General features: G+C 40.8%; 3 protein-coding genes across 10 annotated transcripts; 2 read left to right on the top strand and 1 right to left on the bottom strand.

Moving 5' to 3' along the window:
* Positions 1-11,799: 11,799 nt before the first annotated feature.
* On the top strand, positions 11,800-32,857 carry Cpr (Cytochrome P450 reductase). Its single transcript, XM_045764697.2, has 14 exons — positions 11,800-11,931; positions 15,984-16,175; positions 16,878-17,034; positions 17,721-17,903; positions 18,052-18,222; positions 20,785-20,916; positions 21,672-21,805; positions 23,778-24,030; positions 26,148-26,345; positions 26,489-26,649; positions 27,122-27,225; positions 27,817-27,923; positions 29,854-29,975; positions 31,627-32,857. The coding sequence occupies exons 2-14, from the start codon at positions 15,985-15,987 to the stop codon at positions 31,769-31,771; spliced, it is 2,058 nt and encodes a 685-aa protein (XP_045620653.1). The 5' UTR covers positions 11,800-11,931; position 15,984; the 3' UTR covers positions 31,772-32,857.
* Positions 32,858-33,238: 381 nt separating this feature from the next.
* Positions 33,239-55,594, bottom strand: LOC123771912 (retinol dehydrogenase 12). Of its 3 annotated transcripts, XM_045764702.2 has the most exons (10): positions 55,492-55,534; positions 55,126-55,223; positions 47,463-47,611; positions 46,984-47,076; positions 45,383-45,507; positions 43,185-43,299; positions 42,498-42,692; positions 42,285-42,400; positions 41,936-42,025; positions 33,537-33,782 (listed from the first exon to the last, which is right to left on the bottom strand). In XM_045764702.2, exons 3-10 carry the CDS (start codon positions 47,596-47,598, stop codon positions 33,678-33,680), a joined length of 975 nt encoding a protein of 324 aa, XP_045620658.2. In that variant the 5' UTR covers positions 47,599-47,611; positions 55,126-55,223; positions 55,492-55,534; the 3' UTR covers positions 33,537-33,677. The 3 variants fall into 3 exon arrangements, with proteins under 3 accessions (XP_045620660.2, XP_045620658.2, XP_045620661.2); XM_045764704.2 differs by lacking the exons at positions 55,126-55,223; positions 55,492-55,534 and adding an exon at positions 52,246-53,503 and having other exon boundaries at positions 33,239-33,782; XM_045764705.2 differs by lacking the exon at positions 55,126-55,223 and having other exon boundaries at positions 55,492-55,594.
* A 7,228-nt stretch (positions 55,595-62,822) lies between these two features.
* Positions 62,823-103,980, top strand: LOC123771911 (zinc finger protein 271). Of its 6 annotated transcripts, none has more exons than XM_069337858.1 (5): positions 62,823-62,963; positions 63,196-63,254; positions 79,064-81,452; positions 81,527-92,475; positions 98,867-103,980. In XM_069337858.1, exon 3 carries the CDS (start codon positions 79,869-79,871, stop codon positions 80,958-80,960), a length of 1,092 nt encoding a protein of 363 aa, XP_069193959.1. In that variant the 5' UTR covers positions 62,823-62,963; positions 63,196-63,254; positions 79,064-79,868; the 3' UTR covers positions 80,961-81,452; positions 81,527-92,475; positions 98,867-103,980. The 6 variants fall into 6 exon arrangements, with proteins under 6 accessions (XP_069193959.1, XP_045620657.1, XP_045620654.1 ...); XM_045764701.2 differs by adding an exon at positions 67,483-67,594 and having other exon boundaries at positions 79,064-92,475; XM_045764698.2 differs by having other exon boundaries at positions 79,064-92,475.
* Positions 103,981-108,730: the final 4,750 nt, after the last annotated feature.

Below are 108,730 nucleotides of genomic sequence, written 5' to 3'. Positions count from 1 at the left end.
TGTGTTGACCAACAAACCATGCAAATATAGGTAGTGAGGCACGTTTTCTTTCTGGAATTGTAGTCTAAGAAAACCTCATCCGTGCACTATTACAGCATATACTAAAGAAAAATAGCCAAAATAAAAATTACACTATTATAAACTAACATTATGTGATGCAGCATTAATACATTAGAGAGAGAGAGAGGGCGGGAGAGTATATTAGAAGTTTCAATGAGATCAATATACATGGACTTCGCTAAAACTTTGCATAAAGTACACCCACAGGGGTCCATTTTGGGGCCAACCCTTTTTGTCATATAAATAAGTGACATGTATATGACATTGTCGATGGACAATGATATTGAGGCCTTACAAAACGTTCTACACGAGTTCCATAAGTAAAATAAATAAATAAACAGTTTATTTAGGTAAAACTTCGTTCATACATATTGATCTATCGACTTGATTTGATAGTTTGACTTGATAATGGTCCAGGGACGGACCGGAACGTCCTCGTCTCATCTTCTGGTGTGTGTCTTGGTCGTCATATATATTGAGATATAAGCAGAATGTTGGTTTTCTTGATAGAGTTAGTATATACTATGCTTAAAGCCGCTAATACGTACAGCGTTTCGGGCAAGATGTGGGGAAGTTAGTTAGTTTAGTTCATTTATTATGCACCCCATATCCATCTTGTGGGCGGTAGTGGAAAGGGTTACAGAGGCACATAATGGGCTCAGGGACTGAACCCCACAATTCATTTATCAAATCTAAGACTTTTGATTAATTGAGATCAAAAGCATGAATCGAACTGGAGTGGAAGAAAGAATGACAATAATTACATGTTTAATTAACAGCAGCAATTACAACAGAAGGACAGATATTAATTTTGAGAAAATAAGCAGTTAACTTTTAACTTTGGATTATTGAATTATAACTTGGATTATTCAGTCCAAGCATGGAGACCTCATCTTCAGAAACACATGTCTGCTTTGGAGAAAGTTCAACGCCACGGGATAAAAATAATTCCTAAATTAAATGGACTTCATTTAGTTTAGGCCTGTGGTCCGAACAGGTGAGGGCCACAGGCCTAACAACACTGGATATTGATCCACACACAACTTCTTCGAAAGGTCAGATGTAACACACAAGGAACAACAGTTTCAAGCTCAAGAAGCCACAGTATTCGACGGAAAACAGGAAATGTTTTTTTTTTTTTTTACCCACAGGGTCATAAACCCAAGGAACCGCCTACCCGCCGAAGCCGTAAATACCAAAACACAGCTGAATTTCAAAATCCAGCGCGACAAAATCATCAGGGCAAGTGGGGGACCTTTGACAAGCCGCCGGCTTCCTGTCCTCGTCGAGGCCACTAGAGAGATAGTGGCCCCTCATGTAAATTCAGGTAAATAACCTCGTTCAGTGAAACAGTTGATGTAGATGACCGCAGTGAGTATTTCAGATCATGATAAGATCTGGGGAGAATTTGTAGATAAATTAGGTCAGTTTGGATTAGGAATTGTAATGAGACGGAGTACGAATGTCTTGGATCCTGAAGATGACCATATAAGATGCTTCCTGAGATCTATTAAACATATAAATAGAAATAAAAAAAGGCTTTTCGACCGAAAAGGCTATCCACTTAAGTCCATAGATTATGCCATTATATTGTACACGCTGAAAACAAGCTTTGGGATATGTATGACGTAAGCAACTCTTACTTGTAGGCATTCTAATCCCTAATCTTGTTAAAACATTGTCGTGAGAGAGAGAGAGAGTGAGAGTGAGTGAGAGTGGTGGGGGGTGGGGGGAGAGAGAGGGAAGGAGAAAGGAAGAAAGAGGGAGATAATTTTCGACAAATTAGACAAATTATAGAACCGTGCGAGAAGCCTCATCTCGTCTTGACCAAGTTTGATGGGGGTCGGTTTAAACATCAGGAGGCCACATTCACGAAAGAACTTACGCAAGCACTTACGAACCTGTCCATCTTTTCTCAATCTTTGGCGGCTTTGTTTCCAATTATTAAACAGTTAATGAGCTCCGAAGCACCAGGAGGCTGTTTATAACAATAACAACAGTTGAATGGGAAGTTTTCATGCTTGTAAACTGTTTAATAAATGTAACCAAAGCCGTCAAAGATTGAGAAAAGATGTACACGTTCGTAAGTGCCTGCGTAAGTGCTTTCGTGAATCTAGCCCCAGAGGCTCAACACCGCTATCATGGTGGACTTTCTGTTATGTACAAGGCCAATACTCTCAAATAAAATAAAAGAATTTAATTAAATATTCTCAAAGTTCCTCACCTGGCCTAACTTCGTGGACAGCCAGTAGTTGGGACGAGGAAAACAAGGCTCTCAGCTATCAACAATCTCATGCTGAAACTGCCTTCCTCATGAATTTCACTCCATCAACAATCATTCATTCCTAGGCTTACTCCTGTCTGGAACTTGTTCGCTCAACAAGTTAATACCCGGGGTATTTAACGGTCTCCGTGGTGTAGTGGTAAGACACTCGCCTGGCGTTCCGCGAGCGCTATGTCATGGGTTCGTATCCTGGCCGGGGAGGATTTACTGGGCGCAATTCCTTAACTGTAGCCTCTGTTTAACGCAACAGTAAAATGTGTACTTGGATGAAAAAACGATTCTTCGCGGCAGGGGATCGTATTCCAGGGACCATAGGATTAAGGACTTGCCCGAAACGCTACGCGTACTAGTGGCTGTACAAGAATGTAACAACTCTTGTATATATCTCAAAAAAAAAAAAAAAAAATAACGTGGCTAAAGTAAGTTGACCAGATCACACACTAGAAGGTAAAGGGACGACGATGTTTCGGTCGTCCTTTCACCCAATTTATTGTCTCGCGGTTAAAATCCCTCATTATAAGAGCTTGGGGTTCAGCTGTTGACCAGACCACACACTAGAAGGTGAAGGGACGACGATGTTTCGGTCCGTCCTGGACCATTCTCAAGTCGATTGAGAATGGTCCAGGACGGACCGAAACGTCGTCGTCCCTTCACCTTCTAGTGTGTGGTCTGGTCAACCGATCACATGAAGGCTCCGGTACACGGCTGATTTTTGGCTCGTCCTGTTCCTTGTATGAGTGTTAGATTTAAATACAGTTTATTCATGGTGATTCGTATAATAATCACATGGAATATGAGTCTCTAGAGGCAGGCTTTAGATAAACTGAGGTAGGATAACAGCTCTTGCTTGCAGTTTCGCTAGGTTCATTGTGTGATAGTTAACTAGATTCTAATAAAAAATAATTTCGTGAAATAAATGTCTCTAGGAGTAGACTTCAGATGAGTTAAAGTAGGATAACAGCTCTTGATTGCAGTTTTATTGTCCCAATATTGTCCAAAATATTAACTGGAACTGGAAAAGATTATTAAGGCAAATGGGGGACACCTTCGACAAGCCGCCGGGTTCCAATCCTCATCGAGGCCACTAATGTCAGTGGCCCTCAGGTAAATTCAAATATAATATGAAATATAGAATTCGAAAACTATTTACGTGTACCCTTGAATTTCGTTTACAGAAAACCAAATTCTTCAGATCGTTTCTAAGAAATCATGTTCGGCATACACTTTATATTTTAAACTAACTATTTGTACTACATTAGAGATATAACTTGCGAATAATCTGTTTAAGACAAAGGTTAACTTACCAGTTTACAAGTAGACTATTACTGGAACCGTAAAATACTTTCAGACCATCACAAATATCAAGATAACTTTACACTACACACAGAAATCACAATAGCGTGATGTATCAAATGAACAAATGCACAAGGGCCGTGACGAGGATTCGAACCTACGTCCGAGAGCATCCCTAATCAGGATAAGGACTAGGAATGGGACCGGGGGGGGGGGGGAAGGAATGAAGCCCAGCCACTTATGGACGGTCGGGGATTGAACGCCGACCTGCATGACGCGAGACTGAGCATCTACCATCCAGCCCAAGTAGGTTGGGCGCCCACAGTTAGAGTGATAAAGATTAAGCCACCCAAAAGGAGGCACGGGCATGAATAGCCCGTAAACCGCCCACAGTTAGGATTCCTCGTACATGCCGATTGTAAATTTAATGTGGGTGCATTGTTACAGCTGGAGCATTTTAGATTGTTCTCTTATAATTGTTGCACAGGTTGAGTGGCAACTTTATTGCAACACTTTACTTTAGGACCATCGCAGTACAATAGGTACCTGGGTGTTAGTCAGCTGTCACGGGCTGCTTCCTGGGGGTGGAGGCCTGGTCGAGGACCAGGCCGCAGGGACACTAAAAAGCCTCGAAATCATCTCAAGATAACCTCAAGATAGGGCCTAATATTATCCCAATAGCTGTGCAGGCGTGATTTACGTGATTATACTTAATTTTATGTTTTATTCCTCAAGTTCTATACCATTATGATCCTATTCCTAGGTTTATTTCCTTTACTCGTTATCAAATGCCAAGCTGAATATCTTATATATTACGTTAATTATTAACAGAGGCATTAGGTGAAATTATTAGGCGTTAATTATTAACAGAGGCATTAGGCGTTAATTACGCTACATATATTATTAACAGAGGCATTAGGTGAAAGGAAATGTGCCCAACCATTTCTGTCCGGGGAACTCGAACCTGGCATTCTCGATTGTGTGTTAAGAACGAACCCAACCGTACTACTGGGACGCCTATTAAATTAAATTAATAAATGTATATTACTGTATCACCATCTGTAGTTCACCCGCCTGGCCAGAAATACTGCTGGCAATAATGGCGGTGTCATAAGATTGATATAGTTAGCAAGGTCATCACTATTTTATCATATCGTTATCGATGGTTAGTCTTAGGTGTTTCGTAAGTTTAAATGACAAGAAGGCATGAGTCGACACAAATGACGTAGGGTTGCACTTCATATATACACACATACATATATATATATATATATATATATATATATATATATATATATATTAGTATATTTTGGTAGCAGTCTTTCCTGTAGACATATTTTATTAAATATGACCGAAAAAGTAAGATTAATAATTCTAACACGAATTTTCTCAATCTTTCGTACATTATGCTTCACTGTTGGAGGTAAATCAAAAATCACTTCTCCAAAATTCATTTTTATTTCTAGTCTGACGCGACACGGGCGCGTTTCGTAAAACTTATTACATTTTCAAAGACTTCACAAATACACAACTGATTAGAACTTGCGTTTCCCTGATTTTATATCTACATTTGAGTGAGGTGGGAAGGGTGATGTGGCATTACATTAGAGTGAGGTGGGAAGGATGATGTGGCATTAGAGGATATTAATAGGGTATTAAAAGTATCAACACAAGACAGAACACGAAACAATGGATATTGAATAGAAGTGTTTGTAGAAAGCCTATTGGTCCATATTTCTTGATGCTTCTATATTGGAGCGGAGTCTTGAGGTGGGTAGAATATAGTTGTGCAATAATTGAATAAAGTTGTCCAATTATTGCACAACTATATTCTACCCACCTCAAGACTCCGCTCCAATATAGAAGCATCAAGAAATATGGACCAATAGGCTTTCTACAAACACTTCTATTCAATATCCATTGTTTCGTGTTCTGTCTTGTGTTGATACTTTTAATACCCTATTAATATCCTCTAATGCCACATCATCCTTCCCACCTCACTCAAATGTAATGCCACATCACCCTTCCCACCTCACTCAAATGTAGATATAAAATCAGGGAAACGCAAGTTCTAATCAGTTGTGTATTTGTGAAGTCTTTGAAAATGTAATAAGTTTTACGAAACGCGCCCGTGTCGCGTCAGACTAGAAATAAAAAATGAATTTTGGAGAAGTGATTTTTGATTTACCTCCAACAGTGAAGCATAATGTACGAAAGATTGAGAAAATTCGTGTTAGAATTATTAATCTTACTTTTTCGGTCATATTTAATAAAATATATATATATATATATATATATATATATATATATATATATATATATATATATATATATATATGTGTGTGTGTGTGTGTACAAGCCTGAACGGTCTCCAGGCATATATGCAACTGAAAACTCACACCCCAAAAGTGACTCGAATCCATACTGCCAGAAGCAATGCAACTGATGTACAGGATCCCTTAACCAATCGACCAACACGAGTGGTTAAGGGACACTCGACCTTGTTCGCATTTGTGTTCCTCATATGTGCCCCCAAAGAATGAGGTGATTCGATAAAATACCATGCCCAAGATTACCAACAGAGTACCGGCGGGGGGATGGGGAATTAGCCTCGGCTACCATCCTCTTTTGTCCGGTCGTGTTGGTCGAGCGGTTAAGGGATCCTGTACATCAGTTGCATTGCTTCTGGCAGTATGGGTTCGAGTCAGATCACTTATATTAATACCTGTGATTACAGATCACAGGTATTATTATAGTACCTTTATTTAATATAATACTTGTTTTAACATGTACGACTGCGAAAGTTTAATTATTTAAATATTAAATAATTTAGGATGATTTTCAGTGTTCACAAAATAACAAACTATGAGCCTTTATAATGTTTAAACAAAAGTCCAAACGAAAATATCTCCATAATATCCCTCTCTGATCTTTATTTCGTCCATTATCACGTCTAATAATCATCTCTATTTTTTATTTCCATATCGTTATCTTTGAAGTGCAAGCCCAGTGAAAGGGGATTACGCAACGCTTGGTATGTAACACGCAACCCGTCCTCGACTCGAGTCCATTCCATCCAGCGGTCAACCCCACAGACGCATTCAGAAATTTTAACATGCTGTTCGTTCAAAACAGGAATTTTCTCAAATATAAATTAATATTATAATATATTAGCATATTGTGCATATATAGGCATGGGTTAGGTTAGGTTAGATTAGGTATTTAGGTTCTATTGGCGATTATTTGTATTTGTAGTACGTGGGTGAAGCATTTATAGCGTTGTGGTTCGAACAAAATTCGTCAGTGAAACACTTGTTCCGGAAGTGTTTGAACGCCATCAGTTGTGAGTCGTGTGTAAACCGGTTTTCATTCATAAACAGGGGGTTTGGCGGGTGCATGGAATCACTTTTGGGTCTTTAATGTTTGGAAGACAGGCTGAGCATTTACAGCGTTGTGGTTCGAACAAAATTCGTCAGTGAAGCACTTGTTCCAGAAGTGTTCGAACGAAATCAGTTGTGAGTCGTGTGTAAACCGGTTTTCATTCATAAACAGGGGGTATGGCGGATGCATGGAATCACCTATGGGTATTTGGAGGACGGGCTGTAACACAAGTAAATTCAGGTAAATTTCTTCTGTGGTATTAATTAAGACATGCCCGAGTTTGATAGTTTGGTTTGGTTTCTTCAAATTGTTGGAATAATAATGTTAATGGTCACTCAAACTGAACTAGCCAAGACTCATTGTACCATGTAGCCTAACAAAGCTTAATCCATAAATAGTCATGAGCACGCTAGGCTGTCAAGTTATTAACAAAAATTAACACTGATCGTTCAGGTACTGTCAAGAGCAGTATTTTGTTAAGACTGGTAAATAAAGTCTTGGGGCTAAGATTCGCGAAGCAGTTACGCAAGCACTTACGAACCTTGGGTATTAGGCTTATAGTTTACCGTTATCAAACTTGATACTTAAGTAAGCTAATTGCAATACGTTAAGTTAATAATAGATTAGATAGTGCTATTTTTAGTAGTAACTTATAGAGAACCTTATAGAGGATAACAGCGCATTACGTCATGTTACTCTTTAATTACAGTACTATTCTTGGGTAATTCTTTGGAAATTTGGAAATTCTAGTTTTCAATTTTTTTCGCCTCTCAACCGACAATTGATCAACTGGTGTACAGATTCCTGAGCCTACTGGGCTCTATCATATCTACATTTGAAACTGTGTATGGAGTCAGCCTCCACCACATCACTTCATAATGCATTCCATCTGTTAACTACTCTGACACTGAAAAAGTTCTTTCTAATGTCTCTGTGGCTCATTTGGGCACTCAGTTTCCACCTGTGTCCCCTTGTGCGTGTACAACCCGCGTTGAATAATCCAGCTTTGTTTACCCTGTCAATTCCCCTGAGAATTTTGTATGTGGTGATCATGTCTCCCCGAGCTCTTCTGTCTTCCATCAACGTGAGGTGCAGTTCCCTCAGCCTTTCCTCGTAACTCGTGCTTCTTGGTTCTGGGACTAGCCTAGTGGCATACCTCTGATCTTTTTCCAGTTTCGTCTTGTGCTTTACAAGGTATGGGCTCTATATATGTGTGTGTATGTGTGTGTGTGTGTGTGCACGCGTGCGCATGTGTGTCTGCTCGCATGCGTACGTAAACTACGCCTCATTGTGGTCGTACCTTTTGACTTACTTTTGACTTACTCATTATTATTCTTCTCACTCATGATTTTGATGCTATAGATGGCGTAGTCTACCGCCTCTGGTCCAAGCCAGTTGTACTGGTTCACTATTCTCACTGCATACGAATTATGTCTCAGTCCCCCCTTATGTGTCTCAGTTTCCCATCCCTCAGGTGTCTCAGTTTTGTTTTCTATAATTATCACGTATGTGTTATATCATCTCTTATACTTTTATTTTTCCATTGTCGTTAATTTTTGTTCACTTTGCCTTTTCTCATACCTCATTTATATTATCTTCCTTACATGCCTTGAAAATGTGTCGACGTTCGCAATTTTCTATCATAAAAATTCATTGTGTTGGGGGACAGGTAGCCATAGTGTGTGTACATACGCGTTAGGCTTGTATAGAGGTCAGGGAGAACTACTCACCCTCCCCCAGGATGCAACCCTGCAACAAGCTAACTCCTGGGTAGCTATGTACTGCTAGGTGAACAGCTGCATTAGGTGGTAGGATGTGTGCTAAATAATTTCTGTCCCGCCTGGGATCGAAGCCCGGAATTGTCGATTGTGAGTCGAGAATGAAACCGACTGCACCGGATCGCCAAAGTTTAATGTTTCAAGAAATATTAACAATTACCCACACCCCCGTCTCAAGATAATCTCTAGATAACCCCAAAGCAACTTTCAGTGTCAAGTGTGAAATAAGGAGTGTGATTAACGTGGAGTTATAAACCTCCTAATACATGCACAAACAAAATTATTTTATATATTTATTTATTTATTTATTTATTTATTTATTTATTTATTTATTTATTTATTTATTTATGTATGCATATACAAGAATGTACATTGGGAATGTGAGGATACATAATATGGTAATTACAGTCTTGTAAAGCCACTAGTACGCGCAGCGTTTCGGGCAGGTCCTTAATCTAAGAAAATTTTAAGGAGGTAAATACTTGCAAAATTTATCGACAAAAAAATGATAACAGTTACATGGAATGAAAAAAATAAGATGAGAGAAAATTGTAGGTACAGTATATTAAAGCACATAGGTAGCTAAGATTGATTGCAATGACAGCTTAAAATGGTAGTTGACAAAAATTGGTAGGCACAATACAGCAGAAACAATATAAGATTGATTGCAATGACAGCTTGAATGGTAGTTGACAAGAATTGGTAGTCACAATACAGCATATGGCTAGCACATAAAAGAAGACAGCAATGAACACAATGATAAGGTTGTTTGATACTACATAAAAATTAGGAGATTGGGTACCACTAGGTACAGAACAAATTTAAAGCTCAGTGTAGGAAACTAAGAAGATGAAATTAGGTACTTTTTGGTTTTGCTTTTAAATAAGGCAAAAGTTTTACAGTTTTTCAATTCACTAGGGAGTGAGTTCCATAGACTAGGTCCCTTAATTTGCATAGAGTGTTTACACAGATTAAGCTTGACCCTGGGGATATCAAAGAGATATTTATTTCTGGTGTGGTGATAATGGGTCCTATTACATCTGTCCAGGGAGAGTTTCAGAGCATGGTTTGCATTTAAGAACAGGGTTTTGTAAATGTAGTTGACACAAGAGAATGTGTGGAGGGAGTTAATATTTAGCAAGTTTAGGGATTTAAACAAGGGAGCTTGTATATAGAGTATATACAAGAGTTCTTACATTCTTGTGCAGCCACTAACACGCATAGCGTTTCGGGCAAGTCCTTAATCCTAATTTTCACACACACACACACACACACACACACACACACACACACACACACACACACACACACACACACACACACACACTAACACACACACACACTAACACACACACACACTAACACACACTAACAAACATTAAAGGGTTGGATCAGTCAAGACCTCCCCTCCACCCTCGAACATTCAGAACTGTCTGACTGTTCGAGGTTGGAGGAAAAAGGGAGAAGGTTAGGTAGAAATGGAGAGGGTTGGGACGATGGTAAAAAATGGAGAGATGAGAAGGAAGGAAAAAAGGGAAGGGGAGGAAAGATAGGGAGGAGGGGTGGAAGTGGGAATCAGGAAAGGGGCAGCTAGACTATCACCTCCTAGTCACATATACACTTGCCTGCGCGAGCATATACTTTACGGGCTATTTTACAGGCCACACTTTACGGGTTATTCATGCCCGTGCCACCTCTTGGGTGGCTTAATCTTTATCAATCACCACAGCTCCGCTCCTGTCATGGGAGGCATCTCCCGTCACGCAGGGTGCAGTCGCACCTCCACAGATCTCCAGTATCAGTTCTTGATACTGGTAATGGCTCAAAAGGGCCACCACTTACGGGATATTCATGCCTGTGCCACCTCTTGGGTGGCTTAATCTTTATCAATCACAACAGCTCCGCTCTTGTGCCAGGTAAGTCCACTACGGGCTCACCATAGCCCGTGCTACTTGCAACTTTTTTTGCGAGTAGCTAAATCTAAACCAACAACAACAGAATGCACACGAGTTTAATTTACGTTAGTTAGGTTCAGTTGCCACAGCGTCAACTTATTCTAAACCCAAAATGCCAAGTTACCAAACTGGCAGGATAGTTTGTCATATAAAAAAGACGTGGCAAAATAAATGAATAAGTAATTATGATGCGTGCTTGTGTACCCAGCTATGGACTTCATCAGACGATGTGGAAATTGCAAGGCATCATGACAAGGCACTTTTAAGTTGATAGTCGCCAGATAGCGTCAAATAGGGAGATTTTAAGACATAGAATGACTTATAAAGACGCAACAGACCCGGGAATTTAATGCCGCAACGAAGGCGGAACAAGTTTTTACGTAAAGGGTTCAGAGACATACGTGCTGCATGGCGCAGTGAAAACAGATTTTGAAACTTTTCAATTGGCTTCTTCAGGCTAGACTCATTGTCATTTTATTTCCATACTGTTATATAGAAAACGCATTGTGTGTCATATTCTATCATATTCGCTCATTATTTTCTGTTTAATTATGATTTTTCACCCAGTTAAATAGAAAAAAGTATGACCTTGAACGCTGGTAAGAGGCTGAGTGTGAGGGTCCTAGACAAGACGAGTTGGTAGCTACCAATTTATTATAAACATGTTATTCACATTTTTGGATGAGCGTAGGACATCTGGTGGGTTTAAAAATTACAGTTACTATTTTGTTAAAGCGTATGTGGGTAATACTGCGAGGAAATAAGCCATATGAGCCATGTAAAGTGAATAAAACAAATAATTATTCCCCCGCGGGGGTGGTAGTGAGACATCCCTGTGTGTACGCAGTAGTATACACACTCCACTTTTCGTACACAGATAACACCAGCATACAAAACCAATATTTCCACCGTATAATACCCTTCTAACCACTTCTAATACAATCCCCCACTCAACACCACAAATAAACATCCTAGTTTAGCATAACTGAACGCGTTAAAAACCTCGTATATGCATATAAAGAGGAAAAAACAGACAGAGCGTGGCATGTACGAATCGCAGGGGGTTGTATACGTGAGGGTTGAAAGGAAGAATCAGCTGAGTTACAAGCTCAGTGCGGCCAGGGCGCTCCAGGGTGTTACGTAAAGTTACTGCTGCTCCTCCACACTCCACACCCTTAAGGTATATACTCTCTCCACACACGCGGGGAGGAGAGAAGAACCACTACTACCCCTTTGGCCCCCACTGTTCTTGCCCCCCTTTGGAGAAGGTGGTGGAGTTAGTGGTAGGTAAAGTGGGTAGGTCGGTGACCCGTTGTTAAGCAAGGGCTCGGGTTCTCAGGCATTGCCTTGTTCTCTGAGGATTGTGTTCACGATGTTCTCTAGGCTGTCAGGGTTGCGTTCATGCTGTTCTCTCGGCTGTCAGGGTTAGGTTCACGCTGTTCTCTCGGCTGTCAGGGTTAGGTTCATGCTGTTCTCTCGGCTGTCAGGGTTAGGTTCACGCTGTTCTCTCGGCTGTCAGGGTTAGGTTCACGCTGTTCTCTCGGCTGTCAGGGTTAGGTTCACGCTGTTCTCTCGGCTGTCAGGGTTAGGTTCACGCTGTTCTCTCGGCTGTCAGGGTTAGGTTCACGCTGTTCTCTCGGCTGTCAGGGTTAGGTTCACGCTGTTCTCTCGGCTGTCAGGGTTAGGTTCACGCTGTTCTCTCGGCTGTCAGGGTTAGGTTCACGCTGTTCTCTCGGCTGTCAGGGTTAGGTTCACGCTGTTCTCTCGGCTGTCAGGGTTAGGTTCACGCTGTTCTCTCGGCTGTCAGGGTTAGGTTCATGCTGTTCTCTCGGCTGTCAGGGTTAGGTTCACGCTGTCCTCTCGGCTGTCAGGGTTAGGTTCACGCTGTTCTCTCGGCTGTCAGGGTTAGGTTCACGCTGTTCTCTCGGCTGTCAGGGTTAGGTTCACGCTGTTCTCTCGGCTGTCAGGGTTAGGTTCACGCTGTTCTCTCGGCTGTCAGGGTTAGGTTCACGCTGTTCTCTCGGCTGTCAGGGTTAGGTTCACGCTGTTCTCTCGGCTGTCAGGGTTAGGTTCACGCTGTTCTCTCGGCTGTCAGGATTGCGTTCATGGCGTTCTCTCGGCTGTCAGGGTTAGGTTCACGCTGTTCTCTCGGCTGTCAGGGTTAGGTTCACGCTGTTCTCTCGGCTGTCAGGGTTGCGTTCATGGCGTTCTCTCGGCTGTCAGGGTTAGGTTCACGCTGTTCTCTCCGCTGTCAGGGTTGCGTTCATGGCGTTCTCTAGGCTGTCAGGGTTAGGTACACGCTGTTCTCTCGGCTGTCAGGGTTTGGTTCACGTTCTCTCGGCTGTCAGGGTTAGGTTCACGTTCTCTCGGCTGTCAGGGTTAGGTTCACGGTGTTCTCTTGGCTGTCAGGGTTAGGTTCACGCTGTTCTCTTGGCTGTCAGGGTTAGGTTCACGCTGTTCTCTCGGCTGTCAGGGTTAGGTTCACGCTGTTATCTTGGCTGTCAGGGTTAGGTTCACGCTGTTTTCTCTGCTGTCAGGATTATGTTCATGCTGTTCTCTCGGCTGTCAGGGTTAGGTTCACACTGTTCTTTCGGCTGTCAGGATTACGTTCACGCCGTTCTCTCGGCTGTCAGGATTACGTTCACGCTGTTCTCTCGGCTGTCAGGATTACGTTCACGCCGTTCTCTCGGCTGTCAGGATTACGTTCACGCCGTTCTCTCGGCTGTCAAGATTATGTTCACGCCGTTCTCTCGGCTGTCAGGATTACGTTCACGCCGTTCTCTCGGCTGTCAGGATTACATTCACGCCATATTCTCGGCTGTCAGACAGGACTGAATATTAAACTTTCAACCCATACTTCCGACAAAGGCGTTGACCACGTTTAAGTCTGCCTTGGACCATTAAGTCGTGTACATCGGTCATCCATAATCGGACAAATTTAGGTTTATTAGGTCATTGTCAGGTGAAGGTGGCAAGGTTAAGGGAAATTTTATTAACCTAAACATTGTGAGAACACACATTCTTCTGAATAACAAATTATTATTATTAATGCCACTCATCACCTGAAGCTAATTCTATTTACAGTACTAATAACACTACGTCTTTTGTTTTTTTTCTCTCAAATGATGTGTGTATTCTAAATGACAGTGAATACTGAACTCAAATTCTATTTGTGGCCGACTAACTAACTCGCCCTTATTAAAAAAACGTGACACATTTTGAAACATGCCAACTTATCAAATTCAACTAAGAATTAAAAATGCCTAGACATAAAGCAGAGTAGATGGAAAGTTCCTTAGTGTTCATATTGACAACATGCTGAACATCAATTGCCATATTGAAAATGTAACAAAAAAGGTTTCTAAAACTGTAGGCATACTCTTTAAAATCTGGTACTATATATCTCGCTCTTCCTTTGTAACACTGTACAGTACTTGCAACACAGAATTACTTCACATAATTTAGCAATCAAAATGGTAGCAAACTCCAATCACAGAGAGCACTCAGCACCCTTATATCCTGGAATGTTAAATGCCGAGTTGCTATACAGGGAAGGTAAACTTAGACGATTGTCATGCCCTTCAAGAAGACTTGGTCAAAATAAGTGAATGGAGCAATACTTGGCAAATGGAATTTAATGTGAATAAATGCCATGTCATGGAATGTGGAATAGGAGAATAATCATCTGGCCACATACAACCTACAAATTATGTGGAAATGCTTTAAAGAATTCTGATGGGAATCTGGGGGTGGTTCTGGATAGAAAAGGTAGTACGGACGTGTTCGTTCTCGATTCACAATTGAGAATTCAGGGTTTGAATTGTGGGCAGGGCAGAAATGATTATCATATAAATTAATAGTACAGTACTGTAGTACTGTACTGTAATAATTTTATTTATACAGCATTGAAATACATGCATTTGTGATACATGATAGAGTACATTGTTTACCTATGAATTATCCCATATGCATTATATAATGCCACTAATACATAGATGATTTCGGGCATAACGTAAGCATAATTATCTAGGTACAGTGGAACCTCGATATTCGAACTTGATTGGTTCCTGAAGGCAGGACGAATGCCGAAAAGTTTGAATACTGTACAGAAATTTTTTCCCTATAAGGAATAATGTAAATTGGATTAATCCATTCTAAACCACAAAAATAATTAGAATTCATTAATAATTCATTGTGTTGAACAGGAAGCCAGGGTGTAACCCTACATTATATTAATGTCATAATTAAGTAAAATAAATGGTAGACACTATGAACTTTACCTGCACTAGGAAAGTTGATGGCATATGTGGAAAGTGTCAAGGCAGAGGCGGGTGAGAGATGTTGGGCTTTAGCAGGGGAGTCCCCACCATTGTAACTTCTGGAAATTGTGCTTCTGTTTTTTTTCTCTTCTGTCTTTTTCCGTTTCCCTCATTACATTCACTGGATGCTTTCATTGGATGCATAAATTCTGTAACGAGCAGACACACGGGCACCACTTTCATGTTTTCCTATGAGGTCTTTCTTCATATCTTTCATGTTCTAATCAATTTTCCTTTTGCTTGGCTCTTATCACTAACTTTCATAGGTGACATGGTGACTTATTAACACTGTAGCTTATTTCAAAGTTTAATGGGGTAATGCTTAAAATGAAATAAAAAGTTTAGCAAAGGACAATTTTTAAGTGATATGTATTTAGAAACTGCAGTTTCAACAACAGCACAAATATAATAATGTCAACTATTTAGTGTTCACAGTAACGGCAAAATACAGGTTGACATGTTGGATGAAGCGAGTTAAATAGGAGTCTTTGTTTCACTTTTAAACTGGTTGAGACAAGTACAGTTTTTAATCTCTTGTGGAAGGTCATCCCACAGTTTAGGACCCATCATGTGCAAAGCATTTTTTGCTTCAGTTTAGTCTCGCCTTGGAATGTCAAATAGATATTTGTTTCTCTTACGTGTGAGTTTTGTGAATAATTATTATTTTGGTTGCTGATAAGTTTTCATTAGTTTATTACATAAATGAGACTTGATGTCCTGAAGAGTATTTTGGTTAGCTAACCAGGTTTCAGAAATACAGTATTGTACTACATGTTTATAATGTTAATGAAACATTCAATGTTTGGCACAGAAATGTCGTGTTAATGATTATGTAAACCACTGGTGCTGTAAGGATTGTAAATTTAGGTAAATGAATAGTGCCTGAAATTAGTTTTTTTTTTTTTTTATACAGGATGGAGGGAACACCAGAAAGTTTCATGGAAGCTGCAAAGGAGGCAGCAGAAGAGATTGGGGCAGAACCAATGGTTGGCGTGTTGGACCTGGTGTTGCTAACTTTGCTTGGCTGCGTCTCTGTATATTATTTCTTCCTGCGAGATAGCAACAAAAAAGATGATGATGCTCCCATTAGGAGCTTCACAATATCGTAAGTATTTTATTATATAATTGTATTTCTATAAGGAACAAAGGATTAATGTCCTTCCTCATTTGTACCCTGACAGTCACAGGGTAAATCAAACTATGCAGGCGATGAGTCACAATAACGTGGCTAAAGTATGTTGACCAGACCACACACTAGAAGGTGAAGGGACGACGACGTTTCGGTCCGTCCTGGACCATTCTCAAGTCGATTGACTTAAATCAAACTAGTTGTCATTTTTGTGACAGCCCTTTTATGCATAAACACATTATCACTTGGCTGTATAGAATATCTTAACCTTTTATCTTGCCCATTACCTAATATTTTGCCAACATGTTGAGCAAGGTCTGTACAAAATATTATAGTATTATTGAGGATATTCATGCAGTTTTCTTTAGTACTGTATACAATGTACCAGACAAAAACATGCAGTTTTCTTTAGTACTGTATACGATGTACCAGACAAAAACATGCAGTTTTCTTTAGTACTGTATACGATGTACCAGACAAAAACATGCAGTTTTCTTTAGTACTGTATACGATGTACCAGACAAAAATTAACTGAAAGATGTGTGCATGAGAGAAAGTGGTGTATTACTAATATTTAAGGTAAAAAAAATACTAATGCAAAAAATCTACTGTACAGTATTCTATTTTAAAATAACTTTTATGTGGGTTTTCTTCACATCTAGCTTTTTTATTGCCCAGGCCAACGCAATTACAAACACGCCCAAACGACAATAGCTTCGTTTCCAAAATGAAGTCTTCAGGAAGAAACGTTGTTGTGTTTTATGGTTCTCAAACTGGAACAGCTGAAGAATTTGCAGGACGACTCGCCAAAGAAGCCACCCGCTTCGGTATGAAGGCAAGTACTAGTAAGGAACTTGTATTGTTTGTGGCAGTAGCTAAATACATAATGGATATTGGTGTCATTCAGGGGCATTTAATTTTCAGTTGAAATTATTACAGTATTATATATTCCCGGGAAACTATACAGTACTTTGATATGTACCTTTGAACCCACTTCTAGAGAAACCAATGATATTGAGTACTGTAGTTTTAACTACAGAACTACCAATTTTAAGCCCAATAAAATTGGGCTTAATTTTCGACATTGTCTGACCTTCTTTTCTCATTGCTAAAATGGTTGAAAAACAAAACTGAATTATATTCTATAATTAAACTGCACTAAAAAATTAATTGAAATCATTATGGCTATGAGCTGGGCAATATTAACTATTTACTTAGCAAAATATTGTTAAAAAAAGCAATAAACTTTAATTTGACTCCTTGTCCATGTTTACTAAATGTTTAGCATACTGAAGGTATGCTAAACATATACACACACATACTTGTGTGTGTATGTGGGTACACACATACTTGACATTGCCTTTTCTTCTACAGTACATACTTGTTTTCAAGGACTCTTAACTTTCTTAAAAATGTCACCCATTTATTATGAATAAGTTGTGATTTTCCTCAATATGTACTCTATATTAATATTAAGATATTTTTCCTAAATTTGCTCAAGCTTAATGTTTCTCTGCACAGGGCATGGTGGCTGATCCCGAAGAATGTGACATGACAGAGCTGTCACAACTGGCCGAGATTGAGAATCATCTGGCCATCTTTTGCGTTGCCACATACGGTGAAGGAGATCCTACTGATAATGCCCAAGAATTTTTTGAATTTTTGGAAAGTGGTGAAGAACAACTTGAGGGAGTGCAATACACGGTAAGCTTTTCACTTAGATTATATTTTGTGGCATTATGTATCATAGTCCAACTCTTTAGGTAATAAAGATATATATTTATCCACTATATATACCAGTCAATAATAAATTCATATATTTAAGGCTAGATGAATTTTTCCTCTCTTTCAGGTCTTTGGTTTGGGTAACAAGACCTACGAACATTATAATGCCATGGGAAAATATGTGGATAAGCGCCTGGCCGAACTAGGTGCCAGCAGAGTCTTTGAGTCGGGTATGGGAGATGATGATGCTAATATGGAAGATGATTTTATTACTTGGAAGGATGCTATGTGGCTAAAGGTATTTATTGTGCCATCATTTCCTAGTACATTACATGTGTCTGTCAGGTTATGATTAGTTAATGCAGCTAAGCATATAAAATTTGAAGTGGCCCATTGCAAAGTTAAAAGGTTATAAAATTTTAGATACTGTACCTGTTATTGTATTTCCATGCTAGCATAATATATGGTGTAACATTATCTAGGTTTATATTTGTTATAGTTTTATAAAATTATTCATTTCTAAAGATCTTTAAAAATATAGTAATGTTACTGGCATATTAATTTATTTGGCAAGATAATGACCAAGTGGGTATCACTGAGCTCATTGATAATCATTAATAATACAGTAATTGATTGATCAATGAGAAATGATCATTGGCTCCAAGATTATTACACCCACTACAACTTCTTAGCAGTTTGTAATGGTGCATAAAAATGTAGTGTTACGTAACATGATTACGGTGTAATGACTGCAAAAAGGTATGTTTTATTGTTCCAAGAATATAATTGTGGCATATTAGTGACACAACACCTGTGCATACTTACGTTTTTCATGTTCTGTGATAAAAATAATAGTGACACCCTAATGCATCATTGCTTGACAATTCCATGGTAAAAGCATTCTAAATACCAAGAATTTGTAATATAATCAATGTCTGCAGTTACAACTTGGTGCAAAACATGTGAGGCTGTAAATTGTCATCCACACTTCTGTGGAAATAAACATTCCATTCAGAAGCAGCATCCTGCTACCATGCTGCTTCTGGAAACTTACTTCCTTATTAAAACTACTCATAGCCCAGTTGATAGAGCATCGGCCTCACACGAGTAGGGTCCACAGTTCGAGACTCATACAGCCTAGGTGAATGGAATGTGGGGCTGGGCTGAACTCTGATAACTAGTTCAGATGCTTGCTCGCCTTTACTGCTTAATGGTTCACAATAGTGCATGAAAATGTAGATAGTTATATATATAATGTATGCGTATACAGTGTAATAACAGCAAAAACGGAGATAGTTTTATTGTTCTAAAAAATATACTGTAATATGGTGTATATATTACAGGAATAAATTTTAGCATTCTGATGTTCCAAGCATTATATGAATTTCTGAAATGACATGCTATTGAATAATATTACTGCGAAAACCAGAGAAAAACAAATCAAACGTTAAAGTAACTATGTAAAAATATCGTCACAGCAATGCCCCCACACCGGACTCAGGGCGGCCACCATGGGGTGATGCTCTGGGAACGCTCGCTAATCATGATATTGCAAGATTTCTTCACTTCATGCCAGCCATTTGTATCTTTTTTGCCCTATGATCAGGAATGCATTTTAACAATATTAAAACGAATTTTTGTTTTCTCGTGCACCATGGCATTATCTTCTATACAGTAAATGGACACATCCCAGGGGTTAAAGGAATGTTAATTCTACAAATACTTTAACCCCTGAATTATGCAAAGGGTTATTAAATAAGGCATTATGTATCTTTATTCTCAAATAATTATTTTTCTTTGTCTTCTAGTATTGTTAAAAAGCATGACATAAGCATAAGAAAAAGGATGTGCAAAAAATCATATGTGACTTTGCGTGTAGTAAATAATGAATTCTTGAAGAGGTCATCACATATTGTTGAAGAATAAGACAGGGCCACCAAACTGGGTCACTATCAGAATTATCAAAGCCATTTATAGTCACATATCCAATTTAACATTATTTGAGCCATGTGGAAGCGATTCACAAAAAAGCTACGCTACCAGATTGGGAGCTAGTCCCGTCCTTAAACTAGCCAACTGTTGACACAATGGACTACACTGTTGCTTTACTGGAGGGCAAATGTTTACTGGAGACTTAAGGCATCGATTGGGAAGGCTGTGCACCCGTGGGAGTTTAAAATGTTGTGGGGTATCTAGAACATCTCGATGATATGCACAGCATGGGTAGAAAATGTGATATCACACACAGTGCAATGATTAAAAATGTGCACTCCAATAACCAGCATGGCTACTAATGTTTTATAACAGTACAAGAGGCTGTTTAAATTAATTAAAGGTATTAAACAGATTATTTAGTTTTCCATTTTTAATGTATATCTGAGTCTATATAAATCTTGCTGCTAAAATCCTTTGGTATCCTGTACTCTTGCTACAACTTCATGACTGTCGGCAGACTTAACACATTTCACTAATGTATAGCTGTGGCTGTAATCATGTTGTACCTTGTTTTTGGAGCCCAGAAAGTTTTCCATGCTGTTGCTTTTTCATTAAGGGTAGTAAAAAGTAAAGGTTTGTGTCATATTGCACCAACTGATGAATACAAATTGGATAAGTTTTGAACTGGAAAAGGCCTTCGTTTCCGTTATTCTTACATACGTGACTGTGTGGTTTGAGTTACTATTTCTGATTTGGGATTGGGTTGTAATATTTAAAATGTAATGTACAGTTTTGGGTGTTGTTCGTAAATCTTGTATACTAGACAGTGTTAATCCAGAGAAATTGAAATATGTGGAAAACAAAAATAAATAGCATTTTACTAAATTACTGCAACTATAAATTTTTTCCCATTAAATTTGCTCAGGTTTGTGAATTCTTTGGGATCGAAGGTCAGGCACAAGACATCAATATGAGGCAGTACAGACTTACAGTCCATGAGGATTATGACCCGTCTCGTCTATTCACTGGAGAGCTTGCTCGTTTAAATTCACTAAAGGTATGTAAATGTTTGAAAGGTGGAGAGTACGAAATAACATTCTTGCCTCTGTAATAAGAAAGTAAAATTGGTGATACCTGACTAAATTGTAATAAACTAAAAACAGAATACCTTTTTGATGTGAAAAACAGCTAGTTTTGATTTAAAATTAAAAGTGCAAGGTTTATAGGCTAGCATTTGTAGGCAAAATAAGGCTTGCAATCTTGTTGGGTGATGAGAATTGCTAAAAGTACTGTAATTTGAAGTGTAAGAACTTAGATGTTTGTTAAAGTGGGTGATAAAATAAGATATGAATAATAAAATAAGGTACAGTAATGTAGATAAAAATTATCCCTCTGCTTCCCTCCTGACCCCCCCCTTCTCCTGCCCTCCCCCCTTCCTCCTCCCCCCTTTACCCCTCTATCCTCCACCCCCCCCCTTACCCCTCCATCCCCCCCCCCCCCCATTGTCCACCCTCTGACCTCCCAGCCTCTCCTTATAATAAGCCTTGCAGGCTAGGCTGTAGAATTAGACTTTTTACCCACTGGTAAAGCCTCTTTATGTTGTATAAAATGCTACATAATTTCTTGGCCTTGGTTGTGGACTTTAAAGTTAAATTATTTTGATCTACAAAATAAATGTGGTAATTAACCTTTTCTAATACTGTAGTTCACTTTTGTAATAACTCCGAAGTAAATAGGTAAAGCAGTTTTTCTGAATTGAAATATATTTTACATAAATATTGCAGCATGTATAAATGAGTACATTAATTTTAGATTGGCAACCAGAGACCTCCATTTGACAGCAAGAATCCATTCATGGCAGAAATCAAAATCAATCGAGAATTATTTAAAGGAGGAGATCGCAACTGTATGCACATTGAACTGGACATTGAAGGCTCAAGAATAAGGTATTGTAAACTATTTGTTTACCTCTTAATTTACTTTTGATTTGAACAACGTGGAATGAACAGGTGCAGGTTAGGAAAGCTTTTATTGCCTAGACAGTATATTTAAAAAAAAAAGTATTGAGTGTAATGACTTTTTTTTTTTTTTTTTTTTTTTCTGGATGAGCCCCAGTTGCTATTTGAGTCTCTCACTAAGATTGCTCCATGCAAACGAGTGACATCAGATATGGGAGTTCAGTTTGGCCTATTGGGGACTAGAGCCAAAATCTGCCCCCTCCTTCCCTCCTTTCCCCACCCCCTCCTTTCCCTGTCCCCTCAGAGGCACAGAGCAAGTGACAATTCATTGCCGTACTGGGATATAGCATCCAGAAAGTCCGTGAAGCTTTACAGACAACTAGAGGGTTAATAAAAAACCAAAACCCTACATGCCAAATAACTCTGCAAACCATTCACAAAGAACAAGAGAAACGTTGAAAATTTGTCGCAGAACTCATAGGTACTGAATTGAAGTCAGTGATGTAAGAAAGTTCTTGATTGCTGTATGGGTGGAACTTGTGTGTTGGAAGTGTATTGGAATTAATATTTCACTCGGTGAAATTATTCCCCAGAAAGTGTGGGAAATGGCAGAGTGCTGAGGCTATCTCATGATGTGAATATTATCATCAGCATTGTGTTCACTGATGACTGAACTTGTTACATAGTCGAGCACAGTTAAGATCATCTGTGACACTCATCTCAAAATCATTATTTTTATTCATCATTATTAAGTGATGCTGTAAACTGCTGCATTCACAACCCACAGTATCGAGAGCCTCGGTACTGAGGCCCTCGCAGCCAGGAGGCATACAGGCAATTTTTTGCTTTGCTTTTTCAAGATGGTGTCTGTTTACTAGATTCCTGAAGAACAGGATGCGAGCCCCATGTACCCACAGGAGTTTTAAATCTTACGGTAGACCTAAAATCAACCCTGGTTGATGTGCACACCATCGGTGTAACAACCCTGGCTGTTTATGTGCAGTTGAAGTGTTAATTTTAAGTATCCATCAATTGGAGATATGCATTGGTACACAGTATATAGAATAGCATCTCCAATTCTATAGACTAACAAAAGATATATAATGGAGCAGTTAATGCCCTACCAGGTCTTGTAGTGATTCATATATAAATAATTATTACTGATATACAATGAATCTGATTATACAGTATTTACTTAGTAGATGCAGTATTTATATATCTTTATGAAACCACTAATTATGCAAAATAAACAAATGAAAGAACTAAACTGCTGGAACTATTACAGGGATGATTGCCCCCTAGGTTTCTGTGGACACTGTAAATTCATTTTAATTTTAATAATTTCGGAATAGGGTATACAATTTGCAATACCTGTACTATCTCGATTATCAGAGCTAATTGGTACACTCAGATGTCCTGATAATTTAATAATACATAATTTATTGGCAATTATATTTTTGTATTTTAAGATGTGCTGAAAATACATGTAATGTTTTGATAGGGATATGGTTGGAGAAATGGAAATTTGGGTTTGGATATTCCAAGAATATGATGAAATGCGGATCTAGATAGTGGGAGAATGGGGGGGAGGTTCGCTGTACTGTTTTTGAAAGAAATGACATTGGGAAGACATGGAAAGGATGTTTTTAGTATATACTAGAAAAGCAGTTTTGAGAGATAAGAGTGGCTGAAAAATAATTTCCTTGGGTAGTATTTTAAAGTTGTGTGGACTGCAATGAGCTATCAAAATGTTAGTGTTTAGTATAATGGAGTGCCAAGTGCATGCAGAAAATTGCCATTCATTGATGCGCTTTTTATTTTCATAACTTTTTTAATCAATCAAATCTAGGCATTAATACAGTGCAGTAATGGCAAGTAAATCAGACTAATACAGGACTGACTGAACAGTGTGTTAATGGAAAAAGAAATATTTCCTAATCATGACTTTATTTTGTCACAGGTACGATTCAGGCGACCATGTGGCAGTTTATCCTGTAAACGACACTACCCTTGTGAACCGACTCCTAGAACTTGTTGGAGAAGATCCCCAAAAAGTCATCACCCTCACTAACGTCGATGAGGACAGCAGCAAGAAACATCCCTTTCCCTGTCCTTGCACGTATCGCACGGCTCTCTCACATTATGTCGATATTGCATCCTTGCCCAGAACTCATGTTCTAAAGGAGCTTGCAGAATATACAACCGATAATGCGGTAAGGAGTTCTCTTAAGGAGAGTTTTCTTCAGAAACATTCAAAACGTTTAATGTACTCCAGTAATGAAAATTAAGGAATTTAAGGCTTGTGAAAACTGTAAGGATAGTTTGATCTTTTAACCTAAAGTTAAAACTTTCTTCATAACATTTCTTGACCAATATGATGTATTGGTCAAGAAATATGCTAGTGATACTTTAACACTTTTGCTCACCCCGCGCGCCACCCCTCGACAGGGCGATATGGGCCCCAGCGTGTCACGGAAGCGCGCGTTAATTCCGAAAAGTGTATACTCTCTTCAACTTTGTCACCTCAATTCTCCTTCTACGAGAATAAATTTGGTATCATTGTGTTCGCAATAAAATTCTCTACAGCACTAAATGCATATAAACTCCAAAAGCCCGGCTAATTACCCGCAGCAAACAGAGAAAGTGCGAACGAGTTACCCGGGAGCGCGCAAACGGGATAAAATGTTTTCACTATTTTCACTCTGGTCACCTCAATTTTTGTCCTAGGTCTTTCATTTTGGTCTCAATGGGTTCGTAATAAAATTCTCTAGAGGAACATTAGCATATAAAAAAAAACACCTGGTCACGCTCCAACCGCCGACGAGTTGAAGACGGGCCACGCGTTAGCCGTGAGTGAGCGCTCAGAGGCCTTCCTACTACACTCCCAATTCCCACCCTTTTCAAGCCTTTCTTTCGCAATTTTCTTCCTGGAAGGGCCTTGTTCATGATTACTATCCATCGTGGAGTAAGCGTAGATAGTTTCTAAAGCCGCAGTAAGAAATATAGCCACGGAAAATAGCCGAAATGTTCACACGTTTGAGATGCGAGGGGAGACGACATTGGTCACAACAGTGGAGCAAAGACAATGGGCCCACGGTGTGTGCCAAGCCGCCTGAGGGCCACGAGGCTCAACAAAGGAAATGGGAAGACATCGGCGCACATTTTAAAACCAGTCCCCAAAAAATCGGATACAAACCTGATTTTTGGCGAATTTTTAAAGTGGATGACGCAATGCTGCGTCATCCCCGGCATTACCGCCAGTAAACGGATGACGCAATGCTGCGTCATCCCCGAGCGAAAGTGTTAATATTTGAGAAATGTTGTTCTTCGAGTGACCTCTTCTAGGCTAAGTTGAACTGTTTAAGTGGGGAACACTGAGAAACTAATGCTAGTAAGCCATTTGTGTCGGAGTGAGCTGCTGACCACATACGGTACTATTGTGTTTAGTGCATTTGTATAGAGTGAGTTTGAAGTGGATGGCAGAAGTTGCAGCTAATTGTATTTCTATTCTTTAGGATTATAAGATTTAATGTTAGAATTTCGATATTAGGCCAAGCATTAGAATTGGTTAGCTATTGAGATCATAAGAATCTAATAATTCATAACATGATTATATGTATATATATAATACACACAGTAGTTTGAAAAATTTTAGTGCAAGATAAAGTATTTAAAACACAGGTAATGAATGTTTTAATTCAGACTTGCTTGATTTCATTTAACTTCTCCCTGGTGTGGGAGAAGAAAATTCCAACTTTTATCCTTCTAATATTTTAAAAATGCATTCCTTTATCATGTAAAAGTATTGAATGTAATGAAATGCCTGTTTCTGGTAGACCCCAGTGGTTTTATGGTTCTCTCTCAAAGATTGCTCCATACTACAAGTTACATCGGTTGCAGTTCTGTTTGGCTTACCAGAGACCAGAGCCAGAACCTGGCCACCCTCCCCTCAGAGATGCAGAGAGCAAATGACATTCCTCCATTTCACCAAAAAGCTTTACAGACAACTGATGGGTTCACAAGACCCGTAGCTTTAAAAATACCAAACAACTCCCTAAATAATTCAATCAAAGCAAAATAATTCATTTGAAACAAAGTACTGTCACCAGGTGGCTTGGAGCTCGGTCCTCCGCCATCTCACCAGGTGGCGGAGGACTGAGTTGGTCCTCTGCCATCTGTGGCGGAGGACATTAGCAGAGTTGTTGTGGGGCAGATGACCGAACATCTCTAGGGGGCCACCTGAATATGGGATATAAATATAAACTTGGAAAATATAATGTATATTGCTTGGTATGTTTTAGTTTTACAGCAAAGGTTTTATTATAAACAGGAGAAAGAAAAACTATTACTCATGAGTGGAACAAGTGAGGCGGGCAAAGCAGAGTACCATCGTTGGATTGTGCACGATGTCCGCAGCATTGTCCACATTCTGGAGGACTTGCCTTCATGTAAACCCCCACTTGATTACCTCTGTGAACTACTTCCCAGGCTTCAAGCAAGATACTACTCTATATCATCTTCAGGAAAGGTATTCAGATTTCAAATAACATTGTCTAATTTAATTATATACTATTTTGTAATGTTTTTAACAAATGTGTAATAAATATTGTCAAGACAAAATAATGCTACGTTTGATTATAAATTAACAGGATGACTGAATTCTCTCCTCAGCTTTATCCCAATACAATCCACGTGACTGCGAATGTCCTGAAGTATGTGACGCCTACAGGGCGAACGAATAAGGGCGTATGCACTACACATCTCAAACAGTTGAAACCCGACAACGGCATCAAGTATCACGCACCAATCTTCGTCAGAAAATCACAGTTCAGGTTAGAATCTCGTTGAGCGTTGCTCTTGTTATGTGTACTGCATGTGTGTAATGAGTGATGGAGATTAAGCCACCCAAGAGGTGGCACTGGCATGAATAGCCCATAAATGTATACAGTATTGAATGTACTGTATGTATGTATTGAATGTACTGTATGTGTGAAATGATTGTACTGTATGTAATGAATGTACTGCATGTATGTATTGAATCTATTGCATGAATGTAATGAATGTACTGTGTGTATGTAATGAATGTACTGTATGTATGTAATGAATGTAATGCACGTGCCCAGAACTCTTAACTATAATAATGATAAATTAGATAACTGCAGTAGATTGGACATGCTGTACATAGTTGTAATTGTAGGATATTGTTCACAAGGCTCGTACCTGAAGGAGTCATTAGTTGGGGAAAGGCCGAGTATATTTACCAATTATAGACGAAGAAGCTAATTTGTTTTGTTGTTTATCAAGGTTACCAAGCAAGCCACAGACTCCGGTGCTGATGATTGGGCCAGGCACAGGCATTGCTCCATTCCGTGGGTTCATCCAGGACAGAAGTCATCAGAAAGAAGAGGGTTAGAATTTTTTGTTTTGTTTTAAGGGGCTTGAGTTACATGACGACAATTGACAAAGCTTTGCCAAATATTGGCAATGATTTAGCTAATGAGTTATGTAATTGTTGCATTTTAATGTATTCAGATTTTCAGAGGGGCTTTCCTTTACTTTCCACAACAAAATTAGTCAAAGAATGACTAGTTAAAATGATGTACAGTACAGTGGGTTTTTGTTCTTATGAATTCCCGAATGGTTTGTACAGTTTTTGGAGCAAATTGTTCAGTGGAACCAAAAACGTTTCGGTAAGGCTTGTTCACCTAAAATACAGCTTCCCAAGCATGACTATCAGGACATGGCTTTGTTAATTGCCTCTTAATCTGATTGTAAACTATGTACATTGCATAAAATCTTTTAAGCAGACTTATCCCAGTGTGCAGAATAAATAACATGATTATATTTTTTTTCATCATTTGAAACTCCTTCCTTGGAGGTAACCAGGTTTTAAGTATATTTGAAATATAAATCACATACCCACATAGTTTGTTCTCGCGGGGAAATTGAGCTTTGGCTCTGTGGTTCCACCAATGTTAACCGTGCTGTGACCTCCATAGGGAAACCTGTTGGGGATACTGTACTCTATTTTGGCTGTCGAAATAAGGACAAGGACTACTTGTATGAGGAGGAGCTGACTGCATATAGAGACTCTGGCCTTCTGAAGGTAAACTATTCATTTGATCTTGGTTACCCAGTAGTGGTCATTAATAGAAATGTACTAATGTATGTGTGTTACAATAGTAAACATGTTAGATAACTGCTTTGATTGTATTTTAAGTGAAATTAGACTTTTTATGAAAGGTCTGTCTTAGTATGGAAGGATGAGTAATTATTGATATAAAATATGCTAAATATCTGGCTGTGTTCCTCTGGGAACTCCTCTATTCTTGAAGGAGGTTCAAGTTTGATTGTAAAATAATAGTTATGAAATGGTTGAGATCAAAATGTTGAAATGATATAAACCTAGTGTCAAAATAGTTATGCATTTTTTTATTATTATTATTATTATTATTATTATTATTATTATTAACTGGTAGCTTTATGTTGGTTAATAGAAAATTGTATTGATGAGGGTGAGAAAAGATTATTAAAAGTAAACTTCATTTTGCACTCACTTTGGAACTGTTCGTTTTTGTTTTGCATATTTCCTTTTCATTTCAGTGAATCTTTTTTCAATTTTCAATTTTATCCTTTATATGCAATTTGCTTTTAAGTAATTTATAGAATAGCCCTGGCTCTGTTTTACATTTGTCTGCTCTTCCTTTCCGAATTCTGCCTCTCATTTCCCTTCCATATAGCTTTTTTTTTTTTTTTTTTTTTTTTTTTTTTTTTTTTTGTGTATTGCTGGTATGTTTGAGGGTTTGGCCTATACCTATATTCATTTTTTGTCTTGTTCTCTGGCGCTCTCAAATTTTTTTTTAACCAATCCTGTTTTCTAGTTCAGAATCTGTTTGTATAAATTTTATGCCTTCATCATATACAGTATCTAAAAAAGCTTGGCATACATCTTTTACTTCCTTGCCTAACAAGAAGTCTTTCCAATTAAATTCATTAAAGAAGTTGCCAAATTTCACGAAGTGTCCTCTTCTGAAATAGTTTTTCAACCGTTTCATTTTCCTCATTCTCTTCACTATAATGCATTGCATATTTTATTTCCATAAGGACATGATTACTTTTACCCAAGGAAGTTAGTTACTATATGTCAAGTTCATCTTCTTTCCTGGTGAATATCAAGACCATCATTCTCAATCATTCTCATTCTCTATCTTGAGAATCATCTCAAGATAACCTCAAGAATCATTGAAGAAATGTTCCCTTTCCTCGTTTTCATAGCTTAACGCGTTGATATGTGAATGCCTCCAGGTTGAGGTTTACAAATCTGCCAGTCAAAAAGTAGTCTGTTCTTGCTTCATAGGTCTCGGTCTATAGATTTCAAGTTGAAGTCAATAAGTACTTGTAATCTTGATTTATCTTTTTGCTGGTAATAAAATCTCTCATGATTTGTTATGCGGCCCTCTCGTTTGTCATCCAGCTGTGTCCATGTGATACTTGCTGGGGAAATTTAGACATTTATGATTACTAGTTTATCATCCTGATTACAAATCTCAAGTGCCATTGTGTCAACTTCTTGTGAGTTCACTTTTATTAATTCTCTTGCCTAATTCTCTTACCCCTGGGTGTTGATATGAGAAAATAGAATGGTAGGATCACAATAATTAGAGCAGTAGAAATAGACAATCTGAGGATTCTTGTTGAGAATAAATATGGAAATGGAAATCTCATGGGGAAAGAAGCATGCAAGAGTTAAAAAGCTGTAAGATTGAGGAGTGTGTGCGAAGTTAGTTTACTCAATACACACAGAAATCACAATAGCGTGATGCATCAAATGAACAAATCCACAAAGGCCTTGATGAGGATTCGAACCCACATTCGAACGCAAGTTCAAACCTTCATCACGGCCCTCGTGGATTTGTTCATTTAGTTCACTTACGTTGAGCAAATGAGATGTCTTGACCCATGTATTTTCTTGACCATATTGTATTTTCCATATAAGTATCCAATTACACATGTTCTTATATAACTTTGTTTTTCAGCTGTATGTTGCTTTTAGCAGAGATCAGCCAGAAAAAATTTATGTAACTCATCTTTTGGAAGAAAACAAGGCTGAAGTATGGCGTATAATTGGAGAGGAAAATGGTCATCTCTATGTTTGTGGGTAGGTACCCAGACTTTTTAGTTAAACTGAATTCATGTATATCAACTATATTGGTTCCATTTCTCTTTGTAAAGTACACACACTCCTTTTGTTAAATTTCTGGGAGCCGGTATTAAATTGGATTTTTTCTTCTGCAATATATAATATAATTATAAGATAAGGTAAACCATGCACTCAGTCCTCAATAACTTAAATCCCTCCATTTTGTTATATTTTTGTACAAGACTGGGTTCTATTGAAACAATAATTCACCGTGTACAGTTTTTTAATATCCGTTTCATTTCGACCAGTCATGTGCTTCCTTTTACAGCAGTCTTTGTGTAATCAAAGATTGTTACATTACCAGTGCTTTTGTTTTAGTCTTCTGCTAGATTAGTACTCTAACAAGAGTTAGTTTCCCTAACAAGAGTTAGAGAAAACATGATCACCACATGAAAGATTCTCAGAGATAGATAAGGTACATGGGTTATTAAACATGGGGTACATGCACATGGGAACACAGGTGGAAACTGAGTGCCCAAATGAGTCAGAGATATTAGAAAGAACTTATCTAGTGACAGATTAGTTAATATAATGCACTAGGCATTGATGTGGTGGAGACAAACTCCATACACAGTTTCAAATGTAAATAAGATAGAGCTGAGTGTGCTCTCGAATCTGTACACCAGTTGATTGACAGTTAAGAGATGAGAATAAAGAAAGCTTGTGGGGTAGGGGGGGGGGGGGGTGAGCTGTACCTGCCCCCACAAGCACAGCTAGGCAAGTACACACACAGTTTCAAAGCGTCATATGACCGGAAAGACGGAATACCACGAGCACAGCTCTTAAACTATAAGTACACTTGGGTAAGTTTGTACACTTTTTTTAAACTGGCAAATTTGCTTGGAAATTAAAGGTGAAAAATAAGTTTATACTTATAAAACTTGAAATATTGGTGAGAAAAATAATCTTGAGAGAAAAGGAAAGGAAACCCTGTAAGAAAAAAACGGGCTAAAAAAGGTAATAACACGTGTCCATTCACTAAACACAGCATACTTCATAGTTTCAAAAGAATTGGTGCATTGTTAGATTGGGAATGGGCATGATTGCCATGTACTGTAACCAATTTAAACAATGTTATAGTAATTCGTAATTAAAATGGCCAGGAAAAAACTAGCCATTGCCATATGTGTAATTAAAGCATCGTTAATTTTAAAGATTACACTTAAGCACAAAATTTGAGACGTATCGCTTTTTAGAATTTGTTTTTTTTTTTGTGTGTGTGTGTACATTGCAACAATCTAAAGAATTTTGTTTACAAAACACTTTCTCTAACCCTACATGGTGTGAGTTGGTCTTACGTTGCTATACAGGCGGGTAATATGATGCCTATATTGCAACATTGTTTTGCTATATAGCATCAACATATAGTATGTTAGTCATTTATCCGATCTCCTCATTTCTAGCCTGGGACCAGGCTTGTCTTTACCCTTGTCATTGCCATAAAAATGTAACTTCCCAATAGGTCGAAGATATGTTAAAGAGGACGTGATGCACACACAGAGGTAGAGTTTCGGTTGGGAGAAAGCTTATTCACATACTAATGTGTGTGTGCACTTTTTACTTCAATTTAAATTATTTTCCGTTTCAAATTGATTTTCTTTGCTTACAGAGATGCGAAGAGCATGGCTCGGGACGTTCATGCCATCATAATTAAGATTTGTCAGACAGAGGGAGGGATGACGCAAAATGAAGCCGAGATCTATGTGAAGAAAATGATTACCACAAAACGTTACTCTTCTGATGTCTGGAGTTGAAAATGTTTGTAAGCAGCTATTTTTAGAGATTTATATTCTATAGTAATAATACACAAAGCTTTTATTAGAGATTTAAGATCTTGTAGCACTTTGTTAAATTTATATTGTACTCAAAATGTCTTTGAAAAATACATGTTTAAACAAATATTGTCGAGTTTGACCCTTCCATTTTATCTCGATACTATAGTACAAGTAAAAGCTATTTTTTACTGGAGGTTATTGTGTAAAGTTTATACAGATATTTTATTACAGTATTAAGGAAATTTCATTTAGTTAAAATTCTTTACCAGTGGCTAAAGTTCTCTGGTTTTCAATATTTATCAGATCCTGGTAGTATTAGCAATCAGCCAGTTGATCTTGTGCTTGCCTATCTTTTGTTGTAATAATATTGTTTACTTTGGTGTGTGTAGGCAGTGCCTGTGGCCTCCCAAGTCTCTCAAAGCCTTGGACAATATGGCATGACACTTGGAAAATAGTTTTGTAATTTGAGCATAATGAATTAAAATGATAGTAGTAGGAAATTGTGGCCTCATTTTGGGGGATTGGAATGGATGGGTGGGAGGATGGATAAGATATAGATAGATAGATATATATTTTTTTTTAATAAAGTTCTGCAACCTCTAGGTACTCTGTTATGTCATAGCTTGCAATTGTTTTCTAGCTTGCTTCCAGCATAGTTTTCTAGTAAATATTAACATTTTTACCTTTCCATTGAATTTTTGGTAATCTGTTACATCGATGTTGCATAAAAAATTGATGATAATTTAAGATATTCAAATGATTATTACTAATGTGTTAATTTTAGTGTATATTTTGCATGAATTGAAAGCCAACATATTTACTTAAGAGATTTTGGAGTCTGAAAGAGTCTGAACCCACTCACCATTTATAATAAATTATAGCGCAACATCGCTTTGGTGAGATGTAAATTTTCAAAGTACTTTTAAGGCTGAATTTCCTCCTCTTCATCGCCAAATGTTAAGCGAGTTGGGTGATGCAAGAATTTGATTAGGATGTGGACCATAATTCACTGACTTAGCCGACAAGAGTTTCAAACGAATAAACTATGAAACTTATCTAAAACAAGTGTTATTCCATATTTTCCTAATGACAATCTATTACCAAATTTGTTAAATATAAAAATCCTATTTAACTTAGTGGGGTGGTTTTTAGCCATTAATTAGTGGGTGGCAAACATCTTTATACTTCAGGCTTCAATTGGCCATTTGTAAGAGCAATAAATAATTATCAAAATAAGGCACCAAGTCAACATTGTGTGTGTGTGTGTTATGAAGTGCCCTTTCCTCTTACACTTTCCTTGACAGTAAGAGGGGTAGAAAGCCTTGACGCTTGTGTAAAACGTTACCCTATCGTTATCCAACATGAGAATTGCCAAATATTTTGTTGCACTTTAACTAGTAGGAAACGATAAAACTTCATTTTATCATTCTACAAGGAAACCATAAATTGAGTAAATTAGTTTTATTTGTACTGTATTCTTGATGAAATTGTTTTGTTAATCTCCACAAACAGCACCAGCAAAAAATTAAATGGTGTGAACTTAAGTTTTCATAAGACTTTAAAAATGGTGGTCATATTAACTACTCTTGGAACATAACCAATAATTGTGTAACTGGTAGTTTCTAGAGATGGCCAAATGATGGTAGGTGGCTAATAATGTCTGCCCTCATGTCCAGGTGGTAGTAGACAGCCAGTAGGCTCCCTCCTCGGGTCCAGGTGCTGTAATGGTAGGTGGCTGGTAGTGTCCTCGGGCTCAAATAATGGTAGGAGGCTGATAGTGTCATCAGGTGAAGGTAATGGTAGATAGCTAGTAATATCTTGCCTCATGTCCAGGTGGTAGTAAACAGCCAGTAGTCTCTCCTGAGGTCCAGGTAACGGCAGGTGGCTAGTAGTGTCTCTCCTCGGGTCTCAGCTTAACTAACTGCTCACTAACTTCCCACAGCTTCTTAGCCAACCCAGAGTCCTTAGCCAAGTCGGAGGTGTTGCTTTCCTGATGAGGAAAAAAACTGCAATATTACAGCATATGTAAAGGTGAATATCAATAATGGTGTGTGTGAGTAATTACCTAAGTATAGTTGCAGGATGAGAGTTACACTCATGGTGTCCCGTCATCCCAGCACTCTTTATCATATAAAGCTTTGAAGCTACTGATGGTTTTGTTCCACCTTCTCACCTATCTTATTCCAACTGTCTACTACTATGTTTGCAAAAGTGAATTTTCTTATTTCTTTGGCAGCTTTGTTTAGTTAGTTTAAATCTATGACTTCTTGTTCTTGAAGTTCTAGGTCTCGGGAATTCTTGCCCATCAATTTTGTCGATTCTTGTTATTATTTTGTATGTAGTGATTATATCACCTCGTTTTCTTCTGTCTTCAAGTTTTGGCATATATAATGCCTTTAACATCTCCTTTCGGTTCTTGTCCTTCAGTTCCAGGAGCCATTTAGTTACATGTCTTTGCACCTTTTCCAGTTTATGTACTTCCTAAGATATGGACACCGTAAAACTGCTGCATGTTCCAGCTTTAGTTTCACAAAGGTTGTGAACATTTTCTTTAGTATTTCACCATCCATTTATTTAAAAGCAATTCTGAAATTGGAAAGCGTAGCATAGGCTCCTCGCGCAATGTTTTTTATGCTGTCCTCAGGTGATAGTTTTCTATTTTAGAACCAAGGCTCCTCGCACAATGTTGTTTATGCTGTCCTCAGGTGATAGTTTTCTATCTTAGAACCACCCCTAGATCTCTTATAATAATTTTCTCAAGATTTTTCACATTGTGTGCAGTCTATTTTCTCACTAGTAGGAACGAGTGACCCCAGCAGTCACTAGTTCCCATTAATGACTGCTGGGGTCAGTAGTGATCCTTGTGGGACCCCACTAGTGACTGCTGGGACCAGTACTGTTCCTTGTGGATCCCCACTAGTGACTGTTGGGACCAGTACTGTTCCTTGTGGATCCCCACTAGTGACCTTTCCCTCGGGCAGTCAATGTCTGTTCTCATGTGACTTTCTGAAAGAAAGGTTGCTATAAATTTAAGTAGACATCTTTCACTGACTTATATATTTTAATTTTCAAATTAGCCTTTTTTTTTTTTTTTTTTTTTTCTGGGGGGAGCCCCGTCGGCTCCCCGGAGCTTTACCGGGTGATATGCTAATGTCAGACTTTGGCATCAGTCATGTGTATGGAGTTCTAGGGCCTACCGGGAACCACGAGCCAGAACCTGGCCCCCTCAGAGAGGCAAGGGGAGCAATGGCCTATAGAAACCCCCGTGTGGTTGGAAGCATTCTATGTCTGCCATCGACCGGGTCAAGCATCCAGAAAGGTAAACATTCCAAAACAAACCCCTATTCTGGTGAAAATTGCTACCTAAGCCGAACTAGTGGATAGAACTCTTCAACAGAAAACAAGGAAACTAGTATGACGTCATACGTCACCGCGCCGCTGTCTGCGGAGCCCCCCCCTCCCCGGGAGGGGGAAGGGGGAGCCCCAGACCTCCCACGCCGGCTATCCATCCATCAGTTCTTCGGCTGATGCTATAGGCAATGGTTATGTGCTTCGGCTCCAGTGGTTGTTTCAGCGCTGTACCTAGAGTGTGGTGTCTGTTTTCTAGGTGGTGCGTGAGCCGGGAGTGATTCTTCAGTACTCGGGCTGCATGCGCCTAGGGTTCCCTTCCCTAGGTGCCCTGTAAGTACTGCCCTTGGGGCTTGGGGCCACCTTCCACAAGTTCCTTGGGTCCTGCCCCTGCTTGGCCGTTTACTGCTTGGTTTTCGGCCGCTCTTTGTGTGCTCGGGTGTTCTGTCTCCCTTGTTCGCCTTAGAGTAAGGGGCAGTGTTTGCACTGGTGGGGCGCGGGGTACTGTGCAGCTTGTCTTTACCAATCATAGCGGCCGGCTCTGTTCCGCTTGGGTACGCTGTCCTCTTGCGGGGTTTTCTTTTTCTTTTTGTTTATCTACCTGGTGGGGGGGTCTGCCTTCGTTCTTGCCCCTTGTGTCCCTTGTGTTCTGAGTATTTTCTGGTGGTACCCCCTGCTAGGTCCCCGTGAGTGTACACGTCCCGGGGGTTCAGCTCTTTGAAAGTTGTTTGGTAGCTTTGGGTGCCGGTTAGCAGTACCCTGCCTGGGATTACCTGAGCGCGAGTCCTCTTAAAGTAAACGCTCGGGACCCTGGGAAACCCCTGGGGGCGCGCGGGTCCGATGGATGTGACCCCAGAGTCCCCCCCTCGCTTCCAGCGAGCTTAAGGGTTGCTCTCACCTTTTGTCTTTGGGTGACTCTGTTTTGCCTCCGTCTGCTGCCTGTGGGGTCAGTGACACCTTCGACCTGGAGTCCTGTGAGTTTGGTTGCTCTTTGTGGCTCGGTTACCCAGTTGTGCTAACAAAGCAGGTGCGGGCAGCAGGGGCGTTGCACTTGAGCCTTGGTGGTGGCAACGTTCTCGTGGTTTCCTCCCCGGGAGCCCCGGGGCTGCCCCGTTGTAGTTCGTTTTGGGACTTGGGGGTGTTGGTTGCTTCGGTTCCATCCACGCCCCCTTGTCTTTTCCCCTGGTTCACCCTTCCTGCCTACATCCGGTTCCTTACCGTCTGTAGATTCGGGGCGGGGTTTTTGGTGGTGTTGAGACTCGGGCAGTCTCGGGGAATTCCCCTTCCGGGGTAGTGACGGGGGCATTTGGGCCTGTTCCTCCAGCCGTGTTGTATGAGTCTGCTAGTGGGCTACCTTCCTTAGTGTTTTCATGGCTGCCCCGGTTTTCTGGTACGGCCGGGGCTTTGGGGGAACGGCTCGGCCCCGGGGCTGACTTGGGGGGGCCTTGGCCCCGTTAGACCCCGTGGGAGTTTTTATCCCCCTCTAGGTGGGGCTTGTGGTTACGCGGAGTGGGGTCTTTCCTCCCCACTCGCCGTACGTGCTGTTGGACGTCGGCCCCTCCCCGGGCTCGGTTCCTTGGCCTTTGAGTCGGTTGGTTCCGTCCTGTGGGTGAATGTTTCCTCCCCCCCTTTTTGGGACGGTGTTTTTGTCATGTTTCCCCGTTCGATGGGGTTCTGCGTGACTTCTGATCTCGGGTGCGCCTGCGCCTTCGTGTGCCTTCGGGACTAGTGTCGGCTTCTGTGTTCTCGAGGGTACGGGAAGGTTTTTCGCTACTTCCCGCATTATTGGAACGTCTGTCGGCTCCTCGTACTTGTCGCCCTGTTGGGCTACTTGTCGCCCGGTTGGGCTACTTGTCGCCCGGTTGGGCTACTTGTCGCCCGGTTGGGCTACTTGTCGCCCGGTTGGGCTACTTGTCGCCCCGGTTGGGCTACTTGTCGCCTGGTTGGGCTACTTGTCGCCCAGTTGGGCTACTTGTCGCCCGGTTGGGTTCCTTTTTGGGCTCTTTGCTTCTTTGGCCGGTTTTATTGTTCCTGCTTCCTCTTTTGGCTACTTTTCTCGTGCAGTAGTCCTGGCTGGCGCCTTCCCGCAGGGAGGGTGTGCGGTTCGGCCAGCGTGTTATGCGCATGCGCCATGGAGTTTGTTTTGGTCTGGGCGGTGTTTCAGTGCTGGGGTTTTGCGCCCTTTTTTGCTACAGTGCTTCGCCTCTCGTTCTTCTCCCTGGCTGCGGTATGTGCCCCTTCGCGCCGGGGGTGTCCTGGTTCCCAGTTGTGGGGAGGACACCGCGGTTTTCCCTGTGTCATGGGTGTGGACCGCCTCCTTCGCCTCTCCCTGCTCTCCTGCGGGTCCGGCAGGGTCCGGCTCTGGCGTCTTCACCTGGCGGTGCTCCCAAGTTCTTCTGGGCACGGTCGAGTCGTGTCAAGTTCGTGCCACCATTCGCCAGGTGAGTTTCTGCGGTCTGGCATCTTTTGGCCGGGCGCTGGATGCGGCGGTGTTTATATACCTGTCTTTATTTAGGTATATTTTTGTACGACTGAGACCGTTCGCACACCAGTGACTGTCCCTTTATCACCCCTTCCTGTCCCCCTCATGTGCATGTCCAACCCATGCTGGAGTCATTCAGGGGACCCTCCTTTTTTAATGTTGTGAGGTGTGGGGGTTGTAGGGTTGGTTCTGTACTCACCTGGTGAGGCTCCTGGCTGTGCTTGCAGGATTTGAGCTCTGGCTCTTGGGTCCCGCCTATCTGGTAGAACTTGCGGGATAGTACCAGTGGAGTGCAGTGGTGCTATTGGCACTTTTGGGGAACACTGTATTACCATCAGTGGTCTGTGCTTGTTACACGACCTACTTGCGAGCATAAGCCTTCTTGCTGGTTCGTCCGTGGACTTCCAGGGCGCACTGGCCTGTTTTCATATGGCAGTTCCGGCCCGTCCTGGTTGTGGGGGTATGTGGGCCAGTGGACTACTGCTAGCAGCTGCCTGGTGGGCCATCCTCTGGCCGGTCTGGCCTGACCTTGGGCCGGGCTTCAGGTGTAAAAGAGCTCCCAGTACCTCATCCAGCAGGTATCGAGCGGGGTTTCTCCGCCGTCGGTCGCCTGGTGCAGATTTCTGGGCCTGCAGGGTTTTGTCGTGTCTCCGTTGGCCCTGTCTCGGGTCTGCCTGCTCCGTTCTTTGCCTTTGCAGAGGGGAGTTGCTATTTACATGTTGCATGTTGCAGTGGTGCCTGTTGCTGCTGCTGCACGTGTGCATTGGTACCGTGTTTCATGGTGGCGTGTCCTTGTTCCTGTGTCCGGTTGTGGAGTGGCACTTTGCTGCCGTTTTGTGCCTGGGGATTGCGTGGGGTTTTTGTCCCTGCCTGATTGTCCACCCCTGGTTGTTCTCCTGGGTTTTTTTTGTGCTTCTGCTCTTTCTTCCTGCCTCCTCTGCAGCAGGGATGTTCTGCGTGTGTTCTTAGGCGTTGGTCAGCCTGTGTCCTGTGATGTGCTTCTTTGTCTCGGTCTATTGCAGTTGTTCGTGCCCCTTGGTTCGGGTCCTGTTCTGGCGGCGACCCTTCCGCCTTCTTTGGTTTTCCTAGCTTGCCCTGCCGGTTGTTGTTTTTTTTTGCGACGTGGCCTTGCAGTCTTTCGGGCATGGATTTTTGGTGTTCGTGCAGGGGCCTTGCTGCTTGTGGTTCTCGTGTTGTTCCTGGGATTTTCGGGGCTGTGGCGCCTTGGGTTGGCGTTTGCTGCCGGTTGTCTCGCCTCCTTGAGGGGTGCGTGGTGTCCGCCTCCCGGTTTTGTCCCTTTGACCTTCCTCTGTGGGTAGTTAGCTCCGGGGAGCCGACGGGGCTCCCCCCAGAAAACCAGCGTTGAATGTAATGAAACGCCATTTTCTGGGTGAGACCCGGAGGCTCCCCGGCAACCCTCCCTCCCTCCGGTCGGCGTTTTTCGCGTGTTTTGACATCCAGCCTCAGAACTGATGGGTGGATAGCCGGCGTGGGAGGTCTGGGGCTCCCCCTTCCCCCTCCCGGGGAGGGGGGAGCTGCGCAGACAGCGGCGCGGTGACATATGATGTCATACTAGTTTTCTGTTGAAGAGTTCTATCCACTAGTTCGGCTTAGGTAGCAATTTTCACCAGAATAGGGGTTTGTTTTGGAATGCTTACCTTTCTGGATGCTTGACCCGGTCGATGGCAGACATAGAATGCTTCCAACCACACGGGGGTTTCTATAGGCCATTGCTCCCCTTGCCTCTCTGAGGGGGCCAGGTTCTGGCTCGTGGTCCCCGGTAGGCCCTAGAACTCCATACACATGACTGATGCCAAAGTCTGACATTAGCATATCAGCCGGTAAAGCTCCGGGGAGCCTCCGGGTCTCACCCAGAAAATGGCGTTTCATTACATTCAACGCTGTTTTTTTTTTTAGAAAGCTTTTTAATAAAATTAAATGTAATCCGCTCGTCTACTTTTTCTTCTTATAACTGAAACTTAATAAATATACAGGCCTTTGCCGATCTAATTCACAAGAGTTTGTTAACAAGTTTTGTTTTTTCACTTCCATGTTTACCCACTTTCTTGTTAATATCTCTTGCCAGCGGCTCTACAACAAGGCTCATTAGTATAGGTGTTGTGTTAATAACTCCTTTTATATATATATATTGGCATCGGCTGCCTCTTTGCATCCACTCAAGTTATTAATCTGTGCTCCCAGCTATCTAGATTATCAATTCTACCATAAACAATGAAGATAACATTATCTTGTGATAAAGCGGCCACCTTGTAGCTCAGATCAATTCTGTCTGACAACACTGATCTTCCTGTTGATACTTTCATGCACGTGGCAGTAACGACAAATCCCTAGCTTATTACTGTCTACAAATACACAGACCAAAGATAAATAGAGCACATCGCTAACCATTACATGTTTGACATAGAGAGACATAAAAGATATATTGTCTGAGTTTTTTTTTTATAACATACTAGCTGGCGTACACGGCATTGATCGGGTAACGAAGGCCACATCTTCACTACATACGACCTTCATTGCTATAACCATTTACACTTCACACGATCTTCATCACTGAACGACCATCTTTACTATAACACTATCTTCCTAACTGTAACCACCTGAACTGCACACGACTCTCATCACTGTAACCATCTTCATTACACACACGTCTTCATCAATGTAACCATCTTCACTGCCCGGACACCGCTGGGTACTCCATCTGCAACCATCATCATCATCGCAACCTAATGTCTCCTGCATCCCCTTCCTTATCCTTTACTATCTTTTCTATCCTTTATCACCTTCCTATCCTTCACCACCTTCCCATCCCTTCCCTTCACCACCTGCCTTTCTATTCATTAACTTCCCTACCATTCACCGTGTTCCCTCTCCTTCACCACGTTAACTTTTTTTTTGCAATCTTTCCTCTCCTCCACTTCTATACACTGCCATCTTCCCTATCCTTCATTCCCTTCCCTATCCTTCACTACCTTTTCTCATCATCAGCCCTACCCCTTCACTACCTTCCCTACCCTTCACCACCTTCTCTAACCTTTAGCTTCCATTTCCTACATTATCTTCTATTTCCTTAACCCCCCCTTCCTATTCCTTCGACCCCAAACAGGTTATGCTTTTAAAGAATTTATATAAATAATTAATTGTGTCGGGAGGCAGGGGAGCCGGTCGGACAGCACACGGGACTTGTGATCCTGTGGTCCTGGGTTCGATCCCAGCTGCCGGCGAGAAACAATGGGCACAGTTTCTTTCACCCTATGCCCCTGTTACCTAGCAGTAAATTAGGTACCTGGGTGTTAGTCAGCTGTCACGGGCTGCTTCCTGGGGGTGGAGGCCTGGTCGAGGACCGGGCCGCGGGGACACTTAAAAAGCCCCGAAATCATCTCAAGATAACCTAAAGAAGATAACCCTTCCTCCTAATAAAACGTCGCATTTTGACTTATACTCTACCTAAGGTCAAAAATCGTTGTATTAGAAAATGGTAGCAGCTCGTGAAATTGACATACAATACTGTCCCTTTTTCTATTTTGGGTCCTCTGGTAGGTTAGAATAAGGTCACTTTAGTACAACAGTTTCTTGATGTTGGGAAACCTTAGGAAGATGGGTTGGACAGGCAGCCAGTGTAATATATATACATGTTAGGCTTATATTGAGCCCCTCTTCCCCGAAGGTCAAATAACTGACCCGCCCCAGGATGCAATCCTACAAGAAGCTTAACTCCTGAGTACCTAATTAATGCTAGGTGAACAGAGGCATTGGGTGATAAGAAACGCGCCTAACTATTTCTGTCCCGTCCGTGATTCGAACCTGGAATTCGCAATTGTGAGTCGAGAATGAACCCGAGTGTACTACTTGGACCCTAGTGTTAGTGTTGGGAACCAATGAATTGATGAACCACTTTCATTTGTTCATTAATGAACAAATGATGAAACTATAGACTTTGCCCCAATCTCTCCTTCACCATCAGCCGACTCTCCGCTGATGTTGAAGGAGAGCATTTCGTCTCCACCACTTGATGATGTGGGCTGACTCTTCCTCTAGAGGAGGCATGGGGTTGATTTTGATTTGCCTTTGACCGTCTCAACACCCACCAGTCACTTTGCAAAGTATCTTGTCTCCAACATTCAAGCAAACAAACAGAAGCATCTTCTTTTATAGATATAGATGAATACAAAATATGATAAAAGTATATAATAACGCAGCTATATGTAATACAGTACAGTATATCAGAACAAATATAAATACATTTTCTCTCCTTATTGCAGAGATAAACCTCTGCACATCATTTATCAACTCACTTGACAGTCAACGAAGTACTTTCCGCTAATACCATTTACGTCTTCCGACACCGCCAGGTAGATCAACGTCTGGGCACCAAGTTCAGCATCCTTAGAAAAATTAGCAGTTGAACACTAAGATGTCTTCTAGAGCTAAGAAATCAGAAGCCTCAACATGCACTAATTCAGCCAGTGTTAATGAGAGGTTCATTTGAATTTTTGTTTAAAAATCACGATTTATAACATGCATAGAAGCCTATCCTATTGATGTAACATCAATGAATCTCATATAAAAACACTGAAAGGGTATAATTTAGAGTTAACGCTAAAATTAAATCCTTTAGCAATCAAAAACGTTATAAATAAATACTTTAGCTAGGAGCCAGATGATACAAGCACAAATGTAGCCCAAGATCTTGTTGGCTCCCTCCTTAAACATGATATCCGTCAGCACCACTCCTGGGTGCACACTGTTCGACGTCACACCTGTACATGGAGAGATGAATAAACAGACACCATTAGTGTGATAAATCATCTAGAAACAAAAGGTAATTCTTCGCTTAACGTTGTTGTCAGAACTAACCTGTGCTACGGATCTTCCGAGAAAGTTCCCTTGTGAAGAGGACATTAGCCAGCTTGCTGTTGCTGTAAGCGCCGTTGGCGCCGGGGTATGGTTTCTTCTCATAGTTAAGGTCATCTGGATCAAGCGATGTGTAAAGCCTATGTAACATGGACGAAACATTGACGACCCGGCTCGGAGCACTAGCCTTCAGCAGCCCTGGGGATTTATCGCAAGTTTTAATAATCGACAATGGTAATGCAATACGGCGATAGATTGCCCGGGAACTGTGTGCTCAGAGATTTGTATCAACCCCAACACCCGGTAAATATTCCCTGCCGACTCTGTACCATACTGTAGGTCTCCAATTGCATACAATTGATTATGATACATGGTTTTATTATAACTATGATACATGGTTTTATTATAACTTCTAAACTTATCCAATCTTCATCCAATGAACATATCCAATTTGTATAATTTTTTCTTGCTCTATATAGTACTGAGATGAAGTTATTAGAAATTCCTGCTCGAACAGGTATAATATTTCTAACGATACCTTGGAAGAAAACTTTCTTCCAGAAATGAAGACAGAAATATCAAAATTTTAAAATATTAGAATTCTAGCTGCCTATATACCTTTGTGTCCAATGCCTAAAAGAATTTTGAGATTAGTTAATAATCCAAGGAGCTCACTCTGAGCTGACTTACCCAGCAGCGTATTGGTGAGAAGGAAGTGTCCAAAATGGTTGGTGGCCATTGTCAGCTCCAGACCATCTGCTGTCAGTTTCTTCTCCGACATGCCATATATTCCTGCATTATTCACCTGTCGAGAGCATATAGATCCAACTAGCATACATATTAATAATTTGTTTTGTTTGGGGACAAGAAGTTTGGGGACTGTGTGTGTGTGTGTGTGTGTGTGTGTGTGTGTGTGTGTGTGTGTGTGTGTGTGTGTATGTATGTATATATGATTATTATTAATCAATACAATCATAAAGTATGATTATATATATATATATATATATATATATATAATCATACTTTATGATTGTAATAATAATCATAATTATATATTATATATAATAATCATAATTTGTGTCGAGGTCTCCAAGGTGGAACTACTGACCCTTCCCAAGATGAAGCCCCAGAATGGGTTGCCTAACTCCCGGGTACCTATTTACTGCTAGGTGAACAGAAACATTAGGCCACAATGTAGGACAGAAAACAGGAGATGCCTTTTTACCCACAGGGTTATAAACCCATGGAACCGTCTACTCACCGAAGCCGTAAATGCCAAAACACTGTTTAATTTTAAAATTTAGCTGGAAAATATCATTAGGACAAATGGGGGGAACCTTAGACAAGCCGTCGCCTTCCTCTCCTCGTCAAGGCCACTAGAGTGTTAGTGGCCCTCGGGTAAATTCAGGTGACATTTAGAATAAGTGAGTTAACATGGGAGAAAATGACGTTTTGTGTCATCAGAAAGATTACAAGTATTATGGATACGGATTACTCTAGCTTTTCTAAAAATATCAGGGAAGGTTCAGAGTTCAAGTAGTGAGTAATTATCAAAAGACAAGGCCAAGCCAGGAAGACTTGTGTAGCGCTTGGAGTTCAAGTGATTTGTTGTAGAGCAATGCTATGGCAGGAATTAAAAAACTTAAAGCTAAAGTTATAAATTAGGGATGGTATCTATGAAAGGTTACTTGATTTAGATGAAAGTGAGAGGATTACATCTTTAATATCTGAGAAATTTACCTGAAACGCTATGCATATAGTATTAGTTGCTTTAGGTATAGTATGTACTAGCTCTATCTAGAAATCCAGCATTATGTTTGTTAACTCATTTTGAATGTATGTACTTTTACCGGAATAAACATTAATCTTATCTATCTAAATTTATTAGGGATTGGTATAGAGAATCGGGATAGGTGCCTGAGAAGTAGTTATTTACATTAGTTAGGGATACTGGGATCACGTTTGCAATGAATGAGAAGAAACTATTGAATTTAGCAGCAGTGTCAGTGACTGATAGCATTCCACCATTACCAGCTACTGATATTAATTTTTATTCAAGTTCTTTGATTCTAATACCTGGGGAAATAGTGTTCCATATTTTTGTTTTCGTATTATCCATTAATCAATTAAATTTATTTTCATAGTACCTTGTTTTGGATCTTCTTTTATTATCTTAGCTAGCATTGAAAAATACCTTAGACAATTCTTCTCATGTTCATGATTTATTGATTGATTTAAGCATCCCTTTAGTAAGCCATAGGTAGTTAATTTTAAGGGTTATGACTTGTTTAGTTTAGTTAGCAATCAGACAGTAAGTATTATAGAGGCTTAGAGTTTTGCAAAGAAATGTTTGTATACCTAGGTTAATGTTTGTTACATTAAACAGTGCAAACCAGACATGACACGGTTGATCTCATCGAAACGTTAAAATATTGAACAATTTGGAATCTGTTGATCCAGACAACTTCTTCAAAGGTTTAGATGTAAAACAAACAAGGAGCAATGGTTTCAAGCTCAACAAGCCTCAATTTAGGACTGAGAACAGGAGAGGCTCTTTCAAACACATGGCTATAAACCCATGGAACCGCCTACCCGCCGAAGTCGTAAATACCAAAACTGCTCAGCTTTAAAATCCAGCTTGAAAAAATCATCAGGACAAATGGGTAGGGGGGCGGAGGAAGACCTTTGATAAGCCGTCGGCATCCAGTCCTCATCGAGGCCACAAGAGTGTTAGTGGTCCTCAGGTAAAATCAGCACAAAAATTCGTCAATAAACCCAAAAAATGTACGATAGTGAAAGTTTTTGACTATCAAATTTTTTGGTGAAAGTTTTTCACAATTACTATCGGTTTGACTCGGATGTCTCGAGTCAAACCGCTGGTTGCTCACCAGGACATGGAGAGCAGTTTCTGTAGCAAGGATGCCTCGCGCAAACCTCCTGACGGAAGCCAGGTCGGACGTGTCCAGCTTACGTACTACCACCTTCCTGTTCCCTGTAGTCCTCATGATGTCATCTGAAAGTCGACATAAACTATTCAATTTCATGAAAGAATAAATATGGAACGTGGATCCTGTACCGTGGATAAATATGGAACGTAGATCCTGTGCCGTAGATAAATATGGAACGTGGATCCTGTACCGTAGATAAATGAGGAACGTGGATCATGTACCGTAGATAAATATGGAACGTGGATCCTGTACCGTAGATAAATAAGAAACGTGGATCCTGTACCGTAGATAAATAAGGAACGTGGATCCTGTACCGTAGATAAATATGGAACGTGGATCCTGTACTGTGGATAAATATGGAACGTGGATCCTATACCATGGATAAACATGGAACGATCCTGGATCCATCAGACAGTGCAATATTGGATCCGGGATCGTAACTACTATCAGCAAACACCAGAACATATATATAGTTCTGCAGTCTGAGGTCAATCAAAAGATATATAAGTGATAAAACCATGATTGAAAAATCCCTTAAAATTATGGGTCAAGTTCGGAAGTATTAAAGTTGTTCTTACATTCCTAGCCCCCTTGATATACAAGTTAAGAGCTGCGATAAGATACAGTTAACCGACCTATTTCTCACGATAGACAAAATACATGCATCATCATACAATAGTCATCGTATAGTCCTAAGTCCTTACATTGTTTGTACAACTTGAACTTTGCGTAAACGAACAGCCTTGTTCAGATCAATTAGTTTGTTGCTCTTTGAATTCTTTTGCAATAGTTTGATATGCAAAATTTGTTTTACCTACAACCTGTTACCATCATTAATAATTTTGTTGTATTGTTGATGTGACGATGTGCATTGAATTTTGTAACTAGCTCATCAAGATTGTAACTTGTTTAGCTAAATGAGCAACTGGTACTCTGAGAGAGAACTCTATCAACATCAGAGGTCCGAGACTGTTCAACACGCTTCCACTACACATAAGGGGCATAACTGGCCGACCCCTCACAGTGTTCAAGAGAGAACTGGATAAGCACCTCCAAAGGATACCTGATCAACCAGGCTGTGACTCATACGTCAGGCTGCGAGCAGCCGCGTCCAACAGCCTGGTTGATCAATCCGGCAACCAGGAGGCCTGGTCGACAACCGGGCCGCGGGGACGCTAAGCCCCGGAAGCACCTCAAGGTAACCTCAAGGTAAGGTGGGGGGTTCAATCCCTGAGCGCATTATGTGCCTGTGTAACCCTTTCTATTCCCCCCCCCCCACAAGATGGGTATGAGGGGGGGGGGGCAGACGATGAGTCACAATAACGTGGCTTGAAGACATGAGACCTAAACCACACACCAAAAGATGAGGTGACGACGACGTTTCGGTCCGTCCTGGACCGAAACGACTACCTGTAGATGAACCATTATCATAATGGTAATGATAATGGTCCAGGACGGACTGAAACGTGGTCGTCTCATCTTCAGGTGTGTGGTTTAGTTCTCATGGGTATGGGGTGCATTAATAAATGAATTAAACTAACCTGCAACCTTTTGTGCTTTGTTGATGTTCCTGCAGGCGAGGATGACCCGAGCTCCTCGTCGGGCCAAGTCTCGCGCCGCCTCCTTCCCGATGCCTGGTAGGAAAGTCAAGATGTTTGCATGAGAAGTTTCATACTACTACATCTGCGACTACTAATTCAGCCGCTGAATTATTACAAATTACGAAATCCATCACTAGTGCTGCTGCACCAGTTACTGAAGTTTAAGCTGGCGTATGGTTCATAAAAGCATACTCACTTAAAGCAAATGATTGTATAATAATAATTCATTGTGTCGAGGGGACAGACAGCTAGTGTATTTATACATGTTAGGCTTATATCGAGGTCCCCCTACCCCAGATCGAACGAATGACCCTCCACAGAATGCAACGCTACACAAGCTGACTAATTCCTGGGTACCTACTTACTGTTAGGTGAACAGGTATTAGGTGGTAGCAAATGCGTCCAACCATTTCACATACCAGCAGAAGCTCCGGTGACAATGACCGTCTTGCCCACCAGTTTCCTGTGGGAGGAACATCGTCCGGACTGGTACCTGTAGACGAGCCTTATGGCCAAGACCACCACCGCCGTCGCCCCGGCCACCCAATACAACATGCTCCCAGAGGACCTGTAGACACAGGCAAGGTAAGGTTGTTGACCAGACCACACACTAGAAGGTGAAGGGACGACGACGTTTCGGTCCGTCTGATCGACTTGAGAATGGTCCAGGACGGACCGAAATGTCGTCGTCCCTTCACCTTCTAGTGTGTGGTCTGGTCAACATACTTTAGCCACGTTATTATGACTCATCGCCTGCAAGGTAAGGTATTTGTGAAAAATAAAGGACTAAGCCAGTGTTGCCATATATCTTTTGGAAGGGATTGGTCGATTCATAGACAAGACTAAATTTTGACAAGGAACGCGTGGCTTGAATGCGCGCGACAAGTGGGACCCTGGAGTTGTTGTTTTAGATTCAGCTACTCAGAACAAAAAGTTGCAAGTAGCACGGGATACTAGGAGAGCATTTAATGTTGGGGTGGGATAAGTATGACGGGGCATTATTAATGTAAGCTGAGGGTGAGCTGTTTGCTATGTATGCCCGAGTATGATGAATTTGCGTATGATTCCCCCCCCCCCACCCCTTTTTTTTACACGTGTATAATTAATGTTTTACGGCAACTTTGTAAAGAGGATGCCACATTCAGCTAATCTTATACACGTGTTTATGGTAATCTAAGTAGTACTTAATCAATACAATACAATACAATTTTATTTAGGTAAGGTACATACATACAATAAATTTTTACAAGGATTGGTAGACTTATAGGTAGAGCTAGTACATACAATGCCTAAAGCCACTATTACGCAAAGCGTTTCGGGCATGATAAACTTAAATGACAAGCTTAATACTACAGTAATTGAGCATAATGAGTAGAATGAAAACAAGAAATGAAAACATAGATGAAAAAGCAGCACAAATACAATTATGTCGACAAACAGCGCTCTTTAAAGAAAAAACACAGACATTGGTTGACAATAGAAGGGTAAGGTAGGTTACAGGGAATTTATTAGGTATAGCTTCGCTTTTAACTTAAACTGGTTGAGAGAGGTACAGTCTTTAACATGGTTGGGAAGGTCATTCCACATTCTGGGCCCCTTGATTTGTAGAGCATTTCTAGTTTGATTAAGACGTAATCTAGGAATATCAAAACTGTATTTATTTCTGGTGTGATGCTCATGGGTTCTGTTACAACCTTCTATGAAGCTTTTGAGATCAGGATTGGCATTATAGTTTAGCGTTTTATATATGTATACTACACATGAGAGAATGTGCAGTGACTTAATGTCTAACATATTCAGAGATTTGAGTAGGGGTACCGAGTGATGTCTGGGGCCAGAATTGGATATTGTCCTAATAGCAGCTTTGTGTTGAGTAATTAGAGGACGTAAGTGATTTTGGGTAGTAGAGCCCCAAGCACAAATACCATAGTTGAGATATGGATAGATAAGGGAGTAATAGAGTCACCAGGGCAGGGCGTGGTACATAATATCTGATCTTAGAAAGAATGCCCACAGTTTTTGAAACTTTTTTTGATATGTTTAGTATGTGTCCCTGGAAATTCAGCTTGTGGTCAATGAGAATGCCAAGGAATTTGCCATCTAATTTGTTACAAATTTGTGTATTGTTTATTTTGAGATTTATTTGATTAGAGGATTTATTGCCAAACAGAATATAGAAGGTTTTGTCAATGTTAAGGGTGAGTTTGTTGGCAGTTAGCCACAGATGGACTTTATTTAGCTCAGTATTTACTGTGGCATTTAGAGCAAGGGGATCAGGACTGGAGTAAATGAAGGTTGTGTCGTCAGCAAATAGAATTGGTTTGAGGTGTTGTGAGGCATTTGGAAGGTCATTAATGTAGATGAGAAAGAGGAGAGGGCCAAGTATGCTGCCCTGGGAACACCAATGTTGATGGGTAGGGTGGGAGAAATTGTATTATTCACAGAAACATATTGGAGCCTGTCAGTAAGGTAGGATTTGAGGTATTGTAGGGAGTGTCCTCTGACTCCATAATGATGTAATTTAAGAAGAAGGTTTTGGTGGTTGACAGTATCAAAAGCTTTACGCAGGTCCACAAACAACCCAACAGGGAACTCATTTTTATCAAGAGCTGTATGAATCGAGTTAAGCATACTAATAAGTGCATCGTTAGTGCTTTTTTGGGGTCTGAAGCCATATTGGCAAGGGCTAAGTATATTGAGTTTGGCTAGATATGAGTAAAGCTGCTTATAGATTAGTTTTTCAAAAATTTTTGACAAGTTTGGCAGGATAGATATAGGTCTGTAGTTGTTAACATCTGTGAGATTACCACATTTGTGGACAGGCGTTACTCTCGCTTTTTTTAGAATATCTGGGAAGGTTTGGAGTTCAAGTGACTTGTTGAAGAGCAAAGCAATAGCAGGGGCTAAACATCTGGAGGCTTTTTTGTAAATTAAAGTTGGTATCTCCTCAAGGGCACCAGACTTGATTTTAAGGGAAAGGATTATCTCATTGACGTCAGTGGAATTAATAGGCTTTAGGTACAGAGACTGTGGATAGTTACCTGAAAGATAGTCCTTAATGTCTGTACTGGAAGATGGAATATCATTTGCAAGGGATGAACCAATGGAAGAGAAGAACCTATTGAACTCAATAGCAGAATCAGAGGCTGAAAGCTGACCATCGTTATTAGACAGGAGAGTCGGTTTGTTATTTAAAGACTTCTTTGATCCCAATATTTGAGAAATTGTTCTCCAAGTTTGTTTAATGTTGCTCTTTATTTGGGTAAATTTATCTTCGTAGTATTTAGTTTTGGCTCGTCTAATTATCTTAGACAGCAATAATGAGTAATTCTTTGAGAATTCTTTGGAGACAATTCCTAACCTATACTTCTTCTCAAGGTCATGTTTTTTATTAATAGATTTAAGTATTCCCTTTGTAAGCCAGGGATTGTTAAGCCTTTTGGTTGTGACTTGTTTTGTAAGCATAGGACAGTGGGTATTATAAAGGCTAAGAGTTTTTTGAAGAAAAGATTGCACTGCTAGGTTGATGTCCACTATGTTACCTAACTCGGACTCCCAGTTGACATTATCAGCAGCAGTTATAAAATTGTCTAAAGCAGTTTCATTGTGAAGTCTAAAACGTATCACTCTTGACTCAAGAGGTGGTTTGCTAATGTTAGTTAAGAGAAATGTGGGGTAATGATCTGTAGTGCTATCGGTGATTATACCTGAAGTAAGCAGAGAGGTTATGTTTGTCTAGATGTGATCTAGCGTCGTGGCAGTGCTATCAGTGATTCTAGTAGGTCTAGTGATTAAGGGTATGAGGAAGCAGGAATTCATACAGTTGAGGAAGCTAGCAGCAGTGGGGTGTTCAGGCTCGCAGAGGTCAATATTAAAGTCCCCTGCGATAATTAGGTGGTTTTTGTTCAGTCTGTTATCAAGTATTAGATTTCTAAGGTTTGAGTTGAATTCAGACACATCAGTGTTAGGAATTCTATAAACTGCACCCACAGTCAGGACAGACTCGGCACCCTTGACTCTGAAGCTGGCGAAGATATACTCCCCATAGCAGTCTCTGGTTCTAATTTCTTTTAAGCATGTTAGTTCTTGGTGGTAGTAAAGAGCAGTGCCACCACCTCTCTGAAGTTGACGACAGTTGTGAATTGCTGAGTAGTTAGGCATGTTAAAGAGCTGAGTAGTATCCTCTTTCAACCATGTTTCAGTAAGTATAATAAAAGAGAATTTGTTGTTAATAGCTTCAATCAAGGCACTAACATCATCAAAGTGTTTACCTAGGGATCTAACGTTCAAATTGATTACAGAGATATTGTGATTATGAGTTAATACATTGTTTACATCATGTGCTGCAAAATATCTGCAATTTAGATCATTAAAGTGATAATTGTCATAGATAGTGGATAAGAGGTTAAGTTCAGGGTCTATACTTGTCTGCATAAAAAAAAAGCTGATTGCAGGAAAAACAAGGGAAGAAAGGCAAATAACAAGGTAGAAATAAGCTATAAAATAGGGAAAAAAATGTACACCATACAGTACAAAGCAAACACAAAAGGGGCTTACAGGGGTACAATGGAGTAAGGGAGTATGGCTAGGCTAGGCAACCTAGGTAATAAATGAGATTAACGAAAGAACATATAAACATGGACTATACAAAACACAAGATATAGAAATACAAAACAAAAATATAAACAAGACTAAGCAATACAAAAACAAATTGAGCAAAAATGAAAAATGAGGTAGATTGCTTACAAGTACTCTCAGGTACACTGTAAGTAACAATTTGCAATTTGAGATGCAGGCAAAGCCAGGGGTACAATGGAGTAAGGGAGCATGGCGAGGCTAGGCAACCTAAGTAATAAATGAAATCAAAGAAAAGTTGAATAATAAGCATAGGCAAATTTAAGCTAATGATTATTAACTATAAATAGTTCAGTTATGACTGTATAATTAATAAGACCTGAAGAACTATTTATGCACTCAATTAAATAATTTCAGTAAATGACTAGTTAAGAGTAAGTTAAAAATTAAGTCAGAAAATGAAACAATGAGACTTAGGAAACCTAGCCCCACTAGTTGACAGGGGGTTAATTAAGTTAATTCACTGGGAGTGATAATGAGCTGAGACAGACCACATTGGGAGAGGAAAGCGTTGAGGTTCTCTTCTTTAGTAATTGTGAACATTTTGCCCTCTGCGGTTTTTCTCACCTTTATCAGTCCATCTCTAACGAAGCACTGATGAATCGCATCTGGGTTTTTTTGACGGATTTGACGCAGGCGGTAGAGGAGGTGCTGTCTGTTCCTAGTCAAGCACTCGTTGATGTATAATCCCTTCCGTTGGGTTACAGCTGTCCGGACTAGATTGGATTTCGTGAACTGGGAAGACAGCTTCAGGCGAATTTTCCGTTGGTTTTGACCTGATGGATTCTTTTTGCCTACTCTGTAGGCAGCAATAACGTCTGATTTGTTTAGAATGAGCTGCAATTTGTCTTTTACGAGATCCAGAGCTATTTCGACACAGTTTTCACCTTTATGTTCCACAGGTATATCTTGGGACGACACTATAACAGTCTAGCAGCTTTTGCTGGTCTTGTTCATCCTGGGAGACAGAACGCTGGGCTGAAAATGTACTGATACATGCAGTCATTTTGCTGAGAGCTTCCTCCTGTTTTTTAATGGCTTCATCAGTTTTCAGAAGGTTGCTTTCCTCACGGAGGTCATTCAAATCATGCTGTAGTTGGTCTTGGCTTGCCTTGCAGTTTCTAATATCCTCGCGGAGGAGGGTTATTTCTTGTTGTTGTTGTTGGAGATTAGCGCGGATCGCTAGATTCTCATTTAGAAGACTCAAGATGATAGCATTTTGAGACTCGAGGACTTGGCACAACTTTTTGAACCACTGATTCTCGGCCCAGTTATAGAATTCCGGTGAGGGACCGGAAGCTCGCTTAAGTTGCTTATAGTGGGATGCTAGCATGTCCATAGGAGAGGGTTGAGAGTACTCTGCTCCCTTGCTCAAAGGGGTGGAGGGGAGGGCAGCGCCGCTGCCCTGGACCCCAGAGCTTCCAGACGGAGAAACACGAATATTGTTTGAGTTGGCCGGGATGGTTGCCTTGTTAAGGGGTTTGTTGTCCTTCTTTCTCTGCACAGTCCCATTTTTAGGAGACATGATTGGTTAGAATGGACTGGGGATATATATTGTGAAGAAACTTGCGTCAGGCAGCGCGGTGGCGGCAGCATGCACTGGTACTCACAGCCGTAGAGGAATGTTTTGAAACTTAATTGAGATGGAATGAGTTGATTTTGGTCGGTTACTTTGGTTTTGCTATAACATGCTAGGACTCCATGTACTTAGCTGCCTGTGGGTGGCGGTCTACATCATCTGGCGATAGTATAAGGGCTGATATACAGCTTAGAGTGAGGAGCGTAGCGTGATCACGTTGGTCTCGTAGCGTAGCGAGAAGACCTCAAAATACCTTATCCTACAAAATACCTTAATCCTAACACTAGGCTGCATATGTTGGGTATTCGAGATAGTGCTAATTGTCCTCTTATGTGATGAGGAGGAAGGAGTGTACGTTCCATGTGCTTTACTTTTGTAAATGAGTACTGCGTTGGTGGCGTGGTTGAAGCCTAGTGTGCTTGTGTTTACTAGTTGTGTACTAGTTGTGTTTTTACGGGGGTTGAGCTTTGCTCTTTCGCCCGGGCCCGCCTCTCAACTGTCAATCAACTGTTTACTAACTAATTTTTTTTTTTTTTTCCCACACCACACACACCCCAGGAAGCAGCCCGTGACAGCTGACTAACTCCCAGGTACCTATTTACTGCTAGGTAACAGGGGCATTCAGGGTGAAAGAAACTTTGCCCATTTGTTTCTGCCTCGTGCGGGAATCGAACCCGCGCCACAGAATTACGAACCCTGCGCGCTATCCACCAGGCTACGAGGCTCCCGTAGAGCTTGTGGCTTGTGGAGTTGTTGAGGTGTTTAACTGCTCTTCCACGTGCCCACGGGTTCGGAATACATTGGCTATGATTATGTCTGATTACATTTATTGTGTACGGGTTGTGAGGCAGGAAGGCTACTCTGTAGATCAGACACCTACGGTTTCTACATGACAATGGTCGGGTTTACTGTATGGAGGGAAGGGATCTGTGAGTAGAAGGCGCCAAGCCATCAGGACTATATAGCGATTATATGGCTATATAGTCCATCGGGATTATATAGCCATATACTGTATGGAGCCTGCGCTTAGTGCTTGGGGGTTAGGATGTGTTTTTTTTCCTTTCTGATTGGTATATTAATCTCATATAATTGTCCTTACTTTTGATTCATGGTAGACTTTTCTGTGGTATTTTTTGTTTTGTGTTTATAAAATTTTGTATACTTAAGTGTTTTCATATTATGAGTCTTGGGGTTGGATTACGTTACTGTTCGGTTTTATCTTTTTTTATTAGTGTGGAGGTTTGTTGTGCTAGGATTTTGTCGCTGGTGTACTGTATGTGAGTATGTAAGCACATTAGCAGTAATAAAGAGTTTCGTAGTTTACAATGTTAAGACGTTCGTAGAAAATATTTTGGACATAAACTGATGAAAGTATGCTCGTTGTGGGTACCTCTCTCATGCATTGTTTTCTGTTATTGCGTAGGTACTTTGAAAGCCGATTGGCTAGGCTACATGTTTGTACACTGATTGGTTGCATGTAATTATTTTGTGAGGCTTCCTAACCCAGTCACCACTACAAGCTACCGGGTCCCTATCCCCAGTATTATCACAAGCTACCGGCCCTCTATCCCCAGTACTATCACAAGCTACCGGCCCTCTATCCCCAGTACTATCACAAACTACCGGGTCCCTATCCCCCAGTACTATTACAAGCTACGGGGTCCCTATCCCCATCACAACCACAGGCTACCGGCCCTCTATCCGGACCGAGACCTTTTAGGATAGAACAACTAGATATGTATAGCAAACTTTCAAGACTCAAGAGAAATTTTGAAGAAGTTGCAAACTTTTTAATTCACTATATAGTGACGGTTAAATTATTTGCAACTTACCAATTTATGTAAAGTATTATTGATAATTTAACTCACTAGGTATGTTGGAAGTTAACCGGGAGATAGTGGACCCACTTGGCCGAGTCCATTATCACACTGGAGGCATCGTGGGAGATGAACCGGAGAATGGAAGTCTGCGATGCCAGTCCCTTAATTATTGCGTCTGTCAACTAACCTAATACATTTATCATTCAATGTTTACACTACGGTAAATATGGAATTTTGTTTCGTTTTCGCTAGTGAAGGAAAAATTATATTTATCTCAAGTTTGTTTATATCAGCGCTTATTAGGAATGTACCTACTGGCATGCTCAAGCAACAGTGTTATCAGTTAGTGTCGATAATTACGTTTTATAACAAAATTATTTATATAAATGGAAATATCTGTGTGACTGTTCTCACCTAATTGTGCTTGCGGGGGTTGAGCATCGACTATTTGGTCCCGCCTACCAGCTGGTGTACAAGTTAATGGTCACTGCTTGATCGCAAGCGGGGATGTTTCTGGCGGGGGAGAAAGAAACAATTGCGCAGCGCGTCCCGCGGCGTTGCGCGGGCAGTTTGGGGCCGTATAAATACGGGCGCACAATGGGGCTCTGCCTCACTCCGCCTGCCCTCGCCGCTGCCCTCGCAAAACCCCGCCCTCCCCCCCTTTGCAAGCGGCTGCTTTTGTACCCCCGTCATGCTTTGCACAGTTGTCCCGATTGTCTCCCCACTGCATGTGGGAAGGGGGGTGCAGCGCCGGTCCCCAAGTGTCCCGCTGTCCGCAGCTAATACTATGCCCAGTCTAGGTGCTAGTAAGCCCTACTTGTAGTCACACCCCCTTCTCCTTATCCATTAGGTCTTTTACGGCCTCTTGGCCGGGTACATTACGTGTTATGTGGTCTCTCACTTATTAGTTATTCTTTGTGTCCTGCCTGTTATATCCTAGTGTTATATAATTACTACACATTTGCACTCGGCCTTAATTCTAGTACCAGTTAACCTTTAGGTTTCTGCAGAATTAGTTTCCATGTCACTATAGGCTAAGGTCTCATACTTACTACGGGTGTACCTTTTAAGTTAAATCTAGTCCTCGGACTTGGAATTGTTACTGTTAATTCTTACTTTATATATTTACTTTATATATTTTAATATAAACGTTATATATTTACTTAATTTATATATTTGAAACTTTATATATTTACATGTTCAATATTAAGTTTAATATAATATCAACTTTGTTATAAGTCTATAATATAAACCGTGTTTAATATAAACTTTATATAATTACTTACTTTATATATTTGAACTTTATATATTTACATGTTCTGCAGAATTTAATCTTCAATAAACTTTAACGCCCCATACTGCCAGTATCTTTCTCCCCCTGGTCAGAAATTGGGGTTATTGGGCTCTATCATATCTACATTTGAAACTGTGTAAGGAGTCAGCCTCCACCAATCACTTCCTAATGGATTTTATTTGTCAACTGTCCTGATACTGAAAAAGTTCTTTCTAATCTCCCCGTTTTTCATCTCTATCCCTGTCAATTAGTTTAGTTTAGTTCATTTATTATGCACCCCATACCCATCTTGTGGGCGGTAGTGGAAAGGGTTACAGAGGCACATAATGGGCTCAGGGACTGAACTCCACAGTTCATTATTTTTTTTTTTTTTTTTTTTTTTTTTTTGAGATATATACAAGAGTTGTTACATTCTTGTACAGCCACTAGTACGCGCAGCGTTTCGGGCAAGTCCTTAATCCTATGGTCCCTGGAATACGATCCCCTGCCGCGAAGAATCGTTTTTTCATCCAAGTACACATTTTACTGTTGCGTTAAACAGAGGCTACAGTTAAGGAATTACGCCCAGTAAATCCTCCCCAGCCAGGATACGAACCCATGACATAGCGCTCGCGGAACGCCAGGCGAGTGTCTTACCACTACACCACGGAGACTGCAAAGACTGCGGAGATTTAGCTAAGCAAGTTACAATCTTGATGAGCTAGTTACAAAATTCAATATAAGTCGTCACATCAACAATCCCCTGAGAATGTTATATGTGGTAATCATGTCTCCAAGAACTCTTATAATAATAATAATAATAATAATAATAATAATGTTTATTTAAAAGAATGGGTGTACAAAGAACAAAAGAGTAATGTACAATTAAAGGGTCAGGCGTTACACATACTAATGAGGCCACAATTACGAAATTACTCAAATTTTGCCCGAACTGGAGCCATTTTACAGTCGGCTCGCCCACACTTTTTTTTTTTTTTTTTTTTTTTTAGATATATACAGGAATTGTTACATTCTTGTACAGCCACAAGTACGCGTAGCGTTTCTGTATGATAAAACAGAATACTTATGAGCTACAAACACTTTTCCCCAAGAGTGTAACACTTAAAATGCCGTGTTTACTATTTTAATCTGCAATATAAACTGTGATTCTTGCACTGTAATTTGTGGATTTGTGCGCCCCTTGAGGGAAAGTAGAGGAGGGTAGAAATAGCCTAAGCTACTCAATCCTTTTGAGATCTATTTTATAGTCTCAATAAACGTACTTGAAGAGAAGGGTTGGAGGTAGAGCTCCTAGACCACAGCCAGAGTGCTCGGGGACGATGTGTGAAACCCTAGTTGGGCTTAAGTGGAAGCCTCGGAACCCATAGAAGATTCAGTTGAATCTCGGGTTGCTTTGTATTTTACCACGTCGTGGTGAAGTGGGCTAAGGCGTGTGCTTGGGAGTACCCAGTGGGCAGGTCCGAATCCTCATCACAATGTTAATAAAAAGATTATATATCGCTATAAAATTATTGTCCAAGGAAAATTTCCTTTTATTCGCGTACTACAATTATAACCTATACTACTGTAGGAAAATTTATATTATCTGTTTTATATTACTAGTCCTATACACCAGTTGATTGACAGTTGAGATGCGGGACCAAAGAGCTGAAGCTAAACCCCCGCAAGCACAACTAGGTGAGTGCAGTTAGGTGAGTATGTGTTTATTAGGCGCCTGTAAAATGGCTGACAGGTTCAGTGTTGCCAACGCAAGAAATATGCCCAGGAAAGCTTGGAGGAAATCCCACGATTTCTTTTATTTACATATATGCATTTACTTATTAATATGTTTACAGTTAAGTATTATGGGTTACTTTCTATAAATTTTGGTGTGTAAATTGCGTATTCTCACAAAGTTCCTAGATCAAGAATTCTATTTGTATAAGCTTAGGTTTACACACAATTATATGTACTGATATATATGCTGCTACCCTATCGTATATTTACCTGAATTTACCTGAGGGCCACTAACACTAATGGCTTCGACGAGGACAGGACGCCGGCGGCTTGCCAAAGGACCCCCATTTGACTTGATGATCTTTTCCAGCTTGATTTTAAAATTTAACAAAGTTTTGCCAATTACGGTTTCAGCAGGTAGGTGGTTCCATAGGTTTATAATCCTGTGAGTGAAAAAGCATCTGTTCTCAGTCCTACATTGTGGCTTGATGAGCTTGAAACCGTTGCTCCTTGTTTGTGTTACATCTGACATTTCGAAGAAATTTTCTGTATCAGCATCAACCAAATTGTTCAAAATCTTAAAAGTTTCAGTGAGATCCGACTTGTCATGCCTGGTTGCAGTGTTGTTAGCCCTGTTGCCGTCAAGCGTTCCCGATACGGAAGATGACTTAGCTCTGGAATGACTTTTGTTGCCCGGTGTTGCACCTTCTCCAGAGCAGCTATATCCTTCTGAAAATGAGGTCTCCATGCTTGGATACAGTGATCCAAATGGGGGCACGCAAGAGATTTATACAATTGAACCATTACCTTTTTTTCCACATAGTCAAAAGTTCGCTTGGTAATCCCAAGAGTTTGGTTAACTTTTCTGACTGTTTCACCCACTTGTTGTGCAATTTTTAATGAGTGGTGGATTTTGACCCCAAGGTCCTTTTCTTCATCAATGCTGTAATGTAATGTTATTAATTTGGTAGTCGTGACACGGGTTGTTATGCCCCACATACAGGGTCTTACATTTGTTGATATTGAAAAGCATTTGCAAGTCTTCTGACCATTTGTGGAACTCGTGTAGATCTCTTTGTAAGGCTTCAATAGTTTAGTTCATTTATTATGCACCCCATACCCATCTTGTGGGCGGTAGTGGAAAGGGTTACAGAGGCACATAATGGGCTCGGGGACTGAACCCCCACAAATCATTTAGCTAAACAAGTTACAATTTTGATGAACTAGTTACAAAATTCAGTATAAGTCGTCACATCAACAATGGGTTCGAGATCGACCACAAGTACAGCTTCAATATCATTATCATTTCCCACTTTACGATAAATCTTTTTGTCATCTGCAAATTTGATGATATTACAAATTTGTAATATTCTCGTCTATGTCATTGATGTATATAACCAAAAGGGTAGGTCCTAAAATGGATCCCTGTGGCACCCCACTTTCGGTCATATTCAACAACATCTGTTTACAAGAAAGACTGAGGAAGAATTGAAACAGGAATTTCCTTAAGTACTTTCGTATTTAATAATACATCTTCAGAAGGGTGAGTTACAAGTAAAAAGATTTGGACATATATAGGCAGGAGAGAAGTGAAGTGAGGTACAATGATAACAATTTATGACTGGGATTGGGTGGGTATGAATAGCAGCAACATCCAATGGGTCAATAGATCCATACATGGATAATAATAGCATAAGATAGAGAATATTAACAATGAATTAGTGAGACAAATGTGTATCAATGATCCTACTCAAATCGCCCTCTAACTGATCTATCAAAAATGGATCTAAATTATATAAACCACTGCTAATGTTCAAGTTACATGATTTTGTAATCTGTATTAACGCAGATTCAATTATGTTCCTATTGAAAGTGATTTAAAATTCGTTATTGAAGAAGCCATCTCCCAATAAATTTGGTGAGAATTTTCTGACAAATGAACAGAGCACTAGACAATTGGTCTTACAGAGTATTTATGTTGCGAAATTCTACGTTTCAAATCTTTAGATGTTTGCCCAACATAGAACCTATTAGTCTTTACAAGGTATTTTATAAATGACACAATTATCACTACGAGGGCTGTTTCTAACTAATAGTTTATCAAATGTGACAGTGGTCTGACACTCACACTTTTCATCGCGTGTTAATTTTCGTTGACCAGACCACACACTAGAAGGTGAAGGGACGACGATGTTTCGGTCCCTCCTGGATCATTCTCGATTTGAGAATGGTCCAGGACGGACCGAAACGTCGTCGTCCCTTCACCTTCTAGTGTGTGGTCTGGTCAACTTACTTTAGCCACGTTATTGTGACTCATCGCCTGCTTAATTTTCGTGATTTACACACACACACACACACACACACACACACACACACACACACACACACACACACAGTTTTAAATGTAGATATGATAGAGCCCAGTAGGCTCAGGAATCTGTACACCAGTTGATTGACAGTTGAGAGGCGGGACCAAAGAGCCAAAGCTCAACCCCCGCAAGCACAAATAGGTGAGTACAAATAGGTGAGTACACACACACACACACACACACACACACACACACACACACACACACACACGTTCAAAAATATGTACCAAAAAGGAGAAAAAAACGAGAGGAAAGTAGATGAATGACTCAAGCAGTACAACAAGCATTGATTTTTCATTTTTTTTATTTATATATACAAGAGTTCTTGCATTCTTGTACAGTCACTAGCACGCATAGCGTTTCGGGCAGGTCCTTAATCCTAATTTTCACACACACAGGAAGCAGCCCGTAGTTGCTGTCTAACTCCCTGGTACCTATTTATTGCTAGGTGAACAGGTGCATCAAGGTGAAAGAAACTGCTCATTTGTTTCTGCTTCCGCCGGGGATCGAATCCAGATCCTTAGGACTACGAACCCCGAGTGCTGTCTACTTAGCTGTCAGCTTAGTCAAGTCACGTATCAGGAATGGTTGAGGGCCACAGGGCTTAAACTTATTGAAGCGTTTAAAATACTGAACAAATTAGAGTTGTTGTTGTTATAGATTCAGCTACTCGAAACACGTTGCAAGTAGCACGGGCTATGGTGAGCCCGTAGTGGACTTACCTGGCACAGGAGCGGTGCAGTCCAAATTGGAGGATGCTGATCCGGAAAATTTCTTCAAAAGGTCGGGTGTAACACAAACAAGGAGCAACTGTTTCAAGGTCAACAAGCCACAATTTAGGACTGAGAACAGGAGATGCTATTTCGCCCATAGGGTTATAAACTCATGGAACCACCTATCCGCCGAGGCCATTAATGCCAAAACTCTGCTAATGTTTAAAGTACAGCTGAAAAAGATCATCAAGAGAAACTTCCTGTCCTCGTCGAGGCCACTAGTATTAGTGGCTCTCAGGATTGATTGATTGATGAAGATTAAGCCACCCAAAAGGTGGCACGGGCATGAATAGCCCGTAAGTGGAGGCCCTTTTGAGCCATTACCAGTATCAATAGATGATACTGGAGATCTGTGGAGGTGCGACTGCACCCCGCGTGACGGGAGATGTCTCCCGTGGGCTCTCGGGTAAATATATAAGACATGAACAGCGGAGAAGTCATAGGTAAGATAAGTCAAGGGGCTTGGACAAATCAAGGGGCCCAGAATGTGGAATGACCTTCCCAACCATGTTAAAGACTGTACCTCTCTCAACCAGTTTAAGTTAAAAGCGAAGCTATACCTAATAAATTCCCTGTAACCTACCTTACCCTTCTATTGTCAACCAATGTCTGTTTTTTTCTTTAAGAGCGCTGTTTGTCGACATAATTGTATTTGTGCTGCTTTTTCATCTATGTTTTCATTTCTTGTTTTCATTCTACTCATTATGCTCAATTAGTATTAAGCTTGTCATTTAAGTTTATCATGCCCGAAACGCTTTGCGTAATAGTGGCTTTAGGCATTGTATGTACTAGTTCTACCTATAATTCAAACAATCCTTGTAAATATTTATTGTATGTATGTACCTTACCTAAATAAAATTGTATTGTAAAATTGTATTGTATTGTATTGTATTGTATAAGTACGATGCCTAAAACCTCTATAATACGCAGAGCGTTTCGGGCATTGCGCAAGACAATATGAGAACAATAAACGAGCCTAATGGGATAATTCTTAAAACTAAGTGAGATAACATTTATGAACTAATGAATAATTAGGACCTTTCCTGTCGCCGTCATAATCACGAGATTCAGCAACTCAGGAAAAAATTCTAAGTAGAACGGGCTATGGTGAGCCCGTAAGTCACTAGAGGTGGCCCTCGGGTACATATATGTCCTCCAATATCTTATCAATGCAAATGCCTTGATAAGATAGGTCCCAGTGTGGGGGGGCCTACGAGAAGCCGCCGGCTTCCTGTCCTCGATGAGGCCACTAGGGTTACGTAAATCCGGTAAATATTACCCAGGCAAAAAAAAGACTGACGAACGTAAAACTCGAAAGTTTAGCTTAGTTCATTTATTATGCATAATAAATAATTTAATTACGCTAGGAGTTTACCCAGAACCGACCCTCTGGGTATTTAGGAAATGTATATATGTTTATCTCTCAGAATGTTCGGTAATATGTTTATTGTTTGTGATGTGTGTCTATGTATGTATTAACACGATGTACTGAATGGGGAGAGAATAACTTGAGCTACCTCATGTCTTTGTGTGTATTTTACCTCAATAAACGTATTTTAATTAAAATTTCTGGGGATTTTCTGCAGTTGGCAGTACTGCGCGCGGCGGCCATCTTGGAGTGCTCCACCACCACTCACAACACTTCCCCGGACAACACTCAACAAACACCTGCCACCTTATTAATTGGACAAACTGGGTCCTCACAGTCGCGTAATAAAACTAATGAGTGTCCAAGTAAGTTCAGGGAATGTGTACAAGCAGAATGGGAAGGCGTAATGTAATTGTAAATCGTAATTCATGTTGTGTCCTGTCTCTCTCGCCTATGTGGCTGTCTCTTTGTCCCGGTTCTCTAGTAGGTATTGTATAAGCCTATACGCCTTGTTAGCCTATAAGGCCTATAAGAATGTATAAGATAGGCCTAGCTAGGTAATATTTTAATTGGAAGTTTATGTTCTGGTGGTTTCAGGACGGGTCGTACCTTTACTAGCTTCAAGGTCTCTGGATGCTGTCACTCAGCCTACCTGGGTAAGTCACTCAGCCTACCTGGGTAAGTCACTCAGCCTACCTGGGTAAGTCACTCAGCCTACCTGGGTAAGTCACTCAGCCTACCTGGGTAAGTCACTCAGCCTACCTGGGTAAGTCACTCAGCCTACCTGGGTAAGTCACTCAGCCTACCTGGGTAAGTCACTCAGCCTACCTGGGTAAGTCACTCAGCCTACCTGGGTAAGTCACTCAGCCTACCTGGGTAAGTCACTCAGCCTACCTGGGTAAGCCTACCTAGCCTACCTGGGTAAGTCACTCAGCCTACCTGGGTAAGTCACTCAGCCTACCTGGGTAAGTCACTCAGCTTACCTGGGAAAGCCTACCCAGCTTACCTGGGTAAGTCACTCAGCCTACCTGGGTAAGTCACTCAGCCTACCTGGGTAAGCCTACCCAGCCTACCTGGGTAAGCCTACCCAGCCTACCTGGGTAAGCCTACCTAGCCTACCTGGGTAAGTCACTCAGCTTACGTAGGTTAATCACCTAGCCTACCTAGGTTAATTGCCCAGCCTACCTAGGTTAATTGCCCAGCCTACCTAGGTTAATCACTTAGCCTACCTAGGTTAATCACCTAGCCTACCTAGGTTAGTCACCTAGCCTACCTAGGTTAGTCACCTAGTCTACCTAGGTTAATTGCCCAGACTACCTAGGTTAATTGCCCAACCTACCTAGGTTAATCACTTAGCCTACCTAGGTTAATTACCTAGCCTACCTAGGTTAATTGCCCAGCCTACCTAGGTTAATCACCTAGTCTACCTAGGTTAATCACCTAGTCTACCTAGGTTAATCACCTAGTCTACCTAGGTTAATTACCTAGCCTACCTAGGTTAATTGCCCAGCCTACCTAGGTTAATCACCTAGTCTACCTAGGTTAATCACCTAGTCTACCTAGGTTAATTACCTAGCCTACCTAGGTTAATTGCCCAGCCTACCTAGGTTAATTGCCCAGCCTACCTAGGTTAATCACCTAGCCTACCTAGGGTAATTGCCCAGCCTACCTAGGTTAATCACCTAGCCTACCTAGGTTAATTACCTAGCCTTCCTAGGTTAATTGCCCAGTCTACTTAGGTTAATCACCTAGTCTACCTAGGTTAATTGCCCAGCCTACTTAGGTTAATCACCTAGTTTACCTAGGTTAATTGCTCAGCCTACCTAGGTTAATTGCTCAGCCTACCTAGGTTAATTGCCCAGCCTACCTAGGTTAATTGCCCAGCCTACCTAGGTTAATCACCTAGTCTACTTAGGTTAATTGCCCAGCCTACCTAGGTTAATCACCTAGTCTACCTAGGTTAATTGCCCAGAGTACTTAGGTTAATCACCTAGTCTACCTAGGGTAATTGGCCAGAGTACCTAGGTTAATCACCTAGCCTACATAAGTTAATTGTCCAGCCTACCTAGGTTAATCACCTAGCCTATCTAGGTTAATCACCTAGCTTACCTAGGTTAATAACCTAGCTTACCTAGATTAATCAGCCTACCTAGGTTAATTGCCCAGCCTACCTAGGTTAATTGCCCAGCCTACCTAGGTTAATTGCCCAGCCTGCCTAGGTTAATTGCCCAGCCTACCTTGGTTAATTACCTAGGTTAATCACCTAGCTTACCTAGATTAATCAGCCTTCCTAGGTTAATCACCTAGACTACCTAGGTTAATCACCTAGACTACCTAGGTTAATCACCTAGCCTACATAGGTTAATCACCTAGCCTACCTAGTTTAATCACCTAGCCTACCTAGGTTAATTGCCCAGCCTACTTGGATAGATTTATAGCAAACCATATTATGTTTAATGTGGCAGCTGTTTATCCCCATAATCACTAATGACACCTGCAGTCTGTTCACTAACCTTAAATGACATCTGTAATTACATTATTTCAGCAAAATTACATTATGCCAGCAAAGCTTCCCATTGATATGACTCGAGCAAATGCACATAGTGCTCGAATTCTTTCTTAATAGTAAAAACACTTGGACTAAAGTAATATGTCTAAGGTAAGGGAACACTAGTGAAAACAGACTAGTTTTACTTGGTTTCCTTCATAACAGGTGCAAACACATTAATATTGATATTATTTAAAAGGTACAGTGCCAGCAGCATTCTCTTGCTGCTGTTGACATTGCCTCTGCTCTCAGTAAGAGTTATATTCTTCTAAAGGTTCAGGTGTCCACCCCTGGGGTGGACAGTTCTTTGCTAGTTCTGTGGGGTGCACTGTGTGCAAGTGTTGCAGCTATGGTCCACTGCTAGAATCCACTCGGTAAAACATCTAAACTATTGGGACCAACTAAAATGCCTACATCTGTATTCTCTTGAGCACAGGCAGGAGAGATACAGTACATTATAATTTACACGTGGAAAATATTAGAGGGGCTGTTCCCAAACCTGCACACAGAAATACTGTAACACCACATGAGACCGTAAGGCATGGCCGGATGTGTTGATTACCCACGTTGAAAAGCAAAGGTACAATAGGTACGCTGAGGGAGAACTATTATCAACATCAGAGGCCCGAGACTGTTCAACTCACTTCCACTACGCATAAGGGGTATAATTGGCTGACCCCTTACAGTGTTCAAGAGAGAACTTGATAAACACCTCCAAAGGATACTTGATCAACTAAGCTGTGATTCATATGACAGACTGTGATCAGCCACGTCCAACAACTTGGTTGACCAGTCCAGCAACGAGGAGCCCTTGTCAAGGACCGGGCTGCAGGGACCCTAAGCCCTGAAATTGTCGCAAGGTAACACAAGGTATGGTTCCAGTGGCAGCTTACACTTTTCCCTCACTGCATTTTTCAAAGTTGGGGCTAGCAAGTCACTTCCTGCCACCTGGCTAACTTTCTGGCCTGTTCCACATTGGCTACGGATTCCCCACATTTCTCAGTTAGGGAGGTTCCCCGTTTTCCTTTCCTCGAGTCGGCTGGCATTTTTGCTTCGGTACAGTATTTATTTATATATACTGTATTTACTATATTAATGTGTTCTCACTTGAACTATATGGGGTGAGGGTAATTTGTTTCATAAATGATTTTATTTTGGCCGGTCAGCCTCCAGGCAACTCCCCTTACCCTGCAGGAAAAACAAACAAAGAGGGGCCCTACATCAACTACTGTATATACATGTCATGATTTATGACTTTCCTTCACAGGAGAGTAGTACAGTATAATGAAATATCTTCCTAAACAACCCTGAAGCACATTAGGTAAATATTAAGCCATCATAATCCATCTTTCTTCACGTCTCTATTAACCCTTGGGTCGCACACCTGTTTATACAAGACAGCGTTCTGGTGCGTGATAACATTTTTTTATTTAAATTCTAATACATAGTTAAAATGTATTTCCTGATCACAGGAAAGCAAATTCTATGTGACTTACTTTGGCTGTAGCAAAGCCAGGAAATTTGGCGATGTCACAACTAGCTGCCTCCGGCAGCAACAATCAAATCGATCAAATTACAATTCATGAGCGGTCATGGAGCCCCGGAAGCCTCGGAAGCACCTCAAGGTATGGAGCAATCGGCCTGGAGTGGTGGTTGCCTCAGGGCAGGCCTGGGGTGGGAGTTGCTGCTGAAATATTTGTATATATCTATTTCATTGTTTCTTGCTTGATTTTTCTTAGTTGTTTTAGTAATATTGTTCAGTAGTATGTGTCATTTGAGGAATTTCTATAATAAAATACAGAATCTGGAACATCGGAATGCTTAGATATATTCGTGTCGCTAAGATGCGCATCATGTTATATTCTTGAACAATAAAACATTCTGTGTTTGCTTTATATATAACTATCTATATTTTCATGCACCAATACGAACCACTAAGCACTTCTGATAGGAGTGGTAATCTTGTAATTAGAGTTCAGCTTAGCCCACATATTTTGCATGAAATTGTAACTGCATGCATTATGCATGTATTATATTATTGTGTTTCTATTGTATTATTATAATGTATTACATTTTCTTCATATTTTTATTGTTTTTACCATGGTTTCCAAGTGCAGTGATGCAATGGGCTGTCAAGTCATTTGTATCACAGAAGATGCAGAATATAAGTACATATAGATATATTTGTGTCACTAATATACACAAACCTTATTCTCTTTGAATAATAAAACATACAGGCAATAATACTGCTTTCATATCGCTTCTGCATTCTTTTCCTTTCAAGATTTGTTTCAGTACTTTTCCACCCTTCCATGTAATTAATTACCTAAGTGTAGTTACAGGATGAGAGCTACGCTCGTGGTGTGTCTTGTTCCCATCATCCTGTCATATAACGCTTTAAAATTACTGACAGTTTTGGCCTCCACCGCCTCACCAATGTGCATTTAGGTATGAGCATTTTAGCTTGTGGTTGGGTGTTTATTACTGGCACCCCTTGCTTCTAGCAATTTAAATTTTGTTTAAATAATTCCTAAGATTAATTTTTATCATTTTCTGTACACATTCTAGTGAATTTATGTCCATTATATGGTATGGAGACCAAAATTGAACCTTATAATTAATCCAAATGGGGCCTAACAACATCAAGATAAAGCTGAAAAATATTATTAATTATTATTGCTTACACTTCTAGAAATATATCTGAACCTAACCAAAACTGTGGAAACTAAATTGAAATGGTCAGTCCCATAATGCGGCTGCCACTTGGTAAATTGCAACCCTCGAAGAAGGCTGAGCTACTACCAAGGTCTAATGGAGACAGACATTGCAACACTGGGGATGAAAACAATCATTTACACAGCAGGTGGAATAATGGAAACACTAAGGGTTGTCATGCGTATCAACCAATGCTGAATAACACTCGGGGGGGGGGGGGGGGGGCATAAATAGATAAATAGTGATCATAGACGACGAGGGAGGCTCCATAAATCCCCCTGAAATGAGACCTGTAGGGGGAAACCACCAAATACCAACTATGGCATGGACTGGCTAGGAGGTTGGATGCCAGGTAATGTATCAGGAAATTCACTCAAAGTTCACTCAAAAAGCAACAAGGTAACGCGGGTAGGAGGTGCACGAATGACTAGACTGGCTGGGACCCCCTCAGGTTACTGGAGCTGCCATATGATGGCATGCGAGTTATTAAATGGTAGTGGCTTATAAATTGGTAGAACCTGGTGTGGTACATGCAGTTAGCTTGGGAAGGAGGGAAGCCACTGAGGGACCTACCAGAAAAAAGGCACTTCATTACATTCAACTCTGAAGTTCTGGAAAAGCTAGATTGGGTTTTGGCCATGCCGTGTGCCTGTTTTACTATGCTTCGCTAACTGTTTTGACTGATGGCAATCTAATCATTATTTACTCCACTCTTTGCCTTTGGTAAGACTGTGAGATAAGGGATTGCCCACAGTTGCTGGATTTTGTCAAATCATTCTTCATGCTCCTGGCAGCCTTTTATTGATAAACTCTTGCGACAGCTTGAGTGAACATTTAGGCATCTGCTGCCAAGCAGACGGAAACCTACCGTGAACTATGGCTGCCTGGACCCTTCGCTTGTTGCCTAGGGTTTGTCTAATTGTGGCTGCATGTTGCAACAAGGGATGATTGTAGTAACATAACCAACCACTAAGAGCCAAACCAAAGGAAGACTGAGGTTATGTCGAGCAGGAGAAGGACTGCATGATGAGTCATCCAGATGGCCTCAAAGCAAAACTCAAATGAAGTACTGCCTGCTGCTGCGATAACCAAAATCCGATGATGATTAAAGGCGGGGTCCCAGACCAGAGGACGACGACCCAAGTTCAAACTCCGAACAGAAGAATGGCAACACAGGAGAACATCATATTCAATCAACAGGATCTTCAGTCTACAGGACCCACTGTGCCATTGAAGCTGAGACAGCCCAGCCACTGTACAAGCTTCTGAATGGAAAGCTGACATCATCTGAGCACTTGACATCAATGTAAGCACAAGCAAAGCAAAGCCAAAAATGGAAATAAGCAAGAAATGAAAGCTGTTTTGAAGTTAGACTATTCCCAATCTTGGGAGAAAGTGAGGCATAACCAGTCCCCTAGAGACAAAGTTTGCAGGGAGCCATGTGTGACAGAGACCCAGTGATGCTGAGATGATGCATAAAAAAGAACATGTCAGAAAGCATCCTTCTAATACAGGGAAACAAGCTAAGACAGGCATGGGACTACCTGGAGAACATTGACATGGTTGTCACCCAGTTGGAAAATATGGTACAGTGACACCTCAGCTGGCGAATGTCCCTACTTACAAACTTTTTGGGTTACGAGCCAAATTTCTAAGTAAAATTTGAATTGGGTTACGAGCTTTGCCTCGAGTAACGTAGTTTGTTGATATGCATATGGATGACCGAGCCTGTGGTTCCTTGTGGCACAGTCGCCCGCGCTTCAGTTTACCAGTGCCTTCCACTTTGTGATGATTGCGTTTGAATTCTTTGTAGATAATTTTATTGTTTTCTACTTTTTTGGTTTTTGAACCAAAATATAAAAGTAATTATATATCATGCCAAGGGTCCCAAAAAAGTCAATGGTAAGATTCAACCTAAGAAAGTAGTTGTAAGTAGAGGCAGTAGAGGATGTCCCTTCCTCATTAAGAAAATGTGTGAAGTATGGGAAGGATTGCAAAGTTTTGTTGAAAGATAGAGCTGTAGCTCCATTGCATTGACCTTTTAAATGACAATGTGATCTCACTACAGACAAGTGTTAAAATGTATGGAAAAACAAGTGTCTTTAGACAGATTCTTAGTAAGACAAGCAAGCAGTGTGCCACAACCAGGTCCTAGTGGTAAAATGTATAAAAAAAACAAGTGTCTTTAGACAGATTCTTAGTAAGACAAGCAAGCAGTGTGCCACAACCAGGTCCTAGTGGTAAAATGTATAAAAAAAACAAGTGTCTTTAGACAGATTCTTAGTAAGACAAGCAAGCAGTGTGCCACAACCAGGTCCTAGTGGTATGCCTGCAAAATGTAGGGGAGAGAGTAGTACCCCAGAGAAGTCATCACTGTCTGATGTTATAATAGAAGGGAACTCCCCCTCCAAACATTAACCTCTCCTCCTCCCATCCTCACTGTCTTTCATACACCAACAAGAGTCATCAATAAAGGTAAGCTATAACTTGAACATACTATAGTTCTAAATATTTGTGTGAATTAGGTATGAAATGTATTTTGAAATTAATATTTTTAGGAGTGTGGAACGGATTAATTCAATTTACATTATTTCTTATGGGAAAATTTGTTTCGGGTTGTGAATTTTCGGTTTACGAACCGTCTTTGGGAAAGGAATAAATTCGTAAACTACTGTTGATCATCTTATTTCTTCTGTTCAACTCGAAGAAACCGAATGATTGTTATACAAATCCAGTGGCCAACACAAAAGTGTTGTCTTTCATGTGTGTGCTGCACCCAAACACATTTTCAACAAATGTATTGATAAAATAGCTACATCTAATGAAGTTGAATGTGGCAAACACCCCCTTGGTTCAATTTGTTGAGACAATGCAGGGTTCAGAGACAGTTGGGCAAGATCCTGAGGTTCCCAGAGGAAACAAGTGTCCAAAGCAGGCAATAACTATGGAGACAGGTTGAAAGGTACAGTTATTCTGGTTTGAAGCTATTCAAAAGACGCACAAAGTCTTCATACCACGCAATGTCCAGAATTCCCAGTTGCATTAGAACTGGTACACCAATGGACCAGATACGAGAGAGCAAATGTATGGCTGATAAATGTCACCCCTATTGCAGAGGGAGGGTATAGGAAGCTACAAATAAGGAATGGAAAGATCACAGAAACCACCTTTGTGTTTACCCACACAAAGAGAACCACGTACTCTCATACAAGTTGGTACCATTGCACAAACAATTGCACACTAGAATACACACTAACTCCAGCTCCAGTCCCTTGCTTTGGTAACAAAGGTCCAGATTCACGAAGCAGATACGCAAGCACTTACGAACCTGTACATCTTTTCTCAATCTTTGGCGACTTTGTTTACAATTATTAAACAGTTAATGAGCTCTGAAGCACTGGGAGGCTGTTTATAACAATAACAACAATTAATTGGGAAGTTTTCATGCTTGTAAACTGTTTAATAAATGTAACCAAAGCTGTCAAAGATTGAGGAAAGATGTACACGTTCGTAAGTACAGTACTGTACTTGCATAACTGCTGCATGAATCTGGCCCCAAGTCTTGAAGCACTATGTGGCACAGGATCAACTCTAGAGGCGTCTTATTGAGAGAGAAAATGTGTCGGCCTTAGAAGAGGTATCTCTGATAGTCTTCACTGACAGTGCCAGGGAAGAAAGTGCTGAAACTACAGCCTAAGATGAAAAAGAGCAAGATAATGTACGTTCAAATCTACTGGCACTCGGTACTTACTCAAGAAAATGTTAAGCATGGAACCCTAAACACAGGGATATCTTTGATACATATTTTTTTTTTACTGTAGTCGGTGAATTTAAAATAGAGGTAGAGGTGTTTTCAGACAAGAAACTAACATAATTGCCCCAGACATCTGGGAAACTGGTTTGTCAGCACTTATGGTGCAGCTATTTCCGGCTCCTCCTATTTCTTGGTGCTTCTTGTTTTAGTTCCTGTGCCTCATCTTCCAGCTTCTACTGCTGCACCTTCCAGCTCCTGCTGCTGCTGCTGCACCTTCCAGCTCCAGCTCCTGCTGCACCTTCCAGCTCCTGCTGCTGCTGCACCTTCCAGCTCCTGCTGCTGCTGCACCTTCCAGCTCCTGCTGCTGCTGCACCTTCCAGCTCCTGCTGCTGCTGCACCTTCCAGCTGCTGCTGCTGCATCTTCCAGCTTCTGCTGCTGCACCTTCCAGCTCCTGCTGCTGCTGCACCTTCCAGCTCCTGCTGCTGCTGTACCTTCCAGCTGCTGCTGCTGCATCTTCCAGCTTCTACTGCTGCACCTTCCAGCTGTTACTACTGCTGCTGCACCTTCCAGCTGCTACTACTGCTGCTGCACCTTCCAGCTGCTACTACTGCTGCTGCACCTTCCAGCTGCTACTACTGCTGCTGCACCTTCCAGCTGCTACTACTGCTGCTGCACCTTCCAGCTGCTACTACTGCTGCTGCACCTTCCAGCTGCTACTACTGCTGCTGCACCTTCCAGCTCCTGCTGCTGCTGCACCTTCCAGCTGCTGCTGCTGCTGCTACTGCTGCTGCACCTTCCAGTTGCTGCTACTGCTGTTGTACCTTTCAGCTGCTGCTGCTGCACCTTTCAACTGCTGCTGCTGCACCTTTCAGCTGCTGCTGCTGCACCTTTCAGCTTCTACTGCTGCACCTTCCAGCTGCTACTACTGCTGCTGCACCTTTCAGCTGCTGCTGCTGCACCTTTCAGCTTCTACTGCTGCACCTTTCAGCTGCTACTACTGCTGCTGCACCTTCCAGCTGCTACTACTGCTGCTGCACCTTCCAGCTGCTACTACTGCTGCTGCACCTTCCAGCTGCTACTACTGCTGCTGCACCTTCCAGCTGCTGTTACTGCTGCTGCACCTTCCAGCTGCTGCTACTGCTGCTGCACCTAACAGCTGCTACTGCTGCTGCACCTAACAGCTGCTACTGCTGCTGCACCTAACAGCTGCTACTGCTGCTGCACCTAACAGCTGCTACTGCTGCTGCACCTAACAGCTGCTGCTACTGCTGCACTTTCCAGCTGTTACTGCTGCTGCTGCACTTTTCAGCTCATACTGTTGCAGCTTACAGCTGCTGCTGCTGCACCAGCTTCTGTATTTATTCTTATTGATAACTACCTGAGGAGAATCTGCCATGATGAATTGGTGCACATCAACCCTGCACAAAACAATTAAATTTGGTACTTGGCCACTCCTTTTCTGGGGGGGGCCCCTACGGCTCCCCGGAGCTATCCATGGCTGATATGGATACCCTAACTATTTTGCATCAGTCGATGTGGGTGGAGTTCTAGGCCTACCGGGGACCACGAGCCAGAACCTGGCCCCCTCAGAGAGGCACGGGGAGCAATGGCCCATAGAAATGCACATGTGATTTGGAGCATTCTATATTTGCCATTGACCGGGACAGGCACCCAGAAAGGTAAGCGCCACAAAACAAACCCCTATTCTGGTTAAACAACAAAATCGACAAACGAGTGGACAGAACTCCCCCAGGAAAACGAACTAACAAGCATGACGTCACGCGAGCCGCATGTCTGCGCAGCTCCCCCCTCCCCGGGAGAGGGAAGGGGGAGCCCCAGACCCCCGCACCGGCGATCCCCGCCCCAGTTCCTCGACTGATTAAATCATGCACGGTCGTGTGGCTCCAGCTCCAGTCTTGTCTCAGTGCTGTGACTTGTTTGCAGTGCTGCTCTTACGGTGGTCGTGTGAGCTGGGAGTAGTATTCTCAGGTACTCGGGCTGCATGTACTTAGGGTCACCTTCCCTGAGTGCCCTGTAAGTACCGCCCTTGGAGCTTGGGGTTGCCTTCCACAAGTCGCCTTGGGTCTACCTCTGTTGGCTTTTCCCTGCTTGGCGTTTGGCCGCCCCGAGGGTTTGGGGGTTTTACTCCCTTGTTTACCTTGGGGTAAGTGGTAGTTATCGCACTGGTGGGGCGCAGGGTACTGCGTAGCTAGTTTTCACCTATGACAGCGGCCGGCTCTGTTCCCTCTGGGTACGTTGTCCACTTGTGTGGGTTTTTTTTCTTTTATTTTTGTTTTTGCCTGATAGGGGGGGTCTTCCTTATTTCCCCCCCCCCTTATATTAGGTTCGTTTGTGTGGTGGCACCCCCTGCTTTGCCCTCGCGAGTGGACATGTCCCGTGGGTTCAGCTTTAGCAGTTTGCTTGGTAGTTTGGGGCGCCGGTTAGCAGTACCCTGCCTGGGATAACCCTTAGCAGACCCAGTCTAGGGGCCCTGGGAAACCCCCCGGGGGCTCTCGGGTCCGATAGTGGAGACACTTGCGTCCCCTCTCGCTTTGTGCAAGTTGAGGGTTGCTCTGTCCCTTTGTCTCAGGGTGACTCTCCTTGTTTTTGCCTCTGTCATGCTGCCTGTTGGGTCGGTGACACATTCGACCCTTGAGTCCTGCGAGCTTTGTTGCTTGTTCGTGACTCCATTCACCCAGTCTGCTGATGAATTCCCGTGGGTGCAGGCAGCTCGCGCGTTGCAGGGTAGGATGTTGCAACGCGCTCTGGTTTGTCGCTTCCCCGGACGCCCCGATGCTGCCCCGCTTGTGTAGGGACCCAGACTTGGGTGGTTTTGATTGCTTCGGCCTTGGTTCCTTCCACGCCCCCCTTGTTTTTCCCCCTCCTGCTTCCGGCCCCTACGCATCTGCAGGCTTCGGGGTCGGGGCGGGGTTAGAGGTTCTGAGACTTGGGCAGTTTCGGGGGTTGCCCCGTCCGGGGTAGCTGCGGAGGCATTCGAGTCTGTTCCTCCGGCCGATGCTCCGGGGTTTTGACCAGTGGGCCACCTTCTCTTTCAGCTCTCTCGGCTGCCCCGGCTTTTTCTTGTGAGGCCGGGGCTTTGGAGGTCGACTCGGCCCCGGGGTCTGGTGCAGAGGCTCCTGGGGTTGGGGAGGAGCCGCCTTGGGGGCCTTGGGCTCCATTGCGCCCCGCCTGGATTTCAGTCCTTCTGAGCAGGGCTTACTGTTACGAGGAGTGGGGTTTTCTTTCCCCCCCTCTGCGTACGATTTGGGCTTGGGTTCTGCTCCTCCCCGGGTTCGGTTCCGTGTCCCTGTAGTTTCTTCGGTACCGTCTTCAGGAGGTTTTCGGCTAACCGCATCTCTTTGCCTGCGGTGCGCTTGGCCTTTGCGGCTTCCTCCTGTGTGTCCCGGAGTTTGCCTCCTTACTGGTTCCTTCTGTTCTGGACAGGTTGGGCTCCTTGTAGCCGTTTGGGCTCCTTGTAGCAGTTTGGGCTCCTTGTCGCCGTTTGGGCTCCTTGTCGCCATTTGGCCTCCTTTGTAGCCGTTTGGGCTCCTTTGTGGCCGTTTGGGCTCCTTTGTGGCCGTTTGGGCTCCTTGTAGCCGGTTGGGCTCCTTCTCGCCTTGTTGGGCTACTTCTCGCTTTATTGGGCTACTTCTCGCCTTGTTGGGCTACTTCGCGCCTGGTTGGGCTACTTTCTTTCGTGTCCTGCGCATGTGCCGTGGGAGTTTGTTTTGGTTCCGGGCAGTGTGCACACGTGTTCTGCTCCAATTCTCTCGGGGGGGCTTCGCCTCTCGTTCTTTTCTTATTCCCATCCGTGCCCCGTTGCTTTGGGGGTGTTCTGGGGTGCCGCTGTGTGGAATTCATGAGGTTTTTTCCTGCGTTCTAGGGTGAGGAGCCTCCTTCGCTGCTCCCATCCTCTCCAGCGTGGGCGCACTGGCCGCCTCCGACGGATACGGACTCGAACGCTTGCGTCATGGCCCTTCAGGGCCTATGTTCTGCAGGTGAGTTGGTGCGGTTTTGGTGTCTTCTTCGTCCTGACGCTGTTTTTGTTTTTGGGAGTAGGAATGGGTGTACATACATACTTGAGAACGTGGACCATATCACCCGAGGTGCCTACTGCAGGGCTATTAGCCCATACTGGGCAGCTCTTGTTCTCTCCACCTGATTCTTTCCTCGGTTCACGGGTGTCTGTGGGTGGCCTCTTGTCCCTTCAGAGGCGGTTCCTGCCTGTACTCCTCCTGCCCCTCTCCTATGCTTGTCTAACCTTGCTTGAGTTCGGGGCCCCGCCTCCACCTTGTTCCGCAGTGCAACGGTGGGGTGCCTGTTTGGTTGTACGTTTTCCTGTGTCCGAGGTTTTGTGTTCGCCTCCTTGTGTTTGCAGGTTGGGTTCTGCCTGTCGGGCGGATTCTGTGCTTCTTGGGCACTCTCCTCTCTGCTCTTGGGGCTGTGTATGGGGTCTGCCCATGTTGGGCTGCCTAATGTGTTCCTTTGATTGCCTGTTACACTGCACACGTTTCTTCTACCGTCCCTGTGGCTCAGTTGGGTGCTCGGTTTCCGCCTATGTCCCCTTGTGTGCCACTCGTGTACGATTTATCTATCTTCTCTGTCGCTTCCTCGGGGAGTGTGGTGACGTTTTGCTGCGGTTTTGGTACTGCAGCTGCGTGTCGGGGTTGGTTGTGGCGTTATGTTTGGCCCTTCCGTGCTCCCTCTGGGGCTCTCCTTCCTTGCCGGTCTTGCCGTGCAGGGCCTGGTTTTTCCATGTTCCTTGGTTTCACTGTCTTGTCCTCGCCTCATTGTGCTGGCTGGGGATGAGCTTGGGGTCTTCATCTCGCCCCTCACCTATCCTCCGGTTTCGGTTCAAGTTCCAGAGCCTAGTGGGCTCCCTTCCTTCGTGTTTTTCATGGCTGCCCCGGGGTTTTCTTGACGCTGGGGCTTTGAGGGGACAGCTCGGCCCCGGGGACTGCAGGGTGGGTTCCCGGGGCTGAGGTGGGGCTCACGTGAGAGGCCTCAGGCCCCGTTGGTCCCCGTCGGGGTGTTTCTAACCTTCTGGGGGGGACTTGCAGTTTTGTGGTGTGGGGTTTTCCGTTCCCCCTCTCCGCACGTGCTTTGTGGGCGTCGGCCCCTCCCTGGGCTCGGTTTCCTTGTCCGTTGTACCCGTTGTTTCCGTCCTGTCGGTGGGTGCTTTTCTACGATCTTCGCCCCTTTTTCCAGGACGGGCCTTCTTCCGTCATGTCCCCCTCTTCTTGGGGTTTCTGCATAACTTTTGGTCTCGGGTGCGACGGGGTTTTGGGGCCTTCGTCCTTTGTGTTTGCTTCTTTTTGTTCTCGAAGGTTCGGGACTGTTTTGCTCCTTCCCATTTTCTGGTGCGTCTGTTGTCATTTGGTTGAGCTTCCCTCCGGTCCTTTCTAGGGCTTGTGGGTCCTCTTCCCAGCAGCTTCTGGGTGTTGGCCTTTTTGTTCTTTTGTGAATATCTCTTCTCTTCACACTGTCTCAGCGCTCCTAGTTTTCCTGGGAGCGATTTTGCTCCTAATGAGTCTTTTCGCTCCTGCCCTTCTGCGGGATGTTGGTGCGGGGCGGCTCCTTATGCGAGTTCCTTCCCTGTCAGCTGCACTTGTGGAGGTGGTCTTGCACACTTGTGGCATTTTCGTTTTGGTCCTGCGTTTTCTTTTCCCTCCTGGGGCTGTCATCGGATTGGCTTGCGAAGGATGTAGAGGCGCTTGGGGCTGTTCCTGGGTCTGGCACCTTGGTTTCTGCTGCTAGCTTTCGGTATCGATATTCCTTCTGCGCCGGTTCGCAGGTTGTATTGTGCGTTGTTACACCTCCGGCCTGCTTATGCACTGTCTGTGTCGTCCTGGTCTTTGGACAGGGTGCTCTCCTGTTTTTTTTTCTCCTTGGTGGTTGTGGCTCCTTGGGGTCAGGTTTGCTTTGCCTCGGTTTTCTTTTTGTGTTGGCATTCGCCTCTGGGGGCCGTGTGGTAGAGCTTCTTGCTCTGCTCAGGCGCAGTGGTTTTTGGCTCCTATTGTCGTGATCATAGGTTTTCTTTGTCTGCGGCCGTTCTCCCCTTTTTTTGGCGAATGCTATACCTTGGGTTGTTGTCTCGACTTTGTGTTGTGGAGTGATTCTCGTACCGCCTCCCGGGTATGTCCCCTTGTCTTTTAGGTAGTCTTTGGTGAGGTAGCTCCGGGGAACCGTAGGGGCTCCCCCCAGAAAACCAGCGTTGAATGTAATGAAACGCCATTTTCTGGGTGAGTCCCGGAGGCTCCCCGGCACCCTCCCGCCCTCCGGTCGGCGGGTTTTTCACGGTTTTGATATCCAGCCTCAGAACTGGGGCGGGGATCGCCGGCGCGGGGGTCTGGGGTTCCCCCCTTCCCCCTCCCGGGAAGGGGGGGAGCTGCGCAGACATGCGGCGCGGCTCGCGTGACGTCATGCTTGTTAGTTCGTTTTCCTGGGGGAGTTCTGTCCACTCGTTTGTTGATTTTGTTGTTTAACCAGAATAGGGGTTTGTTTTGTGGCGCTTACCTTTCTGGGTGCCTGTCCCGGTCGATGGCAGATATAGAATGCTCCAAATCACATGTGCATTTCTATGGGCCATTGCTTCCCGTGCCTCTCTGAGGGGGGCAGGTTCTGGCTTGTGGTCCCCGGTAGGCCTAGAACTCCACCCACATCGACTGATGCAAAATAGTTAGGGTATCCATATCAGCCATGGATAGCTCCGGGGAGCCTCCGGTACTCGCCCAGAAAATGGCGTTTCATTACATTCAACGCTGGTTTTTTATGCAGCATTGATTCTGAAAAGGCCAGATTGGCAATATGAACACAATTAAGGCAGTGGGAACTTATAGTAACAGGTGGTGTAGACACTGCAACTTCAGCATCCTTGTGGTCAAAATTCTTTGGAATAAAAACATTAACATTAACAGGAAAACAATCAAAATCCTTTGGAATAATAATATTATTAACACTATTTTGTGCAAAATCTTTTGCAGTATACTACTGTATATACACATTCAAATCATACTATTAAAATATCTACTACTAACTGCATTGCCTTAGGTAAATTTTAACTTTTACTGGTTATCTTGAGATGATTTCGGGGCTTTAGTGTCCCCGCGGCCCGGTCCTCGACCAGGCCTCCACCCCCAGGAAGCAGCCCGTGACCGCTGACTAACACCCAGGTACCTATTTTACTGCTAGGTAACAGGGGCATAGGGTGAAAGAAACTCAGCCCATTGTTTCTCGCCGGCGCCTGGGATCGAACCCAGGACCATAGGATCACAAGTCCAGCGTGCTGTCCGCTCGGCTGACCGGCTCATCTGGTGAGTGACTTTGCTTTCCCAAGTGATTGCTGTTCATCTCTTGTAGGAGAATTGACCCATGTAACTCTCAAAATCCCAAATTTGGTGCATATTTAATTCAAACCCTGTTAATCTCCCATTCATTTCTTTTGCAGATAATTCCTGGTGCAGAGAAATTGCATTTGCTCTGCCAACACCGAGTATCACAACTTATAAGGTTCACTAAACAGAAATTTGCAGTGCTAAATCCAATATCATGACGTTTACGTAAGTGAAAATTACGTATGAATGTATTTGAGTGATTAAATGAATGTATTTGAGTATTCATTTTATAAGGCTCTTCCATTCTCATTTATACGAACTTTAGAGCATGGTTTAAACTTGTATTATTGATAAGTTTGAAATTAAAATGAAAAATTATAAATTTCAGTGAATCGTATTGATTGCACAGTCAAGTGTTAATATTACATAGCTGATTGTCAAATAGAAAAATAATTTGAAGATTTTGTTGTGTGGTTGCAACACAACATTTCATTCACATTTCTTTGTGAATACAGAGTGCACAATAAAGAAAATCCATTACACACACAAATCACAATCGGGTGATGCATCGAATGAAAAAATCCACAAGTCGTAGCTCAGTTGATTAAGGCAGTGTCTGAGATCCTCTCAGACGTAGGTTTGAACCCTCATCACGGCCCTTGTGGATTTGTTGAAGAAAATCCATATCAGTGTTCAACATCTTAGAATTTTTAAACAATAAGATATACAGATCAAATTATGTATTAAGTGTTATGTAAGAAATAGTTGACATTTAGAGTAAATTCTACAAAAAGTATTGTTTAGTGAATATTAGGGAACTTTAAGCATTTGTGAAAAAAATTACCAGAATTCACATTTGTTCATGTAAAATAAATTTATCTCAGGTTTTGTTAAATATAGCAATTAGTATTAAGACAAATGGAAGGTCATACTAGAGAGAGACCCTTTAAATGTTTAGTGTGTCTAAAAGACTTCTCGAGAAAAGATACCCTAATAATACACACAAGAATTCATACTGGAGAGAAACCATTCCAGTGTTCATTATGTTATAAGGACTTTTCAGATAAATCAGTTCTTGCAAAACATATCCGAGTTCATACAGGAGAGAAACCATATCAATGTTCATTATGTCCAAAAGATTTTTCAGATAGATCACATCTAGTACTACATATGAGAGTTCATACAGGAGAGAGACCCTACAAATGTTCAGTGTGTCCAAAAGACTTTGCAGCTAAATCAAATTTAGTAATCCATATGAGAGTTCATACAAGAGAGAGACCCTACAAGTGCTCATTCTGTCCAGAAGACTTTCCAGATAAATCAGATTTGGTAAAACACACGAGAATTCATACAGGACAGAAGCCATATCAGTGTTCGGTGTGTGAAAAAGACTTGAAACATAAATCACATCTCGTAAAACATATGAGAATTCATACAGGAGAGAGACCATTCCAGTGTTTAGTGTGTCTAAAAGAATTTTCGAGAAAAGATACACTAGTAGAACACACACGAGTTCATACAGGAGAGAAACCATATCAGTGCTCAGTATGTCAAAGAGATTTTAAACAGAAATCACATTTAGTAAAACATGAGAAACTTCATGCAGAAGGGAAACTACTAGTAAAACCTAAGAAAGTTGGTAAAAAAGGGAAACCACAAGTAAAGCTTGAGAGAATTGAGATAGAAGTGGACCCACTAGTAAACATTGAGAGTGTTTATGTAGAAGAGAACCCACCAATAAAACTTGAAAGAGTTGATGCAGAAGAGAACCCACTAGTTAAGCTTGAGAGAGTTGATATAGATGAGAAACCACTAGTAAAACTTGAGAGAGTTGATGCAGAAGAGAACCCACTAATAAAGCTTGAAAGAGTTGATGTAGAAGAGAACCCGCTAGTAAAAATTGAGAGAGTATATGTAGAAGAGAACCCACTAATAAAACTTGAAAGAGTTGATGCAGAAGAGAACCCACTAGAAAAACTTGAGAGAGCTGATGCAGAGGAGTATTCATAAGAGTTTGGTGTGCCTTAATGAAATACAAAACATGTTCTTGTATTGATGAAACTACCATTTTTTCAATACTTTCAAAAGAACTTTCAAAATGTCTTCTTTGGTAAGATGTCCAGGTTGTGCGTGCGTCTTGCTTCCCAACTGTCCCTCGAGGTCACCTGTCCCTCGATTAAATCCTTGGTGAATTGGATGCCTTTGATGTTGCTCACCTTATGTGCTTTTGTTTTTGTTTTTGTTTGGCATCCTTAGTGATACAATATTTGAATATCCCGCACATTTGACGGTGCTACATAGCCTCCCTGGCTTGGTGCCTTTCTTTTATAATTACTGACTTACCTTGGTAAGATGTTTGTCTCCCAGAATGCTTCTTAAAAATTCTAAATCACTTGGTTTTTCTTGATTGATATCCAAGGAAAAGACTCTCTCCATCTAGCAGTCAAAGACAAAAGCATCCATAAATTACCCCAGAATTAAATATGATGTTACACACTTCATGTGCACTACAGTATATGTAAAACACTAAATTGTTTCTATTTTTGCTAGGTTTGTATGTTTAAAGAGTAGCAAAGATGTAACTGGGTATAACTTCTGCCAATTCTTAGACTCATAGAGTCCAAGGATGACCAATTATCTTGGAATTTCTAAGTAACAAATAATTACTTCAGCCCTAAGTACATCACAGTTTGGGCACATGAAATGAAAAGCACTGTAGCTGCACAAAAATCCATAGATACGTACAAGAGGTATTGGATTCTATTTGACTTTGAAAATTATTTTGATGAGTATAACATACTAATTTACTGAGCATTTGATACAGCTTGGTGTTATAACATACAGGTACTAATTTATGTAAGTTTCTGGGGAATTTTAAAAGACAACATTTTAGGCAAGAGTAGAAAATGCCTACTCTAGTACAGATCCCACAATGAATGTAACCTACTAAGTGCAGCACACAGTACTATACTTCATTTTAGTACATCATCACACACACACACACACATACTTCCAACATGCGTGTGCAACACAATGTATGTGGATGACCTCTATTAGTTATGAAGGAAATACATTAAAGAAAGTTGAAGATACAGTTTAGCTGCCCAGTAGATATAGGATTATGGTATCAAGTTCTTGGTAAACAAAACATGTGGCATTATTCATCAAATGGCATAAATTAGGTGAACCTCTGTATCACCTAGATAAATCATAATAAAAAACAAACAAATTTCTGAATAATATTTGATGCTAAAATCACTTGGAACAACATTCAGCATCTGAAAATTGTCCTCAAAAGATCTGAATCTTTTTTCCAAGATTTTGTCACATTGGAGTTCATAATATGTTCATAACATATTATGAGTTCATAACAGTGTTATGAAGACTACGTATTATAATATTTGTTATAAATTAATTATGGCTGCCAGTATTGGTGGAATTCCATCCTATGACAGGAGGAAATCATTGTCTTAGATACTATATGAACGTAAACACGTTGCATCACTAATACACAGTCTGGACATCAACACTTAAGAACCCAAAAAAATACATGCAATCTATTCAATTAATTTCTGAAAACCTTTCATTTCACTACAGTGTTATACCACTTTGGGTGATCCCATCAATTAAATTCTACAGAACACTAATGCATTTCCAGAAAATGCAGGTCTCTGATATCTTTCTGTAAAATCTATTCAACATGATGCAATTTTTATTTATGTACTGTATACACAGATGGTTTAGTCTTTCAATGGGGGTAGGCTTTGCTATCGTGCTGAGACCTGACTCTGAGATGATTACTGCTGGATGAGGCCAGTGTTTGCTCAGCAGGATTGTATTCTATATTATGGGCACTCATAACATCAACAGCAACTGTGTAAGTTATGGAATATTTGTAAAGTAGCATCTCAAAATGCCTTGTAAGCCAATGAAACATTTAATACATTATTCCCTATGGTTGCGGAAATTCAGCAGGGACTATAAAATTTCCAGTAAACACAAAACATTGAATTTTTGTGTTTACAGTATCATATAAGGGATTGCCATATACAAACTATTAAAGAAGTTAATAAGGAATTGATGGATTTAAAAGCTGGATATAAGTTTTAAGATTCAGGATGAACTTTTCATGTGTTTCATGAAAAAATGTTCATTCCCAATTCTGTGGCACACCCGGAAGTCGAGCCATCCTTAAAAACCCCCATATCAATATTATATTTACTTTCAAATTTACTTACAAACTCTTTAGGTTTAATAGTTTTAGTAATAATAATGATTTATTTACAAGAAGGTACAATGGGTTTGTGAGATTACATAATATTGGTATTTTTACATTCTTGCAAAGCCACTAACATGCACAGCATTTCAGTTTTGATTTTGTATAAGCATCCAAGGACTGAATGGAAAAGTTTTAAGTGCAGGTAGAAATGTGTGACGTTTCCCAGGAGCATCGCTAGTCACTGGCAAACGAAGGCCACGCTGACAAGCCGTTAATATACCATTTGAGTTTTATCGTGAGATAAGACAAAACACATCATAATTGTTAAGTATTTTAGTGCCTTGATAACATGTTATTTAAAGTATATTAAGAATAAGAATCTTTCCTTATGCCTCCTTGTTCCAATTACATAAAGTATTAGTAGTAATAATTATGGTGATGGTAACTATTCGCTTAATTATCAATGTAACCAATTTACCACAAATGTAAATTGTGTGGCTTGAAGAACATTGTAGTTAAAATTTTGAACCCATTATGTGACTATAGTCTTTTCCCCACCGCTCACAAGATAGATAATTGATCCATAAAATAAACAAACAAAATACTTTCAATTGTAAATAAATTTACAATTGTAAAATAAAATTTTATATTTATAATTGTAAATTTACAACTATATAAATATAATTTACAAATTATATTTACCTCTAAATTTCTGTACTGTATATATGGACCCCATATCTGCCCTACGTGTGCTTTGAAAATGTAAGTCATATAAGGGTTTACGCAATGTTCCTGGTGGAGCTTGGGAGCCCAATGTTCTTTAAACAATTCACATTTTCACATTTATGTATAACTAGTTATTAAAATTTCATTTATTTATTGGGATCTCTATTAATTTTTATCATTTTATTGTTTACAAATATGATTTTTGGTGTTCAGTGGCATCCCTACTCATGCTAGGATTGCAGCTAGCAGTTGTTGTACCTCAAATTAGCCTCCATTATTATATGGCATCTGTGCTAAGATGTCACATATTCATTAAAGAAAAAACATGTGATGCAAAATCAGTGCTAACACGAGACTCGGAGAAGAGTTCTTGAACAGCAGCTTCAAAAAAATGTGGAGGTGGTAATTAAGTAACAGATGCTACTCAGGTCATGACTACCTCCAGTCAGCTTCTCACTTAAGTGCTATGTCTCTCTTTTGTCTGTGTACCTTTATTATCTATTTATCTGTCCTTTAAAGCTCAGGAAACCTCGGCTTAAGTTTCAATCTCAGTTCCCGAGCTTAAGCTCTTGATAGTGCCAAGCCTCAGGAATTCATACAAGGTTTCTGAGACTTATCTAGTCTACCAGCAACCAGAATCTAGCTCTCTCTGAGGAGAGAAGATGCTTCTCTCTCTGAGGAGCATGAAGATAACTTCAAGCTATGGGATCTAAACAATATAAACCTACCTGAACAAAATAAGTTCAGTTAATCAAGAATAAATTTTCTTGGTTATGCCCAAAACCAATAAATATCTTGCAGAAAGTAGGCATAATGAAAGTGACTGCTTGCAAGAAAACAGTAACCCTGAGGTAGATATGGCAAATGAAGGTTGCCATGCATTTATACCCAACTGCCACCAGCTGGCACCCCAGGTCGCCTGAAGGTGGAAGCAAACCTTCCACCTCACTCACACTTGTAGTGACTCCAGTCACACTACAGTATTCTGACTGGGCCCTCCTATTGCTCCATGCATTAAGCTAAGTAGTGGTGGCTGTTCCTGGAATGATTGTTGTGCTATGGGGGGCCATTATTTTATTTCTGCTTTATGATTGTGTTTTGTGCAATGCATATTTCTGGGTCATATCAGTCATGGGAGTCCTGTTTATCATAGACTAGAGCCAGAATCTGGCCCCCCCTCCTCCCTCACAGAGGTGCAAAAACTGCGTTGTTACAATCACCCACACTGGGGAAAGAACCAAAAAGTCAGCAAAGTAATGCAGATAACTGCAAGATTCATAGAAAATGAAGCAACGAAAGTCAAATGGCTCTGCAAATGATTCATAAAAAACTATTGGTTGACTTGAAACTAACTTGAACTCAATAGTGCAGATGGCTGCCACCAGGTGACCCGTAGCTCCCAGTTAACGGCTGGCTACTGGTTAGTCCTGTTGCTAATATCGATTTGTGTAGAAATGCTTCCCAGGTCACCTCTTCATAGTGGCCTTTCCCCCCCCCCCCCTTCCCCACCTCTTTCTCAGCTAAGTTCAGGCCATTCTTTGGACTTTGTCCTGCAGTGGGACATTTGCTTGTTTTTCATTCCATACTCATAGTATTTGTTTCACATGCACGTGTTTATCTACCAGCATTCTTGCATGGACTCATATTCTTCAATTTGAGCAGCATATGACTAGGGGCAGCATTTCTCAACCTTTTTTTATCTTTGAGGAACCCTTGAAATAATTTTCATGACTTAATGAAGCTCTGCATAAAATTTATTATACTGTAATATACAGTATATATAGTTATTAATAAAAAAATTTGAATTTATTACTCTCAAAATATATATATACCAGTACATGTATATTAATTACAAAAAATAATCGCTGACAATGATATCGCAGATGAATTATTATAATATTTATATGTTGTAATAATAATAATATGAATTATAACATTATAGTGTGTTAGAAACCCTGGAACCTTGGTTGAGAAACGCTGGTCTAGGGTGACTTTGTTAGACTCGTCTAGCACGGCCCCTTGCACTGACAGTCGCTTCTCTCGTGCTCAGGAGTTTGCCACCGAGAGGCTTGACCACTGAGGTTGATAGCCTTACCTTGGGCAGAGCATGAATTGTTAACTCTTCAGTGGAACCCTTGGCTGGGGGCATTCTAATTGTTTGTGATTGGTGTTATTACCTAGAGTACCTAGTGTAATTACCCAGGTGTAGTTACACGGTGAGAGCTATGCTCGTGGTGTACCATCTTCCCAGCACTGTCATATAATGCTTCGAAACTGCTGACAGTTTTGCCCTCCACCATCTTCTCACTTAACTTGCTCCAACCATCTACCATTCTCCAAAAGTGAACTTTCTAATGTTATCTGTCAGTTAGCTTAAATCTATGATTTCTTGTCTTGAAGTTTGAGGTCTCAAGAGCTATTATACTTTCTGGCCTCTTGGGACTGAACAGCTTCATTTCCCCTCTGACCTTCTTCATGACTACTTTGGTTCAGGTTCTCCTGGTATTACAGGTAGGTTCCTGGATAGTGTCTTTGATCTCAAGGACACATCCTGGCATGTCTCTATTCATCCGAGGTTCTGGAACTGGTTAGAGTTTGTTGTGGGGCATCAGGCTTATCGCTTCAAGGTTCTGTCCTTTGGCTTCAGTCTGGTTCCTCAGATCTTCACCAGGTTAGCCCAGATAGTTGTGTCCTAGCTGCGGGTTTTGGGAATTCGTATCTTGGCCTTCCTCAATGACTGGCTGGTGAGAGTCTTCCCCCCACCCCCCACCAAGTCTGTGTGTCAGCTGTCTAGGAATCCAGTTCTTTCCCTACTTGCCAGGTTTGGGTTCATGGTGAACTGGCAAAAGTTCCAGTTGGTTCCATCCAGAACCATCGGACTTGATTGGGTCTAATTTGGGATTCCCAGTCTGCATGTCTTTCTCTGCAGTGCATCGGCATCACTATCTGGTGTTGGATTGGCCCAGGTGGTTCATTGTTGGTCAAGTGGTAGTGTGATGTTTCACCCAGACAGGGTTTGACTCTATTCACTGTCCTGTGTCTTCCAGTAATGAACATTTTTTGTCACTTCTGTGTCCAATGGGTTCAGGCCCTGCTTGTCCTTTATTGGCTCTTGCTCTGTTGGCTTCCTCTTCATGCTCTTCGGGATTCTGTTTAGTGATGCCGTCCTCCCCATCACTTGATGTGTTTAGAGATGAAGTGGCTCTGGATCGGGGCCTTGTGACCTGCGCTTACCAGACCTCCCGGGTTTTGCGGTCATGTCCACTACTCCATCTGGCGCACAGTATGGTGCATGAGTTTGACTGGCAGGCCCTTTGGAGAGTTTGCCTTTCCCTGGGCTCCCTCCTCTGGCTCCATTCTGACTTCTTCCTGGTGGTTCATTACCTGAACCATATGTGGTCACTTGTGTCTATGTCTGTCTACCAATTTGTCTTTGTCTATCCCTCTCCTCTCCCTTCCCCTCTCTTGCTTCCATAAGTGGGTAATAGATTGATTAATATCTAAATGTTTGCATTCTTGACATGAGTATCAATATTAAAATTATTCCTTATGAATTGTACAGAAATTTTTACACTTCCACAATTTACTATATGAATTTAAATTACTACTTTATTAGACAAAAAATAAGATTGAATACTTGTGGTAAATGTTTAGCTCGTCAATGATGTATGAAGTCAGTGTGAATTTTTGGTTTGTCGTCATCATGGTCACCACACCATGCTACTGCCTTCTTTATAGGCTACTGTACTTACCTGACTGTCCATGGCATCACTTGCATTTGCTAGTTTTGACCAATAATTTGTTGTGTATATCTTGCCTGTCAATGACTATGAGGTAGTGAGATCTAGCTATCTATGCCATGCCTCCTAGCTGTTTATACCTGGTGTGCTAATTACCTCTCACAACATAAACATTGTTGTAAGTGGTAATAGCTATGTAGGCTTAGCCTGATTCTGGCATGATTATATAAACTAATTATATGCTTGCTTTTTTTCATATATGAAAAATACATATACTGTACTGGGTATAGAAGAAATAAGAGTATAAATGTCAAAATAAGAACCCCTTTTCTTAACCTTGCATAATATGTATATTTTGATGACTTTCGGTGATGTGATCTAGGTGACTATGCCTAGTGACAGACTTGTGATAAAGTTCGTTTCTCTTACGTAAATATATTAGACTTTTTTATGGGGATCTAATATTTTCAATGTTGATATTGATTTGATTCTTAACACTTGGAGGCAGGCCATGCAATGTTTTGTCTTTACTTCAGAGTTGATTGACTGTGAGACACAATATTATACTGTATTTTATTACATAGCAGCTAACACAGAGCAACCAGGTAAGGAATTGTTATCCATTATAAACAGATAGCCAGACGCTCTTGTTGTGTTCACTGCTTATGCCTACCCTTGCCATGTTCTTTCTGGTCAGAGGTTGGTGTGAGTACAGCATGTGTTCTGCACCTGGCTTCCTGGCCAGTTACCCCTAGTCAGTAGAACCAGAAGTTCTACTGAACTTACTTGGATCCTGCAGCCTCTCTTTCATTGTGATTCATTGTGATTTCTGTGTGTAATGAAGTAAGGGCGAAAAGGTAGAACGGCCTATTGACATAGCTCGAGTGCATGGGGGAGTTGTGTAAAACCCTGGTTTGTGTCTCGGAGAGGCTGCAGGATCCAAGTAAGTTCAGTAGAACGTCTGGATTCAACTCTTTTACCATGTCGTAGCTCAATCGATTAAGGCAGCATCTGGGATGCTCTCAGACATAGGTTTGAATCCTCGTCACGACCCTTGTGGATTTGTTCATTGCTATAGCTTGTTTGAATCACCAAGACAGAAAATAAGAAATAGGAGAGGCCCTAAGATGTTGCCCGGTGGCACTAATACAGTTAAGGGTAGAGTAGAGGAGGTTATGTCGTTAATGGCTATGTATTGTTGTCTGTCATGAAGATATGATAGATTATAACTCAGAGCGAGGCCTCGGATTCCATAGTGATGAAGTTCAAGCAATAGGGAGTTATGGTTTGCAGTATCAGAGGCTTTTCTCACGTCAATAAAGAGGCCATATACTGTTGGGAAATCATTTTTGTCAAGGGCTGTGTAGATTATATCAAGCAAACTAATAATGGCATTATTGGTGCACATTTGCAAGTCAATCTAGCAGGGGACTATATGTTGCATCGGCTTTGTGCCTTCTTAGTTTATTGAATTTTACAAGGGCTATTTGTAAATAGATTTTTCAGATATTTTTGATAGTATCGGTAGATTTGATATTGTCTGTAATTGTTTTAATCAGTTGTATCACCTTTATGAACTTGAGTTACTCTTGCTCTTTTAAGGATATCCGGAAAAGTATGGTAGTAGAGAACAAATCCATAAAGGGCCGTGATGAGGGTTCAAACCTACGTCCGAGAGGATCCCAGACGCGCCTTAATCAACTGTGCCACGACATGGTTAAAAGAATTGCATCTGGGAGTTCTACTGACCTTTCACCTCACCGTGTGAGGTCAGTTTAACTACCGGTGGCAATTCTTTTAACCATGTCGTGGCACAGTCGATTAAAGTGTCTGATATCCTCTCAGACATAGGTTCAAACCCTCATCACAGCCCTTGTCGATTTGTTCTTTTGATGCATCTGTGTGCTATGACAATAGAGATTTGTTGAATAGCTGAGTTATGGGTGGTGCAAGGCCATGAGCAGCACTTATATACCATTTTTTTAAATTACTGTAACACATTAAGGTACATCTGAATTTGTGCAGCTACCCTAGACTATATGAAAGGGAGTACAGTGTGTGTCAAAAAATTAGCTATGTGATGCTAAAAATCCCCATCACACAAGATGGTTAATCATACAGGGCCATGTGATAAGTAGTCTGCACTGGCAAACTCTGGCTGCATTATGAGGATTACTATGAACACAAGAGTGAATAAGGTGCAGTGATAATGAAAGTCTCCATCTCGCAGGATGGTTAGTCATACATTGCCATATGTTTAGTAGCCTGCACTGGCAAATATTGGATGCATTATGAGGATATCTGCAAGAACACGAAAGTGAATAAAGCAATTGCAAAGCTCCAGGTACCTCATGTTAATGAGTCTGAATGGTCTATATGTACTATAGTTGATATTTCACTAGTGTTCCCTGCTTTGGTTTTTAGCGAGTGAATTATGGATATAATGTCTGTCAGGCTGACTGATAAATGGAGTAGAAAGTTAGGATAGTTGCCGGTGAGATATGTAGTAACATGTGTCTGGGTCTGGGATTTTTTCTGACAAGGTTAACACCAATTGATGAAAAGAAGCTATTAAATTCAGTTGCCATTTCTAGGTCTGTTGCAATTGCGTAACCATCCTTAGAGAGCTTTATCTGCTTGTTATGTGATTGTTGTTTAAATTCTAGTATGCCAGAAATGGCTTTCCGTGTGTTTTTCATGTTTCCTTTTGCGTCTTTGAATCTACTCTCATAAAAGGAAAGTTTAACCCTTCTTATTATACCGGTAAGCATTGATGAGTATTTTTTAACTTTTTGTAATTAGGCCAATTCTATTTTTTTCATATTCGTGTTTCTTGTTAATTGCTTTAAGTATGCCACTTGTGAGCCAGGGGTTGTTTAATCTCTTGGCAGTTACTGCCAAGAGATTAAACCTCTCCTCACCAATCTCTTGAAAAGGAGAGGACAGTGTGTGTTGTAGAGGCTTAGAGTTTTCGAGAGGACGATGTCGGCTAATAAATTTGTCCTGTATATTATTGAATTTAGATTCCCAGTTTATATGGTGAACTGCATATATGAGATTAACTATTGCAATCAATATGTTGGCTCATCAGCTCTTATCATGAATTCGAAAGCCAACATGAGATGGAATCCACATGAAAAGACTGTTACCATCATTAATAATTGTTATATTTGTGTCTAGCTCCAGATACGAGCGTGTTAGTTATGTCTTAAACAAACCTAATTAATGCAGTGACTCTTAACAACTGTTAAAGGACGTGACGAATAAGAACTGTCACAGGAATAGTCATGAATATTATAAGAACAGTAAATGGGTAATATGGTCCTAATAAAGATGCCAGAAGGGAGAAAAACCTTGCATTACAATTTCCCATAGGGCTAACAACACCGCAAAGCAGACATGACAGGGCGGATATTATTGAAACTTAAAATACGGAACAAGTTAGAGGATGTTGAGCCGGAAAATTTCGTCTTATGCTCAGATATAACAAACAAGGAGCAACAGTTTCAAGCTCAACAATCGACAATGTAGGACTGAGAACAGGAAATGCTTTTTCTACCCACAGGGGGTTATTAACCCTTGGAATCCATTGATCCAATGTAGGATTGAGACTCCTACATTGTAAGAGGCTCCCGGTTCAACCTTGACGGCGAACGGACGTCTGGACACTCCGCCTGGGAGCCGCTTGATCAAGTTTGTTTTCGCGTTTTGGCTTTGCTACTGCCATTTAAAATCCCTATTCAACGGTCCGGTTGTACGACGCCTGGCGCACATATCGCCTTGGATCACGGGATTATTGATAGATTTTTTTTTTTACGTGTTCTGGCTGGTTCATCACTTGTTTCGCGATTTGGCTTGGCGTTTCACCTTTCTAGGCTTCGCGATTAACCCTTACAGGGTACGGCTGGGCGCATCCGATCCCACGGTCGTAGTCGCCTCTAAATCAACAAGAACAGCAACATTGTAAGAGGCAGAAACACATTTGTCCTGGTGGTCATCGGGAGGGTAAACCCTTCATGCAAACTGCACCTATTCTCAAGAAAAAGAAGAGGTAGAATCTACATTTCCACAATGTAGGACTTGAGAACAGGAAATGCTTTTTCACCCACAGGGTTATTAACCCATGGAATCTCCTACCCGCTGAAGTCGTAACTGCTAAAACTTGTTTTAATAAATATCTAGTAATGATCACGCTAAATGGGGAGACCTTCGACAAACCGCCAGCTTCCTGTCCTTGTCGAGGCCACTAGTGTTAGTGGCTCTCAGGAAACAGGTAAACTCGGGTAAGAATTGAGCGCCACGTTGTCTCCGTGGCACAGTGGTAAGACACTAGCCCGGCGCTTTGCGAGCGATTTGGCTTGAATTCGTTTCTTGGCCGGGGAGGATTTACTGGGCGTCAATCCTTAACTGTAGCCTCTGTTTAACCCAACAGTAAATGGATACGTGGTTGTTAAACGATTTGGCGGGTCGTATTCCGGGGAAAATTAGGATTAAGGACTTGCCCGAAACGCTATGCGTGCTAGTGGCGTATATATAAATATATAAAATAAAATAAAAATAAAAATAAATAAAATTGTATATAATTGCTCTATCTAGAAATCCAATATTCTGGTTGTAACCCATTTTGTATGCATGTACTTTTACCGAAATAAACTATTGTCAATATTATGTTCCATGTTTTTTTGTATGTAAAACTGAAAATTGAGTTGGCAAGACTGCAGAGGCTAAGGTAAACACAGGTCGATGAGCGGCTGGTGGCAGCTCTCCCTTACCTCGTCTGGGGCACCCTTTCCTTACACCAGACACCTTTACTTCCTCCTCTTCTTCTTCACTGAAGAAGGTAAGGCGCATTGTGACAATAGCACCAGTTGGAGGCACTGTGGCTGTCTTATGGTCAGTAGTATGCTAGCAATAAGCCAACGAACCTTTGAACCTTTTTTCAGTGAAAAAGAAAGTTCCTAGTATTTTTTATTTATTTATATATACAAGAGCTCTTACATTCTTGTATAGCCACTAGCACGCATAGCATTTTGAGCAGTCTCCGTGGTGTAGTGGTAAGACACTCGCCTGGCGTTCCGCGAGCGCTATGTCATGGGTTCGTATCCTGGCCGGGGAGGATTTACTGGGCGCAATTCCTTAACTGTAGCCTCTGTTTAACGCAACAGTAAAATGTGCACTTGGATGAAAAAACGATTCTTCGCGGCAGGGGATCGTATTCCAGGGACCATAGGATTAAGGACTTGCCCGAAACGCTACGCGTACTAGTGGCTGTACAAGAATGTAACAACTCTTGTATATATCTCAAAAAAAAAAAAAAAAAAAAAAAAAAAAAAAAAAATTTTGGGCAGGTCCTTAATCATAATTTTCACATATCCCCAGGAAGCAGCCAGTAGCAGCTGTCTTAACTCTCATGTACCTATTAACTGCTAGGTGAACAGATGCATCAGGGTGAAAGAAACTCTGCCCATTCGTTTCCGCCTGAGCTGGGGATCGAATCCGGACCCTTAGAACTACGAACCCCGAGTGCTGTCCACTCATCCGTCATACCCCGATCCAAAAGTATCTCCAGATGCATGTATAATAGGTCGGAGGGACACCACACATCATGTTGAGTTTGAGTAGCTTAAGTTTGTTTAGAACAGTGGGTCTCGATCTTTTTTTTTTTTTGACTCGTGCAATTTTTTTCCTCTATCAATGTGTCAGAATGTCATTCCCCACCTATTGTGAATAGAACACAAGAAAAAGTCAAATATGACTGTAAATGGAATATTTTTACAGATAAAAATGCAATGTTTACATATTTTTATTTTTAATTTAATGTGACAAAATGAAGATGATGTCTTAGTGGCATGGGATAAATAATAATAAATTTACCTAAATTTACCTGAGGGCCACTAACATTCGAGTGGCCTCGACGAGGACAGGAAGCCAGTGGCTTGTCAAAGGTCTCCCCATTTGCCCTGATGAATTTTTCAACTGGATTTTAAAGTTCAGCAGAGTTTTGACATTTACGGCCTCAGCGAGGAGGTGGTTCCTTGTGTTTTTAACCCTGTGGGTTAAAAAGCCTCACTTGTTTTCTGTCCTACATTATGGCTTGTTGAGCTTGAAACCAGTGTTCCTTGTTCATGTTACATGTGACTTTTTGAAGACTTGGTCTGGATCAATATCCTCCAAGTTGTTCAATATTTTAACAGTTTCAATGAAATCAGCCCTATGATGCCTGATTTGCAGTGTTGTTAAGCCTGTGGCCCTCAACTGTTCCTGGTATGGGAGTCGACTTGGTTCAGGAATGATTTTTGTCGCCCGGTGTTGAACTTTCTCCAAAGCAGATGTGTCTTTCGGAGGATGAGGTCTTCATTCTTGGATACAATAATCAGCTCATTCTCCTGTTTTGATAGTGCTTATAGGAACAATGAGGACCAAAGTACATATACCGACATACAACACAATTAGAAAGTAGAAATCAGTACTACTGTATTGAATTTTGACAAACTGGAAAAGATTTTGTATTTATGTTGCAAAGGCAAACTAAACTAACCTAACCTAACCTTCCTAGGAGTAATACATCATATTGAGGCCTAATATAGTACATGTGTGTGCTATACTATGATTGGGAATATTTAAGTTTGTTTTTAGCTTCATTTTTCTGACTTATAAAGTGAATAGTACAGTACAGTACTAAAGTCTAATTGCTTAGTATGTCAATGTTTGTACTATGATGCACATAGTTACAAAAAGTACTATCTAAACAGGAGGATGGGTTGCAATAATCCAATACCTTCTTTTTCATGAAATCAAAGTTACATCTGACTATTCCTTAAGATTTGGTTACCTTTTTTTTATTATTTTTTTTTACAGCAGTTCCCACTTGTTGTGAAACTTTCAGTGATTTATTGATTCTGACTCCATGGTCCTTTCCTTCATCAATCTGCACAAGGTAATGTTGTTGATTTGGTACTGCAGTTGGGATGTACATTGTTATGTCCCACATGCAAGACCTTGCATTTTCGATATTAGAAAGCATCTGCCAATCTGTTGATCACTTGTGGAGTTCATGTAGATCACTTTGTATAGCCTCAATATCATTTTCATTACCTAATTTTCCAAAAATCTTAGTGTCATCAATAAATCTGATGCTGTGGGGTTTTTTTAATACCTGTATTCTCATCTCTGTCATTGATGTATATTACAAGAACGGTTGTCCCCAAAATGGACTCCAGTGGTATCACACTCTCCACATTTCTCCAGTCTGATTCATTTCTGTTTAGGACGATCTTTTGGTTTCTTGGTTTTAACCATTGTTTTATCCTTTCTAGTATTCTATCATTTATTCCATGTGCTTGAACTTTCCTTACCAGTTTGTCATGTGGTACCTTAATCTAATCAAAAGCTATTAGCCAAGAGCCTATTACACTATATCCTTATTCACATCATACATGTAAAGCCCAGACAATATTTGTCTAAATTGTCATATGAGGATAACATTATTACCCCGTGAATCAACATTTATTTGTTATTTATTTATATGTATATACATAAACATATAAACAGTGTTTATGTGTTTATAAACTCACTGTTACTTAGTTCCATAAATGCAAGAATGTCTTCTAAATATATCTGAACTTTTTCCTTAATATTTTTTTAATTTAACACTTTCTCAAACTTTGTCGCATCATCAGCATCCTCATCTTCCTTGCACTACTCTGGCATTTTTTCTGTAACTAAATCTATAGATTCTTCATCAGTTGTGTTTTGAAAGCTTGGGCATCTTCATCATCATCTATCCATTTATCTATATCATCTTCTAGTGTTTCTGTCACCAGTTCTGCTTTCAGTTCTGTTGACTTAATCCCTCTAAAATAGGCTAGGAGTGCCTCTCTCAATTTTTTTCTTGCTAACTTTCTTGGCCCCAAATCCGTCAAAATCTACCTCGTTATCTTCCTCAGGAGACAGACCCAATGCAGGCTAAGTTTTCTCCAACCATTTCTTAGTCTTGTTAACTTTACTTTGTCCCATGTTAGGGCATGGGACAAAGTTTTAGATAGCTTTATTGTGTAGACTTTTAAAAAATCCCTAACTGTTCCTAGATGATTATTGAGACATCTGGCAAACATCCTCTTTTTAGTGGTGCTTAAGGTTCCTAATTATCCCTTGATACTGTACATGGGTTGGATCAGTGAAGTTGTGTTGGGTGGTAAGAACATACTAATGATATTGCCATTTGTTAGCTCATCACTGCTTGGATTCATTAAACTGTTATCTTGAAGCAGTAGAACTTTGCTGTTTTGCAGGAGACCAACACTTTTGAGGTGTTCCTTCACCTCGTTGGACAAGGATTTAGTGTATCTTTCCCGATTTTCTGTTGCCCCTTCGATCTGGGATTTTTTCTTCAAGACTTTTTTTTATATTGGCCCCTCGCTTCTGGTTGTCTGTCTGGCTGTTTGGAGAGCTTCACACACTCCTCTGGGAAGTGGGGGGTTTTGCTTTTATAGTCCTAGGGGTTGTTTTCTTCATTTACAGCCCCTCTCCTGTCTTTCTAGCTAATAATGGGAGGGGTCCTTTGGTGATTGATGCTTGGTTGATTCAACCTGGATGCATTATTTATTATGTCTGGTTGTGGCCATTTTCCATTAAATCATTAAATCCATGCCACTAGTGATGCACAAGACACTCTGTGGATCCGGTCTCCTTGGTTCCTTGTTTCAGGGTCTGTTTGTCTCCAATCGTCTGTAATGTCATCAAATTTAGCCAGCCTACAGTCTACCCTTGAGCCCAGGGTGTCTGTAAGTTTTGGGCTTTGGCTGTGGTTCTTTGAATATATCATGGGCAGATATTTGGGCTCTGGTTTTGCCAATCCAACAGGGTGCTGGCAGCTTGTTACTTACTGAACTTACTTGTTCTGAACTGGGCTTGTGTTTCTTTGAGGCAGTTTACTTGTTAACTTTCCCCTTTCCTGGGAGTTATTTCCTGCAGCTCTCCTCTATCCCGGTCTAGTACTCCTTTTTGTTTTTCTGCATGTTGACAGCATCAAGGAACCACCATTAGAAGCCCTCCCAGAAAACCTGTGTTAAATGTAATGAAATTCCTCTCAAGTGGGTCCTTGGAACCCTTACTACCCCCCATTCAGGAGCTTGGATTTTCCGTTTTCCTGACTACTGTATTTGACTGTGGGGGTTTAATTTGCTAATTGAAAGAGGAAGGTGCACAATCCCTAGGTGGTGTGCAGATATAATGGAGGTGAGAATTGCTTCATCACCCAGTGGTTTGTGAATCTTGGGGCTTTGCTGTTCCATTTTCAATGGTTTGTTTATCGTGCTGTTGTCTATTTTGGTTTGCCCCCACTTTCTGGTGGTCTTTTCTTTGTTAGGATGATTTACAGTCTACTGCCCCTTATGCCTCTTTAGAGGGCCCTGGTTTTTGTCTGGTCTTTTTTATGCATTTTTATCATTCGCAAGAGCCTGGATAGAATTGGGTAGAGCTTGCCAGGCAGCAAGCACCAAGGACCCACCAGAAAAAGGTGTTTAGTTATATTAAGCATGTGTTTTTTTTTTTTTTTTTTTTTTTTAACATGGCTAATGTGACTTCAACATATTTTCTAGCTTCATCCAAGTCTCATTTTTAAGAATATTTTTTTATTGGCATGATTCTAAATAATGTGTCTCGGAAAATGCACTGAAGAATTCATTGATAAATCTTATACATGCTAAATACAGTAGTAAAGAATGGAACTTTCACTCATTTGTTGTCTAAGTCTAAGCTGGCTTCTATTTCTTCTGAAAACTGGTTATGCGGATTGCCGCAAGGCATAAATTGGCATGATCCTTATACAGAAGCTCATATTTTCTGCAATTGCAAAAGGGGTTACTGCTACCATTTATGCAATTGCAATGTACTATTTACAGCAAATTTCAGTTGCAGCATTGATACCAAACATTACAGGTACAGGCTGATTGCCATCAATTTTCGATACCCTGTTCAAAGGATCAATATCACACTCTATCCCCATTCGTGTCTGATCTGAAAGTACACTCTGAAAGACAGCAGAATTAGGTGGACGACTCGGTTGAGGGAGGATGTTTAGGCATATTATATGAGTTTGTAGAGACAATTTTCTTAGCGAATCATGGTGTTTGTGTGAGTGTAATAATGTATTGTGTGTATTGTATAGCGAATATAGGGTGTAAATGTAGTGTAGTGAATCATAGTGTATAATATAATGATGTGTATCTGTAGTGAATCATGGTATGTCTTGAATGGCATATGGCATGTCAATAGTGATACATGGTGTGTCTGAAAGTAGTGTTGTGTGTCTGGAGTGAAACATGGTGTGTGTGTGTGTGTGAATATAGTGTGTGTGTGCACAGGAAATTGTGTACCTGTATTGAATCGTGGTGTATGTGTATGTGTAAATGTAGTATAGTGACCCTTTAGTAAATCATGGTGTGTATAAATATAGTGTAGTGTGCCTCTAGGCCTCTAGTGAATTAGGGTGTCTGAATGTAGTGTGGTGTGGATCGTCCTCCATTTGTTAGGAACTGAAAAATGTCATAACTTTGCTTTTGAATATACTGTATACATATTCATTAATCATATTATCACTGCAGTGCCAGAAAGGTTGAAAAAAAGTGTACCTACCTTGCATTGATTCTGGGTGGGGGGGGGAGGGGAAGGTGGGGATGTACCATGAATTACTGAAATATATAATTTATGGACGTGCTAGTGGTCCTTATCAGATATAATTGGACCTTTTTGATCTTGTTTATTGCTTAGGACACCTTTGTTTAGTGCCATGAATCTATATGTATGATTTTTAGAAAAAAAAAGTTGAAAAAGGAAAGCCATTTGTCTTGTAGAATTCAGATTAGATTTATGAGAGCTCATAACTAAATACATCACATCATTTACAGTGTCCTTAAATATATTTCTTTAATTTTTATTTAGTGGAATATGTAGTAATAGATTTTTTAGTTAAGAATTTTTTTCAGATTGTCCTTGAGATACTAATCACATAACTTTAATTTGGTAATACACATGTCAGTTATATAAAAAAAAAAATAAGTTTGAGAACATTTTTCTTAAAATTCATTCATGTAGCAAAATTGCCATCACTATTACCCAGTTTCCCACTTTCTTGAGACAAGATAGATAATGCAGAAAAAAAAGGAGGTATAATTTTTAAAGATATTTAAAAGGGATACTTGTCTATTAATTCAGTTTTTCACACCTGGCAGCACAACAGAGAACCAGTATAGAAGCTTCATGGACTAGGAGTAATGTGCTCCTCGTGAGATGATGTTAATTCCAGCCTAACATACAGTTTCCACTTGGCCTTGTTCACTACCACCTCTTTTGCACCTGTTTGGGTGTAATATGTCAAGTTATCAGCATTCGAAATGTTTCACATCTTTTACATTAGAATGCATTAGAAAAACTGAAATTTCACATGAAATCATATTGGTTTTTGTGTTTGTAAAAAAGATGTCTTTTCTGCTAAGACATTTACATTCGTACAAAAAAGAAACAAAATATGCTCCAGTAGCAATGAGAGTGTTTGAAGAAAAATTTCAAACCAGTATAAAAAGGGTTTACAGGTAATTTATCAAATAGTTCTAAATTTTATTCAGCACTTAAGGATACTTGAAGGTTGATTAGTAAGCTGTTAGTGAACTTTATATCCTGCTAGTGATATGCCTTGTGCTCATCACTTGCTCTAGGCACCAAACTAAATTATTGATCAGTGTGTAAACTTCTTCCCTACAAAAACTGGTTTAGTATTACACTCCATTGTTTAAAAAAAAAAAAAATGTTCAGTGGAACAAGCAAAACTACAACTATGGAGAAGAACAATATAAATATGCAGCGTCTGAAAGACTTCAGAATGAAAATCCACCAGTGTTTAGTATGTCAAAAGCAAGTAAAAACAAATGCAGATCTAGTAAAACATACAAGAATTCATACTGGAGAGAAACCCTATCAGTGTTCAGTGTGCCTAAAAGAATTTTCAGATAGGTCAACCCAAGTAAAACATATGAGAGTTCATACAGGTGAGAAACCATATCAATGTTCGGGGTGTCTGAAAGAATTTTCAGATAAATCAACCCTTGTGAAACATATGAGAATTCATACAGGAGAGAAACCATTTCAGTGTTCAGTGTGTCTCAAACTATTTAAACAAAAATCACATCTAGTAAAGCATGAGCGAGTTCATACAGGAGAGAAACCCTATCAGTGTACAGAGTGTCATAAAGACTTTACTCAAAAAGCAAGTGTAATAAATCATATGAGAGTACATACAGGAGAGAAACCATATCAATGTACCGAGTGTTTAAAGAAGTTTTCACAAAAAACTATCCTAATAAAACATATGAGAATACATACAGGAGAAAAACGATATCAGTGTTCAGAGTGTTTAAAACACTTTTCGCAAAGAGAAAATTTAAAGAAACATATGAGAGTACATACAGGAGAGAAACCGTATCAGTGTTCAGTGTGTCTAAAACAATTTAAACAAAGATCGGATGTTGTAAAACATATGAGAGTTCATACAGGTGAGAAGCCATTTCATTGTTCATTATGTGTAAAGGATTTTTCACAAAAAGCAAATCTAATAAAACATATGAGTATCCATATAAAAGAGGAACCATATCACTATTTAGAGGGTTTGTAAATTGGATAACTAAAGTAAAATCTAGCACAACATTGAGAATGCAAGAAATCATTCCACAATTCGGTGCTCAGTGTTAAAATAATAGAGTTCATACTGAAGAGAAACTACAAATGTTTAAAAATATTTTATATAAACAATAGGTTACCATAAAAGTTCTGTGGCCAGTCATAACCAAGACTGGAATAGTGGAATAGTGCTTATGAGTTTATCTTTGTATGAAATTTTCAGAGAACCAGATACAATAAGAATTCCAAAGAACAACATAGAGCACATAGTGGTGTGTTGAGAAGAAGTGGAAAAAATGTTCAAGGAGCTAAGCAGAAACAAAGCAGTTGGCCCAGATGGAGTTTTGCCTTGGGTTCTGAGAGAATACACACCTGAGCTCAGCACTCCACTAAAATTTGTTTTTTAAGTCATGTGTGCAGGAGTCTTGGCAGATATATGGAAAAGGACTAACATAGTTCCAATCTACAAAAATGGTAGCAGGGAAGACCTTCTTAATTACAGAGCTCTATCGTTGACAAGTGTAGTAATCAAAACATTAAAAAAATAATTAAAACCAAATGGAGAAAAATGATATAAAAGAGTATGGCTTTTGAACAGGAAGATTGTGTGTAACAAATCTACTTAGTTTCTATGATGGAGCCACAGAGATTTTACAGGAGAAAGATTATTGGGTTGATTACATTTATCTGGACCTAAAAAAAAGAAAAAAAAAAGGCTTTTGACAGAATCCCACATAAAAGGTTTAACTGGAAACTGGAACAAAGAGGAATATTAGGGAGACTTCTGGCATGAAAAATTACTGTAAAGTAATTTTAGTGTTTGTGTTAGGTTGGGGTTTTGTAAATTTTCAAGAAGAATTGATTTGTAGATATGCAGCACGAACTACTACAAGGAAAGCTGAAGTTTCTGTTTTAAATTGCAATACTGGTATAAGTTTTAAATTATAGTGTGTGTGAAAATTCATATTATGTTGGTTGTGGTAAACAAAAATAGCAAATACAGTATGTTCACTTTTGAACGGGTAAGATTTCTGCTTATATGAATGTCTGGCTTATCCAACAAAGGGGTGGGGGGGCCTTTCTATATACAGTAGTTCGAATGAGCAAGCTCATACAGTATTGGCAAATGAAACACATACAGTAACAACAATAAAACAAACTAATGTTTAATATGATAAACCATTTAGATTAAAAAATTAAAGCTAGAAATATCACACCAGTCATTACATTAGTACAGGGTACTGTGTAAAAGATATAAATCTGGACATTTTAATTTAAAATTCTTTTTATTGCAATCTGGTATTTGGTCACCCAAATGATCATTATTATTCTGTAAAGGTATAAATGAAAAACTCCAGCATATTTTGATTTGTGTTGGTGATAAACATATAAAATTATAGTTTGTTATATTGGACGGCTAAAAATAACAAAATCTTAAGCAAAAATTTAATTTAAAGCGTATGGAGTATGTTCCTAATTAATCCAAATAATGGGGAGCTTATTGCTGTAACCAAAAATTTAATTTCTGATACAAGCAAGCACATTGCAACCAGTTTATATAGAAAATTGTGTTTTTTTTTTATTGATGGTAGTAAATTATTGGTTCTTGAAAGGCTCTGGCCTCAGTGTGTATCTTGAGGTTATCTTGAGATGATTTCGGAGCTTTTAGTGTCCCCGCGGCCCAGTCCTTGACCAGGCCTCCACCCCCTGGAAGCAGCCCGTGACAGCTGACTAACACCCAGGTACCTATTTTACTGCTAGGTAACAGGGGGCATAGGGTGAAAGAAACTCTGCCCATTGTTTCTCGCCGGCACCTGGGATCGAACCCAGGACCACAGGATCACAAGTCCCGCGTGCTGTCCGCTCGGCCGACCGGCTCCCTAGTACTATACTCCCGGTGTACTATACAATTACATAATAATTGATTTGTTTCTAGAGCCAGTTTCAAATTTAGTCATTGTGGAACTACAGCTATCATCTTGTAAAATGAATTTATACATTATCAGTTTTTAAATTTAGTTTATAATAATACCCACCAGCTTGTAAAGTTAGTTGATATGCAATAACCGTAACATGTAAAGTTAGTTGATGCAAACTAGCAGTTGTCAGCTTATAAAATGTATATACAGAACAATACGGTAGAAATGTTAATGCTTATCCTGTAGCATATTAGTTTTGGCTTAAAAAGCTAAAAAAAAAAAAAAAATTAATCCTAACTTTAATTTACTTAAAATATTTTGTTAACTTGCTTTATCAATAAACAATTACTGTATATACTCTTACAGTATTCTTATACAGTATGGAATTTTTCTCTTTATGATTAAATATATAAACTCAACATCTCGTATATATCAAAACACAATTTATTTTAATACTTGTAAAAGTTGGATGTACATTTTTAGATTTGAACATGCAACTGTAAATACTGTATATGAAGTTCATTATAAAACTTTAGTTAAGTTCTAACGACTTAAACTTTTTATTCTAAGACTGCGTTGTTTAGCTCGTTTTCTTAGAATATATTAAAAAATACATACATGAAAGTTTCAAGTTTAAATTTTAGCAGAAATTTAATTACTAAGCATCATTTGTTTTAACATTACAATATAATGCTCGTTTTTTTATATGTATCTTTTTCTTGTTTGGGTCTTGTGTTTCTCTTATGCATCAGCTGGATCAGATGCATTGCTAGTGCACCGTGATGAGCTGGGTCAGCTGCATTGCTAGTGCAACATGGTCAGCTGGGTCAGGTCCATTGCTAGTGCACCGTGGTGAGCTGGGTCAGCAGCATTGCTAGTGCAACATGGTCAGCTGGGTCAGGTCCATTGCTAGTGCACCGTGATGAGCTGGGTCAGCAGCATTGCTAGTGCAACATGGTCAGCTGGGTCAGGTCCATTGCTAGTGCACCGTGGTCAGCTGGGTCAGGTCCATTACTAGTGCACCGTGATCAGCTGGGTCAGCTGCATTGCTAGTGCACCATGGTCAGCTGGGTCAGCTGCATTGCTAGTGCACCATGGTCAGCTGGGTCAGCTGCATTGCTAGTGCACCATGGTCAGTTGCATTGCTAATGCACCATGGTCAGCTAGGTCAGGTGCAGTGTGCATTATGAGGGCACCTGCTTAACTGGTTGATTATTTTATGCAATACTTTAACATTTTGTGTGAGACTTGTATGTTTTAAGTGTTTAGTTTGTTAAAGGTTCCAAGTTTTCTAAAATCTGTTTGTTAAAGGTGGTGTCATAATTTTATATCTTTGGTGAGTATTTATTATGTCTTTGTGAGAAGTTATTAATAACTCATAGACATTAATATGTTTTCATGCATTATTATTATTATGTCTTAATGAGTAACCTAGTTACTATGTGAGTATAAGGCATAATTATTAATAAATACTATACTGATACTATTATTAGTATGATTATTGTTATTGAGAAACTTAGTACAATGCCATAGGGCTTGAATGAAGGTAAAGGAAAGACCTAATATACAGGATGTGTAAGTTTTATAAAAACCAGTGTTTAATATACTTACAAATACATTGGATCTTTCCTTCACCTTCATTAGTATTTCACTTTATTACGTAAATCATTTGTTAATATACAGTATATTACTCATGTACTTTGTACCTAGGTAATTACTCTAAGCTTTATGTTAACAATAAATTTAGAAGCTTTTATGAGTAAATCTCATTTATTTATCCACAGATATTAAGCTAGCTGTATATGTATGAATACTGGCACATTTAAAATTGATATTCATAATTTTATTTCAACTTGCTACTGTAAGTTGGAACAATCGAATTGATAATGGTCCAGGACAGACCGAAACGTCGTCGTCTCTTCACTTTCTAGTGTGTGGTCTGGTCAACATTTTTCAGCAACGTCATTGTGACTCCTCATCTGCTTACTACTGTATTTATTGTTATATGAAGGATTTTATTCTTCACCAAATATGTGCTCCTTGGAACTTCCAGAACTGCATTCCACTTCACTTAGCATTAATATAAGGAAGGGACCTTTGCCAGAAAGCCACCTTTTACAATTTCTTCAAGTTCAGCCAACAGCTCTATAGTATGATCATAGTGAGAGAATGACATTTTCTAAAGATAAACAGTACAAGTACAGTACTGTTTATTGTTAAAATAGAGACTATTTCAAGTACATTCTGTTACCAGCAAGCATGTTGATAATATAAGTGTTAAATGTGGACAACCAGTTTTAAACAAAATAAGAAATGAGAAAGAAATAGATGGCGAACAAGAAAAATATTGAAATGCTGGAGGGCAGCAGTTTAAACGATGTAATGTATCAAGATTCATCCATTTCTCATGAGCAGTGCTGCTGTGAGGGCATCCCTCTCACTTGTTGGTTCAAGTTGGAGGGACACCCCACATGGTACAGTAACTTACCATAGTGTAGTGCAATTTTTGAATACATGAGTAGAAAGAGGATTGTAAATATATATATGCCCCAGAGACGGATGGCAAAGTTTGTGTAATATTCCATCGTGTGGTGTAGACGTAGACCGGTTTAATCTTGTTAGGTTAGTTGGCCTGAGCCATGTGTTTGGCTAAAGGTTGTTAGCCATAGTACCCAAGTTCAAGTGTATAGTAAAGATAAGTGTGTAAAAGAATCCAAGAAGTACACCCTTCAAGTGTACCAGTTTGTGTTCTGAATAAGTGGAGCTTGAGGATATACTGGATTGTTTTGGGATTTCTCTATAGGTGAGGCCTTTCCAGGAGACCTGGTCGACGACCGGGCCGCGGGGACGCTAAGCCCCAAAAGCACCTCAAGGTAACCTCAAGGTAGGTTCTTTTTCAATAGTGTTTGCAGATTACAACTATGTTTCTGGTATATCTTTATCTTTAAGTTAAGACTTTAGTATACAAAATAAATCCCTGTATGATTTCATGAGCTATTATTTGCAAATGCTTTTTTTTCCAATATAGATGCCTTTTGCCTACTGTCTGAGGTACAGCTTTTGTATAAGATTGTAATTTGTAATAGGACTTAGACATTACTAAGTCCCCAAAACTTGGACTCGCTTAACTATCCAGTATCCTCAAACTCCACTTATTCACAACATAAACTGGTATACTTGATGAGTGTACTACTGTACTTTGATTCTATTACAGCTATCTTTACTATACACTGGGACATAGGCACTGTGGCTATCAACATCTAACCAAACACGTTGCCCAGGACACCCAACAAGATTAAAATGGTCTACACAACAGAACGGAAAATCAAACATTCCCAGCCATCTCTGGGATATACATTTCCTATCCTCTTTCTACTCATGCATAAAAAATTGTGCCACACTACAATACGTTGTTGTACCACGTGAGGTGTCCCTCTGACCTGAACCACACAAGCGGGAGGGTCGTACTCACAGCACCGCTGCTCATAGAGAAGTGAATAGATCTGTGTGCATTGTTTACACTGCAGCATTCCAATGTTTTTTCTGGTTTCCACATCTATTTTTTTAACTCATTTTCCACATTTAGCACTTATATTTTCAAAATGTTTTTCAGTCACAGAATGTACTTGGATTAGTCTCGTAATATTAAGTACATGTTTACATCTTTTTAGAGAATGTTGTTCTCTCACTGTAATCATACTACAGAGCTGTTGGCTGAACTGGCAAGGGATTTGAAAGGTGGCTTTCCTGCTAAGGTATTCCTTACAACTCTCCCCATGCCAGGGTAACAAAAGAAAAAAATGTAAATTTGAGGAATTTACGTAAATATTTCCTCAAACTGGACAAAATGAAACGCACAATTTTGAGACAATTTTTTGTTAGTGGTGCTTCAATAAATAACATGTAACATAATCAAATAACAAGGACACAAATATCAGTTTTACCTGGAAAAGATCAGTTTAATCTGATCTTTTCCCAGCTGTACTTTAGACGTGAGCAGAGTTTTGGCATTTACGGTTTCAGCAGGTAGGCGGTTCCATGGGTTAACTCTGTGGGTGAAAAAGCATCTCCTGTTCTCAGTCCTACACTGTGGCTTGTTGAGCTTGAAACTGTTGTTTCCTGTATTGTGTTACATCTGACCTTTTGAAGAAATTTTCCAGATCAATGTCCTCTAAATTGTACAGTAGTTTAATATACTCTTCTTTTTTCTTTATCTAGTTTCATCTTCTACTACTGATTTCTGCTTCTTCATATATGTGAAGATAAATCAAGTGAACTTAACAAATTAAGTGAAGCCGTAGCAAGTATTGCACTGCCAGGGGAATTTTCACTCTAGTACAGTACAGTTATAGAAGCACAACCATACTTCAGTATGCCACATAGAGATAGAATTTGAGCCTTTAACTTACAACAATCACCACCCAGGATGGCGATATGGACGTCAATACTCGGAATCAAACCCTGGTGACCACCCAGACACAAGCCCGGGTAACCCCTGGTGAGAGGGGAGTAGCTGTCCCTAATTGTGCTGCACATGTGCCCATTCCTGTCACAGCACTCCAGCCAAGGTGGGTCAAGAAGTAATGTCTGCTTCAAGTTCAGCCCAGGAAGTAAATTATTCTAGTAGTAAAGTTGTGACACCTGCTCAGCCTACACACACCGCTCCCACCTAGAGTACAGTACTGGTAATGTGAACCCTCCCCATGTTAACTCTTCCCAAAGTGCTTTCCCTCTCTTTCCAGCCTGTTGTTGCCTTGAGGGGGGGCTTAGTGGATAAATATCAGTGTTTTTTTTTGCATTCAGTATAAGTTTGAGCAGGATGTCCTCATACTCCTAGTCTATGGGGGACTGTCAACGTCTCCCAAATAAGACTATAAATATTCAGTAAATAGTGAAAGGCACCCTGAGGGAGATGAAGCATTTCATTATGAATGAAGTTTGAGTCTTGTGTTAGAGCCACATCAGGCAACAAGGTAGTCACCACTGGGGCTCAACCCAGCCAATTGAAGAGGAAGGGGAAAACAAAGTCAGTAGGGGTAGTAAGAGATGAAGCCTGGTCTGGGCCCAACAGAGCCCGCCCTTCCAGCACAGTTCGACTCAGGGGGGCCTGGTCGCCCACCCCATGAGTCTGAGGAGAAATATGGTCAGAAATTAATATAAAAAAGTAACAAGAGAAAGACTTCGCTGTCCAATACCCCCATCCACCATAGACCCCACTAATAGTACAGACGCTACTCAAACAAAAAAAAAATGCATGAGGGAAATTTTTACACACACAAGGTATGAACCTTCTTTAATTAAAGTTTTAACTCGCTTGCAAACACTTACAAATTAAATATAAACATAATTGAGGCAGTTGATAGGGCAGGTTTGTGACATTGTGTACCTTGACTTAAGTAAAGCATTTGATATAGTTCCATATGAAACATTGAAGTTCATAGTATTAAGGGTTCTATCTTTAGTTGAATGAGGGCATGGTTATACCAAAGGAAACACTTAGTATAAATCAGAGTGGGAAACAGTTGCAAGTGCCTCAAGGCTCTGTCCTGGGCCCTCTGTTGTTTACACTATATAAATGGTTTAGACTCGAGACTAAGCAGCAATATTTGCAAAAAAATTGATATGACATATATATATATTTTTCAGTGGGACTTCACTCTCAAATTTCTGTATGAGCCAAACAGTTCATGTTTAGTAAAACAAATGTGTGTGTTCTATAAGGATTGTTCACCTAAGCTGCTGTCAAGCCAGCCTGTCATGATGTATCCATGTTAATGCTAATCTAAATGGAAACTAAGTAATTAACAAAAGAATGCACCAAAACGGGAAGGCTATGTAGCACCATCAAATGTGCAGAATAATCAGAGGGTGCTAAATATCGCCAAGGATTGGTGATTCTCGTAGTGCCCTCATGGCTCTAGGGTCCTTTAATCCAGTCTATCCGGTGGTCGAGATTCAACATTGACCGTTTCTTATCTCCAGTAAATTTAAATCTGTAGAATTTTGCTGGGTTCCCAGCCACATTGGTGTTTCTTTAAATGAGCGTGCGTATGCTGCCACTAGGGAAGCTATCCACTCTAGTCCCATCTCCCGTAAAGGTATTCCTTATTCCGACTTTTATCCAGTTATTCATTCCTCCATCCTTGCCAATTGGCAGGGTTGTTGGTAACAAACTGCATACTCTTAAGCGTAGTGTCTCCCCGTGGCCTTCCTCCTACCACCGTAACTGGCGGTGGGAAACGGCTCTAGCAAGGTTGCGTATTGGCCATGCACGCTTAACTCACGGTTACTTAATGGAGTGCCGCCCTGCTCCTTATTGTCCAAATTGCATTGTCCCTCTTATGGTCGTGCATATCCTGGCTCGTCCTGACTTCCAGGACGAGTGTGTGTCTTGCTTTTCGACCGTCCCTCATGGTCGCTTGTCCCTCGATAGAATTCTTGGTGAATCGAATACTTTTGATATCGTTCGCCTTGTGCGTTTCTGTTCTCGTATTGGCATCCTTG

Source organism: Procambarus clarkii, chromosome 38 (assembly GCF_040958095.1).
Source record: "Procambarus clarkii isolate CNS0578487 chromosome 38, FALCON_Pclarkii_2.0, whole genome shotgun sequence".
NCBI lineage: Eukaryota > Metazoa > Arthropoda > Malacostraca > Decapoda > Cambaridae > Procambarus > Procambarus clarkii.
The sequence above is the reverse complement of the archived record's forward strand: the minus strand, read 5'-3'. Positions and strand labels throughout refer to the sequence as shown.

Bases quoted from the DNA above. Each gene is read 5' to 3' on its own strand.
- LOC123771912 (XM_045764705.2), bottom strand. From the start codon at position 47,598: ATGTTGTATTGGGTGGCCGGGGCGACGGCGGTGGTGGTCTTGGCCATA. The intron at 47,077-47,462 runs GTATGTGAAATG...CTTTCCTACCAG, and splicing joins TGTCACCGGAGCTTCTGCTG to GCATCGGGAAGGAGGCGGCG. The intron at 42,401-42,497 runs GTTAGTTCTGAC...CTCCATGTACAG, and splicing joins TCGGAAGATCCGTAGCACAG to GTGTGACGTCGAACAGTGTG.
- LOC123771911 (XM_045764700.2), top strand. From the start codon at position 79,869: ATGGAAGGTCATACTAGAGAGAGACCCTTTAAATGTTTAGTGTGTCTA.
- Cpr (XM_045764697.2), top strand. From the start codon at position 15,985: ATGGAGGGAACACCAGAAAGTTTCATGGAAGCTGCAAAGGAGGCAGCA. The intron at 21,806-23,777 runs GTATTGTAAACT...ATTTTGTCACAG, and splicing joins ATTGAAGGCTCAAGAATAAG to GTACGATTCAGGCGACCATG. The intron at 26,650-27,121 runs GTTAGAATCTCG...TTGTTTATCAAG, and splicing joins GTCAGAAAATCACAGTTCAG to GTTACCAAGCAAGCCACAGA.